The sequence below is a fragment of the Cydia amplana genome, chromosome 6 (genome assembly GCF_948474715.1).
Source record: "Cydia amplana chromosome 6, ilCydAmpl1.1, whole genome shotgun sequence".
Taxonomy (NCBI): Eukaryota; Metazoa; Arthropoda; class Insecta; order Lepidoptera; family Tortricidae; genus Cydia; species Cydia amplana.
Window position 1 is genome coordinate 7964734 of NC_086074.1, and position 144179 is coordinate 8108912.

The 144179-nt window shown below is 36.4% G+C and overlaps 1 protein-coding gene across 1 annotated transcript; it reads left to right on the plus strand.

Annotated features, from left to right (window-relative positions):
- Positions 1–24209: 24209 nt before the first annotated feature.
- On the plus strand, positions 24210–67237 carry LOC134648763 (heparan sulfate glucosamine 3-O-sulfotransferase 5). Its single transcript, XM_063503310.1, has 9 exons — positions 24210–24571; positions 50242–50280; positions 52814–53052; positions 55294–55462; positions 62709–62855; positions 63725–63940; positions 64323–64543; positions 64912–65069; positions 65285–67237. Exons 3-9 carry the CDS (start codon positions 52958–52960, stop codon positions 65488–65490), a joined length of 1212 nt encoding a protein of 403 aa, XP_063359380.1. The 5' UTR covers positions 24210–24571; positions 50242–50280; positions 52814–52957; the 3' UTR covers positions 65491–67237.
- The last annotated feature ends 76942 nt before the right edge of the window (positions 67238–144179 follow it).

Genomic DNA, 144179 nt, shown 5'->3' on the forward strand with positions numbered 1-144179 from the left:
AGTACGTGTCTTTTTTTCTGACCAGTTTTTTTTGTGGTTATATTACGTGCTCAGAATTGTCTCTGTATTATTAATTCTCACAAAAAGTTACTCTGATTATTTATACATATATTCGCTATATACTCGTAACATACATAATCTGGGATATCTACCGCACCGAAGTAAAATCGTAAATATACTTTTTTGTATTCCTAAAGTGTCATTCAATAGAACTTGCTAACTATGTAAACAAAACTTACTAGTAATTTGACATTCAGCGTCAATTTTAGTATGGCGGTTTGTTTTGTTTACATAGTTAGCAAGTTCTATTGAATGACACTTTAGTTCGTTATCTATCTAATACCTTTAAACGAGCAATTCTTGCATATTTATTTATATATATATATATATATATATATATATATATATTTCGGGGATCTCGGAAACGGCTCTAACGATTTCGATGAAATTTGGTATATGGGGGTTTTCGGGGGCGAAAAATCGATCTAGCTAGGTCTTATCTCTGGGAAAACGCTAATTTTTGAGATTTTATATGTTTTCCGAGCAAAGCTCGGTCTCCTAGATATTACTTACCTTAAATGCTTGAGCGTTCGATATGCGACTTTCCTCTTTAATTTAATAAGTCATTTAGTCGTCATATCGACGGTTCGGGAATACTGACAGTGACAGCGTAATTCCCCCGGCTGTCGTTATATTAAGTAACAAACAATACGTATATACCACACAATATTGCGTGGTTGTTATGAGTATCATTCGTGTAGCGCGTGGAGCTTTTACCAGGTGTCCGACATCGTAAGTACATTTTCACATTGACAATTAGGTAGGCATAGCTAGTTTTCAATAAAAATCATATGACTGAACTACGAGCTCTAGAGGCTAATTCTGATTTTGTTACGGTTTTGATACGACCGCGACCTTGAAGATCGCTGACGCTAATTGGTGACGATATGCGCATGCGGTGCAATCACCAAGAGGTCGTAGCAAACGAGATCAAAACCGTAACAAAATCTGAAATCAGTATAGGCCTCCTGGCCAACCCGACCATTCAGTTCGCTTTCAAATTTAATTTAGAACCTATTGACAACATACATCATTATAAAAAAAACGTCTTTTGAGTGATATCACTTTATTGGTCGGCACTGAATCTACTACAAGTGTTCCTGATTAATAAAAACCACTATATTACCAAAATGCGTTTTTTACTGATATATTTTTACGAAAACAAAGCCTCGTCTCCTAAGTATCCTCATAATATTGCTTATAAATCCTCGTCTTTATATATTGTGTTCTTAAATATTATGATATAACACGTAATATGAAGGAACAGGATTTTAGCATATGCACATGCAGCCTGATTAATGCAGGCGCGGCTTAGTTAGGTACACCGCTATATTCGCTTCCGCGGTACAGTATGCGTCTTCGTATGCAAATATTGCTAATTGTATACTAGGTAACTGCTTGTTTATGTTAGCATACGATAGAAATTCACTGTATTATGGGATATATAGGAAAAGGAATCGGGACCTAGTACTTTTTACGCTTATCAATTAGATTTTTTTTGTTAAGGATTAAAAATAGTTAATTTACATATATTTTAATCGACCTATAAGTATTTCATTAAAACGTCAAATGAACAGCGACGGCCAAATATATTTATAGAAATAAAGTAGGATGCCGAAGTATTGGGGCCCGATTCGGATTTTGAACTAGATATCTATTAGACATCACCAAGATATGTCAGTGTCATCAAACAAGTGTCAAAAGTGACGATTTTGTTTGAAGATACGTCACTTTTGACACTTGTTTGACACTGACATCCAATCCATACCGTTTCTATATCTAATATTCGACGTATCTTAAAGTTCAAATATGGCTGTTGGGCCACTTTTGGCTGTCACTAGGCTCTGAATGTATAAGGGTACTCTGCTACGCGCTACGGCGTAGAAGGGGTACCGTAGCAAACCTCCGAATTTTAAATGGATCTTTAGTTCTTTAGATTCTTTACAGGAACCGAGAACGATACCTGTTATGATTTTAAAATCTGTTATAGTTTTGATTTTATTTTGATTCGTTTACTTGCGCATATTGGTCCCGTAAAATGCACTGCAAGTCGTGTCATTAGGCAAGTACTAGTAGCTCACACTTATTGGTGACTGCAAGATGATGGTTTGCAATCCGGATCCGAAATGTATGAAATTATCCGGATCTGGATCCGGTCGGTCGTGCAAAACCTAGTCGTAGTCGTATCATAACAATTTCATGCTGCTCCAGGAGGGCGATTCTGATTTAACATTTTGTTATTAATGTCATTAATACAAAATCAAACACTTAACAAATTGTTAAATCATCGTTTGCATCGGCCTCAAGAGCTGAATCAACGAAGAAACTGTATCAACGAAATATCAATTTTTTCCTTTTTTTATACTGTAATGTTAATGTTGGTGCTGTTTACTATCATCAATTCGTAAGTTCGAATCGGCTTCTAATTTTGATATTGATTACAAACTAATAATACTAAACGCCTGACATATCCTATTATTAATTTCATTTAATAAGCCCATTCTTAGCAATACCGCTGTAAATAATGGTTGTTAAAAACTAATAAGTGAATTCACCCATTAGTATTCCACACGCAATGTCATAATTTTTAATGGGAAAATAGAAGTGTATGCTGTGTATGTTCAAACGTGACCAGAATTCAACGACTACCGTCCTTTCTGACGCAATTTGGAATGCTAAACAGTTTATAATTATTTTAAAGCGAATATATTATTTATAGCCCTTGTGTGGAATTGTTGGTTCAGGTCTATTTTTGGTGACGATAACTACACCCACGTGAAACCCACGCTAAATAGAGTTGTTTACGCAGTCAGGGTCAAAAATAACCTCTTATTTTCGACAAGATTTGCATTGTACAGTGCTCAATGAATTTTATATGACACAAAACAGTAGAAAATAATTGAGGTAACCACAGACATTACAATATTAAGTAGATATAATACTCTTTTTCTACTCCAGCACTTAAATGTGTCAATTAAATGACTGACAGTGATATCTAAAGCAATGTCATTTGAATGATTTGTCTATAGGCTCATAAGATGACTGCTAGCAGTCATCTTATGAGTATAATACAACTGCTTTATTTTTTTTAAAGATACAAGTTCCGATCATCTTGATTGAAAGAGGTATGTTTTCATTTACAATAATAACTCTTTTTTTTTTTAAATAATAACTCAATTTTTTTTAAATAATAACTCTTTTTTTTTAATAATAACTCTTTTTTTTTTTTTTTTTGCTGCAGCTGTCATAGAAAAAGTAATGTATGCAACAGCTCATAATTGGTTCTTAAAATTCTCGGGTCTTTTTTTACAAAACTCGACTACGTCTCGTTTTGTAACTTCGACCCTTGAATTTTAAGAACCCTTATTATATCACTGTTGCATAAACTACTATTATTGCACACCTCAAATAAGAAACAGTTTCAAAAAACAATTAGAGTGAGTGGATTGGCATTTAGTACGTATATATATATATATATATATATATATATATATATATATGTACTTGAATTTGTAAAAAAGGCTTAAATTAAGCCTATTTATGAGAAAGGATGCAAGCAGTTTGCGAGATTTTATAATACAAATTACCCGTTCCAATGCTCCGCTTGACAGTAGTAGAAACAAATCTACGAGTACCTACCTACTTATTTTGTTTCGTAAGTTAGCTTAGATCTTGTTCTAGTTTAGCTAACTTGTAGAAATCTTGTGGCAAAGCTTCAAGTTGAATTCCATTTTGCCGATGCTCACAGTTGCATCACTAGTTTATATTATTCCTTAAGTTATTCCTTACTGTTAAATCTTTATTGTTAATAACGGATCACAAGTTAAAATATAATAAAGAAACAATCAAAACTTATATTTTTAGAAGTAAACAATTTTCCCTAGGTCTTTGTCGTGTGTATGCTGGCGCCATCTATGCAAACCTTTGAAAATTGCCAACCCCATTGTCAAACATCAACTTCTGACAGACATATTTACCGTATAATATAACTACGGTGCCGTAAAGCGCCGTTTATTTTAGCTGTCGATTCCAAACACTTATTAAACTTGGGTTTTCATATATATCTACTTAATACCTACAAGCAATAATTTTGTTTAATGTTAAATCTATGCTGTAATATAATTAACCAACTAGGTATAATAACTGATAATAACTGACTATTAAATGGCTAAGATTTAATACACAGCTCACCGCAGTTGATCACAGTGCTAGGAAAGCAGTTTTGTGTTAAGCTCTCGAGTATCATTCAACACGGCTCAAAGGAGATCCTTCTGTAACCGAGAAGCTCTAGTTTACAGCCACAGAAAATTAGATAGTCCAGATATTTGACTGGCTAACGTTCAATAAATAAGAAATATAATTTGTGAAAGACGATACTAATCTTGATCGGTCGTGAGATTTTAATTATATTTGTAAAACTATCATATTTTTAAGTGTGACGTGTTGACGTATGTTTAAGATTAAATAGTGGGTAAAAGTTATACCTACTTACCTAAATATTTTCGATTCGGCATCGTGTTTGACTAATCTTCTTTCGTGTCGAGTTTCCCTTAAACAGTGGATGCCCAGAAAACACTGATGCTTTCTGGTACTGTACTAAAATTCCAGATCGGTTGTAGATATAAATTGGGGAAATCAAAAATTTCAAAAAGGGTTTGACGTCCCTGCCCTCGAAATAGTCTCTCACAACTCCGGCTAGCCCTTATTATGAGTTTCTACGATGCGGCCGGTCGCTCGGAATGCTGCTAATGCGTCTGTTTGCAATCGATCTGCTATTTTAGTATATGGGATATAAAAACAAGTTTCCATCTAGTTCGACTACTGTATTATGAGCTTCTGTGATACGGGCGATCTGTAAACAAGCTGCTCGGTCGGAATACTGCTAATGAGTCTGTTTGCATACTCGCACATACCTATTCATGTTCTGAAATGACTGGATAAGGATTTCAACGGATTTACCGAGTAGATACCGCATTTTTATGAGTCTGTGGAACGTTTTTAGGCGTAATTGGCGTAAGTGTAAGGTATTAGGCGGTAATAGAAGGCCAACAAGTTTGAGAAATAAAGGTAACCATCCAATCGTTTTTGACCCTTTGAACGCCAAGAACCCGTCGGCGAAGGCGTCGTAAAAGTCGTGCCCGTGGCGCCAAGACCAAGACTTATAAGTCGTATGGCGTACGTTGTCAAAGTAAGCTTCAATAATTAAGCTTAATTAAGCTTTAATTGTTTTTATTTGCTAACTTATGCCAGAATTAGCGTGTGCATGACGTTCTTGGGTTTGACAGATGCCGTTCAAAAGGTTAATTTATTTACACATCTCCCAGTCTCCCATGCCCACTAAATTAATGTGGCTTTTCATTGTTTTTGACTGCCTGGACTATTTTTACATTGGATGATGTTATCAAACGTGTACAGGGCGTAGCGTGACAGATAAGGCACGCCAACAGGTGTCTGATAATCGCGTTTGTTATTCACAGCAGGTTTTTAGTTGTCGCTACTCTGTCTCACGCTGATGTGGGTACTCGGTAATGTTGCTGACAAGTAGCTGGCTGCTCTTTTGCTGGATTTAGAGAGAAAATTCGCCGTTCGTACCTAAAATGTGGAATGACTTGCCTCCTGAGGTGTTTCCTTTGCGCTACGACATGGGATTCTTCAAGAAGCGGGTATTTAGGGTTCTCAAGGGTCGGCAACGCTTAAGTGGCTCCTGTGATATTGCTTATGTCCATGGGCAACGATGACCGCTTCCCATCAGGCGGCTCGTCTGCTCGTTTGCTGACAATTACATAAAAAAAATTATATATATATATATATATAAAATACACAATAATTAGACAAAGATGGAGTTAAATGTGGTGTTTTAAGAATAATTAATTAATGATCCAGGGTACTTATAAAATAGATTGTCATCGTGACTAAGCTCAAAGTGTCTCATAATTCAACATGAACGTACATTCCGAAACGTAACATGACAAAAACAAAGCCTTTGTTCCTGCTATAACTCCGATAATGTACGAGTATATATATACATGTAGTATAGAGTCTATTGAACACCGGACAGATGGCAGTAGATTTCCGGTGAGTGTGAAATTGTTCCGGATGAGCGGCGCCGTCTATACCATAGACTAGGAATCCTCTAGATTGAGCATAGTAACGCTACCCCCTCTGCCACTTATACGGTAGTTTTACTCCATCTTCGAGTCAATCCCGTGCCGTGATTGGTCTGTGTCTTTGAACGGACCAATCACGGCACGGGATTCGCTCAACTCGTCCCCCCGCACCCCCGTATTTTTGGCAGCATCGGTTTCATGAAATAATTGCTCTAAACTCAGTCTAGATAATTCCTAGTCTATGGTCTATATCTAACGACACCTCGCCGAGGATCGGGCCTTTTAATCAAACTACAGACCGGTACGGCGATATAGGAGATCGATGATAACAGTACTCACGCCTGCTTACAAATACTTGAAGAATCCGCTGTAAATACAGAAATGTGTTTGTAATAGGTAACTAGATTTTTTTGGTCCATGGGGTCCCAGCGCGCATAAGTTGTTCGCAGAAATCTCGAAGCGTCTGGTTGACTGGTGACCGAAGAGCTGGCGGCTACCTCGCACAACGTATCAGCATTGCGATACAGCGAGGAAATGTCGCCAGCATCCTTGGTACAATGCCTCATCAAGGGCCTATTTTAGATTTAAGCTAGTTTTTAATTTCTTTTAGTAATACCACGGTATATATCTTGTTTGTAAATAAATGATTATATCAGTATGTAGTCAGATCCAATACAATGTAAAATGTTTTTTTCATAACTATGTATTGTATAAAATGTATTCTAACAAATATTAATAACATATAACATAATTAGCTGAACTAAAATTTGGTGACAAGTGGCCTAGATTTGTAGTCTTTACGATTAATTCATTTTGTTTTAAGCTCGTTTTTTTTTTCAACAAAACTTTGCTATCCCATAAGATTCCAATGTGCCTACTGCAAGAAATAGTATGCTGTGCATTGCTTAAATGTGAACGCTCGGGACGGATACGGCAATTACTGGAAAATCACTGGCCACCCGGATTACGGCCACGGAAATTTATGAATGCAGGCGCCTCAGGCGTCGCGATTTTTGATGTCATGATTTCGAATAGGTATAACTATCATCGTATTGTCAGCGGAAGACTATCGCTGACTCGACGGATATCGTGTGCTGCATTCATCCAGCGGTTTCCTTTGACCTTACCCAGGGGGCCGATTCAGATTTAAAAGTGTTACAGTTTTGATCTTGTTTTGATACAACCTTGACGATAGCTCACGCTCACGTGCTCTCATCTTGCTCATGGTTTTTGTTGCGTGTGAGATGCAGTCGTATCAAGGTCGTATCATTAAAAGATCACAGCCATAACAAATTGCTAAATCAGTATCAGCCTCCAGTTTGTCTGCCCAGTGGTTGTAGCACGGTCGCATTTTTATCGCTTGTCACCAAGCCTGTCACGTTCTAACAAGTATGTAAGTGCGAAAGTGACAGGCGATAAAAATGGAACCATACTGCGCTCGCCGGACGCGAAGCCAACGTGCCAATCGTTTACGCTCCGTAGCGTATCGTAGTCATCCCTCTCTATCACTCTTCCACACTAGTGCGACAGGGACAGTTGCGTTTAGTTCGCTACGGAGCGTTAGCGATTGCACGTTGGCTAATACGCACCCAGTGTTACTAGTCCTAAATTTAGTTCAATGATAAAGTATTAAAGAAGAAAAAATAGTTTATTCAAATTTAAATTACTAGCTGAATAATTGTAATTTTCTATTATGTTAGCGTTAATTCGTAATAATTAATTTTTAATTTCCACACATTGTTAACAGTTTTAATCAGTCTTGTGTGTATTTGGTATAAAAATACCACGCTAAGTAAACTTGATATGTATGATATATATATATGTAATGATTTCTCACTATCACAAACTCTTTAAATAATTTATTTATTTATGACGAAATATCAAATATCAACCCTAAACAAGCCCCTGGAAACTTGTCCTCCTAACGTTTTCCGCTCCGGCATTAGAAATTGAAGCGTTACCTAGTCGCTTGGCATTTCAACAACGTTAAACCAAAAATTAATTATCGGTACCCTTTCGGTTTATTGTGTTATGAATTGTGAATCGGCATGGCGTTCATCTATTCAGTCTATTCTACTTTCAGTTTATCAATCAATCAATCAATCGTTTATTTGCAGATAAAACATAGTACAATATGAGTATAATAATAGGGAAGTGAAATTTGCGTAAGCGCGAGTTGGCACAGTGGCTGTTTACAGCCACTGGGTAGAAAGCGGTGTACACCTCTCGACACCCCTGAGCCGCTCACACCGATGTTGCCCCTGGTCGTCTTTACGACGACAGTTTCAGGGGCCCATCTAGTCAGCGGCGAGTCATCACCTGCCTCGATAACGTGTGTTAGCATTGTTATGGCAGGTGTCCGGACTTCTTTACAATAGCCCAGTATCATTGTCCACCCAAACTTCAATCCATAGACCGATATACTGTTTACTTTTTCTACAATAGTCCCAATGCCTGCTGCGACCGGTTCATGAGTGTCTATTGTTGCACCTGTGAACGGGTTCCAGCAGGCGTTCTACATGACATCAAAGCTCTGCAAGGGGCCTCTACGTGTTAGATCTATATCCCCACGCAAGCCTATCAAAAGACCGGGATTTATAGGCCCGTGATCCCAAAAAAGGAGATACAAATAATAATAATAATATTCTTTATTGTGCACAATGGAAACATGATTAAATACAGAAAATTAACATAAAACTAAGCAACAACAGGCGGCAACAGTATACATAGTACAATGTAGTATGAGTCTAAAGGAGCACATACGAGTAGGTATCTAGGTATAGTATAGATAGGTAGTTATTATTTATACTTATATAGGGTACAGTTACCACACGGGATTGTTATGACATTTAGGGTTGGTTCTAGCTACATTGGAAATTCTATAGCGTACCTAAGTATTGACAACCAGTTTATCAAGGACTCTAAAATGGCGCAAGTATTGCGGAGCGTGATGGTACTAACCTATATTTAGGTAGGTAGGTACACAAAATAGATAAGCCTTACATACATCATATACATCACTTTAGATAAAGACTAGCTGTTGCCAGCGACTTCGTCCGCGTGGATTTATATGTTGGTAGTAATATATTCTACATGAGCAGAGAGCATTAATGCGGCAAAATATAGTAGTCTTCTTCTTCTTTAATTGCCATGCCCTAACGGATGTCGGCGACCACCTAAAGAAGATAGCAGTAGGGACTGTTAATAATTTGTTAATAATTATACAAAGCATGAGATTTGTCTGTCACAGACTACTCATGAAGTTTCAAGCCCCTAACTGAAAAAAAAAGTTCTGGATATAATCCCTCTTGCGTCGCTCTTAGAAGATTTTCATGTCCACTATTTAAAAAAAATCGCGCCCGATGCATACTTTCAACCCTTTTTCACCACCTTGAAGGATGAATTTTCAAAAACGCTGAAATGAGTTTTCTTCTCTTTTAATAAAATATTTTTTTACGTAGTTTCAAGTTCCTGGCTAAAAATAAAATTTAAACCCCATACAAACTTTCAACTCCTTTTTAACCCTTTTAACGCTGGAATTACTTTACTTGTATTGTAATAATATGCTTTCGTACAAAGACTCACGACCCGCACTCACAAAAATGTTTGATCTCCATACAAACTTTCAACCCCTTTTTCACCACCTTGAGAGATGAATTTTCAAAAACGCTGAAATTAGTTTTCTTCTCTTTTAATTAAATATCTTTATACGAAGTTTCAAGTGCCTAGCTTAAAATAAAATTTGAACCCCATACAAACTTTCAACCCCTTTTTAACCCTTTAATAGGATTATTTTTATAAAACGCTGAAATCACTTTTCTTATATTCTAATAATATGCTTTTTTACAAAGATTCAAGCCCCGCACTCACAAAAATGTTTGTTCTCCATACAAAGTTTCAACCCCTTTTTCACCACCTTGAGAGATGAATTTTCAAAAACCCTGAAATCACTTTTCTTCTAATCTAATAATATGCCTTTATACAAAGATTCAAGTCCCGCACTCAAAAAAACTTTTGATCTCCATACAAACTTTCAACCCCTTTTTAACCCTTTTAAGGGATGAATTTTTAAAAACGCTAAAATTATTTTTCTTGTCTTCTTATAATATGGCCTTCAACAAAGATTCAAGTCCCGCACTCAAAATATATTTGATGTACATACAAACTTTCAACCCCTTTTTCACCACCTTCGGGGATGAATTTTTAAAAACGCTGAAATTAGTTTTCTTCTCTTTTAATATAATACCTTTTTACAACGTTTCAAGTTCCTGGCTTAAAATAAAATTTGAACCCCTAAGTCAAACTTTCATCCCCTTTTTAACCCCCATAGGGGTTGATTTTCCAAAAACGTCTTAATTACTTTTTTTGTAATCGGCTATTAAGCCTTTCTAAGAAGTTTCAAAGCTTTTGTAATGGATTCAAACTTTCAACCCCTTTTTATCCCTTTTAGGGGACGAATTTTTGAAAACGCAGAAATTACTTTTCTTGTATTCTAATAATATGCCCTTATACAAAGATTCGACTACCACACTCAAAAAAATATTTGGTCTCCATACAAAATTTCAACCCCTCTTTTACTACCTTGGGGGATGAATTTTCAAAAACGCTGAAATTAGTTTTCTTGTTTTTTAATAGTATACCTTTTTACAAAGTTTCAAATTCCTAGCTTAAAATAAAACTTGTACCCCATACAACATTTGATCCCCTTTTTAACCCTCTTAGGGGTTGAATTTTTCAAAATCGCTTCTTATCTCTTGTATACTTTATAAATGCAACCTAGTGTGCAAATTTCAACTTTATTGCTTTTGTAGTTTCGGCTCTGCGTTGATGAATCAGTCAGTCAGTCAGTCAGGACACTTGCATTTATATATATAGATTTTGGTTAAGTATTTGAAGTAAGCTAAAAGAGATCCCTCTTAGGGATAAGTTCGCCTTTGGACTACCTATCTAATGTATGTCTGCTGTTATCTATCCTTGTATAAAGTGTTTATTACTTACTTACATCATTTCTAATTAAAGTCTACTATAATAAATGTAAAAAAATCGTCCATATTTTGAATAAGTATATGAGAGTTCTTATGATTCGTTACTGGGTACAAGATAAACGAATAATTTTAATATCGTTACAATAGGGATGATGACACATGTAGAATTTTATAACAAAATCTAGTAAAATAGATAGCAAATGAGCAATTTATCACAATATTGTGGATATTTAAAAAAATAGAAATAATACAAAAATACAGCACCTGAAAGTTTCAAAATTAAAGTTTATTTTTAATTTTCAAAAACGAAATAAGTAAGGATACCATTCGATTCCTCACATTTTATCCAAAAAAAGATTGTATATAGCAACTATATACATAAACGCAATATTTTACCGACAAAAATGCAATTTTCTTGTTTTGTTCATACTTCAAGATGCGATCTCAGTGACCTTGACGTCACGTTCAAATAGCGATTTGTTAGAGGCGTTTCGCGAGTGAAGTACGACTGTCGGATTTTGACTATAATTTCTGACTTTTGTATTGCTTTAATGCAATGGGTCCCATATAGACATTTGATCCTAAAAACAAACCTGAACGATTGATACCATAAATGAAAATTTGTCATCTAGCCTATTACAGAGAATTATGTATGTATAAAGTACGTTACCATACAAAACGTTTCCAATCGCTCTAAAAAATAGCTATTAAATTGCGTAAAAAAATCTCATGGTGCTCAACTTGAATATCATACATTTTAAAATAACATGAATACAGAAGGGCGTCCAGATAGCGAACGTTCGTGAACTTGACGGCAATAAAAGCTTTGAAGGTGAACTCAAACGCAATCCGATAGACTTCGTCTGATCTTTAAAATGCAAAATGTATGAATTTGTTGCTGAAGCCTTTTGTAATAAGCTTTATTTTCGCGATATCTGCGAGGCACTCCCGGCGGGGGCCGCGAGTACGCCCAGATGCTCCCTGGCGAGCCGATTTTCATAATAAAACCATCAGGCTAAATGGACCCGCACCGAATGTCGCAATTTTGCACTGTCCCATCTCCCTCGCCAATTTATTTTATTCTGTTGTGACGCGACTATTCATTGATTTTTTAATGGCTCGCCCTTTATGAGTTCATATCAAATTCAAATGCGAATTTACGTAAATCTGAACATATCGTTTCAACCGTGATTTTACTCCATGTACATATTTGTTTGCTTTTAAACAAAATACTGCCCTTTGCTTTAAAAGTGTTAATAAAACTAAACGACCCTCCATTCCGTCCGACCACCCCCGCCTTCGTTATTTTGTAGCGAAACCCCAACTTATAAAAATACGAGGATATTCATTTCAGTGTAAAGATACCTGTCAGAAGGATAAAAGAAAGTCTCACCAAGTATTGAGGTCACTTGGAGTGTTCTCCATTTTTGAACGAGATCGCCTCGCTGGCGGTCGCGGGAGTGAACAAAGAAAAGAGTAAAAGACCCTCTATTTATATAAAGGATTGTATACGATACGACATGGGACAAGACGGCATGCGAGAATGGTGCAACTTACATTGGCTTGGCCACGTTTCTATTTCGTTTGATGTTTATTTTCAGTGACAAGGGGGAATCGGCTCGGGTGTTTTTGTAATATCCTCGTGCACGTAAGAATTCAATTACGGAACGCTGGAGCCGGAGCTTTAAGGAAGCTTATGCTTGATTGGATTAATTAATTCCCGCTTTATTATGTATAAGGAAAAACACTCAGTTCGCATAGCATAATGATATATCTGTTCCATTTATTACTCGCCAGGTAATCCAAGGCACAGTACAAGAACAGTAGTGAATCTTCATAGAAATGTGCCGCTGCCGGCTTGAATGTGTGCGTGAGCGCTGGGCGCCGTGTACGCACGCGCTGCCACGCACACATTCGCATAATATAAGGGGGAATCCGGGGAATACGGTGGCGGCAGTGTGGGCCGTACCGCGACTGTGATCGCGCGCATTCAAGTACGCTCGCATTTGCCTGCTCTTACCGGTTTTAATTTATACCTCATTTATGAATTGATAGAACATTTCATTATATTATATAAATAGAAACCTAGTGCTACTCATAATACGCATATAATATTTTACTAAAAATAAAAGTGACAACCCTAAGCGCCAACGCAAGAGTAGGTAAATAACTTGCCGAACGGCCTTAGATTCACTACTGTTCTTAGTGTACTGTGTCCAAGGTAGGTAAATGTCATCTAAACCGGCAATTAATATTTTTTTCTGCATAGGTACAGCGTACGTAAAACTATCATATCGGTATTTCCGTAAGCGCTGTACAGATTGGGGTAACGCTATTGGTTTCCTCAAAACCGCATAGCATTTTATGAACTCCGTCCGACGACAGATTGCTTTTTTAAGTGTGGATCGCAACTATGAATTATTCACGAGCGAGCGTATCGCTCCAACAAAGAAATAAAATGCTGAAAGCAGTCATGTCATACATGCGCGATTCGAATTTGCATCAGCTTTCGACAAAAAATGCCTGGCGATGATGCGATACCAAGTAATGAAACGCAGCTTTATTTAGTTTGCAGCTATCGATTCGCCGAAATACCTATCGACGCATCTGCATATATCACACACATAAATGGAATTGATGATGGCAGATGGAAATATAATTAATATGTTCTGCACAGCGCACACTGCAACAGTAACTCATCTAGTGCCTCGCAACGTTGTGTTAATTTGAATAAACAAATCCGTTGGACGACGTTTGTTTAAACAAGACAGTTATTTAATCGTGTTGGATTAATTATTATTTTATTTGCCATTCCATGTTCAACCTTCATGGCTGATGATTGGTAAACAATCGCATTTGTTTTGGTTTGCCACTTTTGATTAGTTGTGTTTAAATGGACTTAATATAAATATTTACATATAGTGTTATTTTATCGTTATCTAAACAGAGGTAAAAAATAGGTTAACGTCTATAGTACGCTAAATGTAAACAATGTTACCGTAGCCTATTTATGCGATTATCTATTGAGCGAACTTTTTGAAAATCGTGTAATCATTTAAGATCAGTTATAATTTCGAATTTAATTTTGTACCTAACCCTGTGTATCTTCACCATTGGGTATAACTTAATTACAAAAAAGCTCTATAGAAAATTTAATCCAAAATGCACCCAACTTTTTTTATTTATTTGAGCAATACTTCGGTGTTATGTATGTGCAAGGAAATAGTTTTAGTAAATACCCCACCTATCAGCAAAGTTCTTGGCTACGGAAGTAATTTTCTGCTTCACGTAGTGCTTTTATGAATACATTTATAGAGGTAGGTACGAGTATAATTTGAATAGTGCTACAAAGTATGCGAATTTCATACGTCGATTGTTTCAGTGAAATAAAATTCAGGGCGATATTCTAACAATTTTTAACAGCCATAAACGCTCAACTTTGACGTATTTGTATTCGATTGTTATAAAACTCTCTCATTGTGCGTATTGTTTTATTGTAGGTAGTACCTATTGAATACAAATGCTATATTACGGAAGTTATCTATAATAACACCTTCACTGCCAGAAACCCGCCTAGTGGGCGCTCGTAACTATTGCTCAGATGCCAGACAGCCCACTAGGCGGGTTGTTGCTATGATGATGGTATCCTGTTATCCCTCATCAGGGACATAGGGCTCTCAGAAGGGATTTCCATTTTTCGCGGTCCAGCGCGGCCTCCTCCAGCTCCGCCCAGCCGAGGCCGACTGGTGCAGCCTCCTTTTCCACTGTGCGCCTCCAGGTGGTACGTGGGCGACCTGGCCCCCTTCTTCCGGGAATTTTCCAAGTCAGCCCTTGCTTGGATATGTGGTTGTTTGGCCTTCGTAAAACATGACCTATCCAGCGCCATTTCCGCAGAAGTATCTCCTTAGCTAAAGGGTTTTGTCCGGTCAACTCCCATAATTTAATATTGGAGATGGTCCGTGGCCAGTAGACTCCTACGATTCGCCGCAGACACTTGTTTACAAACACCTGTAGTCTACTGGTTATGTCTTGCTTGACGGGCCATGTCTCGCATCCATACAGGAGGACCGACTTGACGTTCGAGTTGAAAACCCTTAGCTTGGTGCGGCGAGTGATTACTGTGGAAGTCCACACGGGTTTCAACTGTGCGTATGCGGCGCGGGCTTTATTGATGCGAGCTTCAACATCCGCTTCTGCACCTCCCAGGGGGTCCATGACACTTCCAAGGTATGTGAATGTTGTAACTTGTTCAACCGGTTCCCCGTTTGTTGTTGCTATAGGTAGCTATATATATACTCGTCACACTAAATTGTCACACACATCGCTACGGCTAGCAGGGTTGACACCAGCAAAGATTTTTTAATTATTGTTTAGACATGCAACAATATGTTTGATTTGTCGTAAATTACGACATCCAATCTCCATAAATGATATAAACGTTAAAATATGAATAAAAAAATGAATTATTAATTACCATGACATTACGACGAGTTTACATCAGTTTTCTTAAAATACCAATAGGTAGTACTCACTGAAAGAAATCAATGCCTTTCTTTTCTTATTGTTTTGCTGCTAGGTATAACCGCATTTTTTCACAGAACATTTTCGTCATGTTTGACAAATTTTGTCGTTGTCGACACCCAAAACGAGGCTGATCGCAAAAGCCGTACCCACCCCGCTCGGGCACGGTTTTTGTGGGGTCATTTTATTCGGCTGTTTGTGAATCCAGTTATTTTTAATTTCAGCACGATATGTTTCGTGTTAAGGTACTAGAGAGAATATTGATGAATGAGGTACAGGAAATATTCTCCGACTCCAAACTAAAACCACTCGATCACCTTCCATTTAGAGTGCACTACCTGGCATCCTGTTAATAGCTAAACTGGAACGCCTAATACCAATTTCAGAGAGTGCATATGACGTACCAAGAGCACATTTTAATACCTAGTTATTTGTTTCACACGGCGGCAAAGTTGTTGTTTTACCTCTAGTGCTAATATTGATACAAAAGCAAGCAAAAAATTCTAAAATTCGACCACGAGCGAGCGAGTCTCTTTAAATGATATACTTAGGCGGCAAACGAGCAGACGAATGACGCTCTAGTATTACTAGATACATTTGCAATATGTTTGTATATCAAGACCGACCCTAATTTACTTTCATTGAAATCGATTAACGTAAAGGTTTAAACAAGACTTTATCATAATTTTAATTGAAGGTAATTCTAACAATAATCAAATAATCCCTCGCTAACCTTTATCCATTTTCAGTAACCGTAGTTAATTCATGAGCCCGCAGTGGGTGCCCTTGTAGGTCAGTTTACATGACAGCCGACAGGTGTTATACAACTAACTCGGGGACTAGAACGCTGGTGCCGTTAACAAAGTCCAGACGGAATTTTTGTTTAACCTTATAAATTTCGGATGCGTGCACTAGTACGGAGTATTTATATTAGCCTGTATCATAAATATAAATAAAACTAAATGAGTGTCCACCCCCCCTCCATCTGCCAACCTTGCGAGAAGGAACATTGTTCCAATAGCTTACTTACTCCATTCTCTATTGGTTATCTATATTTTGTCTGAACCTATGTACTTACCTAAACCTTATTCTTTGACACAATCTGTAGCCCAAAAGGTTCGGTGGATTGGAAATGAAATGACGAGGTATACCTATAACTGTTCATTTTCTTTGAACTCCTATTTTAGAACTCGTGGATACAGCGATGGCAAATATAATCAAATTCCTATACCTACCTAACTACAAGACGAAAAAAGAAACCCTAAGAAAATACATTTAGGTATTTGACATTTTCACATTTAGTTGATGGACAACTCTAAACTGTAAATAAAATAGGTATGTACTCGTAGATGAGTTTAATGTGTAAGACTTTTAATTGAGAAGAAGAAAAATGCACACTGAAATGGTTTCATCTACGTCCATCAGATCTCGGGCCCCAATTCTGCCCAGGCGGCCTAGCCAAGGTGACGATCGCTATCGCTTCGCCATCGAATCGCTTCGTGTCTCTATCACTCTTCCATATTAAGTGCGACAGTGACAGTTGGGTTATTCCCACTAGTTACCACCAAGTTGTTGCCAGTGGTAACTACTGGGAATTTTTTTCCCACCTTTTACCACTGGTAACTACTGGGAAAAATTATTCCCAGTAGTTACCACCAACTCGTTTGGTGGTAACTAGTGGGAATTTTTATTCCCAGTAGTTACCACCAAAATTTTGTTAGAGTTAAATACTAATATAAAACGGCATAAATTGTATAGTATAAATATAGTGATTTTGAATTACCTAATAAAATCACTTGAAAAATAATCTAAATGGATTATTAAATTCATCCTTACATATATTATAGTTTTTGTACTCGTACCACTTAAACTGTTTCAATATGTTTGGTCACTCTTATGGCAGTTTACTAAAACACTAATCGACTTATAACTATTTATTAAATCACTCTATATTTATACTATACTATTTATGCTGTTTTTATTAGTATTTAACTCTAACAAAAATTTTGGTGGTAACTACTGGGAATAATTTTTCCCAGTAGTTACCAGTGGTAAAAGGTGGGAAAAAATTCCCAGTAGTTACCACTGGTAACAACTTGGTGGTAACTAGTGGGAATAACCCTGACAGTTGCGTTTCGTTCGCTACGGAGCGTTAGCGATTGGCATGTTGTCTACGGAGCCAGCTCAGAACCCAGAGCTCCTTAAGTAGTGCTGTATCCAACGTGCAGATTAAATATGTAAGAACAACAGGCGGGCTGACGACTCAAGGCTAACTGAGAATAGAACCAATCGATGGGTCCTATTTGATTGCATTCACAGAACTTATGCATCAGCAATGAAATGTGGGTGCTTCCGCGAACGATCCATTGTGAATTCATAAACATGTATGTATTGTAAGAACTGAGTTACGTGTACGAGACTATTTTTATCCGGTCAAATATCAGCATCAATCACTACTATACCTATAATAGCTATAATTATAGGTATGTTAATGGTAAAATTGGTTGGCTTTTCGTGTAGTCAGTAAGTAGGTAGGTACTTAGTGCCTACAGAGATTTTATACCCAATCAAAACTTTGATAGAATACATTGTTACTTTCCTGCTTACCCTTGGTATTTAAAGCAAATCAATACTTGGGATCATAAAATGAAATGTGTAGGTATTTAGTAAAGCGTTGGACACGCGACTGCCTTTTCGCCGTTCATGACAAACCTAAGCGCGATTAATTTATACGAATTTTACGGCTAATTAAGGACTATAAATTAAGGTCAACCACAAACCAGGCGGGTTAGTTAAAATTTAATTCGGAGTGACTCTGAAACCATAATTATGTTTAGTTTAGTCAGCTGCAGATCTGATAAAGCTGTCCAGCAAGAAGTTTGTATGCAGGGGAGAGGTCCACTAGTTATTTTCTATAAGGTGTCAAAAGACGGTACGGAGAAAATAAGGTGAATGTTAAGCCGTTATATGAACATAGTACTCGTTCTTGAGTTATTTATTCTTCTTTCTTCTCATCTGAACCTTAGGTATTATTAAAGCTTTATTTTACGCCGGCGAAAAATTAATAGAGGCTATAAATCTAGTGTTTAGTTATATAAGTATTACTGAAGTAAATTATAGATTGTGCCCTTTACACCTTGATGCACATGTAATTTAAAACTAATCAAAATAACTAAAATTTGAGTATAAAATCCCACAATGCCAGCGTGATTAGTGGTTTCATTAATACTAATAGTTCTTAATATTAATAAGACGTGGAACTAAATAAGAGTCATTATGAAAGAGGCCTATATACGTGACTTTCCGTAATAGCGACGGATATTTTGGCAGCAATGACCTTGGCCCACTGTTACAGCCTGTCATGTTATCTTCATAATTATCTTGGTTATGTATAATATAAGACAAAATTTACACAATTTAGTGTTGCGTTTATTGTTAATTTCTAACCTGAATGAGAAGCTGTAAAATTACATGAGACGAATAACCTACTTAATTAGACACCTAAAGTGTCATTCTATAATATGGAACTTGCTAACTATGTAAACAAACCGCCATATTGAAACTGTCAAAAAATATGAATTTACTAATAGTGACTTTTGTTAACATAGCAAGTTCCATGGAATGACACTTTAGATCGAAACATTCTCAGTAAGTAGAGACATATACTTTGAAATAGTATATTGTTCTAAACATAAGTGTGAGCTAGAAATTCATTTCTGAAACAAAAATGTGTAATTTTGCTTTGTAAAGAAACCCCTAATCACATGTTTCATTACTCCGCTAAATGCTAGCCGAATGGTTTAGGTTTGTTAAACATAAAGGTGATCTTAGTTTCCGTTGTATGTACAGTTGTACAAACTAGCAAATAAAGTAGATACCTATCAAGGGAAATTCATATGGAATGATAAAAAGCAAACATCCTTTTATAAAAGGTTGGGTTCGTTGGAAATTTTGCATATTTTTGACCAGCTGCATATATTCTACGTCCGTACGGAGGTATCTCTGACATATGTATACTAGGTACCCTTACTCTTGCATGTCCGTTTTTCAATAGATTAATTTATTTTACATATACCTATAGACTGTGCTAATTTAATTAACGGCTATGGACTTACACAGGAAGGACTTTTTGCGTTGTGAGAACAAATGTCCAAAGGTCTTCCCATATTTATAGGACTGTAGGTCTTACGTCAGACTAAAGAATGAAAACAATACATGTACGGGCAAGTACGAGCGAATTGCACATACCATCGTTTAGATATAATTACGATGTCAATATGTACATTCGAATTTGCCTGATAGTTCCATGATGGGTCAGGTTTAAGTTTTTGACCTCGTGTGGACTGTTAAGGCTATGTACATAAATGTTTGTCAAAGACCAGGCCCATGTGTCCCAGGCTCTAAAGTCGGATCCGCCTATCACATATAGCACATTTATAAGCACATTAACGTCAAAACACGTCAGGAATCAAACGCGAAATCGTCGCTATACTTACTCAACTTCATACCTGCAACAATCATTTGATGGAAATGTCGCTTTTCTTTCATTCGGAATACGGGTGTTTTTGTCATCAAATGAGTGTTGCAGATACGAGATTGAGCGGCTCGGCGGCGGCGGATTTATAGCGGCGAAATGCTCCGTTATAATATATTAACGAGCTAACTAAATCTGAGGTTTTCGAACAAAAATAGAAAGCAAAACACATAACTAACTGGGTTACGTCATAATGTATCATGAGAAGTTAATATATCACGCTATAACAAGCTTTTTATTTTTGTCTAGCACTGTACTGCCACTTCCATGGGTATGTTTTAGAATAATGTAATATTTAAGGGGCGTATTCAGAAACATCAACTCTGACACCGATTTAGCTTACTGATTAAATAAAAGGTTATTAAATGTTACCTTTAAAGACCCAGAACACATGTCTCACAGATAATACAACCTATGGAAGCGAATCCTAGAAATAGGAGTTGATTTTATTAAACATGAAATATGAACCGAACTTAAATTGTCGTGTGACATATTAACATAATAACATTTTAGGCACGGCCGTCGTGAACGCTGCTCGCACTGTTAGTGCTTGAGAAAGGAGACCTATGCTCTCCGAAACATGTCGCACGAGTGACTTAAAATACATGAGTCTAAACCGTAAAATTAGTTTAATGAAATATGAAGTTAAATAAATATCTTCGTATTAATAAAATAAATAATACTCGCCCTTACTACTTATTGACAATATAAGTATATGAATATTTGCTCAAGTTGCTTCCTGGTTTTACACGTGAACGTCCAATAATACACCCAAGAGCAATTTAAATGGGTTACTTTGCATTAAAATATCTTTATAAATGAGTCGTTTTTATTGTCATTGAATTTAAATGAATGTTACAATTTAAAAACAAAAAATTAAGTACGTTAAATTATTTGCAATTTTACCAGCTTCGGTACGAGACAGTTCGGTAAAGATGTTAGTGAAATGCGACTTATAGACATTGGTTGACCGACTTCAGTCTTGTTTGTTCGCCACCAGTCATTGTTGAAACTGAATTAAGCATTGCTTTGCCGAGTTGCTTTTGTGTCGGCGACTTGGGAAAATAAATAAACGTTGATCAGATAACAGTAATTGTATTAAGTGAAAATCTATTTATATAGATTGTGCTGTACAATATTATCGTCCTTTACGTGATGATGATATAATGAGTGAATTATTATTTTAAGTTTAGTTACACTTTAGAGGTAAGCTTATTTAATTAATAAACTGAGTTAAGTACTTACTTAACATATTATATATCTCTATCTGTTATCTATGTCTCCACATAAAAGTTGTCTTGCTGGATACCCAGCAACACATTAATAGTCCCTGCGGTCGCTCAGCAAGTAGTTGTAGAGAGCCAGAATTCTACACAAATTATAAAGCCTGTCCCTACTTAACCCTTAAATGCATGGTGTACGAACATCAAATTTTATGCATAATTAGACAAATTCTATTTGTTCCTGTATATTCAATAGTTAATCTTATAAATTTTCTGAATTATTAATTTATAAAAATTACATTTGTTTTAAGACGAAATGTGGGAAAACTTGGAGAAACCGGAAGTTGATGATTTTTAGTGTGTGATTTAGGGCCGATTTTTCGGGTTTTGTAATTATTTTATATTGAAAAACTTTATCATAGGAATATCACAAATAGTGTACCTTTCTGATGGCAGTAAGATTTTTCCTGTATATCTTACTATTCATTATATATTTACATAAATATGATTTAGCCTATGCAACTTCTAACACTGATTTCGCAGTGAAAATCGATGTTATAATTTTTTTACCATTTTCCCATAATCAGCAAACAATTACGTATCACATATATTAATTTCGGGCAAAAAGAAAAAATCATGCATTTATGGGTTAAATCTCCTTTTCCCCTAAAAGTCCCTGCTTTCATCATTATTCTAGTTGCTAGCTTATCCGATGTTCTTTAAGCAATATCCTCGTGCACTTAACATATTCCTCTTAATTGGTCGGTCTTATTAAAAAAAATATACTGAACACTCCAACTAAAAACAAGTTAATATGTTATTACCACAAATTATCTAAAAATAAACTAACCTCCTCATTTTCTGACATTATATTCATTCTTTTACGTGCGTACTTATCATATTCTAACTTATGTTACCCAACATTATACATATATTACCTACATACAGACAGGCACAAAATGTAAGAGTGTCTGCCATTTGCCGAAGCAGTAGAGGAAAGTGGTTTAATGCCAACCCAGAGTTGCTCTATGAAATAATACATAACCTACCACAGATATTCCTATAGCCCATATATAAAACACCAGAAATAGTGCCATTACTTTAAGGACTATTCAAACCTCGATAACATTTTATTTTTACATATGCAAACTGAATGGTGTATATAATAAGTGTTCCGGACGTTTGTATTTTAGTTTTTATTTTATTTTGGGTAGTTCCATTTCATAACTTTGACGATAAACAGGAAATCCCACCTCACCACGTAGTCCCTCGTCAATGTGAGATGGAATTTCATACAAAGGTGATTTTGGAAGATTGTTGGATCGATTTTATTTTATTACGAGTATTACTATAGCTCCATTTTAAATTGGAATACATTATTCTTGTAGCAGTAGCCTTAAAATTCCATCTCACCCCCCTTTCATCCCTTCTCTCCCGATTCATAACCCAACTCTCCCCGCGAATCCTACGGGGTGAGTAGGATTTTACGGTACTACAATTTGCCCTCGACCGACTTTGTTCGCGAAGGAAGAAAATGCTAACTCAAGGTGGAATCGTTTGTAGGTACACCACAATAAACTTGATTGTAATTTCCATCTGTTATTTTCTTTGGCTAAAGTGTAGTGTAAATAATAATATTTAAAAGTACAGCGAGCTGCAAAAAACAGCAATGAAAATTTTGAGGCTACATTTACAAGATTTCCTAGCGATTGCTATAACAACCAGCCGTCGCAATAAGTGTTCATTAATAGCTAAAACGTCCCTGTATAAATTCGATCGAATATGTTCCCGAAAATGGACTTGTCAACCTGTCGCGCCGGGTACCAGCTCAACGTACAGCATAGCTTTATACAAGGCGTATTTACTTATCAAAACCTCAATCTGGCTTCATGAATATGAATATTATATCCGAACAGCAACCCTCGGGGATCCGCGTCTCTACCAAAGCGATAAGCACCGATATTTTAAAGTAAAACGACGCAGATCTCCAAGGGGTAATTAAAATGGTAACGCCGGTCGGTCCTTACATGAAGTGGGGACTTTGAATTCCATGTTTTTTCGCTTAGCAAGTTAATGAATAAGAACATTTTGTACCCAGGCGTATGAATCGTAAGCATTAAAAAGCTTTTTGTACAACAACCAAATCACAAAAGTCAGAAAGAATCTGCCTTCTACGCGGAAACTGTTCAACTTCTTTCAAGTACTTTTGTTACGCCGATGTTTGTATTGTATTGGTATAAAACTTTGCACAAACTCGGGATCAACTTTATTATTCCTTCAATAAACAATGTTCTATCGTCATAATGCATAAAGATAACTCGATACTGATACTTCGATATAAAGATAGTTCAATGACGAAATTGCAGGATGATCCTTTCTGACTACAGATCGTTTTATTATGTAAATGGTTCCGTCTCAAACGTACAGATAAGCGAAGGTTACACGTAAATTATACGTAGCGTACCACTATTGCCTCAAGCACGGAGAGAATGGGGACTCATAACTACTACCTACTACGTATCGCGATCAAGTTTAGAAATTTAAATTCAGTACCGATGCTGAAGCGCTAAAGAAATGAAAAAGATACGGTGCGAACAAGAAGTGTAACGAGTCGTTACACTAAAACGAAACAAATACATTGGCATCATTTTCATAACGATGCCTATTTATGAGTCTGGGAGCGTGGCGCGTAAGCATCGCGCGGGGCGTGAAGCGAGCACTCGAGATACAAACCGGCCGCAAACATCCGAGTCGGCAACACCGAGAGCCGGGGCGGGGTGCGCGGGCGCGGGCGGGGGCTGGCATCACGGCGCGAGTACGGTACGCCGTGTTTATTCTGTTCTGCCGCATATATCGACCGGGCCCGTGGCGCGCGCCGCCCGGTCAGTCGCCGCCGCCGCTCGCACAGACCGCGCGTCTCGCCACCTCGTGACAGCTGCCAACCTACCTCGCACGCGACTAACAACTTAATAATATCAACAAATAACATCCATTATCACATACTGCAATAAACTATCATGCTGGAACGTTGTTACGATGAATAACGACTGAGTGTTAACGAACAAAACAAAAGATCTAATGTGTAATGTGATATTGTGTTGCTAAAGCTGTGTTGCATTTCTTCAGGCAGCTGTCCATACGGTAAGATTATGAAATAGTATGCTATTGCGCGCTTAAATAATGCAGGAATAACTGTACATGTAAAACATGTGAAAGGTCAAAGCTCAAGGCCTTGAAAACTTGACATTTTATACTACGCGTCTGTTTAACCATGTAGTAAACACGTTGCTACGATACTTAATGAGAATTTAACGGTGCCAGGCCTCATTTGAAATGCGTTAGTTAGATTGAATGTATATCGAAAGTTTAACAAGACGACTTGAAGTTTTCATTTCATCATTACCATAGATAGAGGTTATACTAGAACTCAAACTGGGATGACTTAAGTGCCCGTAGCAGGTGCTACGAAAGGCTATGGCGTAGCAAAGTTATAGCGACGCGTAGCAATAAGTGTCATATTCCTCGGGTTATTTACCTCCGTACGCTCGAGCAAGTTTATCCCGCAGTTCGCGCTCACTGAAATCACAAAACGTTTTTGGAAGAACGGTTATATTTACTCATTATTTCATGTAGATAAGCAGTCGCTACACCAATTAAATTTTAATGTAAATAGAATTTAATTGGTACTGTGTGGGAGCTACCGTAGGCAACAATTATTGTTATCTTTATAAAGTTTTAATTGCTAATGAACTCGGCCGATAAAGGAAAGTAAACCGTGATAATGCAACTGCGCCTCCAATTAATATAATATTGTCTTTATAAGATTAACTGACACATGAGCCCTTCCCAATAACATCATCCAGTAAATCAGACTAAAAGAAGCCGGTAGAACAGATTGAAATATAACTTGATTCAAATTAGAGCATTTGTACAAACAGACCCATATATGTAACCAATATGTAGGTACTTCGGGAATCCAACAACAACTTTTATTCTACCTACATATAAAATACATATGTTTTATTTGTCTAATAAAGGTATAAAACGTTGTAATCACTATTTTACCGTTACATTACATAACAGTAGTAGGTATGTAACAGCCGATGTCAAAAAATGTACGTATGTATCAATGTATGTATGTATCAAAAGGCATACACGTGCACAAATTCATTTGAATAAACATTTATGATATTTGAAATTCGGATGTGTGCATTTGCTACGGGAGTTTATGCTGCACTTGTATGATGCAGTACCTGATATTTAAATTACATGCTGCCGCTTTGCATAACGTAGATCATGTATAACCCGGTCGATGTATATGTATGAATATTATGGAATATTCACGTAAATTCCAACATTATACGATTTCATTTATTAGGGTTACGTACCCAAAGGGTATTGGATGGGTGACCGTTTTTTTGCTTGTTTTGCTCTATTTTTTGTTGATGGTGCGGAACCCTCCGTGCGCGAGTCCGACTCGCACTTGGCCAGTTTTTTTCAGAATCCAATCGGTACCGTATTATTCCTTGTTATTATTATTACAACTAAACAGATTCTCCAAGTTAGCTAAATTATTCAGATGATTCAATCACCGAGATTCCGAAAGCGGAGCTCCTGAAAAAACGAGCCTATTTACAGCTACAATCTCTTAGGCTTTATTTATAACCGGACCCGCCAACGATAGGCGTTTACCACTCGCTTAGTCAACGCTAAAATAGGCTTGACAATCTCCAAGACAGCGGACATGCAATTCCAACATTACACGCATAAGCGTTTAAATAGGGTAATTCCGGGGTAGATGGCCATAAGGAGGAGATTGCCCATACAAATATTTCATGGTTCTGATGGCTAGATGTCGCTAGTTCTTGTTTGTTCAGTGACAACGTCCCTCTATGCATGATAACGATTAAAAAAGGAAAATGGAGTTAATTTAGAAAGATAACTATTGCAGGTGTGGGAAAAAATATCAAGTGCCTCTTCTCCTCCATGCGTTGAATGCGCTGTTTGCGGTACTAGGTGGCCTAAACGGGGTCTTAAGAAGATAAGGGACTTGGGGAATAAAAATGAAAAATAAATTATACTCAAATGAAGAGCTATGTTATGGCCATCTCTCCTGTAATGGTATGATCATCACTCCCGGATACCTCGGGAGAGATGGCCAATTGTAAATTTTTTTGGAAACATTTTTTCAAGCTGTTCGCAAAAATCGCAATAGAAATATTTTTTTGTTTCTTTCATTTTCGAAAGTCAATTAATCAAAGTTTATGAAGAAGTAAATATTTCTTTAATTACATGTAAACTTATTTTTTTAAAAAACTATGGCCGACTACCCCGGAATTACCCTAGATTAAGAACGGAAACAAGCACTAAATCGTCTCCAGTGACAAATGTCCCGGCTGCAAGGCCGTCCACCGGCCTTGGGAGCGTGCATTAATCATGCGAATAAGGGTTACTTCCCTTCCCTTTAATTAATAACACCGTGACCAAACACTTCCGGGTCATAGGGGGTCAAAACAAACCGGGAAACTGTAAAACTGCTGCTTTAATCATACTTTAGGTACGTTTACGACCTATTGCAATTTAGTTCAACTTTCTTGGGGCCCGATTTTGATTTTGAAATAGACATCTATTAGATATATTTTAGACATCACTAAGGCGAATGCTACACGCTCGATATGAATCGCGATATTTAACGCGATATTAAGGCAATATTTATCTAGTAATATGTATCAACATATTACTACACATACGATACGAATCGCGTCAGTACCACGGTAAATTTCATTGAGTACACTCGTACGTTTCGCAATTATAATAAATAAAGCTATGAGTGACAATATGAATAAAGCTTGCGTTGCTATTATATTAGCGATAGCATTGAAAAGACATGTAAAGCGAAAAAAATGGACGAAATATTGGTTTCAAGAAAGAGAAAAATATACACATCTGAATTTATTAAATCAGATTCGGGAATACGCAATAAATTATAAGCAGCTGCTCATAGGCATTCGCCCTTTTCACTTTATTTATACTGCTCACATTTGAGCTGTCCCATACCTCAGGTAGTGTTTCTAACAAGAGTATGAATTCTTTCAAGTGTTTTTGATCGTTCGATTCAAGTACGGCGAGCGCCGCCTCAACATGTGCGTCCTCTTCCATCGCTGACAGAATGAATACTGACGCGATAAATATCGATTAGAGACTAGACACTGGATATTTATCGACGATACTGCATACAGATCGTGGATTTTTGGATTTCTAGAAATACAGCGATCCGTATCACGATACGTGATACACTTATACTACACACTCGATAAACATCGTGATCCTAGATTACGATCCAAATATCGCGATTCATATCGAGCGTGTAGCATTCGCCTAAGATACGATAACGATATGTTTAAGATCTAACCTGTCAAATTTGACATTTGCGCGATTCTGGAGATACTCTTGAACGATTTCCACAAGATATGACTTAGAGATCCAATTCACATCTAATAGATATCTAACTCTATCTAACGTAAAAGTGACATTGGTTGCCCGAATTGCGCTGCGAAAGAGAACTAGTTGAAATCTAAACTATATAACGTATCTAGAATGGATCTAATACGTGTCGTCTCTTGTGAATATCTTGAAGTTCGAATACGGCAGTTGTTCACCTTTTTGATTTTTAGATTGAAAAAAAAATACTTAAGTATAGTACTTTGTGCATTGTACTTATTAGTTATGTTTAGTAGTACGCGGCATCCTAGTTGGAGGAAGACAGAGGAGGTTTCTTAACGCCTTTGTTAATCTCTTATGGCTGCAACTTTATATTGCTAGTTCCGCAACTTGTTTTTTTACTACGTCTGTACTCTTATAAAGTTAAACAAAGATTTCTAGATGAAACACTGTATGTAACACTTGTAAACTATTTTAGACAGTGTTGCCAGAATTAAATAGTTAAATCATTTAATATTTATTAGATAGTATGTACGCTCTTGTGTGTTTATTTACGTTTATAGCCTAGTCCAATTTTAAATACCACAGAATACCAAGTATTCATATTCAATTGCGTTTTTAATTATTAGTTAAATTATACATCACTTTTTGTTGGTAATACGCCTCTTGACACCAAAAAGTCGTTTGATCTTGGGATATAATTAATTCCCCCTAAGTATATTATTTAGTCAAATACCGCAAAGATTTTATTTTTGCAGAGGTTGTCGGTCTCTAAATAAGTTTTATTTAGCTTCAGCCTATTAACTTCCCGGCAGCGGTCCGTTTAGTTTTAATTGGTGTTGTTTCAAGCCTACTTCAAATGTTTATTTACGATAGCTTACTTCTAATTAGCTGATAAAGTGCTTAAAAGACCTTTCAATTATACTTATCGAAGCTAAGGACAAATTCGTCCATCATCCTATGTATTACGTCACTTTTTTAAATCGTCTACAGTGCCATGTCGTCAACATACAATTCCTAAATCGTCGCCTTCCTAACTCTTCCACATTCTCCTAAATGCTCCATAGTGCTAACTCGTCACCATTCGTATATCTTAAATAGTAGAGTGTGACATGTTAACCCTTAAATGCATGATTTTTTCTTTTTGGCCGAAATTAATATATGTATCACATAATTGTTTGCCGTTTCTAGGAAAAATAGTAAAAAAAAATATATCATCGATTTTCACTGCGAAATCAGTGTTAAAAGTTGCATAGGCTAAATCATATTTTTGGAAATATATAGGTATTTGTAAAGGGTATAGGAAAAATCTTAACTGCCATCAGAAAGGTACACTATTTATGATGTTCCTATGATAAAGTTTGTAAATATAAAATAATTACAAACCCCGAAAAATCTGCCCAAAATCACATACTAAAAATCATCAACTTCCAGGTTTTTCCAAATTTTCCGACATTTCGTCTATAAACAAATGTAATTTTTATGAATTAAAATACTGCGTAAATTTATGTAATAATTCGGAAAATTTATTAGTTTTACTATTGAAATAATATACAAGAACAAATAGAATTTGTTTAATAATGCATAACATTTGATGTTTATGTTGTGTGTATAAATGCATCACTATGCATTTAAGGGTTAACACTGTTGTCGATATAGAAATGGCGACGACTTAGCACCATATTTGACGACCGTTCTGGCCTAGTGGGTAGTGACCCTGCCTGTGAAGCCGCGGTCCTGGGTTCGAATCCCAGTAAGGACATTTATTTGTGTGATGAGCACAGATATTTCTTCCCGAGTCATGGTTGGCTATGTATTTAAGTATTTGCATATTATATCTATCGTTGTCTGAGTACCCACAACACAAGTCTTCTTGAGCTTACCGTGGGGCTTAGTCAATTTGTGTAAAAATGTCCATTAATATTTATTTATTTATTATATAGGAATGTGTACGAGTTAATGAGAAGGCGACACAGTGAAACAAAGCGACAGCAAAATCGCCCTAATAAACACATATTAAAACGTAGGTAAGATGTTCATCGCATTTAGGTTTTCTTCTTCTTCTTATTTAAGAGCTGTGCTCTTGTCGGTGGAGCAATCTTCAACCCATCCGGTCCTCTGCGAACTCCTTAACCTTCTGGTATGATACGACCTGAACCTTTTATTTGTTTGAAATAATTTTTCCTCAGTTTTACTGTACATTATTTAAATTGTGCCACCACTGCCACCATTTTAGGCTCCTAGTTACCTACTTCGTAATTATTATCGCAGAGAACAAGCAGCCAAACGAATCATTATTTATTATTTATAACTGTTATAGACTCTAGTAGCCCACAAACCAAAATATACCATATAAATTGGATTTTAATTGGTCTAAACAAAATAAAAATATCTATTCAGCTTTGTTTTAAGGACAAACGCAATGAGACAAAAATGTTAATTAAAGCGGCGGTTAGTTGCATATATTTAAATAAGAAATTTTGAATTAAGTTCTTCCCACAATTAAATCCACTAACACCAGAATGTAGTGGTAAACTTTAACTAGGTACTTAACACTTTCATAATTTTCATGAACTACTTATCATTTGTAAACAGTCCTCGTTCCACTTTTGAGTATATTTTTCAAGTTTCCATAACAATAGGGACATATATAGGCAAAACGCATGCATAGGCCGCAGTATCAATTAGTTTACAATGTCTGTACAAGGTTCTATTAAATTGATTGTAGACCTAAGGATCATTTGTCATTGTCATTGTTGTACATTAGATATAATCAGCATTAGAACGTGCTGTTGAGGTGTACACAATGATCGATTCATTTATATTTTGGCAATAAAGTTGTGGCTACGATAATTTTTAACACCTCATCCCCTTATATTAGTTCCGGTACTGACTGTACCATGCGGAGCTAATGACAATGAATAATTGATAAATTTCCCTGGGTATAACGACATACATACTATATATACACGGTGTTTCCTGTAACAGGACTGCCGTCAAATGGTAAAACGCTGCAACTCGAGTTACAGCGTTTTAAGTAACCTTGGATCAAATGATTCCTTTCGTGTTCTTCTATCATCCCCTTTTTTCAGATTTTTGATATCTCTTTTAATTAACTCTGTAGAAAACTGTCAAAACGCGGCAACTATAGTCTGAGCATACCAAAACATTGTAACAAGATTTAACGCGTATTTATTTCAAATATATGATGATATATTGATGATATTGGGTAAAGCAGAACGCTGTAAGTGCTACCTACAGCGATCTGCTTGCATTATAATATTGTTAAATTAAGAGCATGTAATACGCCAAAATGCGGCAAGACACTGAGAAATGATCGTCATATCGTTTATTAAAGTTTAAAATAAAAAAGTCCAATTACGTAGTTAATTTCATTATTTTTAATTATATATCCATCTTAAGCACTGCACTTACAATGTTTTCTTCTTTCAATGAATCAGTTTATGAGTTATAACCTAATAGCCAAAACGATGCAACTAGGAAATAACTGTGGCAAAATGATGTAACTATGGAGTTACAGCATTTTGCTAAGACGTTTTCTTTGTTATTTTTTGTAGAATCCTATTGGCATATTGGCAAAACACTTTATAGCTAATATTTAAGTAAAACCACTAATTTATAAAAATTTCTTTAGACGTCTATATAAAATGCACTATTAGGTATATATTCATTAAATTTCAACATGATAAGTTCATAAATAGTAGGTGTTACAAAGGCCGAACTGTTTAAACCTTTAAACACGTTTTTCTCAAAACTATGTTTTTTGACTTGCAGCGTTCTACCATTTGACGGCAGAGGAGCAATAAACTGTAGGCTGTACTCCTCAAGCTGACCAACATTAGTTCAGCAACTTTTGAAAATAACTCATGTTTTGATTTTTATTACACTTTAAAGTTTATTCTAAGACGCAACGTATTGCAAATTTTATTATGCTTAAAGCGTGACAAGCAACGTCAAACACATTGATGTCAGCGTACATTGAAGGCAATATTTATTTTGTATGAAAAAGAGGAAGTCTAGAGGATCCATAATTTTTAAAAGTTGCTGAACGAATGTTGGCCAGTTTAAGGAGTACAGCCTTTAGTTTAACTTATTGCTACTGTTACAGGAAGCAACCTGTATATCATGGTTACTAGGTCTTTTAAATCAAATATCAAAGTCAGGTGCACGTTCAAAATGTCCTGTGTTCGTTCTACTCTTCTGTTTTCTCTCTTTCACACTTTTCAGGTATTCGCACGCAAATAATTAATTCATACATACATACTCACATACATACATACACATATAATTAAGTACATTTACATAAACACATCATTTACTTACACCTTTTTAACTTACTGAGACTTTAGATAATAGATAAAAAATTCTTTTTTTTTCTTAGCCTATGTGTGACCCACTGCTTGGCAAAGGCCTCTCCCCTGGTTCTCCATGACTCTCGATTCAGCGCTTCTTCCGGCCAGTTGTTAAGGAAGGCGTCAAAGTCGTCCCGCCATCTCTGCCTGGGCCTGCCCCGCCCACGCTTCTTCGCCGGCATCCACTTGATGGCTATGTTAGCCCACCTATCCGGATTAGGGTTTGCAATCCGGATCCGAAATGTATGAAATTATCCGGATCTGGATCCGGATCCGCGGATCTTTCCATACATTTCGGATCCGTCGTGCAAATCCTAATCCGGTTGCAATGCGATAGACGTGGCCGGCCCAGTCCCATTTCTTATTCACTTAGAATGTAATTGTTTTGATTTATAGCGGCAAAATCATTATTCGGTATTTCTCTAAGATTCCCACGTTACAGCCTGTGCCTAGTGTGGGGATCACTGTACTGCTTTTATTGATACTTCTGTATTACCTGAAATAAAAATATTTAGAATTGTTTAAATTTGAAAATGTCCTCAGAGTAATGACAGTATGTATTTAATATTCTTTTTAGCACCTAAGAATCATACAATGTATTTTATTAACGAAAGTTATTTATTAACACTGATTTAAACTTTCACGATTTTTACACATTATTAAATTATACAACGGGACTAAACAAAACCAAGACCAAGACCAAGTGCGGGTAGTTCGAAAAACTCGCGCGGTTAGACGATGCTGATGTCAACTTAAGCCAGTCTTCTCCGAGACCACGGGGACAACGCCGTCCTCGAAACGTCGGAGGTAAATCTTAAAACTTAGATACGCGATTAAGTTCCGTTGTATAATTTAATAAAGTTATTTATTTTCAATCAGTAACTAAAAGCAAATGAAAGGAAAACATATTTTATTCAAAAATTTTTATCAGTCACGCGTTTCAGAATAAGACCATTTCTGAATACAAAAGACCATTTCTGAATGAAGTTTAAGTTAACTTCAGTTATTTGTATATGTATATGACACCGTAAGATTGTGAACCTGTTTACAATCTAACGTAGGTTAGGTTAATTTATAATCTCTCTACCGTCAGTTTATAATTTAACTAGCGAGATTATAAACTGACGAGTGTTTACAATTTTACGGTGACATACTTATACAATTGTGTGGGTGTAAATATACACGGGATAAGATGGGACAATGTGTATTATCGCGATATTGTCCGAGGTATACCTCTGGTGCAACCTGCTGAAACTTTTTAATCTCTGAATTTTCTATAGCGCCGAGAAAGCTGAAGTTTCTCGGTCGCTCTCAGTAATAATCTATTCGTAATTTTATAGCTTTCTTTCTCGCGCACGTAGGACACGTTTTAACTTAAGAAGTTAGGAGTATTCTGAACATGTTTCAAGCGAGTTGTAGTTCAAAATATAAGGATATTTTCTTTGCTGTGATTGCGAGCAAAAAAAGTGCTATTTCTTTGATTCCGTTATAACTTATATTTTTACAGAAAAGTTATAAGCTGCTTATTATCCCTGCATCCCATACATACCTAAAATTGAAAAAAAAAACAGCAAATATCTACGTATGACCTGGTATGACACATCACTAGAGAGGTCTTTAAAAATAATGTTAAGGTTTAAAAAAAAAAGAGTTGTTGACGTTCGTTCTTTTAAAAATAATCTCTTTGAAAGTCGAAAATATTATTTAGACCTATAATAGACCTAATTATACTTAAATAGTGGTACATTTTCAAAGCCTTGACATTTTAGCAGCTGCCACCTATCAGCTTGAATACAATTGTAGGTACTGGTATTTGTAGGTTATACTATTTCCGTAGTCGACTCATTACGAGCACGAATAATGAATTAAATAAGACACTTGAGTTCACTTGACTACAAAGGGTGGGCAGAATCGTCGTCCATAATACAGTTAAATGGCCCCGCTACTATTGTACTAGTAGCCTATTCGAACTTACTAATATACATATATAATAGTATTTTATGCAACCGTTGTTTAAGAGAGGTCAAAAAAGGCGAGTGGCGTGAGTGATTTTTATTTTAGTTTCAGTAAAATACTAACTTACAACCTATATATTCCTTTTGTTTGTTTTATCTTTTAATTATACCCATGACATTTAATCCTGATAAACGTCATAGGTAATTAAATTGTAGAGTTTCGTTATTCGCTAGGTGCACGACTGGTGCTGCCCTCATTCTGTCGGGCTTTCTACGTTAAATCTTATGGAGTAAAATTAGTTCAAGCGGCTGCCGCTAGTACTAATGTCGGACATTCCATAAGATTACCTGTGTTTGTTACGATCAACGCCACTTCCCCCTCCACCGACTTCGCACCTTGCCAATATGCTGCTACAGACTGTTAAAGCGTTCGATAAGTATTACTCATAATGTAGAATAATATATATAACAATATTGTATCTATGTACGTGTAGTATTCCGACTGAGATATTCATCTGATAGTAAAATATAAATGAACGCGGATAAGGCCTCGAGGCTTTGAACACAACGGCTTTATTACGTAAGAGGCGGGCGGTCAAGGCCAGACTGGAGCCCCAAATTCCACACCTAACACTGGACAGATATAACTACAGTCGTAGTATAGATGGTCAAACCAATTTGTCAGTAAATAGGAACAAAAAAACTATACTCAACCTTTTCTTTTGGGTGCTAGTACTTGTGTAAGACAAAGATAGTATGACTCTCTCTGTCTATGCTTGAAATAAGATAGTCCTTTGACACACTATATGTATGTATATAGTACTACGCAATATGCATACTATGCATATCAAAAATAATTAATATTTAATAAAATAATTAACTTAAAAGGTAATAATAAAATAACATTAAAACAAACTATGAATTAAATATTTAAAAACTAAACTAAAATTAAATTAAACCTACTTAAAATTAAACTAATACTTACAATATTATATAAAAACTAAAATATACTAATAAAATAATTTGATTTGTTCCCAAAGTTGTGTAAAAAAGACTAATTAATTTTATATTAGATTAGCACTCTTATCCAGTCAGTGTACCTATTAAAGCTCTACACCAATCTACGCCATTTGTTCTGCTAAACACGGAAACTCGCTACACTACGCGTACGTCGTAAAAGGTGGTGCAACTGCTACAGACAGGCATGCGCGTTTAAAAAGTTTGCAATAGGTACCATAACCAAGGACTCGAAACATAATATACCTAGAGCTTAGGATGTAAAAAAAAAATGTAATTAAGTACCTACGAGTACAAAATAAACCCTCCATAACATTTTACAGCATAGACTAGGAATCCTCTAGACGGAGTTTAGAGCAATTATTTCATGAAACCGATGCTGCCAAAAATACGGGTGTGTGGGGGGACGAGGTGAGCGAATCCCGTGCCGTAATTGGTCCGTTCAAAGACATGGACCAATCACGGCACGGGATTGACTCGAAGATGGAGTAAAACTACCGTATCAGTGGCAGAGGGGGTAGCGTTACTATGCTCAGTCTAGAGGATGTCTTGTCTGTGTTTTACAGTAACATTTGAGCTTATGTTGTAAAATGAAGGTTATAACTAGCAAAAAGCAGAGCTTTGTAAGGGCTCGCGGAGTTTTTCTACCTAAAAGTGACAGTCCATTTCCAACCGCAGCTGCACTACTGTTCATTTTCCTATGGAAATTGACAGTAACAGCGACGCATTCAGTACCAGTAGTGCAGCTGCGGTCAGAAATGGAATGTTACCCTAAACGTACCGGACCGCGACTTTGATCCAGTCCGAGGCTTGTTCTATATTCGATCGAGTGGGTAAGTAATAAGTCCGTTAAGGACGCAGCTATAAGTGAGAGCAAGAAAGAAATATACCTACTAATTGGACCCCGGTCGCTGTCCGGTACGCCTGTCTGTTACAACTTTTACTTTGTCAATTAAAACGTGTCCAGACGACAAAATCAAATTTCCAATATCATCCACACGAAATATACAATTTCATAAGCGCTTATTACATCCTGCACGGTCGCCCAGCCCAGTACTTTTTGTAAGGAAGCCAACTGGCTTTCCTACATAATGTTGGGTCAGCGAGCCAATGTCCTTGAATTTATTTATGCATCCACACCACACAATTGAGCGTAAAACTATCCCGTCTGGACACCTACTGGCGGTAATCATAAACTTACGTATAATTTGCTCTCTTAAGTGCTCATCAAGACGAGTGAGATGACCAAAACAGCGTGTGCCTATGTTGCAAGTGTTGCAACAAACGTGAGTTCCACTAAATACTGCCAGGGTTCAGCTATAGCTCTATCTTGAGTATCTCCTAAGTGCTCAAAAAGACGAGTCGGATAACCAAAACAGAGTGTGCCTATATTGTATAAAACCCGAGCTCTACTAGGTACTGCCAGAGTTCAGCATCAGCTACCTTGGGTACTACTCTACCAAGTGATCATCATATCGAGTCGGATATCCAAAACAGCGTGTGTCTATGTTGCACCAAACCCGAGCTCTACTAGATACTGCCAGGGTTCAGCATCAGCTCTATCTTGGGTACTACTCTCCTAAGTGCTCATCAAGACGAGTGAGATGACCAAAACATCGTGTGCCTATATTGCAACAAACCTGAGTTTCACTAAATACTGCCAGGGTTCAGCTACAGCTCTATTTTAGGTATCTCACAAGTGCTCAAAAAAACGAATAGGATGACCAAAACAGCGTTTGCCTATGTTGCACCAAACCTGAGTTCCAATAGGTACTGCCAGGGTTCAGCATCAGCTCTTTCTTGGGTACTGCTCTCCCAAGTGCTCATTCTAACGAGTCGGATGTCTAAAACAGCGTGTATCTATGTTGCACCAAACCTGAGTTCTACTAGGTACAGCCAGGGTTTAGCATCAGCTCATCAGCTCTATCTTGGGTACTGCTCTCCCAAATGCGCATCAAGATGTGTCGGATGACTAAAACAGAGTGTGCCTATGTTGCACCAAACCTGAGTTCTACTAGGTACAGCCAGGGTTCAGCATCAGCTCATCAGCTCTATCTTGGGTACTGCTCTCCCAAGTGACCATCAAGAAGTGTCGAATGACTAAAACAGCGTGTGCCTATGTTGCACCAAACCTGAGTTCCACTAGGTACAGCCAGGGTTCAGCATCAGCTCTATCTTGGGTACTACTCTCCTAAGTGCTCATCAAGACGAGTCGGATGACCAAAACAGCGTGTGCATATGTTGTATTAAACGCCAGCTCCACTAGGTACTGCCAGGGTTCAGCATCAGCTATCTTGCGTACTGCTCTACCAAGTGATCATCATGACGAGTCGGATGTCCAACCCAGTGTGTGTCTATGTTGCACCAAACCTGAGTTCCGCTAGGTACAGCCAGGGTTCAGCATCAGCTCTATCGTACTGCTCTCCCAAGTGCTCATCAAGACGTGTCGAATTACTAAAACAGCGTGTGCCTATGTTGCACCAAACCTGAGTTCCACTAGGAACTGCCAGGGTTCTGGGTCATTTTGTTGAACTGCACGCCGACGTTGCAATTGGCGTGCAGTCGGCGTGCAGTTTCCATACAAGTTGCAGTCGGGTTGTAGCCCGTCTACAACCCGACTGCGACTGTTAGGGCCGATCGATACAGACGGCCTAATATACTTATCTTTATTTATAATTTTGGCAGTTCCAGCAATAGTAACACTAAAACTGTTTCTCGAACTGATAATACCTACCCGATTTAAGTTTGCTACCACAACATGACTGATCAGTTCATCGGCGTCACAGAACAGAACATACGAGTAAATTGACCTCCGCAGTGAATATATACAGCAAGATTAAGGGCAAAAAACGGGACCCTATCACTAGTTAAGACTTCGCTGTCCGTCCGTCCGTCCGTCCGTCCGCCCGTCCGCCCGTCCGTCCGTCTGTCACCAGGCTGTATCTTATGAACTGCGATAGCCAGACAGTTGAAATTTTCACAAATGATGTATCTCTTTTACCGCTATAACGACAAATACTAAAAATAAAATAAAATAAATATTTAACGGGGGCTCCCATACAACAAACACGATTTTTTTGCTCTATTTTTTGTTGATGGTGCGGAACCCTCCGTGCGCGAGACCGACTCGCACTTGGCCTGTTTTTTTGTATTCATCGTTGTTAGCACATAGTACATTTAGCACGAATTTTAATTCATAATTTTTCTAACAGATGGCGCTAGTAGTAATACAAAGTGTTATTCCTTTATTTTTTATTTTTTAGGTTTATAAAATGATATTTTTATGTTTGATAACACATCTAGACATGAATTTAAATTACTATGTTAAATTTCAAACCTATAAGTGCGATAGTTTTTCCGTAAAGTGTACCACAAGAATGCATAGTTTGTCGAATAGTGATAGGGCTCGCTTCGCTCGCCCTAATAATGTTATGTTTCATAGCGAACCCTGAATTTTCGCAAACATTCATGTTAACTACTCGCAGTCACGTTGTTATGAAACGATACAGAATTTCTAATAATGACATAAAAGCCTATAAGGGATGATGACACATGTTGAATTTTATAACAAAATCTAGTAAAATAGATAGCAAACCCACATTATCACAATAATGTGGGTTTTAAAATAAAATATTGAAAAATTACAAAAAGACAGGACCTGAAAGTTTCAAAATTTAAGTTTTTTTTAACTTCCAAAAACGATAAAAGTAAGGGTACCATTCGATTCCTTACATTACATCCAAAAAAATATTGTATAGCAACTATACAGGGTGCCCAGTAATTAGTCGATAACCTTCTAACCACCGACAGAGCACCTTAGGCTGGTCCAGAAAATGCACTTATAGGTCTAGTAAAAGTTTCGTGGTTTTCGAGATAATCGAACTTTTCTATCTTTTTTAATAGCATCGAGTAGCGGAACTATCAGTACTGCTACAACTATTGTCAAGTAGCAGTACTGATAGTTCCGCTACTCGATGGTAGATGTAGACACTGAAATGAATAGTATTTTTGAACCAAAACTGATGTATGGAGTGAGCACTCTTTTCTTACTATATTTCTCTATGGTGCCGTGTAGGGTTTGCACGACGGATCCGAAATGTATGGGAATATCCGCGGATCCGGATCCAGATCCGGATAATTTCATATATTTCGGATCCGCAAACCCTAGTGCCGTGGATGTGTATATGGATGTCGAATCCCCGAGCCCTCATTCCGACGTTCCCTGTAGTGATATCATAAACATTGATCATGCGAAATTAGATTAGAATGTCAATATATACTCAATTACTCACTTATCGATTTTATAGTTGAAGCTCAATAAAATAAATGTGTGTTAGTGTATAATATGGCTTTCGAATTCAAACTATACAGAGTAGACAGTAATTCGCACAGTTTTGATCAAAACATCTATAGGCATATCAATTCAGGCGGCCTAGCCAAGGTGACAATCGCTTGCGCTTCGCCATCGAATCGCTTTGTGTCTCTATCACTCTTCCTTCTTAATGCTATATATAAGCGATTGGCATGTTGTCTACGCAGTGGCGGATTTCCCATAAGGCACAGTAGGCTCGAGCCTAGGGCGGTGAGATATTAGGGGCGGCAAATTGTGGCAAAAAATCGCTGATGATAACAAGAAATAACACAAAATTATTCATATATAGGCAACGAATTCTCAAAAAAAGGTATAGAGAGAAATGCTTGGAACACAATTTTTGACTTCGTAACTTTGTTTGAACTACTTAGGAGGTGAACATATCAAAAGTCCCCGGCCGTAGCTAATGAGCCGGGGAAAGAGGGAGATTTGAAGGTCCCATTTTTCGATTTTTCGCTTATACTTATCTCGGTAACTATGCGTTCTAACGACTGATCATTGTACAAAATGAAAGCTGATTAAATTTGCTACAAGTTTTATTTAGTACAGTTTTTCGATATCATAAGCATCAGCAATCATTGCCGTAGATAAATTACAGTTAAGTCGATCAGCTGATGCTTTTCAGCCATCTTGGCGCGAACTAAACTGCGAAATCACCGAGAACTTTGCGAGTGTGGAGTCATACGTCAACGTCGCGATATATTCGCTCCGCGAAGTCGAGCCGCGATTCACGCGCAATAGTCTGAAGGGGGGCTTGTATAGGGCCCTCCACACTCGTGCAGGAAGCCGCGAACGCGAGTGTGGAGTCAATTTCGCAGATCTGCTACACTGTTAAAATCTTTCGGGTTCCTTTCCTCGAGAGCACTGTGAATATTATTGATGGAAATTTAATGCAAAATTATAGACATTCAAGAGCGGCTTTCTCAAAAACTAAACAAGATACCTATCGAAAAACTCGACTGTATAAAACTTGTAGCAAATTTAATCAGCTTTCATTTTGTATAATATCATGTCACAAGGACGCATAGTTTCTAAGATATTATAAGCGAAAAACCGAAAAATGGGACCTTTAAATCAAACCCCCCACCACCGCTCAAGGGTTACGGCCGGCGATTTTTGATATTTTCACCTCCTAACGAGTCCAAACAAAGTTACTTAGTAAAAAATGTGTCCAAGCATTCGTTTTCGTTGCCTGACCTAAATGCAGTCAGTATGATGGGTGCTGATACTGAGAAAGGGGCGGCTACAGGGTCTGAGCCTAGGGCGGCAAAGACTGCAAATCCGCCACTGTGTCTACGGGGCCAGATGTTTAATTTCAATAAGGTTATGCATTTGGAAGAAAAGCTTTAGGCATCCCTAATTAACGATAACGCCAAAATATAATTCTTGATGTTCAAGAAAAATAGTCCCCGTATTTGATCGTGTAGGTTCCGTACACGTGTACGGAGGTTTCCAACTTTTACTCCCGCATAAGAGAAACAATGTTAAATTCAAACGAGACTAAGAAATTTCCATTTATATGTTGTTCTTTTTCCTCGAGCCAAACATTTCTCTAAAAACATATTACAAAGTGTGCGGTCGCAGTACTCGTGTTCAAAACAGAAAAGCATAAAACAGACAGTCTACACACCTGCATACAATTAATTAAGTAGGTTAACATTTGGGGCAGAGAGGGCCCTAAAGCACCAATGTAAACCAATTAAAAGTGCCCGTAAGTTTTATACGTTTGTTTCGAAACTTTCGGTACATAAATTGTCCAGCTAAGCTGTTTTTATTTTAACTGCGCTGCGTCATTATTATTTTATTTGATTAGGTATAAGCGTGTGATTTAATTGAAAGCGCTATGCCAAACATACAAGTTGTTAGGTTAAGTTTACCTTATAATTTTAACTTTTATACTGAAATGAAATCATTTAGAACATTAGAACTTGGAATGAGAGAAAGTTATACATAAATGTATTATCTGAGCGTTTCTTTTATTTTTTGCCATATTTATTATTGTAAGCTTTTTTGCCACTTTTGTGTTATTTATACTCAGAATCACGAGCTCTTTCGATCCTAATGGGATAAAAAAATATCCCAGAGTTTTTTTCCACTTGTGTTACCATCTCCCCATATACTTTGTATGGCTGTAACAAAAAGGAAAATTTGAAAAATGCATGGAAATTTTAGGACACTTTTTTCTCCTATAAGAACGAAAAGGGCTCGCGATCCTGACTAGAAATAACGAAAAGTGGCAAAAAGGTCACGTATATAAATATGGCAAAAAATAAAAGAAAGAAACGCTCATCTTACTGTTCACATCATGTGATCTGTGGTCCAATGGAGTTTCCAAGGCACACAGAAAAGCCGATTATCTAGATGTATATCACGCCGCAACAATGTCCCCGCAATGTGTTGGAGACAATATACATTGTATGTTCCCAGTTATGTCGCATGCTTAAACGAAGTGTAAAAAAATTACTATTACCTATTATGATGATCTAGGTATGCTATGTACGGGTATTTCTTTCTTCGTCTCAAATTACGACCGACTGCCGTATTCGAACTTTAAGATATTCACAAGAGACGACACGTACTAGATCCATTCTAGATACGTTATTATAGTTTAGATATCAACTAGTTCTCTTTTTCAGCGCAATTCGGGCAACTAATGTCTATTGGATGTGAATTGGATCTCTAAGTCATATCCTGTGGAAATCGTTCAAGAGTATATCCAGAATCGCGCAAATGTCAAATTTGACAGGTTAGATCTTAAACATATCGTTATCGTATCTTGCTGATGTCTAAAAGATATCTAATAGATGTCTATTTCAAAATCCGAATCGGGCCCCGAGATGAAAGAGAGAGTTGTTAAGTCGGATTATAAGGCCGAATCTTTCAGACTAAATTTTGCAAACATAAAATCCAATAGCATTGGCAAATACATGTGTTCCATTTTTTATTAAATGTGTATATATTTACGAGCATGAAGTAATTATGGCGCCCCTCTTCCAGACAGTGATCTAGAATTTGCCCGTTTTTGTCCCGAACTGAAAAAATCCCATTGCTTATGCCCCGACCTTACGTTAGTAATGCCTTGTAGGTAGATGTCTGTTACGGTTTTACCATGGAGTCGGGTATTGATTGATATCGAACGCCGTATGCCCACTTGATTCGACAATTAATTAATGCTTTCGATTGAAGTCGGCCATCCACGCGCAATCACATCATGTGGCAACTAGCTGCACAGGACAATTACAACCGTGAAATATAACGTGAGCCGTAATATTACAGTTATAAATACAGCTGAAGGTTTTTATTTGACTAGAAAACGAGCTATTTTTTGCTGCACAATATTCGTGTACAATCGTCTGCTCGTTTGCCTCCTAAATAAATAAAAATAATTCTAACAATCATTATTAAAATACACGCGAACGAAGTCGCGGGCAACCAAAAGTTGTGTAACTTTCTTTAATCACTATCTCAATCTATCAATAGTTGCGTTCCCACTTAAAATAAACATATTTTAAGCCCTACTACAAACGTACCTACTAAAATAGGTGTATGCACCTACGTCATCCAGCATCGGTCAAGAATAGATTTCAGAGTATATTCTCCCCCTCTGAAGTACTTAAAGGGTGACTATTTTTAGGTACTATTAGTTACAGGGCATCTGTCATGACTGCATTACTTTCTTATTCGCGATTCGTCTGGGACAAGCCTATGGATGGACACTGTACGGGGAAAATTTTAATTACTGTAATCTAACGATGCAAAATCGGAGACATGCGAATGCGTTGGTTGGCAGATTTTTGTATTTTTCGGGCACATGATCCCGAAGGGCCGAAAGGGCTCCTAGTAAACCATCTAAGTATCCTTTAAAATTGTGGGATGCTCAATTCGATTATTTATTGTTATTAGGGCATATTGATTGGCAACTGAACTCAGAGGCCCCCGTTATAGCTCCACACTTTATGGTAATGTCGCGAACCTCCGCGCTCGGCGTTATTAAGTTTACTTACGCTCTGTAGCCCGGGCCTTAATCGACACATTACTGAAAGATAGCAGGCTGCTGCACGATCATATCACAGCCATTCCCTGTAATGGCTTATATAACCGTTACTCTTATAAAAGACGGGCATAACGCGAGTACTCCGGTTGCTCCAAATAAACCTTAACACGAAATACACAAGTCCAGTGTATAAATGAACGTGAAACACGACTAACATTCAATCTTACGAGGCTATTAAATGTTTATACTAGTAGATAAGTTTGTCAAGCACATAATTTAATAGAACACTAATTTAAAGCTTATGTATATTACACGAATTCCCGCAAGAGGATTGACATCTAACTAAGAGTTGATTCATAGTAAATTATTAGGTGAAATTAAACGCTTAGGTATTCGGGGCTGTTAACTTTGTTTAACCTACTTATCCTTCAGATCTAAGACTAATAACAGTACGGTATATGACTTTACGTTATACATAGATAGTTTTACTAGTCCAACCTCGCGCTCACATTAACGTTAATAATTTTTCGGGAAAATCTCGACCTGTGAGGATTAGGGCGCAAATTTGGAAAACTATGCAGTTATATAGGTACCTACGCAACCTCCGAGGTCGACTTGCTCCGAGTTCACGACTATACTAATTGGACACTAGGTCCAATAACCCAGCCAACTGCCTAATTACTGAATAAACCCTTTGCCGCTCCTAAATTCCAACAAAAACCTAAACAATATTTTGTAGCCCAATTATAATAATCTAAGGAAAAGGATAGACGACAGCTTTGAAAATTGCTATCTAAAATGTGCCCGAAATATAAATACTTACGTAATATTACCCAAATATTTTCTTTTAGCTGTGTTGCGAACATTAAGCGATTTTTAACCGTCAATTTCAGAGCAAAGTAGAATGATTATCTAAAGACGGGTGCTTCAAAGTCGCGGTAGAAAAGGCAACTCGACTATGTTATTGTACAAAGGTGGCTCGAGGCTCAATAGAGATACAACACGGGGAGGCGACCTTTCAGGCCCTCCACTGTCATTCACTGAATAACTTGCCCTTTTCTGCACAATGGCGCTGGATCTAGAAGCAAGTTAGTTTCCAAAGGGTTACGGATCGAACATACTTAATTTTGTTATTTTTAAATATCACTGAGACAATACAATGGCAACGACGTTGGATTTTTATCGTACGAAAATGTCGCATTAAATTAACAACACCTGGGGTTAAGGAAAAGAAAAACCTTTCCAATAGGTACTTATTTTACTTAACCAAAATAATAACAATCATAACGAGTCATTTCAGCGAACGGTCTCATAGCGAAGAGTCTCGACCAACACCTGGTGATAATAATAACGCTAGGCTTAAGGGTCAGATGCAGAGAGCGGTGGTCTTGGACATGGCGCGGATAGTCCACCGCGGTGGACCGTTCGCTGAAATGAGTCGTTATGATTGTTATTATTTTGGTTTAGTAAATTTTGTTATTATAAGTATTTACTGGTTCCTCTCTCTGCAGCCCTGACCACCGACAGCTTGGGCCTTGCCTCGCTGCTGGCGGCACCCTCGGTTAGTTTATTTAAATAATGTGTTACTTTTAATAATCCTTAACCGGCTAATTGCGAGTCGGACCACGCATAAAAATTAAGACAGAAAGTCAACAAAAATTTAAAAACCGCAAAAATGATTTCAGTATAGATAAGATAGTTTATTCAAGTAGGCATACAACAAAGCACTTATGAACGTCAAATAAAGCTACACCGGCTCCAACCCTACACCTCTGCCTCGAGAAGATTTAAATCCCCCTCAATTGGAGGAGTATGTCACACAAGATACTATATTTTAACCATCGCATGCAAAAAACGTTATCCTTGGCCTCGACCAAAGGCTTGCATAAAAAATATAAAGCAAGTCTTATTTCCAAAACCCCAAGCATTTCAGTCAGTTTTGTATTAGCAGTAAATAACCGGTAACGGCGTTCTTCAAGGCCCGGCCTTCAAAGAAAATTGCCAGTACCGCGAGTTGCACGTTTTTGCATAAACCCACTGCAAGCCGGTAAACGCTGGCTTAATGAAACACCGGCTCAAAATTACCATGAAAATATGACCAAGGAAACGTCCGTGACAAACCGCCTATGTAGGCATGCTATACCAGTTTAAACTCCTAATAGGTATAATTTCCAGCGTATTGATCGCAAATAAAAACTAAAACGTAATTACCTAGCAATTACGTTTTAGTTTTTGTTAATTTTATCAGATACTTACACAAACATTGTATGTAGGTAGGTACATACCTACTATTATATACATACCTATCACTATTGAAAAACTGTATGTCAATAAAATTTTAAAGTAGTAGTAGTATAAGACTTGATAAAGTTAAGAGTGTGTTATATTCGTGACTCACCTTAAATAACCGTCATTAACTGTTTGTAATAGCTGAAATGTCTATTCATCCATCGATCACTATAACTACTTGATAAATGCCAGAATACATCCAATACTTTTCAGCCTTCAAATTACTGTTCATTTGTTTGATTAGCCTAGACACAACAAAGCGATGCCCTCGTACCAAGCTAAAAGAACCTACAAATATTATCGTCTCAAAGTAAATACGTCGTTTTAGAATACGTGCGGGATACGCGTAGCTAACGCTCGTAATCTAGCTTAATCCCTCAGACCGCATTTAGCCTCTTATTAACTGAATGCGTCTCGCTCACTCCAACGTCAAATAAGCTAGATTGAAGCAGATATTCGACCTCGGTTTAGTAATATTAGAATATCGCATTCTCGTAGACACTACTTAGGTCATACTGAAAGTTCCTGGACTGGCCACTTAGATAAAATAAATTTTCTCATATATCAGAATCCAGAAACTTTCAGTATGACCCACGTACATCTTCGGATTGCGTCGACAACTGACCAAATAGCGAGTGCTGTGTGTTTCATTGCGGGTTTCGTAGATTAGCAGTTTCGAGACAATTTCATTGTATTAATATGCATATTGGCCATATATATTAAACTTTCGCTATTGAATACGATCGTTGGTGAGTCACACTGGGAAATTTATAAAAATCGTTAAATATTTTATTGAGAAAGGCGTGCAAATCCGCGACCTAAAGGAATTTAATTTTGGAATAAAACGTCTGACTCACGTAAAAATTACTTCGTAACTTTATGTTTTCCTCTAACTGCCGGTTTTATGATTGGTCGTAAAGACAGTGCCTCCGGAGATCAATTTCATTCTTTAATTAACATTCCGCCAAAAATCGCTCTATAGATTGGTAATAAAAAGTAGTCTAAATTATTTTAATGTAATCCAGAAGGGCTAGGATATAGTTATTATAGTTATTTATTCTCTTCAATATTTGACATCATCTACCTACTTTTTTTATACGTGATACACAGTGGATATGACATAAACATAACTTATTTAAAACAATTTATGGATAGTTCCATAAATTGTTTTAAATAAGTTATGTTCAATAAGTCATATTTATGGATAGTTCCATAAATTGTTTTAAATAAGTTATGTTTATGTCATTTCCACACGTATAAAAAAAGTAGGTAGATTATGTCAAATATTGAAGAGACAGTTTGTTAAAGACACGTTTAAACCGTTCGGCATTCCAAATAAAAACTATTTTGACAAAATATACATTTAAATTATAGTGAAAAATGTTATTGAAAAACGGACTGAGGCGAATATAAAAGCCATCTGCATTTTTGAGTTCAAATTGAAAAGAAAGCCAACAGAGGAACTAGGTAGTGCTTTGTTTAAATAAACATGTGGCGCAGCCAAATATTTAACCAGGCGGCACCGCAATTTATGCATGTTCGTGCTCTAAAAGCTCAAGTCGGTATTTCATTTCACACGTCTGAAAGAGTGGAGATTGGTTGCAGCTGAATTGAACCCCGAGAATTGAAAATGTCGACATTCCAACACGTTCACTTACGTTTCTAGCGAGCTAAGATATAAAGCGCATGGAACTATACAATCTCATTTCGCGCTTTTCACTGAAAACGCATTTTTGCTTGGTTTATTAATTCAAACAAGTTCAATCTCATTTGAACACAGGGCTGAAAGTTGAAGCCAATTTATCGTAAAAATGCACCGATAAGATCTCGGAGCAATTTTCCTTTATTAATCCCGCAATGTGCCGCCACGATGCAATAAGCTAAGTTGAGCCTTGGCGTGGAAATAGCCAACGTGACACGATTGGCGGTGTATTAATACTCGTACCTACAGTGGGCCTTGACCCGCCCTTCGCCTGTCCCTGCACTCGACAAATGCATCGCACACCCAGGTTGCAACATCATTAATTTAACTGTAGCTTTCCGTGAGTTTTAATGAAAATAACATTTTTGATGCAGCTACTGGTAGTTTGTTTTTTTTTAAATACTAATAACAATATGGTCTTAGGACTTACGATGTCATCGTCGTCGGATTAAAAATTTAATTGTTAGGTTTAAGTCATTTCATACTAAGAAATGTCATTTTAGTCTACCTAATTAAAAAATAGACTTTAGGTACTTACCTAAAGTCTATTTTTTATATACTCTATAGACTTGTCTATAGATATGTCTATAGACTTCTATTATGCCCTGCAGACAAATGATCTTACCTTTTCTCATAAAACTTTCTGCTCAAGTAATTCAAGCACCTATCTAAAATCGGTAGTTTTATATCTTCTCTTATGTTTTATCGTTACTGCTCTTTCTCTAAAGTTAAGTCGTTACAAAAAGTCATAACGTCAATGGACGGCAGTCACGTGGGTACTATAAGCAGAAGAATTAGAAAGTTCTTTAAACCTATATAGGTACCTACTTCTTTTTTACCCGACTACATACGAAAAGGTGATTCCTTTTTATGACGCAGTTGCATTTTATGGCGATTATAAAGAGGCGGACATTTTTCAAGGACAAATCCGGGATAAGGTTAATACTTTTGTATTTCATAAAATCATAGGCTAAAATTATTTCACAAAACTAATAATCTTAAATGTGGTAACGTTTATCGCTGAGAAAATATTCTTCCCATAAATGTATAGCTATGTTCGAATAGGTAACTAATTAGTAACGTAATTATGTTTTATTTACAATAGAAGGACATATGTATACAAAATGCTTCAAAAGACGTCATTTTGCTCGCGGAAATCATGTCTATGTATTTATGATTGACCTATATTCTTATGAAATATTCAACTGTCTGACAATTGTATTCATAACTTGAATACGTTTATTTCGAAAAGCAAAACGTGCCCCATTTCTAAGGAGCATCAAAACTTTATAAAATGCTCTTATTCTCATGGAAAAGGTTTAGTAGGGCTTGAAAAAGGGTTTAAACTTGTATATTTCTTACAATGTAAAAAGTAATGGACTTCAATTTTCCACGCAGCAGAGTTTTTATGATTCAGTAAAAGTAAGTAGGTACCCGCCAGTAGTGAGACTTGAGAAACTGGTGCAACTTATAGAAATCCTTCGACCTGTTTTTCTACATATATATTTAATAAAATCGCAGGTGTTCATTGACTGGAATATATAGGTATATATATATATATATATGTATATATATATATATATATATATATATATATGTATAGTTAGTAGCTATATATTTAAAACACTATGCTGCGTCGTACCTATTACAAGGTATTGTGTACAACGTGATAACGAATCAGGAAAATTTTAGGCATTTGTGCATTATATTATATTACCTATACATTATTAGTAGGTACCTATACAAAATTAACGTTTGAATTTATCATCGGATTTTCATTTGTTGTATTTCCGTTTAATTAAACGTCTGTTAAAAAAAAGTAGTATACTTATATTACAAAATGTTCAACAGACTAGAGTTTTCTTTGTAATCGTCGAACACGAATTTCAAACGCGTTCCTCGACCCGCAACTTAAAATATCTTTCAAGTAACATCAGCATCATACACTCGTAGAGATAACGTACGAAACGAGAATGAGCCACCAGCACAACCAGCAATTGCAAACTTTTGTTTCTCATTCTTTGACTCCGCGGAGACAATGCAGAATGTTGGAATTACGTGAGTAAACTATGCAGCCGCAATATCAACCGCTAGCACGCAGCTGCAACATTAAATAAGTTCAGCGGTACAATATTAGGAGTCTTCATAACGTAGAATTCGTACAACAAAGGTGTAAACGTGTGAACTGGACCTTATTTCACCACGGTCGTAAACCAGGCGTTCGTGTCGCGCACTCCGCAATCCGGCCGTGATTTTCTACCTTCGTGTTCTTCAACTTTACAACCTAACTTTAATTTTATCCAGCACAATACTCCCATGCCCCGCTGGAAAATAGATAATTGTGTCTATTTGGATAAAGTTATGAGTTGGGAATAATTTAAAGTTTAAGGAAGGATTATAACAGGCAATCTATAATCAAGCACTCTATGTGGATGGACGTATATTTGAAAATAATTGTAATATGTTTTTATATTAGGTACATTACCTAAGTTGTAGGTTTGAAAAAGGAACTCGAATCGAAGATATAACAGATAGCTACATTAAAATTGTCTCTTTTACAATATTACAAAGAGAAATGGAGTATCAATTATCTAAATTTAAGTCTATTTTGGGTATGCTACCTTGGAAAATCTTTAATAACACAAACTAACAATGATTTTTTTTACAGGTGCGGGAGAGGCAAAGCTGACATTATGGAATATTTGTGGTATGTTCAGAAATTAATGAAAATAATCGTATTCATTCATAATCAAAGGTAATATGAAATAATTATGAATTTAGAGTTCAATTACAAGTGCAGGTTTATACAAGGATAACACAGGAGACAGTTTCATCAAAACAAAACTTCAAATGGACGGACACATTTGCAACATGACGCATAACTTATTTAGTCACGTTGATTCCAATTTTACATAAGTACAGTAAATTTGGCTAATAGTAAATTTTCAAAAAAAATATTGAAAAATGTAAGCGTCGATGATTTTCCGTAAAAAAAAAGTTATTTATCAGAAAAACACGTTTTTCTTACATATTGATTTGAAATACCTACACGTGCTACGTCAAGTCATAATATTGACAGGAGCTGTGGTCTAAGAGGCTTTGAATGAACTCGGTTTCCAGTTAGATCTCATTTTTCTTTTATTAGCGAAACCGTTGCCGAATGCCAAGTTCGATAGGTCTATCGAACTTGGCATTCTTTCATAGTTATTTGTGTTTTGGTGGGATATCGTTTAAATGTAAGCTACCATATCCCGCTCATTTTATATTTTACTGTGACAATTTTCAAATAGCCAATTCCCTAATTAGCAGATCCATTTGTGACCTTTTCGTTTCTCCAACAATAGTTTTCTAATTATTGAAAATATCCTGATTGATTTAAATCATCTCTATAAATCCTGTTATGCATGACTATTCTCGATTTTTGCTGCTGATTGTCAGCGTTCAGAAGGTTGTTAAAAATAGATCTACACGTGCGGTAAACACACACTGTTGCTACGGACAGAGTGTGTTTACCGGACGAGAAGATCTATTTTTAACAACCTTCTCAACGCTGACAATCAGCAGTTTGATACGACAATCAAACTCCTTCTCGAAGTTAGACATGTAATAATACCCACTGTATAGTTATTTAGATATACACGCGTATTACAGGCATGTACATATGAGTATGTATATATGCCTGTTGTCGCTACAACAGTAAAATTATAGCATTTTTTTTTTGTTGATATAATATTCGACAAGTCCATTTGGTTATGTATGTACACATGCTTTGATTAAATTGTGTCAACTGTGTCAATTTGAACTTTGAACCAAATATATAATTTCAATTAGCTACACCATACATACGTTCCATATTTTATCGTCATATGTATTCTGTTCCTAACTTGATAGGTACATTACTTTAATGATATGGAGACAAGGGTACTTATAAGCCCCGCCCGAAGCATGAACTTAATAGCTTTTTTCGTATAACGTTTTCCTTTTAATAAGCTAGACTGGCTGCCGTATTCGAACTTCAAGATATTCACAAGAGACGACACGCACTAGATCCATTCTAGATACGTTATAGTTTAGATTTCAACTAGTTCTCTTTTGCAGCGCAATTCGAGCAACCAATGTCACTTTTACGTTAGATAGAGTTAGATATCTATTAGATGTGAATTGGATCTCTAAGCCATATCTTGTGGAAATCGTTCAAGAGTATCTCCAGAATCGCGCAAATGTCAAATTTGACAGGTTAGATCTTAAACATATCGTTATCGTATCTTGGCGATATCTAAAAGATATCTAACAGATGTCTATTTCAAAATCCGAATCAGGCCCTCAACCTTGTTAACAATGGGTAATAGAAATGTATTTCGGCTTAACCTACTCCCGTCTATTTTGCTAAATGGTAAACGTCAAGGTAGTGTGCTGCAGGGATGTTGCGAACATCCGCATCCGCATCCGCAACCGCGGAACTTCCGCATTATTTTCAACATCCGCATCTGCATCCGCATCCGCATAAAATCAATGCGGAGCTTATGCGGATGCGGATGTCGAACAAGTCGGTACAGGAATGTCTTGGCGGCGTAAGTGCTAGGTAATTCCGTCATTACCTATAACGAAATCGTCTAGATCCAGAAAAGTCGGCCAAGTTACTGTTTATTAAATATAACGCACCTATATTCTTGTTCAAATACTAAACGTTTCGTTTTTTTTATAAATACTAAAAATGTAATATTTGACGTTTTCTAAGTACCTAATCTTGACATCCGCATCCGCATCCGTGGATGTGAGCCTTTAAATATCCGCATCCGCGGATGTCAGAAAATCGGCATCCGCAACATCCCTGGTGTGCTGTAGCCTTAATGAAGAAAGTGCGTGACACTTAAGCCTAACGACATGCATCAACCAACAAGTTCCGAGAATTTCTAGAAGGCTTTAAATGTACACCTATACTTACGTAATCACTAAACTGACCTACGTAGGTATTAAAGTATAGAGTGCCCCATTTTTCAATTTTCTTGACAGAGTAATTGACCGTTCATAAACCTTTAATTAAGTAAGGTATGCTAAAACAAACATACATAAATCGTTAGCGATTAGAAGATTTCAGACAGAGGATTTGACATTATTTACATGTCATACAAAAATACCAAGTTTGTACAGTTTACTAGGCCAAAGTAACAGTCCTTCCCTATCCTTGATTTAAAGAAATATTAAATATTAGGTTTGGCAATTAAAATTTTTCATTGCAGATTTTGGTCACAAAAACAAAACGATGGCGGCATATTTTCACATATCGACGTGTAACAGATAGAAGTACAACTGTGATGCAAGTAGATGTAATGGCGTAGGTCATACGCAATGTCCACATAGGAGGAGCAGACCAATGGGACCGCATGGAGACGCACGTGCAGATGAGTCAAGCGCTGCCGACCAAACGCACGGAAGCAACCTATAGGAGTTGCTCGCAGTCTCTGCCACTCGACATTCTGTAAGTTTTGTAGTGTTTGAGGCCGATTCTAAGTCTCAACTTAATTTGCTAATGTTATAATAGGATATAGATATGACTCGGAGTACCCACATCTCGCGCAGCGCAATTCGCAACAGCGAACAAGATATCTTATGATTATGTCACGACTCGCAGTGCATTTCGAACGCACTAATAATCTCCTAACAATATCAAATCGAAACAGCCATTTTACATTGGATCTAACAACTTAATACTTAAGTATTTAACAAATTAACTTTAAAAAATTACCCCTAAAAGGCTCAAAAATGAAGGTACGTGATCGTACCAAGTCCCAGGGTTGGGCAGTATTTCAATTACATGTATTTGAAATACGTATTTGAAATACAAATTAGTATTTTGTATTTGTATTTCAAATACTACCTCAAAAGTATTTTGTATTTGGTATTTCAAATACTGCACTCACATGTATTTAGTATTTTGTATTTCAAATACTTCAAGCTTCAAAATACATTTCTATAAATACATTTTATTAAATTCTATAATCCTAAAATGTCTAATCTCTCGCACAAGCTGTGAGCCGACCGCGAACCTCCGATCCAGCCGAGATACAATTTTCATTGGCTGGATACCGGATCTATATTAGGTCAACTTCTGCGTGGAACTTTTCGTTTAAATCTAGGGGATAGGGTCATTGCAGTAGTTTCCGTCCATGCACTAGTTTTCGACGACTTGACGGATTATCAAATATATATTTCATTTTTAATTTACTACTTTTTGCGAAATCTTAATCTTCCTCGCGTTGTCCCGGCATTTTGCCACGGCTCATGGGAGCCTGGGGTCCGCTTGGAAACTAATCCCAGTAATTGGCGTTGGCACTAGTTTTTACGATAGCGACTGCCATCTGACCTTCCAACCCAGAGGGTAAACTAGGGCCGTAATTGGAATTAGTCCGGTTTCCTCACGATGTTTTCCTTCACCGAAAAGCGACTGGTAAATATCAAATGATATTTCGTACATAGTTCCGAAAAACTCACTGGTTCGAGCCGGGGTTCGAACTCGCGACCTCCGGATTGCAAGTCGCACGCTCTTACCGCTAGGCTACCAGCGCTTCCTTTTTGCGAAATATCATTGTTATATGTAAACAGATATATTGCTTAGACGCCTTAGACATAAGGATTGAAATCAGTCCAAATTTGTGCAGGAATGTAGGTATATATTCAAATTTCGTCAAGTGGACGTAAACTAGAGCTGGACGAAAACTAGCGCAATGACCCTATAAGTTTGTATGAAAGGATATTCGTTAACGTTAAAACTAAATGCTAAACAAAAAAATAAATAAAGGTATATTTTGTAATTGAAATACATTATTTTAAACACTGTAATTTGTATTTTGTATTTCAAATACCCGTCACCAAAGTAGTTTGTATTTTGTATTTCAAATACTTTTAAAAATGTATTTTGTAATTTGTATTTCAAATACGTGGAAGCCAGTATTTTGCCCAACCCTGCCAAGTCCCTATAGCTTTCGACGCTTATTACTAGTAATATTTATTTATTTTCATTTATGGATAAGCAAGCAAACATTATCCAAATAAAACAATGGCTTTTAAACCGCCCTTAGTTATTAATGTCGTTTTAAAAAATAACAATGAATGAGCGTAGGTAGCAGGTGACGCGATAAAGTGTAAATTTATATTTTTAACATTGGATTTACCTAATCCTCGTCACAAACAGGGGTAAAAATGACTAATTTTACTTTACACGTATAAACCACAAAAAATTGGGTAAACATTAGTGGGCGGTAGTTTCTCGAAAGTTAGGATTCTTGGAAGGAGTCATTAGGCTATATTGGCGCTCGATAATACGCAAATACGTACAAAAATAGTGTTCAAGGTGAAACATCTTTAATTAAATAACACAATATAATACTTACGATATAGCGTGGGTAAACTCTATAACGACATCCCTCATCTCTCAGTTCGGGGCTTCGGGCCAAGCCATAGTGTTGTGACTACCTGCGATACCGACCATAGTGCTACACGCGCGGAAACGTCATATTAGGCGAAGAAGCCACGTAGCGAGCGACGTATACCGCGCGGCGGAGTCTATTAACAATATAGTCTGTCAAACCAATTTGTCAAAAGAAAAAAGCGCGACAGCGAAAATTCGTATGGGATGTCGACCCTTCTCTACATATTTAAAGATTTACCCTTTTTTCTACTGAAAAACTTGGCCTTCCAGATTATAATAAATATGTTGTAGATGGTTGCCGCGGTCGTCGTTCCGGCCGGCAGAGGGCGAGCTGGCGGACTGCGTGCTCGTGGTGGGGGTGTCGCGGCCCAAGCTCGCGGCGGCGCTGCTCTCCGTCACGCTGCTGTCTCTCTTCCTCACCTTCCACGTGCTGTACGACAGCGCGCTTTACAGCATACAGGTGAGAACAATTTGGGGGACAGTGACAGATGTGCTTTGGTGGTAAACGATCAGTGCGACATAAGTCTTCCTACCTGTAAGTATGTATTCATATTTCTTGAATATAATTAAATTTCTACTACTTTAAAAAAAATATTCGAGTGATAATATTCCTTCCTTTGGAAATCATGTGCTGGAGGAGCCATTATTTCAAAGTAATTGGCCATGAACCTGCCGTAACCCCGCACCTCTGTCCATCGGCCTCCGCACACGAACATATTGTTTTATTTATTGTTACGTCCATACTAGTTAGGGAGGCGAGGTAGCTAAATGGCGTAATTCAACGGGGCCGTCGAGACCTATCAAAATCGAAAGATAAAATAATTTCGAAAAGAAAAGCCCGTATGGCAAAAACCATTTTAGCGGTGGGTTTGGCGTGTACGGTTTTTCAAAAATGTTAAAAAAAACAGTTACTTGGGCATTCTCGAGCGCGTCAGATATTCATACTACGTATGCCCCGAGTGCCTCTGATAACAACGGTATACTAATCTGCCGGTTTGCGTGGTGGGGGTAGGCATATAAAGTAGTCAAAAATGCAAAAAAAAAAATTTACTCGAGCGCGTCAGATTTTCGGAAGGGGTGTTAAGTAGGCCCCAAGGAAGCTTCCTTTAAAAAAACTGACGATTTCGGCGTGACGATAAGTTACGATGAATTTTTGAAAATGCAAAAAAAAAAAGTTTTTTGAAATACTCGAGCGCGTCAGATTTTCATAGGGGAGGTTTATCTTGGTATCCTGAAAGCATATTTTTTTAATCTGACAAAAATGTTGGTGGGTTCTCTTAATCTGACCGGGAGTTTGAGTTTTTATGATGCTTCAAGTCAAAAAGTTTTAACTTTGGACAAAAATGTAAAGAGACCTTTTTTGTGTAAAATAAAATTACCTTTTTTGTTTATTTAAACTTTTTTTTGTAAAATGTATCGTTCGCGTCTTATATGCCGCAACGCGTTCTTAGGAAGACGAAATGGCTCCTCCACACTTCCGGTCATGCGGAAACCGGCAGATTTTGTATTTTTAGTAAGTTTTAGATTATATTCTTCAAAATAAAAAAATAAAAAATCGCGCTCGAGAATGCCGGATTAACGTTTTTTTTTTACAAGTTCGCGACCCTATAACTCGGCGGCGTCAAGGACTTATCGTCAGATTAGTTAAATTTAGTCTTTAAACACTAAAATCAACCCCCAATATCTTAATCTGACGCGCTCGAGTATTTCAGACTATCCATTTTTTTTTACTAATCTGATCGTCTATCCTAGGCGCGCGTCACTACATATAGAGCTAAATACTTTACAAGGTTGTTCTATTAGGTCTAAGGTATCTCTCATATCTTAAACTGCCACGCTCGAGTATTGCCGAAAATTCCCCTATTCGCCTCCCTAACTATACCGAGGGTGACGATACACATTGTTAATGTCATAGGGGAAGTTAGCTGAGTCATAACTAAGGGACGGACGGCCAAAATGGACAAATTTCCCGGAAAACGCAAATGTATAAAATTATATTATTTCCCAGAACGTTGTCCTTGGGCAATAGGTTTTAATACCAACAGCCGGGTGCTATTTGTTTGTTTGTTTATCCTTAACACACCAACAGCAATCCAACAAATCAGTCGAGACAGGGGCACCGACTAAATTAACTAAACAAGGGTTGAACGATGAAACGACCTTAATATATTACCCAGTTAATTGTAGGTGCTCGGCCTTTTTTGAGCAACTTTATGGTTTTACAAAAATAACTGCTTTTTAGGGTTCCGTAGCCAAATGGCAAAAAACGGAATCCTTATGGATTCGTCATGTCTGTCTGTCTGTCCGTCCGTATGTCACAGCCACTTTTTTCCGAAACTATAAGAACTATACTGTTGAAACTTGGTAAGTAGATGTATTCTGTGAACCGCATTAAGATTTTCACACAAGAATAGAAAAAAAACAGTAAATTTTGTGGGTTCCCCATACTTAGTACTGAAACTCAAAAATTATTTTTTCATCAAACCCATACGTGTGATATTGGATAGGTCTTCAAAAATGATATTCAGGTTTCTAATATCATTTTTTTCTAAACTGAATAGTTTGCGCGAGAGACACTTCCAAAGTGGTAAAATTTGTGTCCCCCCCCCCCCCCTGTAACTTCTAAAATAAGAGAATGATAAATTAAAAAAATATATGATGTACATTACCATGCAAACTTCCACCGAAAATTGGTTTGAACTTTGAACGAGATCTAGTAAGTAGTTTTTTTAATACGTCATAAATCTCCTAAATACGGAACCCTTCATGGGCGAGCCGACTCGCACTTGGCCGGTTTTTTATTAAACATTGTTATCTTTTGGATTCATAAATTGCATTTTTAATGGAAAAACTCGGCTGAAGTACTTAGCTATTAAACAATAAATTTTATTCAAGCCCATTTTATTTTATTCATTTTTGTAGATGTTAGTTAGTTTATTTTATAAGCCGTAGTAATTAAATATTGTCATTTCGTTCACAAACACGATTAGTAATTTAGCCAAATGGTTTTATCAAATGCTCTCTTTGGTTAACTCTGGCCACAGACACCTCCATCTGAAAATTAAAATTAACACTATATGTATATTTACAATAGTTCCAAACACAACAAACAAGATTTCAGACAACATTTTTGATTTACGGAACAAGCTCTTGTTAGACCGCATTTGGAATATGCATCAATCGTGTGGAACCCGTTTTATTCCAAATATTCGAATTCAATTGAAATGGTCCAAAAAAAGTTTTTGCGGGCTACACATAGACGCCTAACTGGCAAACGTATGTCCTACTGTAATTTATTGAAACATTATAAGCTACCCTCCCTCGCTTCAAGGCGCACGTGTTCAGATATGATGGTTCTCCACAACATCTGCCATGACAGGTACGACTGCTCAGAGCTGCTTGACAACATCCGCTTTAGGGTCCCCTCGCGAAGTACTGCCCGCTCTAATGCCTTGTTCGCCGTCCCGACTTGCTCAACCAACGCTGGAGTCCGCGCACCTTTGCGCCGACTGTGTAATACTTACTATTCACGGCCGTAGACATTTTCAGCACAAACAGAGCACGTTTCCAAAAACAAATCTTTGAAAGTCTAGCTGAGACAACTTAATTTCTTTGTATAGCTTTGTTCCTTGCTATCTAGTCGCTAGTGCGCGTTAAGTTTAGTTAAGTTTACTGTAGCATTACCTTACCTATATTATGCATAATTCTTTGTGAGAGCGTTTTAGGAGGTAGGTGCACATCTTCTAAACTGTATATCTTATCATTAACTTTTACTGTACTTACTTCTGTTGTTTCTCCAATAAAGAAAATAAATAAAAAATAAAATAGTAGTTTGTGTTACAAGGACTTTTCACATCAACTATGAGGAAAATAAAAAAATCTTAGTGTTGACACAATCTGATGCTTAAACAGATTAGAGTTAAGCTAAAAATAGGATGTGCAAAAAATGTAATAATAGTGTGCTAGAACAGAAAAGTGTTACTTTGATTGATCCCTCCTAGCAGGGAGGACAAGTGCCACTTTGATCCCTCCTAGCAGGGAAGAAAAAGCTCTTTTCCGAATAGGTGGTGTGAAAATGGTATTATAACATAAAGGTTATCTACATTTAAAGTTTTATGCTTAATCCGGTTGGCGATCGGTTGCTAATTATTTGCAAGCCTGCTCGGCTTCCGGCTCGGGCGGTGCGTGCTCCCGCGGGGCGTGGCGACCAAGCCCTCAGGCAGACTCGAAATGTTACACTGCAGTGCTTTATCGAGCAAATCTCGGCCGATTTAATCGAGATTTTTATTGTTATACTTATAGGTAGCTGGCGAGAGTCATAAATCTGACAACTGTTCTGTGATGTTTGCTTGTAATACACTTATCGTTTGGATCTATCTTGATACCATTACAAGCACGCGGCAAACACACATTTTGTTCCTGCTCAAATATACTCCATTTTTGAAGTCAAGCACCCGATGGCACTAACTTGTAATGGCCGATTGGAGGACGAGGCGCTTAACTACAAGCAAATGTTGTAAAATAGTCAATTTTCAGCTATTATCACAATAGAAAGATAATGCGTAACAACTTTTATAAGAATGTAGACTCAGCGTCAGTATTATTGCTCGTTTAAAACATAGATGTTGAACTAGAACCATCAATATTTTGTTATGAAAATATATTAACATTTACAATCGATGAAGCAAACGAGCATTACCTAAATTAGGTCTCAACTACTATTTTCCTGCTGACGTCTTTCTCAATTATTCAGCAGTACATAAACTAAGTACCGACGTGATCTTGGGGCAACGACACAATATCTTATTGACTTATGTAGTTAGTTAAGCTTTATCTCAGTCAGCAAAACCTAACAACAATATCGGTGTGCCCCAGAAATTGCCCGCAATATCTAATTACATATCATATCCAAAATTGTTTTACGTTAATAGCAATCACGCATGCCTTGTAATAAAGCGATAAACTTGCAACTTTTCATGCGTGACTCATTTTTAAAACCCAGTTGAAAACTTCTTACATCTATCTATGTTTCTAAAAACTTAGTAATGTTTGAATTAGGTACATGAAATAAAAGAAGTTTCTATTTTGTAATTCGAAAAATTTGCAACTCATGCTAAAAATGTGAGCAATTTCAGTTGGTACAAAGCATTGTGCACCGCCTAAGCACCATAGGCCTTTGCCTATCGCACTGGTCCTAATCTTAATTAATGTTCGTAAGCGCTGCTCCCGCTGATAACGTCGCGGCGCCCGCGCCCTTCCTTTATGACGGCTGTTGTTCCATCCAAAGGGTTGCCGCCATACTTCCGTTAGGACATTTTTATGGTACACAAGTCCAAGTATTCATCATTAACCGAGCGCAAGTCCGCGGTAGACAAACCAGTATGACTGGGACCTGTGGTCTGTTTCTATCTGAGTGTTTATACCGGATCAAAATGATATATTTCCGTCAAGGGCGTACATTGAATCCTGAGCGGGCTGAGCGTAATGAGGGATTCAAGTGTTAACGCCCAAGACGAAATAATTTTGATACCGTGTGACATACTGCTTTTCACATCAACTATGAGGAAAATAAAAAAATCTTAGTGTTGACACAATCTGATGCTTAAATATACGATATACGATGCAGGGTGGAGGCGCATATTAGACGTTTTTTAGTTTATTATTAGTTTTAATTATTATGTTTTTTTATTATTCATGTTTGTTGAATAATAAAAAAACTTTGTTTGTAAAAAAAAAATAGATTATTTAAGCTAAAAAAATTATGTGCAAAAAAATATAAAAATAGTGTGCTAGAACAGAAAAGTGTTACTTTGATCCCTCCTAGCAGGGAGGAAAAGTGCCACTTTGATCCTTCCTAGCAGGGAAGAAAAAGCTCTTTTCTGAATAGGAGGTGTGAAAAACTATTTTTTTTCTAAAATAAGTGCAACACCCGACTTAATTAAAGTTCTAAACATAATAAAATGAGTAACAATATTTGTTGACGTAATCATAATAGGTTCCTGCTAGCTAGAGATACTTGACGAAGTTAAAATTAACTGTTACTATAACTTTGTTGAGAATCACTAATTATGTAAACATCCTTCCTATGTTTTAACTGGGAAAGGGGTTGGGTTTCATCACTTGCATTAAGTACCTTTTCCTTTACAATCATATGTTTAACTTTATCTGAAAATGTATTTAATACGCATTGTTATATTTCTGCGTGGCAGACTAAATCATTGCCTAAAGTAAATATATGGAAGAAGATCATGGTCGTAGTTCTAATGTGCTTTGATGATAACTTTTTGTTTACTCATATTAAACAACGTCGTTACATTTATTTTTACTCGTCTCCCGGGACTCGTGAAAAATGACATATACTCCGCTTTTGTATCAAAATGAGCTTTAACCAACAAGCAATTTTAGTTTAATCCAGTCGATGAGGCTTGGCAATCAACAGCAAAATACAGATCACAGTAAAATGACTGCAATTACCATTCACAATTCAAATTTAGCCAATATTGGTACTAGGTTCGTATATATAATATAGATTATCAAATAAGTGGAACACTGGAACATCATTAACACGTCCAATCACCGAATCATACAGTAGTTCATTAATTCGAACATATCCCTCTAATTCCGGTGGGTTTGTGTTGCATAATCCGCTATAGTTATTAGCAATTAGTTCGTGTTAATTGAAAGGTATTCTCCTGCGATGTGTAGGTATTGCTAATAAGACGTGCAACTGCAATCTTGACGTTTTTGATTATACGACAGCATACAATATATGCCCTACTTATGCCTGCTTGTGTAAAGAGAGATAAGAGTAATATAGTTTTTTACAAATAAAATACAAAGTAAACATACATTAAAAACAAAGTCCTTCAGAAAACATCAAAATGTCTGGTAATATTATTATTGTAGGTAATAGTTATCACGGAACAATTGCGCTGAATGTTCTCAAAGACTTCTTTGCTTTATTACTAACATCTTGAGACCAGGCATATGGCAATTATATGCTCGTGTTTGCTTTACGTATTGTATCGATACAAGCATGCAAGCATCCACAAAGGAGCAATGGATATAAACAACATAAACAGACGCTGAAGGGAACGTACATAATATAGGAAATTGTTTGACTGTTAATCCCCAGACGATATCGGATGATCGCAAACATATAGGTATGGATAATCTAAATGAGATCCGACTATGCCGATACAATCTCGTCGTCTACAGGATTACGTGCTCAAACTGAAGGTGTTTTAAACTACAATGAATGCTAATTGAAAAATAACATCAAAGGTTTACATCCACAGCCAACGAAAAGAAAAGAGTACCCTTCCGGTATTGAATTCTGTCTGTCTATTTTTGTACCTGCTAGCCAAAATATTTTCAGTGCCGTGTAGATTGATTTTCAAACAAGTTTTCGTTTTACGAACACGACTGTAGAACGGTTAGGCAGGTTAACTTCTGAAATCTGTGTACGGAATTTAAAATTTTACATGTATATTTTTGGCACTTTTTACAACATACATCGGGGTCGACAGAATAAATAACGGAATTTCCTAGTACCCATTTTAATTTGTTGATAAGGTCGATTTCTAATATATATAAAATTGTATTGTTATGATATGACACTAGGAATACAATTCGCCTGATAGTCAGACTATGCGGACGCATCCAATAAACTAAGGGTTATTTGGCTAACACGTATAATTCCTCAGGCTGCCAGCCTGGCGTCCGCGGCGAGCGAGAGCCGCAAGATCCTGCACAGCCAAGAAATGGGCGGTCGCAGCATCAACCATCCCATGGCGCTGCGCAAGAGGACGCGGCCCGCAAGGCCGCCGAGGCCGATGAAGAGGCTTCCACAGGTAAAACATAGAATACACGGAGGAAAAAAGACTAGGCTTTAAAACCATCACGTGTTAGGGTCAGTTATTTCCTCAGTCTCAAATCGAATCGAATCAAATCTCAGACCCACTGAAAAAGATGGAATAGGCTACATGACTAATTTTCATTTATGGTATCAAGCGATCGGGTTTGTTTTAGGATCAAATGTCTATATGAGACCCATTGCATTAAAGCAACACAAAAGTCAGAAATTATAGTCAAAGTCCGACAGTCGCACTTCACTCGCGAAACGCCCCTCACAAAAGGATAAATGAACGTGACTTCAAGGTAACTGAGATCCCATCTTGTAGTATGGATGGACAAAACAAGAAAATTGCGTTTTTGTCCGTGAAATATTTCGTTTATGTATATAATTGCTATACAATATTTTTTGGATAAGATGTAAGGAATCGAATGGTACCCTTACTTTTATCATTTTTGGAAGTTAAAAAAAAACTTAAATTTTGAAACTTTTAGGTCCTCTACTTTTGTAACATTACCGTATTTTATTTTAATATCCACATTATTGTGATAAATTGCTCATTTGCTCTTTGGTTCTGCCGGGGAGCATGACGTATCTATTTTACTAGATTTTGTTATAAAATTCAACATGTGTGGTTCATCCCTATACTAAACAGTGAGTGTTTATCATAGCACAGCGCTGTTCGTTGTTTTTGCACTTGTAACCATCAACACCGCTTTAATGGAATCGCAAACACAGCGTGTACTTTATGGTTTACAGATATTAGCTCTCGCCACACCACAGCGCTTTGCAAACTTGAACAACATTGTTAAGTGTATTAACCCTTTTAAATCTGCTAAACATGTTTAACGTAACTTTTTTCTTCAGGCGTTAATAGTCGGAGTCCGCAAGTGCGGTACGCGAGCACTCCTAGAGATGCTGTACCTCCATCCAATGGTACAGAAGGCGTCTGGGGAAGTGCACTTCTTCGACCGCGATGAGAACTACGCTCTGGGCCTGGAGTGGTACAGGAGTAAAATGCCACTGTCCTTTAAAGGGCAGATAACGATAGAGAAGAGCCCTAGTTACTTCGTTACTCCTGAGGTAAGAATCGTGCCTAATTGCAAAGGTATAATAAGCATTTAGGTACATATTACTCACAGGTCAATTACAGGTCAGGCCAGAGACACTTCTGGCTTCTGATTCTCAGATTATTATAATACCTAATATTGATTTCTTGATTGTCAGAACATATAAAAGAAAATGGCTCGAAATATAATATTTGTGTGTTGTATTGTATGAGCAATGGTGTCATTAGGAAATTTAGCTACAGTTAAATATTATTAACAATAATAAAGATAAGAAGTACATCATGGGGATTGGGGTTCTTATTAATTACATGGTCACTGCCCAAACTGTTAGCGTATATCGTCTGAAGATGGTGCTATACATTTTCCTATATAAATCAATATTGTGTTCCCTCAAGGTGCCAGAACGCGTCCGCGCCATGAACTCCTCAGTGCGGCTACTCCTCATAGTGCGCGAGCCGGTGACTCGCGCCATCTCCGACTACACGCAGCTGCGCAGCCGCGCCACGCCTTCTGCCCCGGCGCACGCCATGACGCCATCCCATCCGGCGCCTGACGCCGCCAAGCCGTTTGAGCATCTCGCCATATCGCCCGATGGCTCCATCAACGTCGCGTATAGGTACGTTTTCTTTGGATTAGTGCGATGGGCTTCTAAAGTAATATGTTCAGATATTTGTAAAGTTTTATCAGGCTAACAGTTCAAAATCGAAACGAATGACGGTCTTAACATAAGTTTTAAGCGCCGTATGTGGGAAATATATTTTCCTCAGCCTAAGTAAAGGGTTAAAAAAGTAGGCTTTACGTTTCCGACATCACCAATTTTATTTTATTTTATATATAGCCGCAAAACTACCTTAACAAAACGACTATTAGCGTGTATAGTATATTTATGCTAAAACTCTTTGTTGCGATAACACATTCACCGGAGTGAAATTTTCTTGTTGACTATGAAAGCGTAAAAGGAGTTAACGAATGAAATTGTTCTAGGCCTATCGCCATATCATTGTACCACGCGTACTTGCATCGTTGGCTGGAGGTGTTTCCCCGGGAGCAGATTCTGGTAGTCAACGGAGATCTGCTGATCGAAGACCCGGTGCCTCAGCTGCGGCGCATCGAGAAGTTCCTTGGATTAGAGCACAAAATTGGTGAGTAAGCCAAATACTTTTACCAGCAGGTAATTAAGTTTAGAAAAATCACGATTACAACTTTTAAGTGTTGTGTTACTTGTGTTATGTGCCCACTCATAACTTATGACCCAAAATTGGCTATTACTTTGTAGATTGTATATGTCGTCAAATTATTATTTTTTTAAACATGCTGTAGGTTGCAACTTAAGCGATTCTATTTTATTTTTATACAGGAAGAAGAAACTTCTACTTCAATGAAACTAAAGGCTTCTACTGCTTACGAAATGACACAACGGACAAGTGTCTGCGTGAAACTAAAGGTCGTAAGCACCCGCGGGTGGACCCGGCCGTCGTCACCAAGCTCAGGAAGTTTTTTATACAGCACAACCAGAGGTTCTACGACCTCGTAGGAGAAGACCTCGGCTGGCCCGAGGACTAGGCAAAGGAGGTAACTGGCCAATGGCGTTACCAGACATATGGACGCACCATATCGTTGTGATCGAATGTAATTCTTACATATCAAAATAAAACATATCATTAGTGCTTAAGGTTTTTAAAATATATATATGTATACATCTAGACTAATTAAAAATTAGAACACCTGGAAAACATAAATTTTATTTATTAGTACGGGATGTTTTGTATACAAAATTTTGCTGCACTTTAGTTAGACAATGTAGTTATATACCGATTTCATTTTGGGTTTATTGTACCAATCGAAGTGATCGTTTATACTGGATATATTATATTATATTTATTAATTTTGACAGTGTCTACGAAACGGGAACAAAAATTGAAAGTATGGAAGACGCGGTCAATTATTATGTTTATTTAGATCAGCGACGATCCTTTACAATTATCACGCACTGATTCGATAGACCGACTCACTGGAACCCTGAGCAATATATTTTTAATATTAATAGCTAATAATTAAGTATTACGTGCAAACCTTTACACAGCGTTTTTTATACATTTAGGTATGGATTTTAAAGCTGTTTGTGATCAGTTCGTTCTTAGTACTTATTCACTAGTTGAGGCGTAAGTATCTACTAAGCTAAATGTATTCTACTAGAGTAATTCCACGAGGATGCGTGTTGTGTACATTTTTCGCTTTCTCTTTTTAGATGTCGTAAGTTTTGATCGTGTCGTGTGGCTCGTAAATGTTTTTATGTTACCTACTAGTGAATGTGATTTATAAAATTCTTAAGAATATTTCCCATGTTTTCCAAATTCATCATTGCAATGTTTAAAGTTAGTAGCTAATTGTCTTCTTTAGAACGATACTCTTGAAACTCTTAATCCGAATCATTCTGTGTGTGTCTATAATAATATCATAAATTTCTTTGATCTCAGTGTTGTTATGGAGTCGTTGAGTGTGTTGGTCACACTGTAGAATATACACACGATTTAAATTAAAGTAAAAGTGGAGTGATATCGATATACATACATTCAACGCGGGTTTAGGGGTTATTCTATTTAAGCGAAACGTCCAAGACTGAAGAGTTAGTTGAGTAAGTTTAAGTAATATTTAGCATAAAGTGTCCAGAGTACGGCGCCCGAGACGACCTGGCCGACTGCGGAATGGCACTCAAGGCCATTATTAATACTACATTTCCAAATCACAAGACAGTCAACGAATATTAATATTTTGTAAAATGTAAGCCTTCTACGAATGCTTATCCAAAAAGAATAATATTAAATAAAGTATTTAAATGGACAAAGAAACGAAAAATCTATGTACAATTTTCTCTAATATTTGTTATAGCCGTTTTACTGCCATTTTAGCCCAAATGAGCACCTGTCTATATGAAACTCGTATGAAATACGGAGTACCATTTTATTGACGTTTACAGTCGTAGGGACCTACATTAATTCTGGGACACGGAAATGGTATCAATTTCAAATTAATGAGGCAGTGGCCGATTGAGGTATTTTCCACGATTCTCTTCAAAGATTTCTTTTATACATATTGCATAAACAAATTGGATTTGCGTTCGTAATAATGAAGGCATAACTCATTATACGTGAATATACGATGTATGTACCAGTATTGTAATGTATCGAAGATACAACTAATATAAGGAGCGGAGGCAACTTTCGAACAAGATACTTGCTGCTGACAAATATTTCACCACAAGTTGCTCAAGTAACTTTCAGTGATAAATAAAAGGTTGAAAGAAACAAAAGAACAGAAGTAATTTCAGCTACTTGTGTGATATCAAGAATATCAAGCATATCAAAATTATCGTTAGATTTATAAATTATAATATAATAATGTAAGGTTTAATATTTGTTTTGATAAAAGGCCGGTTTTATAAAAGTTTTAAATTATTCTCAAAGAGAAGTGAATGAAAACTATTTATAAAACTGACCAGGGTTAAAAAAATATTGAGAGTGTAATAATTTACTTTGTTGTGTTAAAACTGATTTGACTAGTTATTAGATAATTTTAATCACTGTTAAATGTTGTGCACGTTCATGAGGTGTAGTTTAAATTTGATTAGGATAATACTGTTAAATATAGTTAATTCTTATTTTTAGAAAATTAAAGTATAATATTATTTATATAATACCTGCGGACATGTATATATTTTGTGCAATCCACTTTAACGTTTATTTAATAAACATAATATACTACACTTTATATTGTACTTAAATTATCTGCTGTATACCTTAAATGCGTTTATTTATTTTCTTGTACTTTACATGCAATGAATTTTATGGCAAAGTAATTCCATACATATCATTAGGTTAAAATGTTAAATGAAACCAAATGTTATATATATTATATTATACCAACTAAAATCTATTTTACCCATGTCTTAAATATTACATTTCCTTGTAAATATCTTTTAAATTCTGTTAATAAGTTAACTGTACGTCTTCAATAAATATGAAGCAAAAGTACTCAATGTGTTTTAATGTACCTACCTACCTACTTACTACTCGCTGGAAAACATTATTAATGTCGGGAACGAAATTCCAACATATGAATGACACTAACCCTTAATTAATTTATTCCACAAACGAAATTATACAGAATATAATTTCATAATAGCACCTCCGCATTCCAGAAATACATTCATACCTACCAACACAGTCCGGTCGAGTTTACATTATTAATTTAGTTTATTTTTGTAATATATAATTTGTTTTAGTAGTGGAACCAAATTGTAGACGTATCCAACTTTAACAAACCGCAGCTAAGAGGCAAAAGACTAGTCTCTTATTCGGCAAACGAATGGATACTTACACTAATGACACACGGAACTAAAATGATAGCTCAAACATTTATCACTACAAGTAAACATCTTCAGGAATTTGTTATGGTAATAGTCAATTTTATACTAAGTGTGCAAAGTAGGCATGTCATTATGTACGCGTCCCAAGATGCCATTAAAGACACGGGACAAGTACATAATAAAATAACACTTGCACAACGTACAGTCACGCTCCGTGATTGTTGTGCTATTTAGGGTTCTAGGCTTCTAGCTAAATTAGACATTCCATAGCGTAAGTATGGAACAACCAATTTAGCTAGGACCCTAAATGGCGTCACAATCCCGCGGCGACTGTATACTACAATAAACGACGTTTTAAGTTTTAATGCGTTTGCGAAAACATCACAATACAGTTACGAGTTGTCCTTTGAACTAAAATTATATTGTCGTTTCACTCTGAGTCTAGCTGCCATTGTCAACATGTACTAGAGTAACTACTAAACTACAGGATTGAGCTGCATAATCCTATTGGTCTAAGAGCTAGCCACGTAAATAGGTATGCAATTTATAGAGCAACAAAATCCCTCTAGTTAGTATGCCATACTATCATTATTAATTAATCCGGGCGCCTGGCAGCTGTCTAGCGGTGGGTGTGGGAGTGGATGGGCAACAAAGTGGTTGTAAAATCAATTGAAGGTGTGCAATTTATAGAGCTCTGTGTTTGGTGTGATATAATGGCTAATTATGTATTTAATTCAAATATAACAATGCCAGGCGTTTTATTTGGGGGAAAAGTAGTGCCAGGTGATAAAAATCGATAAAAATACACAATTACTTGTGCGCCTGTAGGAAGATCACGAGCAAATTGCACCTGACTCACAATCTATGCGTAAAGCAATTGTGAGTACTTCCTGCAGGCGCACAAAGTGATTGTGTATTTTCATCACCTGGCACTACTTTTCCCCCAAATAAAACGCCTGGCATTGTTATATTTGAATTAAATACATAATTAGCTATTATATCACACCAAACACAGAGCTCTATAAATTGCACACCTTCAATTGATTTTACAACCACTTTGTTGCCCATCCACTCCCACACCCACCGCTAGACAGCTGCCAGGCGCCCGGATTAATTAATAATGATAGTATGGCATACTAACTAGAGGGATTTTGTTGCTCTATAAATTGCATATCCTTTCTACGGATCATCGGTTCTATGGTAGAAATATTCGGGAAGCCATTCAATCTATAAACAACAATTTCAATCGGCACGATGGTTTTAGGATCTCAACCACATGGAATTCAGTCGTTACTAAATGTAAGCACGTGTTGACCGATAGACAACCCTAGTGTGTGTTCAAATTGATACAAAAGATCAAGTGCGGGTAGTTCGAAAACTCGCGCAGTTAAATGATGTCGATGTCAACTTTTGCCAGTCTTCTCTGAGACCACGGGGACAACGCCGTCTTCGAAACAGCGGAGGTAATTTTATATCTTAATTATACGCGATTAAATCCCGTTTTCATAAATAATAATGAGTAAGATTTTTTTTGATACAAATAAATTTGCAGTGAAAATAAAGTAGCTGGCCACGGTTCTAGGTACTTTTTCAGTTTACGACAGCCAACGTGACAATGATAGCCAATTAATAATTAGACTTTTTAGGGATATTGGCTCGTCTTTCCTGTGGGTTAAGACAGTGAAACCGAGAGGGTAATGCAGGTGCTGGGCATCCCTGCGTTTCCTTAATTCCGTCCTAGGCGGTGTTAAGTCTGGAGAGGTCATTGTCTCTCCGATTTGCACCATAAATCGTCTGCAATAGACGCAAAGGCCTAGTTAAGGGATATATTGTATTTTATTTATAATATTTTATATAGTAACAACTAACGTATTGCTGCGTTCCAATCATCAGTTACTAAATTCAGGAAGGTGTAGGTATGAAGCTCTTTTATCCGATTTTTTAAAATTAGAAAAGTAAAAAGCAGTTCGCAAATACGAACTTTGAGAGCGCTAACCTGCCACGCCACAATAGCACAATACATGATTGAAAAAAAAAATTACAGTGTGCGCGGTGAATTTATTTTTTATTCAGGTCATGTAAAGTAATTATTCCTTTAGGTTATTCACAACTTTGACCTTTGAGCTCTTGATTGAAGTGCACGCTTGCATATGTGATACTCACCTTTGGCATTAATTTCTCCTAGCTCCGAAATATTTTAAACTTTAACCCAATTCCCCTGCACGAAATTTTTTATGACGATAACATCTTAATGGGAAAACTTCGTATCTCCCCCCTGTCTTACAGAAACTAATTTGATAATTTTTAACTTCATAAAAGATTAATGTTTTACTAAATAAATCGCAGGATTAACAATGAGATATCTTAGTTTTTAACCAACAAATGACTTCAGATATAGGTAACAGTTGGAATGCTAATTAAAATCCCTTCGGCCGCGTACGCAACCGGAGCTTCGTAACCAGAGGGCCTACCGCGAACCACGTTCGACGTGTTACCTCCCTGTCACACTTACGTACGAATTTACAAGTGCGACAGAGAGGCAACACGTCGAATGTGGTTCGCGGTAGGCGCTCTGTTGCGACTTTTTCGGTATTATACGAAACTAGTTGCGATCAAAAACTATTTTCTTCTTATACGTAACCAGTCACGATCGAACATTTATTGGTTTTATACGAAACCTCTCGACCGTTCATAAAACCGGCAAAGATTTTCTTGCACTACACTTGAAGTTATCTAGCACTACCGATCATGGAGTAAAGCCGTGGACGGACAGACGGAAACACAGACATGGTGAAACTACATATTATTATAAGGGTTAATAAGTACGGAAATATTATTTGTATATAATATAACAAATAATGAAGAAACATAATAGGTAACATAAACATATATGTATACTCGATTCTATGGTTATTTGATATTTCTCCGTAATAGAGGATCAATTCTGGTAAATTCTGAGCGTGTATCAGTTTTCATATAACTCATATAAGTAGGCTGTTGTGAAGCCATTTTAGAAGTAACTACATTTATGAGTGAAAATATTGCAAAATATTAACCGTTTTAGATACTCGTATCAGATTTACAGCTCTAAGTAACCCGGTATATAAGCGGTAAGCTTGAATGGGCTGGTACGAAAATTGTTACTTATATTTTTATAACTTTAAACGAGAAATTTATATATTTATAATTTATATGTATATATATTTCGGGGATCTCGGGAACGGCTCTAACGATTTCGATAAAAAATCGATCTAGCTAGGTTTTATCTCTGGGAAAACGCGCGTTTTTGAGTTTTTATATGTTTTCCGAGCAAAACTCGGTCTCCCAGATATATATACAAAAACCCAATATGTTCTCGTTCGGAGGTATACAATTATTAATTAACTCGACTTAATGAAACAATGTATTCCTTAGTGACAAAGGAATGCAAGTTTGCAGCCGCCATTCGGGCCACGTAATTCCATGCAAATTTTAACCCGTTTCAATTTTTTTTCTGGATCTAGTAACTTAAGTAGAGACAAAAACTTTCATGTGCAGTTTATATTTGCTAGAAATTTTCAACGGTAGCAAGTTTAAGTGGCAGAGAGCGCTTAAGTCTAGGGGGATTAATTATTTAAGTATGTACTACCACAAGTTTCTCAAGCTTCAATTTGTATTTGAAAGTTTACCAACATATATATAGCAGCATATCCCTCTGTGTATGTAATGAACTTACTTAGTTACCGTTTATTCATTGATTGCTTTTTAAGCTATATACTCGTATAAAGAAAGTTTTTGTGCTGTTAAATAATCTAAATTAGCAGTTGAGGTGCCGCTGCTGCTCACAGCGAACTTAATTATATCGTTAACCATTCGCAGACAAAGCCCGCAGTACAATCAGGCTAATACAATGGACCGTGCCCAATGCTTTATGCACTGGCTGAATTCTCCAGTACATCACATACTATTATTTGCTTAGTTCCAAAGAAGCATAAGCGATGTGTTATCCCTACCAGTAACTAAGCATTCGCCAAAGACCGGCCAGTTTAAATCGGATCTCCGATTGCTCAATCTTATTTTTGATTTTCACTTTTGTTAAACTAGTTTAAACACAGCGTTAGGAGTAATCTCTCTAGTTTCAGATACCTACACTTACGTCAATTTTATCCGATTGTTGGAAAACCAGCAGTCGCCGGTCGCAGCACATAGAACGAATTTTGATTCTAAACTGAACAAACATGGCGCATTAGAGCGTAATTTATGTAACTTTAAATTAGAATTGGAACTATTAGCAAATAAACTTTGAGAACTGTCAAACTTGGTCTTCAGTGTGCAGTAAATAGGTACCTACTAGCAGTTGTACATGCACCTAGCAAATGATAATACATTTGAATTACTGGACTATTAGAGTATGTCTAAGCTAATGCATGCATTGCATGAATTCTATAGTAATTTAAATTGTATTTGATTCAGCACTATGGAATTTATATGATACACAGAACAAGTGATGGCACGGTCAAGTTACCAAATTTTTGTAGTTATTTCCGATTTATTAAATATAAGTTGTACCAAAAACAAATCAATAATCTAAAAAAACGGAAACTGATATTCGCAGGCAGATATGCGATATGGTACCTATACCTAGAAATCATCCATGCAGAGAAATTCGGATGTGCATATTGCCTTTTTCATCGCTAGAAATAATTAATTAGCACTCCTCAGAAACTGAATATTACCAAAGTCCAATTCGGATACAAAATCCAACCCCTAAGATACTTATACTTACTATTTAAAATAAGGATCGAAACCTTTTTAGTACGAGTTAAGATTAAATTAAATTTTTCATTATTCTCTTCTTTCCACCGTGTTGTAATTATTTGTATTATTTAATGTAATAAATATATATTATATAATTTTTATTTAAGACCAACAAAGGATCAATTTCTTTACTGAAACATTTTAATCTTACATCAAATATGTTAGTAGGTACATACACAAACTTATTAACTAACTAGCTACATATTTATTTTATTTATTTAAACACATGTGGAGTGCACTACAGTGGTTCAGATAGGCCCCATCTAACCTGTCTGCATACATGGCTAGGACTATCTTGGTGCTGTACCTCATCCTGCATAACAATGAAGCGGCTCTTTTGCGCATAATGGCAGCAAAACTATCCGCGCAATCATTGTTGACGCTCCAGTCGCGAGGGGTGCGTATCATAATGAATACGCACTTTTGGTATAATTTCAGTTTACAAACGTTCAAAACGTATACTTATCTTATGTATAATGCACTAAATCTATATTTTCAATAAGTATAACATAACAATAATATAACATACAATATGCATACCGCTGTTTGGTATAACATACAAATAAACTAATTACATTTAATATAACATTCATTATGCATATAAATTAAAATAATGAATAACATCTCATATAAGTATCTGAACAAGACATCAGTAAAATTATTTGTATATCTCAGTATTTCATAGGTCATCGAAACTATATTAATTACTGTCAGAAAAGTAGGTTAGGTTAGAACTGTGACTCCCCAGAAACAGAAACTACTACCAGAAAAGTAGGTTAGGTTAGGTTAGAACTGTGACTCCCCAGAAAAAGAAACTGCTACCAGAAAAGTATATACTTACGATATTATATGTAAAGTTCATTATACGTTATAAAATTATAGTATTCATTATTATACGTATCACACGTTATACTTATTGCACGTTATCCATTTAAAATTATACTAATTGAATTTATATATTCTGAGCAATATATTATAGGTTTGTATACGTTCTATTACTTACCCAATTTCCAAGTCTAATTATGTCGCTGGACCCTTACATATGTATATGTTCAAATTAAGCGCTGGTGGCCTAGCGGTAAGAACCCCGGCTCGTACCAACAGGTTTTTCGGAACTTATGTACGAAATATCATTTGATATTTACCAGTCGCTTTTCGGTGAAGGAAAACATCGTGAGGGAACCGGACTAATCCCAATACGGCCCTAGTTTACCCTCTGGGTTGGAAGGTCAGATGGCAGTCGCTTTCGTAAAAACTAGTGCCCACGCCAATTACTTGGATTAGTTGCCAAGCGGACTCCAGGCTCCCATGAGCCGTGGCAAAATGCCGGGACACCGCGAGGAAGATGATCCACAGGAAATATGCCCATCCATTAGGGCAGCTGCCCCAGTTCTGGCCACTGGGCCAGTTTTGCCCGTTTTCAACTTTGAAAATATCTGCTTTTATATGTAGGCAACAACTTGACATCGAATTTCATAAGTTAGCAATTATCGGTAACTCACGTCCGTGAGTATCTATCGCCCAATATATTTCTGATCTCCCTTATCACCCTGAATTTATAAACTCACATTCATCTTGCTTTGCAAACGTAGAAACTTATGTTAAGGATAGATCCAAAGGATAGGACTACGTTAACCAGAACTTTAATCCGGAAAATATAGCACAACCGCAAATAAGTATTTACTAGAGGATCCAGGCGTCCGGTACCGATATACACACATACACTACTCAGTGGACATAATAATGTGTAGGTATACAGTGTGTAAATCCAATACGGGCGTTAAATAAACCAGATATAGAATTTATCCGTGTAATAATTAATTAGGAAGTATTTTTGAGTGTATGACCCCGTAATACATGACATATGACATGAGTCATGACATTACAAATTACAAGATACGAACTTTTTATAGTAACTGCCAACAAGCGTTGACAGTTACTTTAAAAAGCTCGTAACTTGACTGTTGCTTTACATTGCGGGTAAAATTATGTTGTATGGTTAATGTTTTAATTATTTCTAAGCATAATTCTCAATATACTTTAAGTCCTGTGTGTAAGGATACTGTGTGGTTTATATAGATTTTTAGTACTTATAAAACATTTTTCTAGATTAAATAAGCTAAGTGACTTTTAAAAGTATTTGTAATGATCGATCACGTGAATGGTCACGTGATCGATCCCTCCATCTTGAATATTGAACGATCATTCGTGGGGTGACGTTCGAACGATAAGGTCGATCAATATTAAAAATGGTAGAAGGTATTTGAATTGTGAGCAGGTCAGTTCGTTTTGTTTTGTGAGAACCCGAGATAATAATTATAGTATGTGTCTAAGTGTATACCTACTGTCGCGTGCGTGTGGTTAATCAGGCTCAAAGAGATTATATTCATTGTGCCAAATAAATGTATTTTTATCACACATACCGTTGTTTTAATAAAATGATTAGACCTCTTATATCTCAGAAGTGAGGATAGGCGAGTATTTTTACAAATCACTCGTTTATCCCGCCTGCAAAAGTTAATTAATCGGCCCTGGCACAATGAATACAATAATGACACATAACAATTAAATGATATTGTTTTTGTTGACCACTTATTTTGACTAAATATTTTTTTAGTGTGAGGTTCGTGCTCACACTTAAATAATGATAGCTTAATACAACTAGGAAAGTAGGTAAACGAAATAATAAAATAATGTAATGTAATAACATCTTGAGTCGTTTTGATTTCGTGATCTCAAATTTGTTTACGTGAGAAATATATTATGAAACGAGTGCATGCATACGTTAAAACGTATTGTCCTGTTCTGAGCTGTTTTGACAAAAAACAACAGTTACAAGTTTTACACTACAAAGATAATTATAATTTCCAATACCTAAGGTTGGGTGTTGCATTCTATTAAATACCTATTTACTTTATTACCTATACAATGTATTTCAATTGCGACGGTCAGATTTAATAATGTTTTGATTGGTTCGCAATTAAGTGTTTATTCTTATCTTAGTGTAGGTACTTGTAAATATAATTATATTTTCAAGTTTTGCCTGAAACTAGATGCGTGATGATATGCTAATAAGGCAATGCAATATAACTTCCCATTCTCTTTCCCTTTTCGTTTTTCTTTTATTCTTCGAATTACATTGAGTTTGAGTATGCACGTGTTACATTCATGTGAACAAGTCTATATTTATAATAGTTGTTTATTCAAATAATGACCAGATTATAAGTATAAAGAAACTAAACGATATGGTAGGTAAATGAAGAAATAAATCCTTATAATAGATTCATGCTTAAATACTTCGTAAATGGTACGGATAATTAAATTTTAATGTAACCATGATGAGGAGAATTTAAAATCATTTTTATAAAATAAATAATGAACCCGTTTCGACGCGCCCTGCGACGCGACGTTGCTTCAGGCTGCTGAAAAACACTGATAATTGATGAAAATTTAGAATTTTTGATACAGTGAAGATAATTATTAGAATCGGCTTGAAATATGTCTGGTTGATGAAAATAACTGAAATTTGTAAAAGTTTCGATTCTACATTAATGTAGAGCCTCATTCAAAACGGCCTGAAACGATATTTCAGCCTGCTGAAAGTGACTGAACTTGTGAATATTTCAAATGTTTTGATATTGTGTAGAGCTTCATTAGAAACGACCTGAAACGATATTTCAGGCTGCTGAAAGCAGCTGAAACTTGTTATAACTACAAATCAATCAATCAATCAATCATTTATTTATTGCACCATGGTTACAACAAGAGATGTTACAATTTTAAACAAGTAAGTACCTTATGGACCCTAAAAGGGTATGACAAACATTTCCTTAAACTAAGATTTATAATATTTACATATGTCATGCAATAAAGCACAAAAAGTAGCATCGTATTAAATTATATAAATAGAACTAATAAATTACATATTAAAGCTATCTGCGAAGAAATCATTAATAGAATAATACACTTTTCTCGCAAGGAACCGTTTCAATCTTTTTGCGTATGTTGTATCCCTTTCCTCTGCCTTTATAAAGTCTGGAATATGATTGTAGCATTTAGCTGCTGCATAAAGAGGGCTTTTCCTATATATTTGTAATTTAGGCGCGGGTAGCTCAAGTTTGTATTTTAGCCTTCGATTTGGCAGCTGTTTGAACAAGTGTATGTTTTTTTTGACATAAATACATAATTCTAAAATATAAAGACATGGCAGCGTAAGTATGCCGTGCTCAAAAAAATGTGGCTTGCAGCTATCGGGTTCTTGGATACCTACCAATGCACGAACGCATTTCTTTTGATATTGTGTAGAACTTCATTAGAAACAACCTGTAAAGATCTTTCAGGCCCCTGAAAACTCCCTGAACTTAGTGAAAATTTAATAAATTGGCAGGGATGATAATATTTCGGGTTGTAACAAACCTGTTGGAAATGCTGATATTACGGGTTTAAATCGTGTTAGACATCAAGGTACTTAACTGACATCAAGGTACTTTGTCAGCTGATAGAGCTCTTTTAAAAAAAACAACGTGTACTATTCTAATCATATTTTTAACCATATAGTGCAAGATGACGCTACAACACTCGTAATGTTTGTAAGGACGGTTAAAAATTGGAAGGAGCGGCGATAATTAACCGTACAAATATAAGTTTGGCTTATTATTAACGGGGCAACTGAAATATTAAACAGGAACTTTCATTGGACATACAATAATATTATTTGGCTGTGCATTAATAGTTTAGAGCCAATAAGTTTATATTAGTCTCAAATATAAGCATGATAATTATTAAAAAAAAAACTGGCAGCAAAATCAAGCCACCAAAAAAAACATATAGGGAACTTGAAGTGATAGGTTGGCGTCTAAAATAATAACTAAAATATTGCAAAGCGATATACTTATAGTCGAAATCCCTAATCATGAAACACCTAATGGCCATTGTACCATTAGGTCTTTAAATTTTTAATTACTTATTTCAATAGTTACCACTGTATTCTGCCAGAGTAGGTGCGACGACGAGCGAGGCGAGGAGGAGCATGTTAGGTTGACTGTGTAGTCAGTGTAGAGGTAGTAACCAAACAAAATATTTTAAAAGAACTTCATTTTTGAATTAATAGATAGCCATTTTCTTTTTAAAATGTGCTTCATAAAATGGTCTCCAGATGCCAAATAAATAATTGGTACCTGTCTAAAAGTAAACAAAAAGCTGTAACAGTAATAAAATACAACTCGTATTGATATATTTTAAGGCTCCCTTTTTGTTGCCAATCTATTAATTTAGTACCCATTTCTATTTTTTAAACTACCCAAATTTTATTAATTAGATGACCGGTTAAATACGTGCCCATAAGTTTCAGTGATGGACGTAATCATAATCATAATCGTTTATTGCAGCCATGGTATTAAAAAAATGTTCTTATTTAGTCAGTACGTACATGGACAGTAAATGACGATAAGGTCAGCGATGGTGGGTGCAGAGAGATCTTCTTCTTCTGTTGTCATGCCCTAGCGGGCGTCGGTGGCCACCTTTGCAAAGTCGTTTCTATTCTTGGCCAGTCTTGTTAGCGTGGCCGCGTCTTTGATGTTTGTCCATTTTTTGATGGCAGGCAGAAAGATGCGAAGTTCAGATCTTAATGTCACAGAAGTGGACGTTAACGAATGTGAGATTCGGGAACGTCCAACGCGTAAGTCATCTGGCATGCCAAGTGAGGGAGCGGAAGGGAGCCTAAAAGGTAGGCAAAGCCGCAAACACTTGCTGCATGCGATGCCAAGTGAGGGAGCGGAAGGGAGCCTGAAAGGAAGGCAAAGCCGCAAACACTTGCTGCATGATGAAGAATATGATCGCGATTTACGGCTTGAGAGAGATTCATGTTCGCGAACACGAAATTTGGGCGGCTACAATGGTAGTGCCTCTTGGCGCCGCCGCTCGCGCAGGGAATCTGTTAGAGATTGCCACGGTGGACCGTCAAGCCACATTCCGCGCAGTAGAAGCACGTCACCATATGTGGACGCACGAGCCCGACGGAAATTGCGGAGGTCGCGGAATTCCTCTTATGAAGACAACGAGGATAATTATATATAAGCACCCACGACGTCATGTGAGTCCCAAGACGGTATGGACGCATGGAGAGAAATAGGCAATATATTTATAATAACAGTTCTGATGATGACTATCGCATAACCTCTGGACATAAAAGGTTATATATACTCTCACTCTCCGAGCGTCGATCGGTTCAAAAAAATTCCCAAACATAGTCTTAATTAACGGCGTGATAGCTAGTGTTGAGTCGCTCACTCGTGAGGCACCTCATTTGTACCACTCATTTTGTTAATTTGTCGCAGTACTTCGTACCGCAAAAATGTCTTACTTCACTCCTCTATTCATTTTACTTGATTTTAAAATTATCTTTCTCCTAAAAGTTCTATTCTTAACCTCCAGAATTGCACTTCAATTAAATGTTACTATTTATTTATTTATAAAGGAAGTGATGAATACATAAATATGTATATACATTAAATATTTTTGTCGCCGTTGGAATTAATGGAATAGTCGACGCTGAAAATATGCTAGTACCTCACCTCATTTGAAGTAAGACATTGTAACACCTCATTTTAGAAAATGAGGTACTCATACAAACTCATTTTAAATTGATGTCCTACCCATCACTAGTGATAGCGTAAGTAAACTACCCGAATTTGGTGAAAATGTTATAAGTAAATTTTTGAACACCATAAAAGATATGAAAGGCAGTTTATCTTCTAAATTGTCGTTAAATAATGTTCACGAGTCCGATCCAATGTAGAAAGATTAAACCATTCTTACATGGCTTACAAAGTAGAGGAGTGCTGAGATTTACGGGTTTAACAGAGAAATAGGTCAAAAATTTGATAAGCAGGGACAAGATAGGAAATAGTTAGATAACCCTACTATAAAACAATTGGATTAACCCTCTAATAAAATTGTTTGTCATAATTGTAACGAGGAAGAACACAAAAGTTTCCTGGGTAAAAAAGACAGCGGACCTGTGGCAAGCTAGGTCATCTTCCAGTGTTCTGTAGGTAGTAGTAGAGAAACAATTCCAAATATAACTATTATCGATATCCTGATAAAAAAAAAATACATACAAATCTTTTGTGTTTTGTCAATATGGGTATTGGGTAGTGCGTTAACTCTAAATAGAAAACCGACGGGAATAAATTGAATTAAATTTTGACACTAGCAACCTGCCTGTAACGGTAGGTGTAGCTGGCCGCGTAAAACGATAATTAGGTAAGACAAAAGCTAACGTGACCGTACAGGAATAAAAAAAAAAAGTTGATGTTATGATTACCTATATTATTATATATTTTATTAATCAAGCAACATGGCTCAAAAGGCTGGGAAACATAAAAAAAAATTTAAAATTACAACTTAAATTAAAAATACAGAATAGATTAAATTAAGATGTTACCTACTAAAATACGTAAGATTTAGATTTAAGGGAAACATGTCATAAAAATAAAATAATAAAAATAATAACAATTAAGATATATGGGGAAGAGGATCTTTATTGAACAAAATTATAATTATAAATACAGAGGTTACACTAAAAATTAAGATTGAATACAAGGAAATTATGGCTACTTATGAAAGATTATAATATATTGTACAAGTCAATATAACGATAGGTGGATTGACTCTAAAGCTATTTATAGGCTTGGCAAGCTTCTTTAGCAGGTTTGTACGTGACTTAGCTGTGATACGCAGACCACTGACAGACATGCTGAAGAAAGGCAATGAATGGAAGTGACCAGAATCAGTGACCAGGATGATGCATTCAACTCATTAAAGGGAAAACTAATATCTAGATCTATTCTCAATATTTATGACTCGAAACGTAAGACTCAGTTGCTTTTCCAAAAAAAAAAGTGACGAAGGCCCTTTTAAGCCAGTCTCGTACTTTAGCCGGAAAACTAAACCAGATAAGCAACGTTCGCATTCATTTGAACTAGAGACCCTCACGGTGATTACCTCCTTGTTATAAATGACAGCTTTTCTAAATTCATTAACATCCAGCCTGTTCGAAATACAAAGACCTCAACAACGGTGAAGGTCTTCCGCGACTACATGAGCTATTTTGGAACACCCGTTAGATTAATCACGGACCTAGTGAGCGTTAGGAGAGAAGTGCCGAGTGGTGGTAAATCAAAATTGGGTAGCAAATACCAGGGACTGTATAGGATTATTAGATGCCTTCCTAACGATCGCTAAGTAGTCGAAGATACACCACTAACACGGAAAAGGGCAACCATCGTTATGAAAACATAAGTGCGATAAATAAATTAAAATCTTGGTTGTGTTTGATAACAAGCATGGTAAAGTAAGTAAGTAGTTCCGAATTTGGCAGTGACGACACCGAAAGTCCAAATGGGTCTGAGTAATCATCATGGCTAATTTGCATGGCTGTTAGTCTAGGATCTAGGACATAGGTAATTTAGATAAATTGATATTTTTTTAATTAATATTGCACTATTGTAAGTTCGAATTTTCAATTGTATCTGTATCTGTAATTAGGTAGAGGTGTGTGTGTACTAATAGAAATCCTAAAATATAATAACATTATGTTGTTTGATTATTATGTGTTATATAAGTGCTATTGATTAGGCGTTGTTCAATGAGTTCATTAAAAATAATTAAATGAATGCTAATAAATAAAGTGATCATATAAATTCGTATAGCTTAGTTAAAATATACTTTATTTTGTAATATACTGTTATAAAACCAGTATATCTAACATTTAATCGAATGGTAATTGTAGATGAGCAAAGGGACTTGCTCTAGCAGGATGGCCGAGCTGTAAGGATACTGTGTGGTTTATATAGATTTTTAGTACTTATAAAACATTTTTCTAGATTAAATAAGCTAAGTGACTTTTAAAAGTATTTGTAATGATCGATCACGTGAATGGTCACGTGATCGATCCCTCCATCTTGAATATTGAACGATCATTCGTGGGGTGACGTTCGAACGATAAGGTCGATCAATATTAAAAATGGTAGAAGGTATTTGAATTGTGAGCAGGTCAGTTCGTTTTGTTTTGTGAGAACCCGAGATAATAATTATAGTATGTGTCTAAGTGTATACCTACTGTCGCGTGCGTGTGGTTAATCAGGCTCAAAGAGATTATATTCATTGTGCCAAATAAATGTATTTTTATCACACATACCGTTGTTTTAATAAAATGATTAGACCTCTTATATCTGCTATCGTTTAAATATGTGCCTGTATTGAATTTACACATTGTTCTTCTATAACGTATACTTATAGTTCTTACGAATATCACTACCACCTTACTCTGGATCGCCCAGGAAGTCGACTCGCCCAAACCAATGAGAATACACCCCCAGGCACGTGTCCGCATTATCGCTAATCTCAGATAAGAAAACCTGTGCAAATTACACAGGACGCCTACCTTCGACTGATTTTCACTATTGACTATCGCAATCTCTTATCTCGACAAAAAATATATCCAATAAACGTCTCTCCTCGGTCTACTTAGGGAATAATTTTAAAGTACACTTTAACGCGTAATCCGTACTGGTGAAGGCAAAGGCTATGTTAAATCTATTCAAATTATAGACTACCTACGCTACGCGAGGAGTTTTCTCTATAAATTGTCTTCATCTGATACTGGGGGTTGGTAACTAAATACATTGATTACGATCCGCTCGATAAGTGTTAGGTGCGTCATATACCTACTTTGTATTGTAAAAGATAATATTAAATTTTTAGTAGGTTAAATTTTCTTGTTAGGTGCGTCATATGTTACCTACTTTGTATTGTAAAAGATAATATTAAGTTTTTGGTAGGTTAAATTTTAAGTGTTTACTGACAAGGAAGATGATTATTATATCTGTAGGTGTTTGTGTTTGTATGTTTTTTGGCACGCTCTTTTCACCTTGATGACAAATTTTGTATGTAATTAAACTAATTAAGGTGAATTCATTCTAATTTAATCATTAGTATCTACATCACTCTATTATATATTAAGTTACGGTTAATAAAGTGAGTAAAACTAATAACGATTCGTTCCCTTCTATAATATTTAGTGAACAATGTTGTCCCAGGAAATCAAATCAAATTGTGTACAAATGGGTACAAAACTAAATGTAAGTACAATCCTACGTTTCCTTTCAGCATTAAAACCCTGATCACGGGAAGATTCTGAAAACGATTCCGATACGAGGTTAGGATTAGAAGCAAGGATGTGTGTATTTATTCCGTACACGTGACACTGCAGCCGACCTAGTTCTGGCACAAATGATAGCTTTCTTTATAGTAATGGTGGTGCAGGATCTGGGTTTGATACGCCTACAAAGTAGAATAAATAGATTAAGCAATTTAAGCATAGCTACGTTTTTTCATTAGTACCCTAAACTTTTTATGGGACGATATCCCTTCGCGCCTACATTTTTCAAATTTGCCGCCTTTTTCTACTGACAAGATCTGCTTGACCATCTATAGTATGAAACCTTCTTCGACCTTTTCGATTATCTTTTTTTTAGTGTCCGACCGAAACATGTTTTTTTGCCGAAACCGAAACCGAAACCGAATGTTCGGCTTTGGCTCTAGTTTCGGCCGAAACCGAAACCGAAACCGAAACTTTTGAAGACTTGTTAAAATCGTTGAAAAAATGTCATAAAACCGCTTTTAAACTCATATTAAGGAGCTGTCAACACCCAATGTCCTTGAAATTGATGTTACTTAAGGGGATCCGCCAATCTAATAACCTTCGTTCTGAATCCCTTAGTTTTCTTATGTTTTTTGTAGTTTATCATATTAACAGCAACGGCTTTAAGCAATATAGTATTCCATGTTTACTTCAAAGTTCATTGTCTTCGAGATATTTGGCATCAAAGTTGAACAATTTAAGGCCAAAAAACTGGTTTTCTGGCCATAACTTTTGTGTTAATTCGTTTAAAATTAAAACCCTAGACACGTTTTACGACACGTCAAAGACGAACCCAAATATGTAGATTTCGTATAAGTAATATCCTTCACAGCAATCTAGATACGAAAAAGTTTTCTTTTAGACAATGTTTAAAAATATCATAAAATAGTATCAATTTCTTTCAAAATCCGGTAGACAATAATGGAGATAAATATTGAAGAAGCGATAGCCGTATGTCTTATAAAAATCTATCTGTAGTGCAAAAGTAGGAGATACGATTCAAAATTTGTCAAAAATCGTTGAAAACCGCAGGTAGCCCCTTTTAAGAAAAACTATTTGATTTAGTAAAGCAAAAAATATATTTATACCTATGTTAATATTTATTATAGTAATGGACCCTATAATGGACGTGGAACCGGTAATGGGACATAAAACCACAAATCCTCTAAAATAAGTATGTAAAAGTAGTTTATAAACACTGGCAATATTTTACCATAAATAAGAGTCATAGAGCTGTTTAAGTTTGACTTTTTATTAATTTCGGTTACTTTTTAAGAAATTGGCGCCAACCCAAAAGTTGTCGTGTCACTGGAAAAAATAACCAGTAAGAATTCTTAACAACTTCGCTAAGAGAGGTGAGTTCATATATTAAATTGTAATTAATTATTACTTGGTGTAAACTAGAATGTGTTTTGTTAATTGCATCTACCATGAGATAAGGGTATACAACACATTATGTTGTGACTCTAGAGATGTATAAAAAATAGTGGTATTTTGCCTAATCCCATTATAGGAGCTGTAAAACTGCATACCTCCTATGATGGGATAATTTACATAATGATGCTTGCCATGGCGTAATTTCATGTTTAAACAATACAGAAGTATAATGTACGAACTATGTCAGGAGGTCTCCTCGGACTTCGGATAAATTAATATCGTTTTTACAAAATTTTATTTACCTTGCCCTGTAGTTTCTATACAGGATGGATTTTCTTTTTGGGTCAGTGAGGGCAGCCAACAGATCCTGTGCTGCGACGAGAAAACGGTCTTAGAAAACCTTCCCTCGATTTCAAATTAATGAAGATTGGCTTTTACAGATTTTGGAAAAAACATACAGGGTGCGAGAAAAAGGTAATTTTTGACAAACTTTTTTTTGATGCCAATCGATCCCATTCCTATTGAGGATCAAAAGCTGCTATGGAACTAAAAAAAAATTTCCGGCTAGAAAAGCCACAAATCGAGGAAAACTTTTCCCATACAATTTGTATGAAAATGAAAACTTTTATTTTTCACATGCTATTTTTCTATGCCAATTGATTCCATTCCTATCTAGTATCAATAGTTTCTTTGGGGTCAACTTACGGTAATGTACTAAAAAGCCACAAATTAATAAAAACTTTTTCCATACATTTACTATGGAGAAAATGAGAAATTTAATTTTTACCCCAAAAAAACTATTGAGACTGGATAGGAATGGAATCGATTGGCATACAAAAATAGCATGTGAAAAATAAAAGTTTTCATTTTCATACAAATTGTATGGGAAAAGTTTTCCTCGATTTGTGGCTTTTCTAGCCGGAAATTTTTTTTTAGTTCCATAGCAGCTTTTGATCCTCAATAGGAATGGGATCGATAGGCATCAAAAAAAAGTTTGTCAAAAATTACCTTTTTCTCGCACCCTGTATGTTTTTTCCAAAATCTGTAAAAGCCAATCTTCATTAATTTGAAATCGAGGGAAGGTTTTCTAAGACCGTTTTCTCGTCGCAGCACAGGATCTGTTGGCTGCCCTCACTGACCCAAAAAGAAAATCCATCCTGTATTAGTTAGTGTGGTTCAAATCTTGGAAATGGCATTTGAGCCACTTTCGGATTTCCGATTGAGTTGAAATTTTGGATACGTATGCAAATCGGATGACAATGCAATCGGGTGACAAAAATGACTAATAACTAGTTTTTTGCCAAAAACTTATTCCCTATTCCAATATCTTATACTGATAGGGTATGCCCATTATAGGGGGCCCATTACTGGATCCACGTCCATTACCGGGGTTCCATTACTGGAGCTTTGGTGTCCATGACTGGAGAAAAAACACATACTTTTAATTTATTAATTATGTGGAAACTGACTGCAGTATCTTTGATACAACACGCCTGAAACATGAAAGAAGGATAGGATATTCATCTTTTAACAAGCTAAGCGGTATAACTTTTACATGTATCAGGGAAATATCACAAATACTCCAAATTTCCCCTTAAATGTCCCATGACTGGTGCCGTTACTATATATTTTAAGACCGTGGCCGCACTCGATACATGATTGAACGACATCGGCTCGATAAAAAATAATTGCAAAGATTGTTTTGAAATCACCATTAAACGGTTCTAATGTCTTTATTTCTTGACTTATGTGTCTGAAATTAAAATCAATCTGTTAAAACATTTACGTAAGTATACCTAAACCGCTAACGAGTAATATTACACAAATAATCCACATTTATTTTTATTTCAATAGTTTTCTTATTATTCCCTTGAGCGCTGGTACCCTAGCGGTAAGAGCGTGCGACTTTCAATCCAAAGGTCGCAGGTACAAACACTACAAACCCCGGCTTGTACCAATGAGTTTTTCGGAACTTATGTACGAAATATTATTTAGCCGGACTAGCCCGATAAAGTCTAGTTTACCCTCTGGATTGGAAAGTCAGTCTGATGGCAGTCGCTTTCGTAAAAACTAGTGCCGACGCCAATTCTTGGGATTAGTTGTCAAGTGGACCCCATGCTCCCATGAGCCGTGGCCAAAATGCTGGGATAACGCGAGGACGATGATGAGTTTTCTTATTATTCCCTTGCCCAGGCCCAGTAACATGCGACAGTGCTATCTCATTTACTACGTTACAATTAGACAGTGTGCGCGTTTTAGGTATTGACAGCCTCTTAAGACTGCGTCGACGGTTCAGTGGGCCCATTATTAGTGGAATTGTGTTTAATAATAAACCGATTAATTTCTGTATACATAAATCAGTATATGTATTAATATTGTTGTCCTACTTGTTCCACAACTTTTGGTCTTTGTCACATAGTTTAGTTTCATAGAACGAATTAAGTACCATTGCGTATGTTTCGGCCCGGCCGAAAGGTTCGGCCGTTTTTTGGCCGAAACCGAAACTACGGCCGAAACATGATTTTTTGGCCGAAACTGGCCGAAACCGAAACCGAAACCGAACCTTCGGTCGGACACTACTTTTTTTATTTATGACACTAATAAGATTCTGACTTTTGACAAATGTCATCATTGCCGCACATTTTCGATCAAATTGTCAAAAGCACTGCCAATTATTAATAATTATGTTTCTTTTGATGTCGATTATTGGAAATATCTTTTATATGAAAATTTATTTTTTTATCTTTTGTTTTAATTAAAAAATATTAACTTTGAGCATTCCTGAGAAGTAACCCTACGTGAGATTTAAGGGTTTGTCCAATGGCTAAGGTCACCCTCTATATAAGCAATCTGGTTATAATACGCATATTACGTATGTGGAGTTGATATAAGGTTTCTAAGTTAGGTCGAGTAAGAACAAAAAAATAATGATATTTTATGATGGAATATATTTGGCGAAACCTCAGATACGCCCATACATTATAATATGATTGTATTTTTATTATATCTACAGATTATTAAAAATCAAAGAACTATTATAAAAAGCGCATTCGGTAAAAATATATACCAAATCATGCATATTAAGATTTTATCGTGTACAACTGTATATTTTTATGTACAGTTGTACAACTTGCCTACCTTAAGGCAATAAAACAATGTAGCAACCGATGAATTTACAAAAGCCAGTATAATTCTAAATGTATTGTTTAACTTTATAATAGATAATCTCTATTATTTAATTTCGGAGACGGAAACTTTGTACACGAAGACATTTGAATAAGATTCCAATTAGGAGACCCATGAGAAAAAATTACTCATCTAAGATTCATTGTTCGGGGAAAAATAATTTTACTGTAATTGTTTCCAGTAAAACACTAGACAAGAATCACTGATTTAAACTTTCACGATTTTTACACATTATTAAATTATACAACGGGACGTAATCGCGTATCAAAATTATTAAGATTTACCTCCGACGTTTCGAGGACAGCGTTGTCCCCGTGGTCTCGGGTGGTGCGGGTAGTTCGAAAAACTCGCGCGGTTAGAAGATGCTGATGTCAACTTAAGCCAGTCTTCTCCGAGACCACGGGGACAATGCCGTCCTCGAAACGTCGGAGTTAAATCTTAATTAAATTAATTAAATCTTAAAAATTTAGATACGCGATTAAGTCCCATTGTACAATTTAATAATGTAGACTAGAATCTTTTATGATAATTCTAAGTACGAGTACTGAAGTCGAAGGACAACGAAATACACACGGGATAATATTATTGGCGGGATCGATGAAATAACCGAGGAAGACTCTAAGAATAAATTATTTAAATTACTTTTCACCACACCACCTCGGAAAGGCTTACTTAGCACTTCAAAAACCGATAGCAAAGTTGCCTTTTATTCACATGTGAGGCAAAGTAATCAAATGCAAATTTTGAATTGTTTTCTTATATTTGCTGGTAGAATTGACTTTTAAATGATGATTTTGGATGATAAATATTTAATAACATTCATTTGGATTTGATTTGGTTTGATTTTGTTTGATATTTTACATTTAATATTTGCTTCGGGTTGGTATGGTGAAAAATTTTGTGTTTCACTCGGGGGCAAATTTTGTTTAACCCTCGTGCTTTGAAACCCTCGCAACGCTCAAGATTCCATGTTTCGAACCACTCACTACGCTCGTGGTTCAATTCTGGAATCTTTCTCTTGCTCGGGTATCAATATTAGCACGAGCGGTTAAACAACAACTTTGCCCCCTTATAAAACAAATAACTATTCTATGAAAATATTGTGTGTGTTTTTTTCCCCTTTTATATGACATTTATTTCGTTAATAACCCAAGACGAAAAGGGGACGACTGGTTCTCCATACATGTTCCCCATTTTCCTCTGTAGATATTACCGTATTATCACTGTAGAAAATACTTGAGTTGTAACATTATAGAAAACACTTTTACGTGATTTTATGTATATTTTATTCATTTTTTAATTATTAAGGCAATAAGAAGCTTATAATAATTGCAGCATGCAGTTAGCGGTAGCGGTAGAATTAGCAAAGTGTAAACTAATGGGATAATATCTACTAGTTTGCTAACAACGCGACACAATTGCAAATTATAATTCAAATAGGTATTTATTTAATTACTACCAGTGCCCAGATTAAACCATTGGTAATTACACTTAATTTATACGCGGGCATTATAATTTCCCCAACAAAGTTGCTTATTATTTCGGCCGCAATCGAAAAACATAATGAGTTTGTTACATTTTCCGCAATGTTTGCTGATTAATTAAAACAAATGAACGCTACGTGGCTTCGTTTTGAGCTATGCTAATGAGATATTCGCAAAATCACGTAACATAGTCCATTATTTAATAACTCATGTGTCAAAGACGGCACCTAGGTACTTACTTGTGACATGAAAATAAGATTATATCATTAATTAATAGGTTCCTCGTCGATTTCCTTATGTATTTTATTGTATAAACTAACTTTCATACAGGTAGCTAAATATTGAACGTTTATTTCACAATCCCGAATTTCCTTCACGTTTTATCACATTTCCAAACGTATATTGAGTTAAAGATTTGTGCAAACAAGAGGCGAAAATAAAAATTAAATTTTGTCGAGTGACATTTGGTTACTGCATTTATTTTGTTATGTCATCATGACATTATTGAGCGTAGGCATAGAAGGTAGCATCCTATAGAAGTGGTCTACGCGTGCCTCCGTGAGGGACAAAACATATAAATTCGACCAATCATAGCGTCGCATTGCGCCGCTATGATTGGTCGAATGTATTTGTTATGTTGGGCAACAAATGAATTCTACCAATCACGGTGGTCAATTTACGGTGGGGAATAAAACAAGATGTGAGACTGTGACAAGGACAAACAATAATAGCGCTTTCGCTGCTACTCCTACTGAAAGATACATAAGACTATCCCGTTCTGTCAGTTATCCCCAACACTCATGCCCAATCCAGTTATACTAGATTCATGAGCGTAGGTAATGTAGTGTACGTAGGTTGGAAAAAATTAATGAACCCAATATGGGTACAAAAAAACCTTGAAAGAAATATATTAAAGTATATTTTTTCGATAAATCTTTTTCTGAGTGGATACAGGTATAATGAACCATGTAGGTAGTTTCCCTCCAAAGCCTATATTTTTTCCACATTTTATTATAGCACATTGTTTTAAAAACTTCAAAACTAGATATTTTTTTAAAGCAAACAAATAGGACGCATACCTACTAACTGAATTTTAAAATTCAAAAATTCTTTTATTCCTCTAAATTTGACGTTGTTGACGAACAACCGCGTGGACCTGACGTAGAGCAAATTGGGGATTAGTTTTTTGGCATATTTGATATTTGTACAAAACTATGCGAAACGGAGCTCTCACAACTAGCGTATTTTATCACAGTCCCTCGGGTAACTTGCGAAACTATTCCGTAGCAATTTCCTCTCTTTTTTATTTCTCTGTAACTTGTTTCCACTCACTACAAGTTGTAAGGCTAATTTACATTGATTTCACCGTTTCTGTAAAGTTTCAGCTCCTTTGTGGATTGCTATTCATTCATTAAAGTTAATTTTGTAGGCCCGATTCGGATTTTGTAATAGACATCTATTAGATATCTTTTAGACATCGCCAAGATACGATAACTATATGTTTAAGATCTAACCTGTCAAATTTGACATTTCCGCGATTCTGGAGATACTCTTGAACTCTTGAACGATTTCCACAAGATATTACTTAGAGATCTAATTCACATCTAATAGATATCTAACACGATCTATCGTAAAAGTGACATTGGTTGCCCGAATTGCGCTGCAAAAGAGAACTAGTTGAAATCTAAACTATAACGTATCTAGAATGGATCTAGTACGTGTCGTCTCTTGTGAATATCTTGAAGTTCGAATACGGCAGTGTGTCTGTGTAGCTGTGCAACAACCGGCAGTAAGTCTCACAATCGCACGTAGTGTTTGGAACGTAATTAAATTAGTCCAGTGACAATTACGAATCCAACGTTCTGTGTTTAAAATGGCTTCTTATTAACTGCATACATACTGCATATCGTATTTTTGAAGTGAAAACTTCTTTAGCGGCGCTGGGCACTTTTTGAGGTGGGGAAAAAAAGATAAACTCGAGACAGCGTAAGGCGATCACGTGACCGTAAGGCGATTACGTGACCATAAGGCGATCACGTGACCGTAAGGTTTAGATGGCCACTCATTTAGATGGCATTTAAATCAATAAAGAAAATTGAATGACATTACATGAAAAAGGTTCTAATCTTGTACGGGCTGAAATACGAGGATATCACAGTTACATTCTAACTTTATATCACTCAAATATAATTCAATAAAGCTACATCTTAATGAAATCGCTAATAAAAGTGAACTCTAGTACTGGTGAATAAAACTCAAAATATCATGACCAAATATATTTAGATGCGAGGTCTGCAAGGTAACTTTACAATTTCTATTCGAATTTTAAACAATTAACGCTACAAATTCGAAATCTAATCGAATTTTAAACAAGCTCACTGACCAGCAATTTCGGAACTAAAGTTTTTCAATAGAAATGAGGATGGGTCAATTATACATAAAGTCTATTTTTTTATTCGGTAGACTGAAATGACAGTTAATAGTATGAAATGACATTTCATGTCCATACTATTAACTGTCATTTCAGTCTACCGAATAAAAAAATAGACTTTAGTGCTGCAGACATTTTGGACTAGTCATTGAGTTTTCACGTCTGTCGGCACTCCCGGAGTGCAACCCGTTGTTTTTTTGTTTATTAACCGAACTCACGATGTTTGGCTATTTATTAGATTAATATTTAAATACAAAATGATCAAAGCTAACGATACGATAAGTTATAGATAGTTTTTAGTTTACTGCGTATATGAAATCTGCTTCGTGACAACATACTAAGTAATATGATTAATGTTAGAATGCACTTAAAACTCAATTAAACGTAAAGTCCCCTAAAGATATAAAGTAAACCTTTACCCGTAGGAACCTTGAAGCAAACAATACGGTTAAATAGCTGTCGCTCAATTCAGTAAAGTCACGCTCTGTAAAAGTTGTCTCGGTGGGAAAATAATCCGCGGACCATAACGTAATCACGACCCGCGAAATATTTGATGGAATCTAGGGACGCTGAACCTTCCGGTGTTTTTATATATATTTCAAAACACCGGGCATATGGTTTCATATTTTCGCTTATCGCCTTAGATGTAACAAACCCCTGTATTAAAGTTAACTCTGATGATAAACCGACCAACTAATAACTACAAACTTTAAGGGCTATGAGCTATTAATTGACTTAAAAAATAAGGAGAAAGATCTCAATTCTTTGGCATCTTTTTTGACCTATGTATAGGCACGTATTTTCTTATATTTCGATGACGGCTACACCGAATTCAAATTGCCGTGAGTCATACTAACATTTAGCAAATTTTACGGATTAACTCACATATTTTTAGTTACTCGCGCGACATATTTCGGAGAGCTTAGGTCTTCATTTTCAAACACTGCGTGAGCAGTGGCCGCGCGCCGCGTATGTCACGAGAGTGACTAAAATGCGTTAGTTAAACCGTAAAATTAGTGTAAACACCTATAGGTTAACACCGATTTAGGTTTTTTTCTTTACAGTTGGACCATTGTCACAGAAAGCCAAAATTTAGCGATTTTGAACTGCTGACGAGGGCCACAAAAAGACGTAATATTAAAGGCTGTTTTTGTAAAGGCGTTTTATTATTAAAGATTACATTTACTTACCCCTTGGAAACTTCATCAATTGTAGGCGCATGTACGCTCGTTCATGGACCAGTGAATTAACCCTGGTTTATAAACAAATCCTATCGGTTCTTAGTTACGGTGCAAATAGGCAGACGACAGTTTAATTAGCGAGGCTGGATTGATGTCCCCCCGCCCGCCCTCGCTTCGTACTCTCGCCCGAAGTACGCGTGACAGACTTTCTAAGAAAGCTTTGATGATAGAAATCACTGACTGACAAACAAAGGGTAATGTTTTAATGTATGTATGCATGTACCTATATGTTGTCAAATTTTTAGGCATAAGCACTTTATATCTTTATACTAAGTATATATTCTAATGTCTCGAGAGATTAGTTTAAATATTTTCTTACTTCTTAAATATGGTCTCATATTTAATATTGATCTGGTAGTGAATAAGCATTTATTTACAAACACATTTGGTAGTTAGGTTAATTTTTATACCAATACTCGTAATTTATATTAAAACTGACCTAACGTGTGAGATGTGGCTATCTGCGGAAAACGTATGAGTTCACCTCGGTTTTTATAACTATGCTGGTCCTATTTTCATACGCGCTGTCTTAGCCTAGTTTTCTGAAACGAACTATTCAAAGAGCGATTAAGGGCATCGCGTTTCAGCTTATCATATGGTACAAAATGCGTTCAATGTCTGCAAAGTTTTGTAATTGGACTAGTTGGAATAGCTCCATCATCACCAGTTCCTAATGAAATATAACCACCCATTTGTTTCTTGCGTAGGTGTATTGTTATATAGACGGATTTTCCATAAGGCACTGTAGGCACGTGCCTAGGTCCAGTGGCGTAGCTAGGCGTGGGTGGAGTGGGCCGTCGCCCACGGCCTCGCGCCGGAAGAGGGGCTTCGCGCGAGGCCCCTTCGGGCACAGTGAAAGAAATGGGCCTCGCAGATGCGATTTCGCCCACGGCTAGATTAGTTCACGCTACGCCACTGCCTAGGGCGGCGAGATATTAGGGGCGGCAAATTGTGACAAAAAAATCGCTGATGATAACAAGAAATAACTTAAAATTAGGCCAGCCCTAGTAGCACGGTAGCATTTTTATCGTTTATCACCATGCCTGTCACGTTCTAACAAGTATGTAAGTGCGAAAGTGACGGGCATAGTGATAGTCGATAAAAATGGAACCGTGCTGAGCCCGCAGGCAACGAATTCTCAAAAAAAGGTATACCTAGAGGGAAATGCTTGGAACACAATTTTTGACTTCGTAACTTTGTTTGAACTAGTTAGGATGTTCCCTCTTCCCCCTTGAGCCGGGGGAAGAGGGAGGTTTGAAGGTCCTATTTTTCGGTTTTTCGCTTATATCTCGGAAACTATGCGTTCTAATGACTGATCATTGTACAAAATGAAAGCTGATTAAATTTGCTACATGTTTTATTTAGTACAGTTTTTCGATATCTTGAGGGCCCTCCACGGTTGTGCGCGAATCGCGGCGCGAAGCCGCGAACGCGAGTGTGGCGTCGATTTCACAGATTGTTCACGCCTTCGCGCCATGTCCCCGTTTTTTGTCGGTTTTTCGGGCAGCGTCAAAGGAGGCGCGAAGCGCGAACTTGCAAGACTCCACTATTTTGGCTCATCAGTTGCAAGATAAATATTAATTCTATTATATATAGCGGCTATATTTTACGGTTTTACAACAAAACAAAATGGAAAAATAGCTACAGCAAGTATGATGCCTTAGATAAATGACCCAGTTTCCACGAAATGGCAACGGTATTTTGATTTTACTATTTCTTAAGTTCTGATATTGTCGTCATACGATTTTGTCTAGACCCGCTGTTCGCTTATTGATGCACATTTAGCCTGCACTAATCGCAGTTTATATCAAATCATTATCAAAACCTTAAATTTTTTTAATAAAAAACATAATTCCACTACAATCACCCTAATACATTAATATGTAATAATTCAATGTAAGAAATCATGTTTTGAGGCAAATAAACATAAATGCTTGTTTAATGTCCGTTGATTATTTTCAAAAAGGTTAAACTATTAAGCATGTCTAATGATTCCCTCATATTTCGAAGCCCTCGAATGGGCCGTAGAGAAATGAATGGCCGCCTACGCGCTACGGCGGCCGCCTACACGCTACGGCGGCCGCCTACGCGCTACGCGACTACGATCAAGTGCTACGACCCTACCCGCCTCCTCCCCTCCCCACTCCGCTCCCCGCCGCTCTCGTCTACATGATTCATTCGATTACAGTTTGGAATTCATAAGAAAACCAATCAATTTGAAAGGTTATTTTAACAGGCAATATTTTTTTATTTATTTAATGAACGAAGAAAACTCGTTTTTAATATTGCTTGAAGCATTTTTATTAGCGCATGGCGTGATGATAATGGTATGCCAACTTTTGCACCGAAGCCTGCTCATTATGTTCAAATTAACTTCAAACAAAACTTGAACATACAAATTAGCTAGTTATACTTTAGTTACATACTAGAACAAATTAAATTATTTGGAAAAATTCGACCTATGCCGCTGTCCCCCGGTGGCCGAGAGGTAAGTAACAGGCACCTGCCGCGATAGCAGAGGACGCTGGTTCGATTCCAGCCTGGGGCACTAGAGGCTTGGGTCACTTTTTCTTAGTATATGACATTTATTTCAGTTTATACATAGTTATTGTTTTGGAGAGTATGTTTTAGGTAACTGTAAATCGTGTAACACGAACACCTTACGCCCTCATATTACATGTTAAAATAATTACTATTAAAATGGTCACATGACTTGGCACAATGTTTAGTAGGCACTTGAAATACATTAAGTTACGCCTATACCCCACTGACGTCATAGATTTTATTAAAACACATAATTTACCTACACCACTTAGAACCGAGTCAGGAGTAATTTACAAATATGTCATATAGCAAACTTGTAACCTTTGTAACTAAAATTTATTATCATTTGTATGTAGGTACCTCACAAATGAAGATTTACAGTAGTGTTCAAAGGCCTAAAACTTTATAGTGAAGTGTCAAAATTAATTTAGACCCCTAACAAGATCAATGTCAAAAGAAATGCAGTCCACTAGCAATTGTAACAGGATCGCTAACTTTCTGTCGGAAATATAGGAAAAATATTTTTGGATAAAAAAATGTAAAGAAATAATAAACCCGTAGAGTAGGCGACAAGTTATGAAGACATTTTTGATGATCACTAATTTTAGGTTCAATTTAATTTTAAAGCAGTATTTAATAGGTATTAAGTGAATATAGTATTAATTTAATGTTTCTTTAGTTATTCCTGTTTCCACAATGTATTTTTATAAATGATTTACTTCATTTATTTTTTACGTGTTCAATAAAACACTTGCACAGCATTGAGTAGGTACATGATAATAATCAGTATTTTAGGCTTAAGCACCTGGTTATGACACTAAAATGACAATAAAGTGCAATTGCACGTTTTAACTCCACACTTTTTAGCACGTCTGTTGTCAAGCACATAGCGATTCACCATAAATCAGCATGCAGTTTCTTGGTCGAATCATCAATCGTGTAAGTAAGTATCTAAGTACTTAAACCACTCTACAAACTACCAAAAATACTCTTTTGCCGGCTTAGCATAGGAGTTCCGCGACAGTGTCTCACCTGCGAGATAGACTACCCGTCCCTCTCTATAGTTATTACAGAAAGAAAGCACGTTTTTTGTCAGACAGCCAGCGATCCAACACAGGCAGCGTGCAATTACGGCTGGGGCAAGCGTATGCTAAGGTCAGGCGGATCATCAATCTTGTCAGATTTACGGCTCTGGCGCCTAGTTTATCTTGAGACCCGGATTACCCCTGGCTGCCTAACACATAACATGTAAATTACAAAAAACCTCCAGTTTTGGCCTATTTTGTAACACGGTGTCGCTTATCCAATTACAGTGAAACCTGGATAAGTGAGACTACAAGGGACGAGCAGATTTGTCTCACTTAAAGAGGTATTTCACTTACCCAGGCTCTCAGTTAGCCAGGTACAAATAAATGTCTGTCTCATTTACAGAGGGTCCCATTAATAGAGGTGAGAATAGAGGATATATTTCAGTTATAGAGGTGGTTAATAAGGTATTTTGTAATTATCTTTAAAAATAAATAAGGTACGTAAAATAATCCTTGTCCCTAAATATTTTTTAAGTCTGTTTAAATATTTATTTGAATTTATTTTGAATGATTCTCCAAAGGAATCTCTCAATTAAATTTGATACGGACTTCATTGCGTCTTAGAAATGTATTAAATAAAAATCTGTTTATTCGTGTTACTTATCAAAATTTCAGCTTTCGTTGCGATAGTTTAAACTACATAAAGTAACTAAATGAAACTTGAAGTCGTTTAGACACAATTAACCAAATGCGGAATTTGTGCTAAGAGTTAGTAAGAATACGGACATTGATCAATAAAGCAGGGATCGGAACCGGTTTTTTGCAAAAACTTAGAAATAACCATATTTTTCGAATTATTTTATACTCGAAATGTAGGACTCAATTGTGTTTTTAGGTTACGACTTCGTATTATTAGATTGCCCAATTAGAAATGAAGTAATTAGCAAAGAACGAAAAAATACCGTTTCCGTTCCCATACAAAAAATACCGGTATCCGATCCCTGCAATAAAGTCCAAGTTAGAGAGGTCATAGATTGACGTTATCTCAGATACAGAGGTCAATTCCTATACAATTCTAAAAAAAAACAATTAGGAAAATGTAATCTTATAAATATAGTCTCAGTAAAAGAGGTAAAATACACTCTCTGTCTCACTTATAGAGGTAAATGTGACTATAAAATCACAACAGCTAATCCCAGTTATAGAGGTTCGTTTTATCTCACTAACAGAAGTAATTCAGTGCTAAAGTGTCGGGACCGCACCATGAGTCCCTGCTATAGAGGTTTCTCACTTATCCAGGTCCCACTTAACCAGGTTTCACTGTATATAAACCTATGTAAGGTATTTTGAAAACCAAATATATAGCAATTTCGTTTATTGAATTTGGTAGCGCATTGTTTGTTCAATGACTGTTTCGAGTATGATTGTTTTTGTGTTATCTCCGAAATATAAAATAAAAATGTAATATTTTATTGTAGCTACATCACAAATGTGTCATGTTCCAGTCAGGTTATTACAGCTATTACATGTCTTAATTAACTTGTTATTAGATATTGTAACAATGAAAATACATTCAGCACAGCAGCGTACACCAGTAAATAAAACTTGTAGTGAAACATTTTTTCATACACTAAGTATATTTACAACCTACATTGTGGTAAAAAAATAACCAAGAACCTATACAAAAACATTTAACACGTTCACTTAATTGCAAACAAAAATATACAATAACGAATTACAGCAACCAGCGGTATACAGCATTTGCAACCAAATAACTAAATAAAAAAGATTGCATAGAGTTCCACAGTTCGCAGTGACGCGTACAACAGCGTACAACGTGACAGTGCAAAACAAGATAGCTGGGGAAATATTTTTGCCGGAGAATCTTTTACCCGAAAGCGGTGAAAAATATTTGCCTTCCATTTCCCCGCCACGGAGATTGTCACAAATACCCACAAAGTTCAAAGGTCAACATTAACGCGATCAGGGCGGGATTTTTATAGCTTACGATGTCCCCGAAATTTAACGGATAACAGATATTCCAATTTCGGCGTAGCCCATATTTAACCGTTGGCTTTAAACGCTTAGTGTCAATTTGACCAAGAGCAGAGTTTATATTGATTTAAACTAACACGATCCTTGATCATAAATTATACTAATACGGGACTTTATCGTCTGCATTTATTTTTTGACTAAATCGAAGCGTAAGGACATATGGGCCATATTATTTAAGTTGTAGGTACACTAAACCCAAGATTTTTATTTCCATTCTGTTACCACTTTTCAAAGATAGAGGATAATTTCCGATCTCTGCAAAATAGGTGCAAAAAACCTTAATGCTTCAGTTGGAAAGTTTCTGCTAGAATGACAAAATCGTTCGCATTGGCTGACGAATCGTCGAAGTAAAGCGATTTGGAGACTCCCCCGCCGCAAAAGTTTCCTTAGACGGCCTCCGAGGACTCTGTCGCTGGAACACGAGAGGCCAGAGACAAATTTACGAAAATTTTAATGGACAACTAAATAACTTAATGCTTTAGAAGCTATAAGGAGGTAATTTAATCGATATTTATCTATAAATATACCTAAATAACGATGTAACCGTGTTTCGCACCCAGAAAAAATGGTGTTATAACTTATGATATGAATCTACGTATAGGTAAGTGAGGAGAAACTTATTAGTACAAACTAGGATCCCAACAACTTTCTGTTCAAGTCCCATACCTAAACAGCGACGTAAAAAGAATAATACAAGCCCCGAGCAAGTTAGCTTTCAAGCGGTTGCTACATAAGTATCTGTTGAAACAAGAGTTCGAGTAGCGTTCATCATTATATTATATATTATGAGTATGTATGAAATATGTAGTACCGTAAAACGGGGTGAGTAGGTTTCGCGGGGAGAGGTGGGTTATGAATGGGGAGAGAAGGTTTGAGAGGGAGGTGAGAAGGGATTTTAAGGCTACTACTATAAAAATAATGTATTCCAATTTAAAATGGAGCTATAGTAATACGCATAATAAAAAAAATCGATCCAACAATCTTCCAAAATCACCTTTGTATGAAAACCCCTCTCACCCCAAATACGAGGCACTACGGGGTAAGGTGGTTTTCCTCTTTATCGTCAAAGTTATGAAATGGAACTACCCAAAATAAAATAAAAACTAGAATACAAACGTCCGGAATACTTATTATATACACCATTCAGTTTTCATATGTATAAATAAAATGTTATAGAGGTTTGAATTTCAGTTTTGACCCTACTCACCCCATTTTACGGTAGTATATTAATTATATATATTCTAGTGTTTTTATTTGTGTATTCTACATGTAGTTTATCAGGATTATTAATTGTTTAGTTGTTTACTAAGTTCTAATAAGTAAATTCCTTTTTTCTCCTTGCACCAATTCTACATGTCTCTGTTTGGTCCTATGGTTGACTGGTAGAGAATGCCATTAGGCATTAAGTCCGCCATTTGTACATTATTTTTGTGTATTGTGTAATAAAGTTTAAAAAAATAAATAATAGATATTTTGCTAAATTACATAATATAAAACTACTACAAAATTAAACGAGAACAGTATTAAACAAAAACGCCTAATAAAACGGCCGTATGACACACGCCGTAATAGCGTTGTTTGTGAAGATGGATACCAGTTAGTTTTCTCGTCATCATAGCCAGCTGGTGCCCAATCACTTGACTAAACTAACGGAACAGAGTAACTATACTGAAACTTCGACGATAGGGAACACCCAGGCGCCGCAAGTTAAACAGACACCGCTTCATAAAGAGAAGAGCGCGAGGTATTTATTTATTATTATTGGGGTGGTATCGGGCCTTTGAGTGTCACGTCGACCAAGTATTGATCTATTGTGACGGCCCTTTAAAGTTCATTACTAATGCCCGTTGCATCCAGAAAATTACAAATGCTTTGGGCCGTAACGTTCTGTACCTCATAGGGTTGCAAAACATGCCGCCCTAAGTAGGTACTTCTTTTTGACATTAGTGGTCGAGGTAACCACAATAGGTAAAAGTGGTACTCGCAAAATGCTATTCCGCTAGAATAGCTAAATGTTCAAACTTGGAACAATTTTTTTGTAGATATTTTTAATTTATGTGAGTGATACAGGTCCTCAACCGGAACGCAACTGAAATACCTAACCGGTTGCATTCTTATGCTAAATTAGTACAGGAGCGCCTGTGTGTGGTGACCGCGAGTTGTCTTACATATGTATACCCTATCTTGTAGTTGAGGTGATCTCTGTGTGTGGATGTATTGCATTCTCATAGCACACGTCGCTTGTATGAGACCGTTACTCGGTTCAACATTTTTACTCATGTGGCCGAAGTATTAAATTAGAGGGGTTTGTGCGCCTATTCGTCACATTATGTCATTCGAGCCCCGAGGGAGCCATTCCCTTGTTTTGCCGCTGTGATTGTGCCATTATTTTACTCCTAAAACGCTGTAACATTTATCAAATTACCGTGCACTTAAGACGTTTTGCCTGAGCTATCAATAATTTAAAACCGTACTCGTACATGTTGTATTTTAATTTCGTTGCTTATTACGTTCTTAAATATAATAAGGTTTTATTTTGTTTGAACATAAATTGTTTTTGCGTTACATGGGCCTTGTTTCAGCTTCTTTGATATTTAAAATGAATTGGCTGTACTTACAAGTAATATACCTTAAGATGTACTTCCATTATTAGGTACTTATGCCTCGGTCACAAAGAAAGCGGGAAAACTCGACGGCTGACGCTTGAATGACTTAATTTTGTGGACAAGAGAACACCTACAGTAAACAGTCTATTATCTGCAAAAAATCACTGAGAGTGAATCCGTTCGATGCAGGTTTAAACCAATCAAATTAGATCCGAAAATTGCGTTTAGAGGAATTAATTTACATTAAAATTAAGTTATTTATATATGATTGTATTCACTTGTTTCATAACAATATAATTTATCTCTATCAAAAAATACATTACATACATACATACATTTTACATATGGTATAGAGAAAGTTAATATTATGTAGATTAATTCCTACCAATAAAATTCCTCCATAAATTTGCGCTATAGTTTCTTTATACTCGTATAGATAAAAAATACGATTTCGATTCTGTAATTTCTGGTCGTGGCCGGAGGGTATACAATGTTTCGTTGTTTTCCCTCACTTATGAATCGTTTTGTTTCTTAATACAAGGAAAACACCAAACGGGTTAGCATTCGTTATTTATACACCCACGCTCTGTCAATGTACTTACATGTTAGAGATGGGCCGGATATTCGGTAATTATTCGGTAAGTTTTCCTAATCATAAATCTTCGTTTAGTACTCGGCCGAAACTTTAGACAAATATTTTTTATTATGTTTGTCTTGTTGTAACACTGTAAAATGTAAGCTCCTCCGCAACCTTTCAAGTACTCTCTTCAAACACATCATGAGACATATCTTTTTTAGATTAATACATAGGTACGTAAATAATTCAAAAACAAAATTTTAAATTAATTAAATATTATGGGTCAATTTTACACTAATCGATCTACCCCCACAGTAAGCTCAACATGATGACACAAAATGATGAATACACAAACAGAAATACTCTTACCAGGATTTGAACCCGGGACATCCTGCGTTGTAGGCATTCGGACATCCTGTTTCACTACCGACTAGGCTAGGAGGCCGTTGAATCCATAAGTAAGATGTTTTGATTATTTGGAGTGTTGTCAAGTTTGCGAGTCCCATGCCTTTTGACTACACTTGAGCTGCTAACGTAATTTCCGCCTTTTCAAATGCTTTATTAGAATGATATAGATGAACCGAATAATTCGGCCGAATATTCGTATTCGGAAAACTCCATATTTGGCCCATCTCTAGCATATGTGCGTATTATCAAGTAAGTAACTGCCATATTCGAACTTCAAGATATTCACAAGAGACGACACGTACTAGATCCATTCTAGATACGTTATAGTTTAGATTTCAACTAGTTCTCTTTTGCAACGCAATTCGGGCAACCAATGTCACTTTTACTATAGATCGTGTTAGATATCTATTAGATGTGAATTAGATCTCTAAGTAATATCTTGTGAAAATCCTTCAAGAGTATGTCCAGAATCGCGGAAATGTCCAATTTGACAGGTTAGATCTTAAACATATCGTTATCGTATCTTGGCGATGTCTAAGAGATATCTAATAGATGTCTATTACAAAATCCGAATCGGGCCCTATATCACAGGTATACAGAGGAAATAAATGGAAAGACACGCTTGAGTTGCTATTGCTGTATCTATGAAGTGGAGAAAGCAAACAGCAAAGGACGCGAGAAATACTTTATTATTCTAATATTATTAAAAATAATACTAGATTACTATTTTATGCATCAAAAATAGCTTGCCACACAATATTGCCATTCTGTGTGTCAGATCTAGGCTTTCAAAACGGAGTGATTTTACCTAGTTTAGGGTACTAAAGGCAAAGAAGTAGTAATGATTAAACAGTGATAATAAAGTTGATTTTTAAATAAGTATAAAGGATGACTCACGCTAGACCGGGCCAGGCCCGGGCCGAGGCGTCCATAGAAAACGAAGCGCCTGAAGCTTCGGCCCGGTCTAACTTGAGTCCTTAACATAATTATATACACAGTATACACTGCATGGTTACAGCGTGATTATCAAAACTTTTTAAACTCATTTTATTAATGGCTCCTCTACACGATGGGCCAGCGCCGGCCACTCCAAGGGACGCAGCCATGCGGTAGAATGAGATAGCAATATCACTTGCTCCCTCTAACGCATAAATGCGTCCCTTGGAGTGGCCGGCGCTGGCCCATCGTGTAGAGGAGCCATAAAATAACACAATACTAAGCCAATTTTTTGCACCCCGACAAGGTCTGAAACAAAATGTGAAAATGAAGGGTAACTTTTGAAATACGGCCTCTATTGAAATGCGAGAGTACTGATTTGTTATTCGTGTCGACATATAGTATAATAAAATAGCGGAAACGTTGTGAAACAAGAAGAGTATTTGATTATTTACGGCAGTTCGATACATATCTAATCGGTAATTTCGTGGCATGTTGGTGGCGTGGTTGAGTTAAAGGAGTCAAAAGATAGCCTATATAGCCAATTTTAGGTGAGACTATGATGTACAGTGAATAGAATTTACACCTCTATCGATATTCATTGACCATATCTAAAGGAAATCCCTGTACTTACTGACTCTTTGAAATCAAATAGGATGGGAATAAAGTGGCATTTATAACCTACCTACATACGATATGTTCGAGGTGCATAAAAGAGACCCTAACCGCTTCATCAGTTGCATAAACGAGCTCATGGTCCGCCGAAAAGCCAAAAATTGGCGTGGAAAGGTAACGAAACCGACTTAAAACCCTGCAGAGAAACAAGGCCGTAATAGGATTAGTCCGGCTTCCTTGCTATGTTTTCCTTAATTGAAAAGCTAACGTAACTTAACGTTTGGTTTGTAACAGCGTTCGTCATCAAAAAATAACCTGGACAATATAAAGAATTTCGTTACTTTGGCGATATTTATAGCGTGAAAAGGTCAACCTAAAATCGAGCATTGGAGTTGTTACTCGTGGGCAATAAAACAATAGACAATCCAAACCTAACATCTGCGTCAAAATCGGGCGATTTAATTCTCAACTGAGCATTGGACGTACATCAAAACTATTAACGTAAAATTAAACCTACGAAAAGAAATTGAAAATTTCGGTAGGTAGGTGCATACCTATTTTTTTTTTGCATATTTAATTAAATCTGATTGTATTTGGAAAAGAACATCAATGACAATACGCGCCACTCAAAACTTTTACAAGTTTTGAGTGGCGCCTCCTTTGTTTTTCGTCAGATGTCTATCAAGGGATATCTAAAACATTTTTTTTTTAGACTGTCTATTATAGATGATTTTACGTCATTTCATTTTACGTTTCTAAAAGACTCACGATTTCATCTGATCGAAAAGAATTTGACTTTCTGTAGCCAGCGGCATATTTTTTTGTACATTACAAGATTTTTGTTTCAGAATACCCCTGACCACATCCAACTGCGACTGAAATATGTAATCTGGCGCACGTGGCTCCGGTTTAAACTTTCGCAGTCACATTTCAGGGGTGTCATTCTAATTGCTTACCGAGCAAGAATGAATCGAGAGCTTTTTGAAGTGAAAACTTCTTTAGCGACGCTGGACACTTTTTGAGGTGGGGAAAAAATGATAAACTCGAGACAGCGTATGGCGATCACGTGACCGTAAGCCCCGTAAGGTGGCCACTCATAATTTAAATGGCATTTAAATCAATAAAGAAAAACTTAATGTTATTTGACATTTATGTTGCGGACTCCTTTTCAAGACTCTTTACCTATGTTCAAATAATTTGACGTTGTCATGGCAGTATGTAAATAAACATGTCAATGAAAAAGTGTGATCTTATTTGAGAATGATAATAATATATAATAAATAAATAGAATACCTCCGCTAAACGTATGTATCGTGTTACCGGGCGTCGGTAACATATATAGTGAGGTGAGTTTCACTTCTATCGGCACTCCCGGAGTGCAACCGTTATTTCTTGTTTTTAATCTATCCAGCCGGCCTAGCCAAGGTGACAATCGCTATCGCTTCGACAATGAAACGCTTAGTGTCTCTCTATCACTCTTCCATATTAGTGCGACAGTGACAGTTGCGTTACGATCGCTATTAAGGAGCGTAAACGAGATATTGACACGTTGGCTACGTGGCCAGTATGAGCGCTCTCCGATTCCGCTTAGTTGTTACGTTACGATCGGTATGGTGCATTAGGGTAAATAAAAAAAATCGTTTATTCAGATGAAATAAACCCTAACATACATATCTTTTTCTTCTGCCAAACTGCAGGACAGTTTGTTGGCAGCGGGAACTCCCTTAAAACATAGATGGGTAAACTTAGCTAATTGCCTAATTAATTGTTAACAGTACATCTTATTGCTTATGGTGGTAACTTTAATTTAATTTTGTCTAATAGAAACATTTTTATTTTAAATTTAAACATCCTAAATGATTTACATTCCCTTATATCATACGGTATTTCGTTATACAACATGTTGCGGAACACACGTGCAATTACTGCTAGCGACCCTCAGCGGACTGTAAAGTGTCATTCAATAGAACTTGCTAACTATGTAAACAAAAGTTACTAGTAATTTGACATTCAGTGTCAATTTTAGTATGGCGGTTTGTTTACATAGTTAGCAAGTTCTATTGAATGACACTTTAGCGGGTCAAGTTAACATGCCGCGTTGATAAGGACGAAGTCCTTTATGTTTAGCAGAGATTTGCTAGGAACTTGAAACCCCAAGAAAGCTTATCATGTAATATTCATCAGCGTGAGAACTGTCTTCGCCCGCGTCCTTGCAACCAACGATAATACCTACACGGTCAGGTCCTAACGTAGTTTGACAACGAACTAGGTCAGCCTGAATCTCTGATTTAAATAAAAATCGGGAAAGAATTGTCCGAAAGCCAATTCATGCTTTATATTGTAATAAGTATTTGTTATCACCAGAGATCGGACAGATTGGCGTCATTGCACGCAATAATGTGGACATGACTCCAAATTTGATTAAATAGTTAATCATTTAATTAATTTTTTACCTGAGTTTTAATTTTGTTCCTTAGTCAATAAATAGCACTTAAATATATTTTTCTTATAAAAAATTAGTACCTACAGAAAATTTGGAAAACATACTGATTATTTTCTTTAATAAATTTACTAAATCTAAGAAATCTTTGTGTTATGGGATGGGAATCAAAATGAAACCTCCGATCTCTGGTTATCACGTCAGAGGACACCGTTGTCGTAGCGATAGAAGAGCGATAGCGATTGTCACCTTGGCTAGGCTACTTGCACTTGGAGTGCACATTCATGTTAAATATTGCGAATTAAAATAATGAGTAACCATCAAAGCTAAGTTACACTAAGGAAAAGTAAAGTAGAGCCCAAAATGCATTCAGAATTAGTTTGTCTGTCGACTGTAATACCAACCTTACATCCTTCACATGTAGGTACCTATACCTACTGTTTTATAGGTAGTGTATTACGTTATATGAAAGTATTAAAAACCAAGTATTCATTAATCTAAAATAGAGCCAGAGGTTTAGGTACATGCAGATTAATTCTTTAAAACAGTCTATTATAATCTGAAGTTAGTGAACGTACTAGTTATATGATTTCAATATATACAGATTTTGTGTCGCGGAATAGAGCAGGTGCTCTGCTGTTCTGCACTCTGTATTGTCACATGAATAAACTTGTCTAATAACACAGTACGTGTACAGAATTCATAGCAGCGCAACTTAGTTAACGAATAATACTCCTGTATTGGTCAATTTTAGAATTTGCATATTTCAGGTGAGAGAAATTCGTGTTTCATTTAGTTATGCTGAAGCACAATGATTTTGCAACTATAAGAAATCAGTAAATAAATAATAATAAATAAAAAGCCCATTTATTCCATAACCAAAAAAAAATAACTTAACATATCAACTTAAAGGTAGGTAAATTAAAATATATTTTAAGTAAATAATTTTGTACACTTAACCTAGTATGTATAAACTATAAAATTTGGTTAGGACCCCTCACGGGTAAAGGCCTCCTCCAGCTCTTGCCATCTTTTTCTGTCTTGTGCAGTGTTGGGCCAATCCTTATCTATGTCGCGGAGTTCATCTGACCACCTGGCGTTTGGTTTGCCGTGTCTTCTTTTGCCGTCTGGCCCTTTCCACAAAGTGGCCACTTTTGTCCATCTTTTGGCGTGCATTCTAGCTACATGGCCGGCCCATTTCCATTTGGACTTTAGACTGTATTCTAACGCATCTATTATTTTGGTCCTATCTCTAATAACACTATGTCTTATCTTGTCCTTTGGTTTTATTTTCAGAATATTGCGTTCGATAGCCCTTTGGCAACATCTAATTTTGTTTTTAGCTTCTTCGGTGTATTTCCATGTTTGACTGCCGTATGTCATATAGCTGGGAGTAGGCAAGAGTCTATTACTACCTTTTTCAATTTAAGTGGGAGACTGCTCTTTAGAACTTCTTTTTTACTCCAAAACATATTCCAAGTTTTCTTAATTCTTCGATCTATCTCTTCTAAGTTGTTTGATGCGTTGAAAGATAATTGTTTACCTAAGTACACGAAGCTTTTTACGTATTCAATCTCTGTGTTTTCTATGATATTCGGTGTTTCCTTGAAGTTTGTAATCAATTTTGTTTTTTGTAAATTGAGTTCCAGACCAATTTGTTGACCAATAAGAAATCAGTAGATGCAATTATATTTATAAAGACCATGTACGTGATAAAGTGAATGTGGAAGCCCACTCATAAACTACAAGACTAAGTAGGTAGGTAGTTTATATTCTAACTAACTATCTTGTACAATTTGTATAGTTCTACATATTACATATTATACATTATGCAAAAGTTTCTGAGTTAATCCGTGCGAAACGCGGTACGGACATAACCAGTAGCAAGTGTCGCTAGTCAGAATGTAGAATGAACGAGCAGCTGCGCTTTTATTTATATTAAACTAGCTCAGTTTAGAGCTCTTCACTCGAACTTAACGGCGTCTGTCTCTCCCCATCCAAATATAACTTACTATAACAAAATCGCAGTTCATTTCTAGTTTTTATTCGAATTTGTACTCTATGTTACTTGGTGCGTGGTATATTTTTGAATGAATATTCTAATTGAGTTAGGGATTTATGAAAATAAGCAGTTATAACACTTCGTTTAATGTCAGCGTATACTGCAGCACACTTCAGCTCGGATGAATGTTTTACAGAGTGGAATGAATGCAATTCGGAATGTAATTCAATTATCTTGTGTAGTACGCTGTCAATTGGTTAACGGTTACAAGTGAGAGAAATCGTAAATAAATACATTTTATCCCCAGTCAGAAGAATATTTATGTAAGTTTTTTTTTTTGTATTTTATTGTATCTATAGTAGGCGCAACGTAAGAACCAATATTTGACGGTTATGAATGGACCCTAATGAAATTCAGGTTATCAGTTTAACCATAGATCAAATATTGGTTTTTATGTTGCATCGACTATAGTTAAATGTATTTAAAGATTTTCTCGACCAATCAGATCATTGATCAAACAGAGACGAAGTTAATACTTTACTACCTTCTCGTGAATAAAACCGCCCAAGTAGCACAAAGCTGCATTATATAATTCCACACTAGGTCCACAACGGTTGTTTCAGCACTTTTAACGAGTTATTAGTGTTCACTCGGAGTGCAATAGCTGCACAAGAAATAACGTGACACAATATAATGCATTATTCTGTACAGCGATCCTATTAAGCGCTACAAAGCCGCCACTTGTTCACTGTTATTCAGCTTTTAGTAACGTTGTACCCTATCAGCTGCATAAGCGCATTTCGTGGACACAAATAAAGCAGTTTTCTGAATAATGGTCCACAGGTGTACCTTTAAAGAACTCGCATTTTAAGAGAGAACATACGGACCTCTATAACGCAAACAGTAAGTTCATTAACAAAGTGCACTTCAACGCCATTACTCAGCTGACAGAGTATACTCGTATATTAGCATTAATAAAGGCCACAGACGGCCACAGTTATACCAAGTGTGACCTTTTATGCAGTTACATAGCAGCACACTGCTGTAAATCTGTGCACTCGTACCCGTTTATTCAGACAAGGGCTGTATAATGGTTCACATGTGTACCTTTAAAGAACTCGCATTTTAAGAGAGAACATACGGACGGACCTCTATAACGCAAACAGTCACGATGTGAAGTTCATTAACAAAGATATAATGCTCTGTGCTCCTTAAACGTGCACTTCTACGCCATTACTCAGCTGACAGAGTATTCTCGGATACTAGCATTAATTAAGGCCACAGACGGCCACAATTGTACCGAGTGTGTCTTTTTATGCAGCTACACAGCAGCGCACTGCTGTAAATCTGTCCACTCGTGCCCATTAATTCAGCATTGAACATTAAATCAAAGTTAACACTGACCACTCGTTTTTCCGCCATTTTAGGTACGCAACTCGTATTATTATGAAGATTTAGCTTTTATCATTTTGGTTTATTTTAGAAAATCTCGACATGGAACTCATTTAGATCAAAAATAAATCAATATGTAAACAGCTTACATGTAAAATTAATATGTAAAAAAAAACTTGCAAATATTAGCCTATATAATTTTGAACTTTTTCGCGTATTTGTAGATATTATGAGAGCGCGTGAAAATTTTGACCTAAATATATATGGTAGGTATTTCACAATAAAGTTACATTCCCGATAAAACATAACACATAAGTAATTAAACAACCCAAAGATTTACTTACCTTAACTTTATATTTAATCCACAAAATGGCATCTTCACGCACACGGCTCAATAGTTTGCACTTCAAATGCCTGTTTCTGATACCGAGTAAAAATTAAAAACGCGTGTCTGCATTGTACCACAATTTTACTGATAATCTACTGTTAGCTTTTTAATAGCATTTAAGATGTTCACACGTATCCCAATTTTGCGGATACGAGTATGGCTGCATATTAGCATTAATTAGGACCACGTACCTTGTTATTCAGGCAATGTTCAGCACTTGGAGTAGCTGTTACCTTTATTAATGCTAATAAAGTGCAAAAATAACTAAATTGTACAGCATTTAGCCACGTAAATTTGTGCCCAAATCAGAGTTATATCAGCATTATACCAGGGTATAGTGCTGATATACAGCAATTTTAAGCTGCTACTAGGTCCATGGTGTACTGTAAAAATGCAGTTACACAGAACGTTTGTGCTACTTGGGCGCAAAATCGTATTTAATAGTTGGCTAGCTCAAACTATTAGCGCTTCAGAAAGATACCGGTACTCATATAGATGAAAGGGCCAAAGAAATACATCAGCAATTCAATCGCAGCCGCCAATTTACAAATGTTAGGTAAGAAAAAACATCATATTTCAATTTCCCTCATAATAAAAAAAATACATTATTCTGAAAATCTGAAAATAATGATAACAAAGAGCATCGTGCAGCAATCAAGTCAGTCAGTGATGGAGTATCCAATATCAATCAATTTTCCGGGCCCCCATTGACCCGTCGTTAATCACACGGATTCAACGACGATGTTACTTTTAATTGGATTCATTACGCTGATACGCCTACAAGCATTCGTAAAATTTATAAGCTTCGTTCTTTTGTTTGTTTACAGAGATTACAACATAGACTAGGAATCCTCTAGACGGAGTTTAGAGCAATTATTTCATGAAACCGATGCTGCCAAAAATACGGGGGTGCGGGGGGACGAGTTGAGCGAATCCCATGCCTTGATTGGTCCGTTCAAAGACACGGACCAATCACAGCACGGGATTCTGACACTTTGACTCGAAGATGGAGTAAAACTACCGTATATAGTTGCAGAGGGGGTAGCGTTACTATGCTCAGTCTAGAGGATGTCTTGTCTGTGGATTACAAAGAGATTACAGAGTCCTGAGTATAATGTACTTATGAATATGTTAGTACATAATATATGTCAGGAAAAACAATGGTTTTATTGTTTTACATACTCTTTTCAGTCATTAGTAGTCCACTGCTAAACAAAGGTGTGTCCAACACTTATTTTAGGTTACGAGCATTCAATAGTTCCATGAGATTTAGAACAGATACTAATAATTCTAATAAATAAATTAGTACCTAAACTGAAATAAACCAATACCAATACTGAAATATGTAATTAGTTCCTATTTAATTCTTTTTTATGCCACTAACTGTTTATGTTATTTTATTAGAGGTCAGTATTTAGTATTTATCACTTTTCCAAATTAAAATCGAAAGCTAATTAGTTTCCGTTGCGCAATTACATTGTAAACGTGTCTACAATGTAGACACGTTTAGAAGTTAGGAGACTACATATTCCATAGCCCTGTTAAATAATTTGATTCATGGCTTTGATCTTGAGCATATTCGTCCTCGGCTTGATCTTAAGGTGATTAGGACGGAAAGATAACACCCTCATCGCATTGTTCTCAGTGTGTCCGTCATCTGTCAGTCGACCCTCTCCTCATTGGGGTGAGTTTATCTTGAAGTCAGCAGTACAGCATGGTTTAGCGGGAAAATGAAAAATAGGTACCTATCTATTCGCATGGGTTCCTCCAAAACTGAGAAATTCTTAAGATTAATTAAAGTCGTGTCATAAAAACCTTTTTAGCTTGTCGCTAATTATATAAATCCGTCTAAGCTAACTCTGCAGCTGCACCGACGCGACGTTCATAGAACAAAGTAAGGTGTCATTATAGCTACTTGTAACCTGTGTATGTACAGTCACCTAAAATAATATGTTACTATTCGAAGGCTGCAAAAATATGTGGCATGCTCTTATGGCTCTACAAATAAGATCGTGTCAGATATTTTTGCTGGCTTCATTGTGTAACATATTATTGCAGGTGACTGCACGTCAGTAACGGGATTTTTACAGTAACATATACACAAATACTCATTCGTGTATACACTGAACATAATGAAAACGAGTCAATATACATATATTCTGTTCTGTGTTCATATATTTTGTAAAGGTTTACAAAGGTACACTTTTCCGGTTCAATGATGTAAAAGTCTTAACTTATTTTTGACAAGCTCTGCCTGTTAGCAAATAGGCATAATGACTTCAAAGGAGGAATACATCACTAATGTATCTTGAATATTTTTTCTTTTTTTTAAGACATCAAGGCCATGAGCTTCCAAGAAACGTGCGTTAGAAACATGTAGGTAAGTACCTACTCTTAAATATTGATCTTATGAGTATGTTTCGTTCATCACGAACTCTCTCCACAGCATTAATATATACGAATCATAAGACATGAATCATATAAAACAGGCAAAGTCGGAAAGTTCTATAGGTTCGCATCTTTTCAAGTTAGGTACTTGAGAAACAGTCCGCCACATCGTAAGGCAAAGTTTCCTTAGTAAGCTTACAGCCGTAGCCCGCTGCTGATCGGATTTACATATACTTTCTATTATTTACATGTCAGGCAACTTGGTAGATTACATGAAACATTTTATTTTATACCAACACTTTTTTAAGATAAATTCATTTTAAATATCAAAATTGTATATTATTCACTTAAATTTGCAATTTTTTCGTGTTTTCCTGTTGGGTTTTTAAATGTTTGGTGTCTAATTAAAAATAGTAAGTATTTTCATGTTAGATATTACGTCCTTTGCGCGTGCTTTGCTTAACGGACGATAAAATCGCTTCATATAATGACAATAGAGAAAGCAACACGGCCCAATGCTGAAGGGAAAATCCAGCGCTAATCGAATGCACCGACGACACAGTACACTCCTGACATTCAGAACGGAAACGAGGGTTTATAAGATGTTCAATTGTTCAATATGGGTGCCATTTCTAACATATTGTTTGTAGACCGTGCGAGAGTCTAGCACGGCAATGACCCGTGCACAAAAGGCAATTTGTATTTGAAAAACATATTATTTTCTGATTAAAAATTAAAGCGCATCCCTCCTACATCAGTTTGTTAGTGCGAGCGGGGCGCGCCGAGTGTAAAATTACCTCAATTTTATTGTTTATTGATAACAGAATACTAAACAATTACGTTTATTAAGTATCTATCGATTAGCGCCGATTTATACCTTAAAAAGGTTTCTATTCTGCCGATTAACTATACTGCGTGTGAATCCTAAGCACGACCATCGTGAACGATCCAACGCGTCTACTCTCGTGTCCGCATCGCCCACTTGAGTGCTAATCCTCAGCTTTCGCCCTGATTGCCCTAACAGCCTCACAGGATGGGCTTCACAAAAGATTTGCACACGCTTTATCTCGTATAAAATCGACTGCGCAAAAGTCGTAATATACGCGTGTAGGTCACGCTGAACTAGGTATCAAATTTCTCAAAAACATTCGTAGGTAGGTACCCGCTTTCATTACTCAACTTATACTTCGTCTATATTGTTACTAGGCGTGTAATTCCAAATTAGTACGTTTTTCTTGTAACTTTTCTTTATTTGCTGATCTTCATAGAATAGCTGCTTGTTACCTGTATACATAGGTGCATCAATCGAAGTGTTTTCGCTCCGGCAAAAATAGAAACGATCTAAAGTACACTACACGAAATGTGTCTAGACAGTCCAGTTGGCAGTATCCAACCCTTTCCATCGTTTTCTCTTCGATCACGTTAATTCTGAGGCAAAATGGATGCAATCGCAGTCATGCAACAAACCCCTTCGGCTAACAAGAACAGACTGAAGGTTATAAAAAGCTAATTTACGAAGAAGACGTAGGTAGTCTTCTTTGACTCGTTTACGAAATTTAAAATACGAACTGATAGCTCCTTGGCTTTAAAATAAATAAGTAATAAAGTGCCTGACGAGCACAAAGCAGCGTTTTCCTTTAATTTACCAAGTAATAGGTGGTAGATATGGCATAGAACCGCCACATCCGCATACAGAACAACATGGAAATCCATGAAAGAGGCATATTTTCAGGAGTGGACGCAAATATGCTGAGAAGAAGAAGAAAAAGAAGAGGTGGTAGGTGGCTGCTTGTTAGATTTCCGCAAGCAGCAAAATAGCAGAAATGTCTAATGTCTCCTAAGCCTACTTAGCATCCCCGAGACACTTACCGGGAATATAATTCACGGGTAACTTAAGCTGAAGATTTATAGAGACCTATATGCGATTTTCGTATTGTCAATGACACTGTCAACCAATTTTGATTACTGAGTACAATTTTGAGTACCTACTATAATAATTTTCCTCTTTGCAAAGCCTATCTCGAGTTCTGGTAATTGTAAGATTGATTAACGTTTACATATCGCAAATTACGTTAATCTTTCTCAATAATTGACATTGCTGTAGGCTAATGAGCAAACTTGATTGAATTGATTTAAATCCGACTCCTACAGTATCAACAACCAGCGGAAATCACGTTTACCTACGTATAAATAAATCACTGAATTTTAAACAGATGCCGGATTCCCGATGACCAAAAACACCTGTGTCAGTCGGGACTTAATTTTCCAAAGGGGAATTTAACGCATTAGTGCGAAATTGAAATTCAATAAAGTGCACCCGCTACGCGAAATTATAACTGTACAAACGTGTAGTAGGTATTCATATAAATGAGATTGAATTTGTATTAACTACTCCTATATTTTAGGTTATATTAGGACGAACAAAATTCATTTCTCTTATTCATTCATTTCATTTTTCATGTAAACATATGAGTAACGTACGATTTTAGAATTTGCAGAATTAATGTAATGGCGATGATTAAATTTACGTAGGTATTAATTAATTAATTTGTGAATATTACTAACGTCAGTTCATCATAATGGATAACAAAACCTAGTCAAATGAATCTGAGATTTTAACCAATACCACCTGACTACAAAAATTATCTGTCAATTTGCTGCTTAGTTTAGGACGGTTCTCAGAGCTTCGCAACGCATACATATTATGTGACTCTTCTGTACGGATATCATGGTCGTTCTTGTCTACGTGACAGCGTGATAAAACGGTGTCCGTCACTTTCTTTCCCACGGTGTTAAACAGTGACAGTTATTTTATCACGTGGATAAAGATGGATAAAGCTATCCATAATAGGCTGATGTCGCTTATATCCTTGGACTAAGATGATTTGTTTAATAAGGTGTCTCGAATCTACTCACTAACTACCTATTTCATAATTTGACTGTTGTAACTTTTTTAAACTATAGAATAATACCTATTCCTATGCGCTTCCCTAAGGCATGTAAACAAAAGGAAAGAATAGAAAAATTCGCACTCTTCTGGTAAGATTGGGTAACTCAGTTGATTAAGAGCGATTGGACCGGCCGGTATTCCAATAGGTCTCATCTCAAGTCGTAAATTTTTCCTTTTATTTTAAAAATATAGAACAGACCGTAGGTACCTCTAGCCTCACACGATCTGGAAGTGTCCAAGTCATTAGGTCACGCATTTTCTCAAGTCGGAGTGTCGCAAGTTGGCCGGGGTCCGAGTCACGTGCTGAGGGTGCTCCAGTTAACTGAACTGCGATAACAGCTGAACTTGTACTAACTGCTCTCGCGTCGAGTGCCTACCGTCTTGCCGCGATGACCCTACAGATTTGGCTTTTGTGCCATGTTCAAGATGGTTTAGTCATTATGTTTATGTATTACTTCTGTGTACAAGAGAGTTTTGTTTAAGAGCTACAAGATCAATAAATTTAGTAATACACATCATTTAAAAACCTATTTGGCACATCAATTATAGGATTTATAGGAAAACAAACAAGTATTACATTCAAAACTTAGGTATTAATAGTGAAATTAAATGCTGATTCTCTAAAACTTTTAAATAAACCCGAATTATTTACGGTCTGTCGGAGGGATTATGCGATCGATAACACAAACGCAATTCTTCCTATTCGTGATTCCCATACAACATGGATTCCACACAACTGCAGTTTACTACATTCGTGATTCCACACAGTTGTTTTTTTTTACGCAATCGAGATTCTTCCTATTCGTGATTCTACACAATATTTTTTAGGTATCTGTCTCTGTTCATTAACGTAGCAAATCTAGTCCACAAAGTATTAACGGCATCCTTTTCGTCTAATTAGGCGCTTCAAAACAATCCGAGATTTATGCTAAATAGACAAAACACTGCTGAAAGGTGCGAATGATGCTTCCAATTTACCTGGTTTCTTTGGAACCTCTTAGGCACCTAATAACGGACAGTTACTGCTTTGTCATTGAAATTACTCTATCCTGTAACAAAGTGAGGACCACACATTAAATTACACGGTACCATCCGTCACCTGTCACAGTGGAGGTGTCATCAACCGTGCCGTGACGAAATTGAACCCTATCCATTACACCTTGGGGTACTCGTGTAAGTAGGGGTATGCGGTTAGGTCCTTCGCAAACAGATCGCTTCAAATGGTATTAAATACGAGTAGTGAGACGCGCGTTAGCACCACGTGGTATCCCCTCTTACATTCATGATACCGCATATGTAAGAGAGAGAGGATATCACATCGTATATCGTGTCGAAGGAAGGTACGGCACATTTTTTAAAGTAAGTAGGTAGGTAGGTACTTGAAATCTAAAGCAATTACGAGGCAGCTGGGGGAGGAAGAAACAAATAAGGTGATAAACGAGAGAGCATCTATCAGGCACCGTCGACGTGCGGTGCAAGTAATTGATTTCCCGCTCGCCTCTTTACCGTCGTAAAAGTTTGTACTTCTGTAAATTACTAAACCGCAAAGCAGCTGTAATGAGGTGACAATGATGAAAGTTTAACCACCCATATAATTACTTTTTTCTACTCGTCGACTGCAATGCTTGAATTAAGACTTCGTATACCAAAGTGAAATCGCATACTTTTTTCACTATGGGACCCCACCTCAACTATAATATTCATTTCGATACAGTTTAGTCAACTATAATGAAATTGACCAATCGAAAGCGCGGAGCAAGTACCAGGGCCTCATGAGTTACGAGAAGGTGTCGTTGACCAACCGGCCGGGGGCGCGGGGCGCGGGGCGCAGGGCGCGGGGGCCGGGTCGCGTACAAGTATGAAGGTATCGCGGCTGCTCGCGCATCTTAGCTGTATACTTTTGGTTTTTTTACCTACATATATGATTCTTCTACTAGTTTTAAGTATTTTTTTTGTTGACTCGTAGAAAACTCGTAATTTGTCATTACTTATGCTTAATTTTGTAATAAAGTATAGTATTGTATACAATAGTGATATAATCAAGCTTTTCAATCTCGTACCTTACTTAGGCAACTCAGCAAGCTTCGTTGCCTAAACACGGTACTCGACTGAAAAGCTCTCCATTATATCACGATTGTATAAAATACTATACTTTATTACAAAATTAAGCATAAGTAATGACAAATTACCACCCATATTCAAGCGCGTGGCCAATAAAAAAAAAGCGGCCAAGTGCGAGTCGGACTCGCCCATGAAGGGTTCCGTATTTAGGCGATTTATGACGTATAAAAAAAACTACTTACTAGATCTCGTTCAAACCAATTTTCGGTGGAAGTTTACATGGTAATGTACATCATATTTTTTTTAGTTTTATCATTCTCTTATTTTAGAAGTTACAGGGGGGGGGGACACATTTTGCCACTTTGGAAGTGTCTCTCGCGCAAACTATTCAGTTTAGAAAAAAATGATATTAGAAACGTCAATATCATTTTTGAAGACCTATCCATAGATACCCCACACGTATGGGTTTGATGAAAAAAAAATTTTTGAGTTTCAGTTCGAAGTATGGGGAACCCCAAAAATTTATTGTTTTTTTTTCTATTTTTGTGTGAAAATCTTAATGCGGTTCACAGAATACATCTACTTACCAAGTTTCAACAGTATAGTTCTTATAGTTTCGGAGAAAAGTGGCTGTGACATACGGACGGACAGACAGACGGACAGACGGACAGACAGACAGACATGACGAATCTATAAGGGTTCCGTTTTTTGCCATTTGGCTACGGAACCCTAAAAACGATTCGTGTTACCTATACAAAAAAATCTACTCCTTATAAATGTTTTGTCTGCTTTTGAAATTGTATCAGCAGGCTTCCCGCTAACTGCTTGAAATTCAGGTTAGGTATATACTTGTAAAATTAAATTTACCCTTCTTCAAAAGAATAAATTACCTCACTCGCAATCTGGATCACCGTTGTTTTTGTTATATTCCGACAAACGACCCGTTCTTGCTATCTGCCAGGCTTTATTTTCCAATAATTTAACATTTTTAGGATTCAGCAACCGAAAGGTGCCAACTAAATTTGTGTAAGTGTTATACTTATACCAAAACACCGCCATACCAAAAGTCACAGGTAACGGTTTACCACGTGTAGGTATCTTTGTCAGTTATTTTTTACTATAAACCATACTACCTGACCTGATATCAGTTGATGTTTTTCCAAACTAGATTTTTTTAAGACGACGAGGTATTGGTTATTGTCGTGGCAAAACCAAGTTATAAAAATAAAATAAAAATCAAAGAGGACCTTACAACAAGAGGCATTTTGTGATGTTTTTTGTAGGTACAAAAATATTGTTCGTTGGGTTCTGCGGAACCCTTGGTCCAACTAGCACTTGACTGTTTCTTTAATCCCGCTCTGAAATTAAACGTTTACCTACCAACATATTTTTTTATCCTGTGTTGTGTCTTGTACACATAAATACAAACATTATAGGAGCTGAATATTTATCTTATGAATGTAAAAGCTTACTCAGGAACCAGCACATTTTACATATTGGCTATAAGCGAAATACTTACCCATACAAGGCACGGTATGGGTAAAACTTAATATTACACACGCACACAACGGCAGAAGGAATACCATATAGGAAGTAATCATATGTAAAAATGTGATTAAATCAATTTTATAATCAGCATAGGTACCTACCTCGTAGAGCTCTAAAGAGTTGACATTAGGGCGATTAACTTAAAAACAAAAAGCAGCTGAAAGTGTATGGGAAAATGTGAGCTAGTTTCGAAGTTGCACTACATTTGTACATGCCTGGCTGGGGCATTCTGGGACGAAACGTAATATATTCGCTGTAAAGCCTTTACTTGATGAGTTACTGGGCTAAAGTAACTTCCATAATCAAATCAGCAAGAATACCTAATATGTACATATATTCTTACGTTGTTGGACGTATGTTGAAAACGTATTTAAATAATTTAGTCAAAATTATTCTATACAATAAATATATTTTACAGCCAATCATTTATAGATATAATGTCGTGTCGTGAAAATACGTTACAACATTTATAAATACAACAGCACTGGGCCTTGGTAAATTATATATTATATGTAATAATTTAATTTTAACTTCCCATATTTCATGCCTGTCCGTTTCGTGTTCATATTTACTAAACTCGTATGAATATAACAAGCTCTTGTATCATTCCCAGTTTATTTACTGGAGGTTTATCGCAGGTACCTAAGTACTATAAAACTAATACATGTTATGAATCTATTTCCATGTAGGTACGCAAAAAACGTAATATGTAAGTTGCTGAAGCATACCTAATAGTGTGAAATTAATATCATCCGAAACATAAAAAACATTTAAAAGTGTGTACTGTGTAGTACTCGGACATTTGTCGCAGTCGGATTGTATAATCCGCCGTATTACATTACGGCTAGCCGTTTTACAAAACAGGGGCGTTTTGAAATGCGGCGGTTCGACGATTAGCCGGATTGAATGCGGCTGAATGAAAATCCGCCGGAATGTATTCGGCGCCATACGTTATTCAACACGGCTAGCCGTAATGTAATACAGCGAGTCATTAGCCGCCGCTTTGACAGTTTTTAGTTCCCATTTTTAACACTCTTGGCGCTGCCTGACATAACAACAACAAACTATGAAAAACTCTGGGGTGTCCATCAAATCTGGAGTTCGTCGGACTGTTTCTTTTCAAAAAACATTTCCTTCGCAACTTAACTAGACGGAGCCCCGCTTCGCGGGGCTCCTATTTCTGAGCGGTTTGCCCTTCGGGCATCTGAAGCTACCTAACGAACCTAACCTACCTACTTATTGATTTAGTGAGACGTCCGTGAAAACATTACACTTTGGGGAAAAAAAAGCGTAGGTAGGTAAGTAGGTTAGGTTCGTTAGGTAGCTTCAGATGCCCGAAGGGCAAACCGCTCAGAAATAGGAGCCCCGCTTGCGGGGCTCCGTCTATTTAAGTTGTGAGGGAAATGTTTTGGAAAAGAAACACATGTAGTGCGGTGGAACCATGGTAAAAATAAATTAAATTGCAAACATTGTCAAACTTCGGTTACGTACACGACTGAAAGAACTGGTCACTCTACAATCTAAATAGTAGATACGATGCGGCTAAACGTTGGCCGCCTTATTGAAGAACGTATCGCAATGACAATCCGGCTAATCGTCGAACCGCCGCATTTCAAAACGCCCCCGTTTTGTAAAACGGCTAGCCGTAATGTAATACGGCGGATTATACGATCTGACTACGACATATTAATAAAGAAGCTTTTTTATAATTCAGTTAACACCGTCGTCGCGTTCATTCAAAAGTACGTGCAGTATTTGCAGTAGGTTAAAATGTGCAGCATTCATCCGTAGTAAATTACCTTTTCTCCATTTCCAATTACTGCAAATTCTAGGGATTTCCTTAAGAAATTACAAATGTTATTTGCACTGTACATACGTATAATGGATACGCTGTCAGTGTGATTTAGACGCGGAACCGGCGTTCGAGACATGAATTCAAATCGACGCGGACTCAATACAAACAGCGGGTGCGGAATTGAACAATATCCTCATATTTCAGATCCTTCCCCTTGAATATTTCACAGCGATGCTCTTATATGTTTAGGTTACCTAACTAGAATAAGAATGTGGTCGAGTCAGCGTTGAAGTATGATGATGGAGTAGGGAGTATACGCCAGTATGGAATACACGAGTTCATCCTACAACTTTCCAATAATATTCGTATTTATTTTGCGGCTGCTTTTGGCAGTTGAAGACATCGTTATTTTCGTGCGGTGGAATAGGAAAAATACTTACTAAGTAGTTTGTAAAAGAGTTATAAATGACAAATTTAAGGCCAGAGGCATACATTAATGTATTATTCAATCGAATATGGTATACTATGTTATTTTTTCACAATAAACCGCAAGACACATTATGCGTTTTTTTCTTTAAAAGCACCAAATGTGGTGTGCAGAAATATTACAATTATTATAAAAATTATAAATATCGGAATATCATGGTTAAAGTATGGATTGAGACTTTAATTTCTTATGTTTCAGCTGTAAGATACATTTCTGAAATCAGTCGACAGCAGCGGCAAATATGTCATTTTTAAGTTTTTTAACAGCTGACAGATCAAATCCATAACAGATTCAAAACAACAAATTAAAATCTGAATTGGGCTCCTAGAAATATATCCCTATCTGAAAACTGCAACCGACAGACGGGGACAAAAGTTTAACACCCCCTTTATTCTTTTATTTTGTGAGGGAGGGAGGTATCTGCACCGTATATTGGGTACCTACCTAAGTTTGTGTTTGTATTATGTGATAGGTACTAAATATTTTAGGCTATCACATTTCATTTGAAACTGAAAATTGCGTTACTAAAATATCGATAATCGGTAAAGATAAGAGGGTATTTTAAGCGCTAAAAAGTAGGAACTGTATGAAATATGTTTATTATACCTACTCATATGTAGGTATATTATTCTATTTACACTACTACTACAACAAATCGCAACTCACTAAATTGATATATATTTTATAGTAGATTATGTACGGACGTCACAAAAATCTCAAAATAAAACCCGCGCGAATATCTTTATTATGGGGGACAGTACAACGATAACATAATATTCGCGAAGGCACGTGACGTTTGCTGTTATGTACGGTCGTGCGGAAAAGTGTTTTATCTCTATTACACTTTGTGCGCTGGCCTCGTAGGCGACAATAAAACAGTAAAAGGCGCTTTTAGTTTTCGTAAAGAGCAAAATGCGGCCTGTGCTAGTACTTATACCGTCATCTCGGTTGCGAATTGAAGAATTAATAAGGTAATAAAGTAGGCAGGTAATAAGTTATCATATGACAAATAATTACGAAATAATTGCTATAGGGCCAGCCCACATCCAGATGTCAAGACGCCAGCGTCTTTCGGGCGTCGGCGTCGGTCAGCGCTATGGTAAATGACGTCGCTGCGCAGTTGCGTCGACGTCGCGTCGACGTTGCGTCGAGCAGGGCCAAAGAGTTGTAGACGCCGACGAGACGCCGACGCTCGAAAGACGCTAGATGTGGGGTGGCCCTTAGAAAAACGACAGAAAAAAACAACTCACGAAATATTTAGTTATTCAAAAGCCACTACTGACGAAATAAATACTTATGCGAATAATTTAATTTTATAAACTGAAGCAGATATTAAAAAGTTTATAAATTGAAATAGATGTTAAAAAGTTTACCAAGTCCCCGCCATCTTGCTCTGACTTGGATATCCGCACTATGCAAAAAACGACAAATATCTGAAACTGATTTGTCAAATCAAATATTCAAACGTTTTTTGTTAAATAAGTGTACATTTTGAAAACAATTGCAATTTTCTAACTCGAATTAAACCTACCCTTGTCAAGATGTCGGTACGCAACTTTGTCATAAGTATTTTAATCCAAACCAGCATTTGTTAGGAAAAATTATATTACAGTTGAATTAGATGTCTGTACCAATTTAGTTGAACACCATGAGAATTAATATAATATCGGTTGATATCTTATATTATTGTCACTGTAACAAGGTGCGAACGGTGAAAATCTAATTCCTTGACCTTAGGAGTAGGTCATTGTATAACGGCGGTAAGTATATGAGCGTTCGAATGACCGCCCGATAAGCGACTGGAACAACACCAATCACGATCACAGCACCAAAATTGTGTCAGCTCATTCAGTTGCGTGCATATACGCAATACCTAGCTTAAATTTGAAACCCGCATGGTCATACCGCGGTATACCGATAGAACTACGGCAGAACTTTACTGGTATGTTTTTAAACTCCATTGTTTTTTAGCTATGACATGTCTTAGAAATTCATTCGATGTGCTATTGTGCTTAGAGATAAAACCAAATAACCACTTTTATATTCTTAAAGTACCTACAGATGATTGTCTTGCTTAATGTTAGCTACTTTAGTTGGTCATCTGACTATTTAATACGAATGCTTGCACTAGAATTTAAATTGAAATTACTTAATGTATAGTTTTGCAAACGTTAGTTTAAAAGTCAGTCACGATCATCAACATTAGCAAAATACATCGGTAGAAACCACAGTGAATTGGGAATATATATATATATATGTACATGAATGTATATACTCATTTGGCGGTAGTCTGTTGATTTACTACATGTTATGACGTCAAGTAAACCAAACACTTATTCTACAAGAGAGAAACTGGAACATAAAGCTTCCATCATAATAACAAAACGTGCTTATGTTAATTGAATTAATTACGCCAACATAACTTAATTACGCATTTATACGGCCGTTGATGAACATTACTGCAACGTAATTCCAGCAGAATTAACATTAATTTCCAACTATTCAAAAGCACTTATAAAACTGGACCTCTATGTATTGTCCGCTTTATCAAGTATATAATTAAAGTCTTCCGGCGATGTTCCAGTTTTAAAAACATGCTTTTAGGCGTGATAAAACGTACGTCCAAGTTGGGACACCGGCCAATATAAAGGAGCTTTGAAAACATTAGACTTGAATGGTTTGTGGGGAGATTCTAAATTGGTTCAAACGGCGGAGGGCGTTTATAGCCAATGCGGGCAGGGAAAGTTTAGACAACTGATAGAACGCTAACTTTTCCTTTCTGATAGAACGCTAGTTACAATAACGGTTAGTTTAGGTAGTTCGGCTACGCGAGGCAAATCGTTGAATGTCGGTGAATTTTGTTGAACTCGAGTAGGTATGTACTTTGGCGATGAAAGTTTTGCGGATGAAATCTCACATTAACACATACAGTGCCAACCACTTAAATAGCCTCACCTATATATTGTGAGTATTATAATTATACGTGATTATTTTTATCAATATATCTTAAATTTGAATTGTACGCCCTGACGTTTATCGAACGACACATTAACAAGTCCGAATTTGTCTGCGCGCGAAACGTTGTGGACGCAAGAGCTAATACGGGCCGTCCACATGAATAGCCTCAGTGTAACATAATCGTCCAAACCGTGCATTTAAGTTTCGCTTTCAAATTTATTTTATTATGATTAGATAATACAGATGGCATTCTATTAAGTACCTGCAGTAACGCGATAAACACAGTGTTTTTGTGACTATGGGACGTGGAAAAAACTTACAAGTTTAGAAATTGAAAAGGTTAATTTTTATTTAACTCTAAAATTATCCCATCGTGAGATAGCTCAAAAAATAGGTAGCAGCCCTAAAGTTATTAATAATTATGTTAAAAATAAGGAAAATTACGGCCACCAGTATAAAGGACGCACAAAATTTGCCACTACGGATCGTGAACGTCGACTTATTTTACGCACTGCTTCAAATTCCACCAAGACCGCCAGGCAAATAGCTAGTGAAATAAATACTAGAGCACCTCTCTCTACAGTTCGACGGATTATTAGAACATCATCCCACCTCAAACGAAAAAAAATCATGAGTAAACCTCCTTTGCGCGAACAACAAGTGGCGGGTCGACTGTCTTTGTCTAAAAAGTACATGTGCTGGAAAACCGAGTGGCGAAATGTGATTTTTAGTGATGAGAAAAAGTTTAATCTAGATGGTCCAGATGAATTTAAATATTATTTTCATGACCTAAGAAAAGAACCGAAAGTACTATCACGTCATCATTCAACTCTCGGATCGGTGATGGTTTGGGGAGCAATTTCTTACTATGGTACTGTTGATTTAATTGTGGTAGACGGAAGACTAAATTCTGAAAAGTATTTAAATTTATTAAAAGATACAAAAAGTAAGATCAGAAAAGTAATAGGTAGAAAAAAAGTGTTTTTTTAGCATGATAATGCTCCCATACACAAGTCAGCCATAGTTACAAAGTGGTTTGAAGAAAACCAGATTGAAGTTCTAGATTGGCCATCCTTGTCCCCTGATCTGAACATCATGGAAAATGCCTGGGGTTGGCTTTCTCGGCAACGGAAGACAGTTTAGTAATAAAGAAGAACTCATTCAAGCTATTTACACTGTTTGGGATTCTGTGGACGTTAATTACATACATTCTTTATATGAATCACTACCTAAACGTATTTTCGAATTAATAAGGTCTAATGGAAGGTATACGAAATATTAAACGAGAGTTTTAATAACTAAACAGTATCTTTTAGCATGTGAGGCTATTCAAGTGGAAGGGTCAATTTATTTGTTTGACGTTATTTCTTAAAACTTTGATTAGATAACAATAAATATTGTATTTACTATTACAAGGCTTCTTGTTTTATTTCATATTTAATGTTTAATATATATCTCCTTTTTATATTACTATGAGAAATATTAATTTTGTTGAGTGAGGCTATTCAAGTGGCTGGCACTGTATAAGCAAAGCTCATAATAAAAGAAGATACAAATTATTGATGCACTAAAAGTAGCAATGTTAAGTCAATAGTTGTTATAGGTACTTACAGACAAGAACAACTATCATAATAATATACACGTATTTTATTTAATAACGATATGCCACAATATGTAACATAATTAAAAAATAATTACGAACCATGCTATAATATTAACCATACCAAAATAAATTGAATGAGGTAAGTAGATAATGCTTGTAAACTCGCGCGAGACCTCATTTATATTTTAAGCTAAGATTTATGCTTGTTCCTGAGATGAAATGGGACCATTAATGTTGTATGCAATTGGATTGCAAGTGTCGTAATTCTCGCTCAGAACAATTTAACTTTTTAACGGCGTTCGAGGCGTCTTTGTTGCGCATAATTGAGTTTTGTTGAATTGCGAGTACAAAATGCGCTGGCATATATATACATTTGTACCCACATATTATGCATAACCATAGAGAAAAAAATACATAGATTGCTCACTCCATACATCAGTTTTGATACCAAAAAGACTATTAATTTCAGTGTCTTATGCTCAACAACATACGACTTTCCGGTCGGTGCTACATCTATTGTCAAGTAGCAGTACTGACAGTTCCGCTACTCGATGCTGAAATTAATAGTCTTTTTGGTATCAAAACTGATGTATGGAGTGAGCACTCTTGTCTTACTATATATTTCTCTATGGCATAACTAATTGAGTATCTAAGCATGTAATTTTGAATTAAGATAAACATGGTTTGATACATGCCTACACGTTTTTTAATAGAGCGAAATCGAAATGAAAAGTATCTAACCAATTTACTGACTGTGAAAATCTTTTTATGGGTCAACTGCTTCTCGCTAGAAATATGCTAGAAATGCAGGCGGCAGGTTGCCCTTTTAGATCTAGATCGAGACTATTCTTGTCAGAAGCTAGAAGAATTTTGGAACAAACTATAGCAACGTACCAAATGGTAGAATTGCTTAGCTGTTTGAGTACGGGTATGTATTAATTAATTATGTTATTAAAACGCTAAGCGTATACGTCCCAGAATAATAATATAAAAATAATCCCCGGAATAAATTTAAATGGTAGCAACTACCCAAGGTCTATGTAAGGAATCAGATAGAGAGAACACAGAAACCTACACAAACATATATACAATTAACTATACATTCATTATCTTCATTCACAGGAGTCACGTTTTGTGAGGCAGGGTTACCAAGACCGGCAGTGTCAACATTACTCAGTAAAGGAGAGCGCCTCTAATTGGCAACATGGCGTCATAATCATAAGATCATAACCCTAGTTAAGGTCTTGGCTCTGTGACAATTAATAAAGCATTGTTTAGTCTACGCTTAAGCAAAATTAACCTCAAATTAGCACTAATTCTAGCGTAAAATTTCCAATTGACTTAGGATAGGTAAATATACATTAAGTATACCTACATACTTTATTGTAATTTCTTACACTTATTTACCCCAGGGTCGAGAAGTTACTTAAAAGATGCAAAACACGGAACGAAGTTGCATAAAGGTTTCTAGGCGCAGTTTAATAATTTAAAAGCTTGTTGTTTCTAAAGGCCCCACAGCACGTCGTTAGTAATACAAATCTACATCCATCTTCATTTGTATTCCTGAGAAATTACGAGCAATTAATACGAATTCCTATTTTCATTTATTCGTGTTACAGAAACGTTTATAACTGGAGGTGGGGCTTAATCAATTTGAAGGGAGGAAAGTGGCAAAGTTTTGGAACTGCTCGAACCCCCGCTTTGACGATTTTGCGCCATCCACCGGCTCGTTAGTACTTTACTTGAGCACTATTAATTTAATTAGCTTTCTTGCACGCTTGAGAATACCAGCCAACGCTCCTGATGCACTCTTATTTGCACAAGACAAGATTAGTTGGACTTAGCATTTAGTTTTATTCTCCAATGTTATGTGCTATGATCCTGTTGAGGATATTAATATTTATGACAAATTGTAATCAGAATTCATCCAATGTGTTTGAACACACATCCTTTGAGGGATGTAAATTTATAATGAAATAATATTCAAAAGTGCACGCAAAAGTGGAAAGCTCACTCGTATTTGCTTAGATAAGCCAGACAATACCGTAAAATGGGGTGAGTAGGGTCAAAACTGAAATTCAAACCTCGATAACATTTTATTTTTACATATGAAAACTGAATGGTGTATATAATAAGTGTTCCGGACGTTTGTATTTTAGTTTTTATTTTATTTAAGGTGGTTCCATTTCATAACTTTGACGATAAAGAGTAAAACCCACCTCACCCCGTAGTGCCTCGTATTTGGGGTGAGAGGGGTTTTCATACAAAGGTGATTTTGGAAGATTGTTGGATCGATTTTTTTTTATTATGCGTATTACTATAGCTCCATTTTAAATTGGAATACATTATTTTTGTAGCAGTAGCCTTAAAATCCCCTCTCACCCCCATTCATAACCCACCTCTCCCCGCGAAACCTACTCACCCCGTTTTACGGTACAAAATAACACATGTGAACGCATGATTCTCTTTGGACACAGGTGCGATGCTACCGATAGAAAATGCTCAAACTACATAAACACAAAGATGGAAATCAAAAACTTTAATGTGTATTAAGTTTGTTTTTCGTTACATCGGCCTTCAAAAGAAGTCGTACAGGTCGTAAATAATAATAGTATTTTATGCAACCGTTGTTTAAGAGAGGTCAAAAAAGGCGAGTGGCGTGACTAACAATTTGAGGCGAAGCCGAAAATTGTTAATAAAGACGCCACGAGTATTTTTTGACTCAGTTAAACAACGTTGCATACAATACTTTTTCTACGACCAAGCACTTACTTTGAAATAAAATTGTAAATTTAACAAATATTTTTAATTCAAGAAGTAGTAAAAATGGATGGTACGGGCGGGAAAAGAATGAATGAATGAATGAAATTTAAAAAAAACATGTCTATGGTTCACTTATTTGTCAGAGATGACATTTAAAATAAGGTTGGCAACACTGTATTTCATTCAATATTTTTTAAGTGGTCATCACACGAAGTATCGTAAAATCGCCAAAAAGATACTGCGTGTATGCACAAATTCTTTTTTGGGGAATAGACTAAAGACTTGTCTTGACAACTATAAGATAGGGGTTTAAAGGTGTGTGCACGACCCTTTAAATGACAAATAAAAGTACGGGAGTAGAAAAATAAAATAAATAAATTCTACAAGGGATGTAGACATAGAGGAATCCCGGGGGCAATTTCTTTTCCACTTAATTAATATTATATGTAGGTACTTAGAAGGGGTTACAAAATAAATTTAACCAGTGAGCTAAAGGCAACACTGCAATAACAATAACAATGTTTTTCCTATCAAATTTAGTAAAACATTGACGTCGTCTAGTCTGCATAAGCCACTAAGCCATTGAATGATACTGGCCTTACGGGAGATCGTCAGTTCGTTTGTGTCTAAATCACTATTATTGTGACTCCAACGTGTTTTTTTTAGACTAGCGTTTTATACGCGTACGAGCGTGTAAGCTCGTATAGACCAAATGTAGGGAAAAGTAACGCGCATGTATGCTCGTAGACCCGCGCCGAAACGACCGTAAGTATACGCGCAGAAAAATACGCTAGTCTAAAACCAAAAGTTTCTAGTTTCTAAGTAAAATGCTGCAAAAACTAGAATCTAGAATACTTACAAGAAATTTTATTAAAAATTAACATGAAGTTTTTTAACACAAGAAAATAATTTTACGCGATGTCATATTTTTAACGTATTTATTCGATTGCCCATTATTGCCGTCCTTCAAAATGGCTGTCAAAGTTTTCTTCAATCTTTTAATAATACAGTACAAAAGATTTCACGAAAAACCGTTTTGAATACTCATGTTCATGTAACTGCCTTCCACTACTACACCTATTCCACAGATATTACCTACGTCAAAACTATTGAGCCGAAGTTACCTACGTAAATAATTGTTACGATAATTTTTATAACGGAAAATCCAGTTTCCGGGTGGACACAAAAATACTTCTGCACGGCTAGCACATGATTACCCGCGGGATAGCTCGCGCCGCGAGAGACGGCAGTCGCCCGTCACAAATTTCTATCTCTATCTGTCAATTCCTCGATTTTGGCAGCATGAGTTCGCACATCGAGAAAAGAGTTCCACGAGAGAGAGCCATCCCGCGCGCGACTTAGCCAATGTGGCCATTTATACATGGAACAAACTTTTCATTCGTGGCAACACTGAATCGGTAAAATAATAATCGGATAAATAATGAATAGTCAGCCTTAGAAACGGAGCGTCCCTAGTCACGATAACTTTGTCTCTTTCTCGCAGTATGAAGAGTAAGAAATAGCAAATATTATTTTTAAGGCGAAAATGTCAGTGTCAATAATGTCAATCAAAATTTGATTCGCTTTGTCGTTACAAGTTGGAATATATTATTATAATTATCAAAAGATTACCTACCTATTCATTAAAATACAACTCCTTACGAATAATTGGCGTTTTGTTAAAAGTTTTGGCTAACAAAATACCATCTTTACGAAGAAGTCAAGTTGTAAGTAGTACACAATTCAATCTTCATAAAGCTCTTTTCCGTTGTCTTTTGCAAAAAAATTACATTCCTTTTAAATCTTATTTACAGACTAAATATCTTATGCTAATCCCCGACATATCTCCGTTATGGCTGGCTAGCCACTGCATTGCTGGCTTCGAAGATAGATTGAATGACAATCATGCACAAGCCTGTCATCAAACACGGAGGTATTCTCTACACCTAAGCATGCTGCTGCTAACCGCAGCCCTCCTGCCATCACGGAGGACATAGAAGGGCTCAAGTTGGGAACCTACTCCGTGCAAGGACAGTCGAGTGTTGATAACACTTCTCAAATAATGTGACTTTTAAATAAATACTACCAAAAACTTTAAATGATTTTATTTACTTTGACCTTTTTGAGATAGGTACTCAGATTTAAGTACGATTCGTCGGAGTCGGAGCGCATTTCACATTTGTATGCCCAAAGCCGGTCGGCTGCTTGCGGATCGGATGGCTCCGGACGGATTCTATCGCTTCTGCCACACATTATGTAAATAGGTACACTGAAAAAGCACTCCGGCGCGGCCCAACTCCAGCCGGTCGGTGGGAATCGTAACTTAAGGATTAGGCTAGTACCAACTCGTACACTACAAAGTAAGTATTACGGCTGTGGTCTTCTGTGAGGTGGAGGTTGAGTTGAGCTGCCAGATTCATTATTTGCATTCTTTGTGGAATGATGTTTCACAAAATTTCGTCTAAATCGGTTCGGCGGATTAAGCGTCAAGAGGTAACATATAGTCAGCAGCAATAGTTGCTAAGCGGGCGAGGTGTTCAAAATTACCTTGACGCGCTCTTATTCTCTTAACAATAAAGTCGCGTCAAGATCATTTTGAACACCTCGCCCGCTTAGCAACTATTGCTGCTGACTGTACATAGGTACAGATTCACTCTTTCATTTACTTATTATAAGTAAGGTTGATGCAATATTCAGGTCGGGATTGTGTTGTTTATATCCCACAATGAATGGAAACACCTAAGGAGCGACATAATATAGGTTGTCAACAATAATTGCATGTAAAAATACGCGTGTAAGTAAATATAACGAGTTAGCACTGATTGATAGCACATAATTGTTTCGCGGATTAGCAATGTAATATTTTTGTATCAATTATTTATGTTTCTATTAATTATCCCCCAGTCAATTCGACACCAACGGTTTGCTTTGTTGATGAGGTCGTGATCGTACAATCTTAGGCTTAGATTTTTTTCTATCGGATTTTCGTTTAACTTAAGAGAACAAACAAGTCATTGTGAAAAAATATAATCATTTTCGATATTAATGGCATGATCATGAAACTCAAGATTCAAATTATACTTAAACAAAAAAGTGTTGTAGTATGAAATAAATATAAAATATGGAAAATTATCTTTCTTTTAGAACAAAAGTCAACAAAACTTCGACCAAATGCGCTTGTCGCGACCCTCTAGCCTCGAAGACAATTTCTCTCATTTTGACGTTCAAACGCGGGACATTTTGTCTCCCATAGTACACTCGTGCTACGATTTTCGAGAGTATCCCGCGTGGAACTGTCAAACGACAAAATTATGTCGCTTTGACATTTGTCCGCGAGACAGCGGGTTGTCGCGCGGCTCTTATGCTACCGATTCGCGAGAGAGCTCTATATCGCGGCATTTTCTCGCCTGTCGACTGTCGCGCCCATCATGTGCTAGCCGTGCTGCAACGTTCCTTCTATATCATCATATCATGGGCGTCAAAATATTCAACGAAATTCTGCAATAAAATATAAAATTCAAGTGAGAACGTGACATTTATTTTTATTTTTTACTCATAATAAAGTAAAATACATTTTTTATATTACATAAAAACTCGCCAAGCTTGAAGACCTTTTTGAGTATGAATCAGATAGAATTAGTATATATTATTATTTTTTAAGATATACGAATTGTAGGAAGAGTCCTTAACTCCAATTATCCAACTAAAACAACATGACTGTCTTATCACTGGACCATTTTTTATTGTATGTATGTAGCCAATGCCATACACTTAAAAGGAATCTATTTGTAAAGAACTAATAAAATGTTTTATTAGGTGTAGACCTAACAAAATCCTTCCCTGACAGAACGGACACATGATATCACTTTGTAGGTATATATATTTGAAGAATGGTGTTTTCTTTTATTGAGTGAAATACACACCATCTCGATTTCCCAATATTGCCCAATAGCTTTACGCCAGTTCACCATCAACCGAGTTACGAAGATAAGATAATATTGTTATTTCACGTCCGAATTTTCCTTATGGACCCCATCGGCCTTTGTTTGATTAAAGTCAAGTCCAGATATATACGATATGTAATACGTATAACTTCAGATTGTTCGTCTAAAATTACACTGCATTATAGCATGATACATTTGTCGATCGAGCGAAGCGAGGTTCCTGTAGTAGTCGTAGTAAAATAATTAATGTATGTGACTTGTTAGCTTACTTCTTTCGGTAAAATTTTATTTGAATAGGTAAGTAATTAAAAAGTCATCTTATACATCAACTTACAAATATTAACATACATAATTACATTTGAATAAGTTGCCATTTGCTTTATTGTATTCGATTTTTCCAGTTTATGTACCTTGTTGTTGCCATAGATGATTGTATATTTTCACTTTTCAACCGACTTCCAAATCTCAAAGAAGGAGGTTATCAATTCGGTTGTATGTTTTTTTTTTTTTTTTTTTTATGTTTGTTACTCCATATCTCCGTCATTACTGGACCGATTTTGAAAATTCTTTTTTTGATTGTATGTATATGCATACAGATTGGTCCCGTTTTTGTCAAAACCCAGTTCTGATGATGGGATCCATGAGGAATCGAGGGAACTCCTCAAATCTTAAAGGCATACATATAGTGATTTTTGTGTTTTTATCAACAAATCAAGCATATACATTCAGAAACGTGACATTTGATGAAGTGGAACTGCTGATGATGATCAGAACAGAACTCTTCAACGACGCATAGTTCACGTTTGGCGATTTGTCCTCTTCGTTATGTTTGTTAAGCAAGTTAAGTTTTTAAGCCACATTTTTGTCAAGCTCGAGTTCTGATGATGGGATCCATGAGGAATCGAGGGAACTCCTCAAATCTTAAAGGTGTGCGTATAGAAATTTTTGTATTTTCATCAGAAAATCAAGCATTTTTATTAAAAACTGTCGTAATTGATGAAGTGGAACTGCTGATGATATCAGAACAGAACTCTTCAACGACCCATAGTTCACGTTTGGCGATTTGTCCTCTTCGTTATGTTTGTTAAGCAAGTTTAGTTTTTAAGCCACATTTCTGTCAAGCTCGAGTTCTGATGATGAGATCCATAAGGAATCGAGGGAACTCCTCAAATCTTAAAGGCATACATATAGTGATTGTTGTGTTTTAATCAACAAATCAAGCATATACATTTAAAAAGTAACATTTGAGGAAGTGTAACTGCTGATGATGACCAGAACGAAACTCTTTAACGACGCATAGCTCGCGTTTGGCGATTTTTTCTTTTCGTTATGTTTGTTAAGCAAGTTAGGTTTTTAAGCCATATTTATGTCAAGCTCAAGTTCTGAACATGGGATCCATGAGAAATCGAGAGAACTCCTCAAATCTTAAAGGCACACGTATAGAATTTTCTGTATTTTCATCATAAAATAAAGCATTAACATTAAAAACTGTCGCATTTGATGAACTGGAACTGCTGATGATGATCAGAACAGAACTCTTCAACGACGCATAGTACATGTTTGGTGATTTCGAATTTCGACTTTGACTTGGACTGGGACCCGGACTCGGATCCAGATCCGGACTCGTACCCGGATCCGGTTCGGACCCGGACCCGGACCTGGACTTGGATTCGGACTCGGACCTGGACTAGACCCGGACTCGGACCCGGACTCGGACACAGACCCGGACCTTGACCCGGAAAACCACTATGATACCTAAACTAAATAAACCACTATGATTACCTACCATAAAATGTAGGTATAAAGTATGATGAGGCCAAACCCCTCCCGCTCAAACCCCCGTACACCGCACCGCATGCGCCGTTAAGTGGGTTAGGTTAGGTTTTAACTGCTATCCTCACAGAACCGAACAAAAGTGGGTTAGGTTAGGTTAGAACTGCGAGCCTTACAGAAACGAAATGCTTCCTTTTCTACATAGCGCACCATCTACAATAATCTTTCACCGGGCCGCATAGAAGTCGGTTTTTTTTTCTTAAAAATTATCTTTTTAAAATCGCAAGGCGGACCGGCAATCCAAAGATTTGAGTTCGAATCCCACGTTAGCAAGAGTTGATCATCATTATTTTATTCATTGTGATTGTATATATAATTTATAAAATCGCAAGGGCCTTATTTTTATAACTATACCTTAAGCAGCACTGACATTTGTAAAGTTTTGCTTTCAGGTAAAATATGCTCGATTCTATATCAAAACATGCAATTTTCCAAGAACTATAGAGTATTGCATTTCGTTCCAACAACAACAATGCATACCTAATTGAGTTTAAGATAGATACGGAATAGTTATTTGTACAACAAGAGATCAAAGTTTGATATTTCTTCGAGTGCTTATTTTGAGTCCCGTGCAAGCGAAAGATTCTATACTAGATTCACGAGCGTAGCGAGTGAATCTAATTTAGAATCTTGAGCGTAGTAAGGGACTCAAAAGCGCACGAGATGTAAATAACTTTGATCTCGTGTAGTTCACAAAACTTTTCACCTCAGCAGTGAGAACATATTAGAGAACCCGAAAAATGTATTCCTTCTTCATCACTTACCTATATTCACTCAGGTTTTCTTAAGATATACCAATAATTAAGTTTTCACCTCAGCAGCTCGAACAAAGGTACTTTGCTACTTAAAACATTGAGCAAAATCGCATTTTGCTCACTGAGTGAGCAAAATCGCATTTTGCTCACTGAGTGAGCAAAATCGCATTTTGCTCATTTTGTCTCACTCAGTGAGCAAAATGCGATTTTGCTCACTGTTTTTAAGTAACAAAGTACCCTTGTTCGAGCTGCTGAGGTGAAAAATTAATTAGCTCGACTATAAAGCAGAACTTCCAAGTTCCATGTGTGTCCCTACTCAACAAGCACTCCTATCAATACGAAAACAAGCCATTTGAACGAGCCCCCTTCGTTTCGCACGTCCAAATGATACTCAAACCTCTCCACTAAACGGCACAGAACGGTAAGTGTATGTAGCTACATACATGCTAGGACTAGGACGGGTAGTGTGTACGTAATTACATGCAGGGAGCGATTGGCGTCAAGTTAATTAAAGGAACTTTGCTCTAGAGCAGTTTCAGCGTATATAATCACGTCATGTTATATTCTTACAGGGCTGCGACTCAAACAAAAAAATTGCTAATGTCATGGCACATATTCTACGATCAAGGTTTATATCTATAAATCAGCGCGTCACGCTTCCACTCAGCGTAAGAAGCTTTATAAAAACGAAACGCATTTTAATTTAGCCATAAAATAGATGTAAAAGTTGGTCGCAGAATGCAAGCGAGGTACCTATCCGTGTCATAAACATAAGAAAATAGTCCCTTTGGGGTTTTAAACGTGACGCCATTGACGAAAACCCTCGCGTGTTACATGCGTGTGTATATGTGGGGACGATGTGTTTGTGTGTGAAAATTGTTTTCATCGTTATATTTAAGCTGGTGTGTTGAAAGCTTTGGCAACCCTGTGGCTTCGGCCGGTGAAAATTTATCCAGTGCACGCAACCTTTTTTACGCTATAGGGTAATTTCTATTAACACTTTGGACCTTATTCTGGAGGCTATTATTATATTTAATTTATGCTTGGGTATTTCTTTTGTAAGGTAAGGTAATACATTTTTCGTTATATCTATATTGTTCGGTTTGATAAGAATCAGATTGTAATTGTAATATTTACTTTAGGTACTTGGTAGCATTAAACCGTAGCCCGATTCATCATTGTTCTTGCTCGCGCGCGATATCTCAAATCAAGTCACAATAAGCTCCATTTCCACAAACATCTATCCGAGTGTCTGTCTGTAATCTGTAATTAAGAGTCAACAGGAGTGGTCATTTCTCCATACAAACGTACTCGACTGTTTCCTCCGTGGGTTTTGAAGCTAGAGCAATGATTTTTTCAACACAGATTAATATTGTCAATATCTGTGTCGGACCGTTTTGATTTTTTTGATATTTTTGTTTTTTAAGGCCAAAATGGCCTAATTGACTATGCCGCACTGAGAGGTGTGCTATTCAAAACTGATATCAATTAGTCAAAAAAGCAAAACGGTCCGACACAGATAATGTCATTAGGTATCATTTAGATTTCCAAATTTGGTTACGATTGGTTAAGTTTTGGAGGAGGAAACAGTCGAGTACGAAACCTCGATTTTTGAGATTTTTACGCAGGATTTTTCGCCTTGTCCTTATCGCACTAGTTTTAGGAGCCGCTTCCGTTAGCGAGACGGGTATATTTACCTAAAATATTTAAATCTTAGCTCCTGTTGGCTCTTAAATCTTGCAACGTAAATTGACCCATTCCGTAATTTACAATTGAGCATAAATTTGAAATACATAACTTAGTACCTACGTAACTTCGATGACAATGAAATCCTAATTGGATGCTTCTAAAATCCGAAGTTTTATGTTCATGAGTAAAAATAAAAACTTCGGTCGGATAACGACTCATCCGAACGGAAATGATGCGGTAGCCTCTAGCGCTGTGCATGACAGCAAACAAGATACGAAACATTCCCCTTTATAAACCATGCTTTTTTTGCGTTAATGTGAAGCCAAGTACATTAATAAATAGTTACCATATCCGGGGAAAAAATACAATGATAAATCGGGTTTTAATAAACTGACTTACGAGTAGATGTAGTGCGTTCTATTTGTGTGTTGTATTGGTCAGTATAGTAATGATATTAATATTAATATGATAGGTGTACCTACCGGGCCCCTATTCGACATGTGCAACTGTCAAATTTCGCGTCATTTGAAATTCAACTGTTGAAGTTCATTTGAAGTTCATCAAGTGCTGAAGTTCATTTGGTACAAACAATAATTTAACAAAAAACAACTTTGTTTTATTATTACTTTAAGGTTTATAATGGTTTGGTTTGGTTGTCACCTAACTGTGGATTGCTAATGTCAAATTTTGACAAGTAATGATTCCAAATGTAGACTTTTTTCTCTATGACCTTCGGCTCCATCTTGGAGTTTTTGACGTGCGAAAGGGTAATTTATAGCAAAGAGTAAAACTTTTTTTTTTTTCAGTACGTAAGTTTACATGAATTAATGACATCTTGTGAGCGATAGACTAACGAATGCGCTGTAGGCGATGCGGCGGCGAGTAGTGGAACTTACATGACAATTTCCATCAATCAAAAAGGGACTACATTGCTGATGGTCGATAAAGGCTATTAATAATTGAATTTTAACAGCAAGAATGCCTTATTGACAAGCGATCTTTTTGTTGAACCCACACCTACACGTCAAATAATGCTTGCTCCACACATTCTCCTATAAACGCTCAAAATTGTAAAAAAATGAAACAATTTACTCATCACCTCTCTCAACTCAAGCTGCCTATTTCTAAACCACGTTAATAAACCACAAGTTGTACCTTAACACATTTCGTAAACCACATATTCAGAAAAGTCCGTATTTTATTACTAAGTGGAACATGAATAGCTTGTATTACTTTTTTGGCATAAAAATAATCTAAATTAGTCAAAATATTTTGACTAAATATTGCGCTACTGCTACCTACTATATAGGTACCTACTACCTTAGTAACTTGGTAACTTTGTCAGTCACCAACTATTTTGATGCTACCTACAAAGAGCATCAAAATAGTTGGTGACTGACAGGTCAGGCTCCGGTCTTGGTAAGTAATATAGTCAAATACAGTAGGTCATAAGACCTAACATTACTACCAAGACCTAAAAGTACCTATTGTTTAATATGTATCTACTCAGAGATGATTTTTAATTAAAGGAGATTAAATACATATATGTTATTCAACTACAAATAAAAAAATTTGATCTATTTCAGTTTACACATTTTTTTTCGTTTAATTTTAATAAAACATTAAAGTTTTTAAGCATTCAACTTTATTTAATTTTCTTCACTTTATTATTTTCTGATATTTAGGTAGGTATGGTGTTTCAGGTTGGTAACAGGAAATAAGAAAACCACACCTCTCCAAAAACTCTGCTGGTGATTCACATCTGTAAGTTTAAATATGAAACATGATAAAAACACTTAAATTAAAAACTTAATGTCTGGGAGACCGAGTTTTGCTCTGGAAACATATAATAACCCAAAAATGCGCGTTTTCCCAGAGATAAAACCTAGCTAGATCGATTTTGCGCCCCCGTAAACCTCCATATAGCAAATTTCATCTAAATCCGTTTAGAGCAGTTCCCGAGATCCCCGAAATATATTATACATATAAATAAATAAATAAATATACAAGAATTGCTCGTTTAAAGGTATTAAAAACTTATAAATAAATTATTAGCCCTAAATCCTGGTAGTGAGTGTAGTGACCTACCAAGTGCGGTAGGGTGCCCTTCTGCAGGCTGGCCGCTTGCCCCGCTGGATAAGAATGCTGATCCGCATCATCAAAAGCATACAGATATAAAGCGCTTTGACAGCTCCTCATAGAGGCAACGCGCGCTAGGCCGCACGCCATAAATCTAAGCTAAAGTCTTAAATTCGAGATCATGAACATGAAATATTGTTCGCTATAATATTAAAATCATAGGTATTAGACCTATGATTTTACTATTATAGCGAAAAGTTAGCAGGAGACGGCCGTGCCGTGGTCGTGATAGGTACAGCATGCGTGGACCAGACAAGCAAACCCTGAATTATGTTCACCTATGTATATTTACTCTTCTTTCCAAGATAATCATCTTTTTCAAAATGTAACCCGTATAATCGGGCTGTATAATTGCCTCAATTTTTTTTACACAAAGTTGTATGTAATCTTAATTCGATAATTAATGATGTTTTACATATTTATCATATACTATTTTGCAAATTTTTCTTGGATATTACGTTGTTTATTTCGATTGACGTGTTTATTATTTTCGTTACTATGACAGCGTTTTTTTTTCTTTTTTGGCATTTACTACAGTAGCCAGTGTCATGTCGATATAAAAACACTTTAAAAATGGAAAGGTTGAGTCCTCAATACAGTGACATTATAACTCAAACAAGAACCATCCAAAGGGGGGTGGGGGAAATTTCGTTATCTGCCTCTCTATCACTCTTGCATATACGAGCGAAATTTAATGGTGGCAGATAACGAAATTGGTTTCGCGGCAGGCCCTCTTTAAACAAACCGCCTTGATTCATCAATGTTATGTTTATTAGGAACAAACGTTGACTGCCGACTGTCCTATATATTATTATTACGCTGCACAAACTTCTTCAATGATAATTTTAACTTGTAGTACGTGCTTTATCATGTAGCCTGTTCCATGAATGTTACAGAGAGGCAAAGCCAAAATTAAAAATATGTATCTGATTTATGAACATAACTCCTACGTTGAACAATTCCCGCGCTGTCAACTGTCAATGCCATTGTGTTTATTCATGTTAGCCTAGACCATTAGGGCTTAATAAAATATAACTTTTTTAACAGGAAATAATAGTAAATATATAATAAATATGTGAAAAAATAAAATATTAGTGTACGACAGTCCGACCAATTACAAAATTGGAAGAAAATACAAGAAGACTGAAGAAGAAAATGCTACTTTCGCGACCAAGGTCAAAGGCGGCGTCGTTTCGTGGATAGCATGACTATCCACCCGGACATGTTGCATATCAAAATAAGAATCTAGCAGGGCATGGACGTAGGTACCTACTTTTTATTTTAGGTCTGCATCATCATCTCCATCTCCGCCAGCGGCGTAGAGAAAAAAGCGATTTTCGCGTGGCGTATAAAAAGCAATCTGTGCCCTCCTCGCTCGCCAGCGACCGAATGTTTAATACGTATCTAAAATTCCGAAAGGGAAATAAACGCAAAGTAGGAAATACAGTGGACCCAGTATCAAGTGCTTATTTGTTCATGATTTTCGACGTTTGTGCTACTTGTGCATTCTGGATTTTTTGGAACACTATTCTAGCTAGGTGTATATCTGTCCGCTAACTGCACATGGTGACTGAGCTGTGCACTGCATTCTGGAGCACTATTCTAGGTGCGTCTGTCTGCTAACTGCACACGGTGGTTGTGCTGTGCACTGTGCATTCTGGAGCACTATTCTAGGTGCATCTGTCTGCTAACCGCACACGGTGGTTGCGCTGTGCACTGTGCATTCTGGAGCACTATTCTAGGTGCCTCTGTCTGCTAACTGCACACGGTGGTTGTGCTGTGCACTGTGCATTCTGGGCCACTATTATAGGTGTGTCTGTCTGCTAACTGCACATGGTGACTGAGCTATGCACTGCAATCTGGAGCACTATTCTAGGTGCATCTGTTTGTAAAATGGCTATACTAAGCTTTTTGGAGTACTAACCTAGGTATCTCTGATGATATTTGAACTTGGCAATCTTTCACATACTAATACTAGGTGTGTTCAATGCCAGTATATTTGGGACATTGTGGTGTTGTCACTTATTCCTTACTAACAGCACTGAGATATGGCTCATATCCTACCTGCCAATGGCAGTGGACTTAAGGCCACAAGTCTTGCTAGAACTGGGTTTTGTGGCCCCATGAGTTAATCAATGTGGTATGCCAAATTAGGCCGTCTCTTGATATGTACTCATCTTCAAGTAGGTGAATTAAAATATTTATTCTTATTTCAGCAAGCAAGGAATTAAGCGAGTAAATCTTGACATCGTGAGACGGAGGCACCAGAAATCTGGATATGGAAAAATCCTAATAAGACAACCTCGTTGTTTGTTTTTTCAGATGTATAATTAAGAACATTACAAAACCAGTATGACCCAAACAAGATTATGCAAAAATAATCTGCGCTGTAAAATTTTATTGGCAGCGACTTGAACTGCGGCTGGTGAGATGCTTGTCAGTAATGAATAAGGCTAAGTATTTGTTTGCTAACTGTGATGATTTAGCTCTCAATCAATTTTGTGCTGCAACCGGCTGTCGCTTTTAAGTGACTGACTTTCATTTGTGTGACTGTCATCACTGAGAATCTTCGCTAAGGCAGCGGTCCTTTAAATACTATTAAAGCACAATAAATGGCATTAGAGATTTCTTTAAAACATGCTGTCGACAAGTGATATTATAAGAAAATCTAACAGAAAAACTAATAGCTTACGGCCCGGTACTTCAACTTCAAGGGCTCGATTATCAATCATATTTTCCAATGTATGTTTTGCTGTTACTATTTGTTTCATATAATAAAGTGTTCATTTAACATTACAACATACAAAAAACCCTGGTCAAAAGCAGCGATAAGGAAGCGGAGCAACACTTTCCTCTCTGCAGTCACAATGTGGTCGCACTCAAGTGACATTACAACAGCCTGTGTTCATTTAGAACAAATTCTCAAAAGCTGTGGTTTATTTAAATACACTTCTTTAATTGCAGTGACATCATATTTACAAGGATTCTGTCATACAAAATTAAATTTTTGTCTGTGCTAATACCTAGAGGTATTCCGAAATATGATCAATTCTGTAAAATTGATAGTCAAATACTAGAAAACTATGTGACTGTGATATATACTGTGTGTATATGCCTATGATGTCCTTATAAAATAATGTACACTTTATACAGTTTAATATTGACTTCAATATTTTCTCTACCAAATCCTAAGAGAAATAAATACAGATACCTATAGAAGAAGTAAATTTATTGCAACTAAGCAGTTTAAGTCAACAGGGAATTGGAACTGTTATGAAACTAATGAAGTAATGACATAAGTCCTTTTATTAGACTATTAGACTAGGTGTCGATATGTGTCAGACCTTTCATGAAGTGTCTAAGATCTAGAGGTCACATAATGAGCAATTGTTTAGATTATATATCTATTGTTGAAGCTTATTATTATAAATGTTATTTATACCATGTAGGTGCATACATATACAAGATACACTTAATTAGTCTTGATACCATTACCTATATGGAGCTATAATCAAATGAAATTAGCTCCTTAGTACTTACCTCAGAAAGCTGGGTAATACTATAATTATTTCTTTAGCCGATAAGGATAAATACAAACTTAAACAACAGATAAAGTCCTTTATATATTGGTCACATTGTAATTAGTTTTAATGAACTTTGCTCATATAAATGGGTTGTTGTACCTATAACTACAAGTTATAGGTACCTATAACTACAAGTTATAGATATTTAAGTTTGGCTAATGAATATGGTTATGTGTGTATTTAAAGAGCTGAATAGATAAAAGTACCTATACTGAATTTCGTATATTTTAAAGAAATACAATGCCAATATATCACCTAGTGTGACATAATTTGGTGGCTAATTAAAATAAAGGGTTATAAATATATATTTTTTCCAGATATTTAATTACTTACGGTAATACTTACACCCGTGTGGAAATTATTAAATAAGCCTAATAGAATGAATTAGGTACATTAATTTTGTTCAGGTTATGGTGGTCTTGTTTATGTTTAAAGACCCTCTTTTCCGGTTTACCACACTGAGATACATCTGAGAGAAGACAACACAGCTATCGCAATTATTTATAAACCGGTGAAATGAAATACAGTATTTTTTATGTCTAGGAACATTAGCAGTGGTGTGAAAAGAGAAATTACAATATTCTACTTAAATGCTATATGTGCTTTAAGTGTCATAAGCTGATTGAGAGAAAATAATGTAAGATTTCAGATTTAACGCAAATTAAATTTGAAATTCTTACAACATTTTGGAAATCCATATACCTCACGAGTTATTGGTTATTATATAAATATCCTGGTGAAGTAACCCAGATGTTTTTTCTACATAAGTAGATGCTTTTGCAAAAAATATTTTATCTATGTTTTCCTTCCAACTGAAACGAAATCTAAGGTATTAAAATTTAGGAAAAGTAGAAGGCATCAAGGCACGGTCATTGTAACTACTCAGTTTACAAAATATTTACACGCATATGTACATATAATTGTATAAGATTTGCGCCCCAACTCTCATTTATAAAAACATATTTTATTAACTGGTTTCAAGTTTCAACAGCGGTTACCCCATTATCCATTATCCTGGTTACCCCAGTGTTATCCAGGAAGTGCCATCAGCCATCACTGAAGGAGAAGAGGAAGAGGAGAAAGGAGTACAGTACGGTGTAATCCCTTGCGCCCAACACCGTCAAGCACACACACACACACAGTACACACTTGAAATACTGGTGTATGTTATGTAAAAATAATTACATTAATTATTTTATGGCATCTGTTTCAGAAGTGCTTGCCGTTTTTAATAGCATTATGTAATGAGGGTATAGATGTGTAAATAATTGTAAATCTGCTCTTGTGCTTTTATTGGGGAATAGGCTCTCCTCAAATGATAGAATTGAACACTTTATGAAGAACGTTTTTTCGATTACACCAAACTCAACCTTAAAGTGTGACCTAGTACCCTTAATCGGTCTTAAATTATTTATTAACAATGTCACCAACTAATGAAAATCATTCATTACAGGATTAAGAAAAAGTAAAAAATTACTTTATCACTTTTATTAGCTGTTGTGATTGTACCTATACAACGTGCAAACCCTGTCCTTGAAAAAATATCAAACTTTACTGTTATTCTGATTGATAAATTTCAGCAACCCTTGCTATCCATAGCATTAATTTTTTCAGGGAAAACACTAATTTCAAATTGAATGAGGTGTAAAACATTGATTACCTGTATATATAAATAACG

Excerpts from the sequence above, each read along its gene's own strand:
- LOC134648763 (XM_063503310.1), top strand. The coding sequence starts at position 52,958 with ATGGAGACGCACGTGCAGATGAGTCAAGCGCTGCCGACCAAACGCACG. Across the intron at positions 53,053-55,293 it reads TCTCTGCCACTCGACATTCT|ATGGTTGCCGCGGTCGTCGT; the intron begins GTAAGTTTTGTA and ends AATATGTTGTAG. Across the intron at positions 63,941-64,322 it reads GTTACTTCGTTACTCCTGAG|GTGCCAGAACGCGTCCGCGC; the intron begins GTAAGAATCGTG and ends TGTTCCCTCAAG.